The following is a 144,179-nucleotide window of genomic DNA, read 5'->3' as shown; positions in this document are numbered from 1 at the left end:
AACTTCTTATCTCAATCATAGATTTCTTGGGAACTGCAGTAGTAATGTCACAGGTTGCATGGCAAATGTTAATAGTGTTTATTCCGCTAATTGTGACATGCATCTGGTACCAGGTAATTCGATAGTCACTTCTACTTCTTATGATTAAAATTTCAAATCAAGCACAACCTTACTTTCCCCATGGTTAACATGTCATAGCACAATTTGGTTCAAGCTTTGTTTGAATATTGAATTCTGAATTTTCTTAGTTCACTCCAAAATCAATTTAGTGGTGGATGCATATATGCAAGCTTGGTTGTGAATGTGGTGATTTAAACAAAATATTTTGAATTAAATAATATATACAAAAAATTCATTTCCCAGTCACACATTTTCATGTGAATTAATGCAAAACTATGGTCTTTTGCTTACCAATTTTTTTTTGAGAAGAATGGACTAAACAAGCCAACATTGTCAAAGTTTAATATTCACCTAAAACAACGTGGCTGCATTTTTTATATGCATAAAATATTTTAGATATGTAATATGACCTATTAGCGTTGATGGTAGATCCGTTGGGTGGAGCTCAATATAAAAATAAATTAATAATTAATAAAAATTAACAATTAATAAAGGGTTAAAGTTTTATGATCAAGAACCTACTTCTACCACATGGTGGATCTGATTGGGCTAAAATTTATAGATATATGGACCCCAAAGTTCCCTGCTCACATGTCAAGTTTCAGCCCAAACAAAGTCGGTCATGTGGATAAACAAATCATTAAAAGATCTACAAATTTTATATGGATTCAAGGGACAACCGAGGGGTACATGGACATACATAGGAGGGTATATGACATTACGTGGGTATACATGATTGAATTTGGGTATGAAATTTAACATTTTCTATCCAAAACATCTCCTTAGATATCCAATAGTTAGATTTAACTCACCCTTCCATGTAGTGTAATTAGATGTCTCAAGTAAGGACCCCTTACCTTGTTTTCCGAGTACGGAAACTATTTGTAAATAATAAATTAATGAATAATTTTTCATTTTTTCACTAGCTGAATAAAAAGTTAGTAAATAATTTTGAAAATAATTAGTAAATACTTATAAAATGATAATTGTGTAAATGATTTTAAAGTATTAAATGGTAAATTAATAAATAATTCTCAATAACTAAATATTAAATATCAGAGTAAAATGTCCTATGCAAGGCTTGACTATGCGCCTTGTCTTAATGGTCCAATTTGGGTCATGTGAAAGGTCGCTTTAGTCAAATTGACCATTGATAGTTATTCCCTATTCGTTAGTCATTTGTCAAGTTTTGTACTCGATCAGTTGTAATGCTACACCATTTTTTAACTCACCCTTGTATTTAGGCCTCAAACGGATCGGATTCGCTCGGATACGGATCGGATGTAATCGGTTCGGATATTTCTGGTCGAATATGGATACCTCTAAACGGATTCGGATGGATTCGGATGCGATCGAATTCAGATTTTCGCCATCCGCTTACACCTCCGCCTTGTGTAACTCGAACCTTCCTCCCCTAGTGGATACAATTCACTCTCAATCCATAGTTTTAGATCATGATTCTCTTTTCCTCATATTCTAGAACCTTTTGAATCTTCAAAAACCCCAAAGATCGTTATTTACTTAATTTTTTATAATTAAGTATTCGATTCGGATTTCTATCGGAGTATTCGGATTTTTTCCTGGATATCTCTAAACGAATACGGATGCCCCTAAATGGATATGGATGCGGATCGAATTCAGATTTTTCGTTATCCATTTACACCGCTTGTATTTGAGTGGCTAAATTGAAGTTGCCTAAAGTTGTGAAAGTTGAATTCTCAACTAATCAATGCTCAAATATGATAGATGAATAGGTGGTGATTTGGACAGCCCACATCAACAATATTTGAACCCCTATGGAACTGCCATGTAGCGGATATTTGGGCAGTCAAGAGAAGTCTATCTGGGTGGATCACCAAGGAACCAGTGCTACATTATTAATTCATCGATAATTTCAAAGAGAAATTCGTCTTCCTTCCTTTCTTTCCTTCTTTCCTTCATATCTTTGTTTCTCTCCTAAGTGTAGCATGTTGGCTACACTTTATGCTAAGCATGATAAGCATGCAAAACATTGTACTTAGCCTAAGTGAAGTACCTCGTCTGCACTATAATACATTTTTGTACTAAACTACACATTCATTTGCTTTTGGCGACAATGAATAAGGCCATATTGTCATTTCTATCATCAGCAAATCTATATTTGGCAAAAAATTGGATACAGACACATGCAGTAGTAATTAAATTTTGAAATTTAATAACCTAATAAATTTTTTTCAAATACAGTTACATTCATGTCCAATAAAATTTTTATTAAAAAAATTTGGGAATAGAAATTTTGGGACGGAGTTAATTTCATACATAATCATCAACATCTAATAAATAAAAAAATATTAACAATTCAATAGAAAACAATTGAAGTAAATAAAATAGATTGATAAATTTTCCTACAATTTCATCCATTGTGATGGTGTCAATATCAACCGTCTAGACATAAGTTGCTCACATTAAGGATTCCCTTTCAAAAAAGAAAAAAAAAGCCTATATCATTTTCTTACTACCTATACTTTCATTACACCTTTATTTACATGTACCTAATTCCCTTTTTGATAAATCTTGGCTTGTAGAAATACTACATATCTGCAGCACGAGAACTTTCACGTATGGCCGGAGTATGCCAGGCACCAATTATACAACATTTTTCTGAATCTAGTTTAGGTTCAACCACCATCAGATGCTTCAATCAAGAAGAGAGATTTATGAACACAAGCCTCAAGCTGGTGGATGGGTATTCCCGACCTAAATTTCATATTTCTGGTGCAATAGAGTGGTTATGCTTCCGCATGGATATGTTGACATCCATCACATATGCCATCTCTTTGGTTTTCTTGGTCTTAGTGCCAAAAGGAGTACTCAATCCTGGTAAAACGTTGAACTTGAGATCTTATAAAATCATTCTTTAGGTAAACTATGATTGATTGCTCACATGGAATCATAATTTCGAATTAATTTTGTTTTCTTTTCTCTCTTGAAGGGGTAATGGGTTTAGCAATCACATTTGGACTAAATTTCAGCATGCATGGGGTCGTATGGGATCTTTGTGGTCTTGAGAATCAAATTATAGCCGTTGAGAGAATACTACAATATTCCAACATCCCCAGTGAACCCCCTCTATTGGTAGATGGAAATATACCAGGTTATGAATGGCCATCACAAGGGAAAGTTGATATTATTGATCTACAGGTAATCCCCAATTTAGATACCTCAAATCTTTATTTGCTTACATATTTCCACATTTTATGGAATAGACCTCTAAGGCCTAATGTTGTTGGATATATAATTCTTCTTGCTCTTATGGAATTCTACTAAGCTTTATTATATGAATTTTTTTAATATATATGTAGGTCCGGTATTCCCCGCAACTTCCTCCTGTCTTGCGAGGTGTCACATGCACTTTCCCCGCAGGGATGAAAATTGGCATCGTTGGGCGAACAGGAAGTGGTAAATCAACTCTAGTACATACTCTCTTTCGCATGCTTGAACCGACAACAGGTCAAATTTGGGTAGATGGCATCAACATCTCCAAGATTGGCCTTCATGATGTGCGGTCAAGATTGAGCATCATCCCACAAGATCCAACAATGTTTGAGGGGACTCTAAGAAACAATCTTGACCCACTTGAAGAGTACAATGACGAACAGATTTGGGAGGTGGGATTTTTTCATTTGACGAATAGCCATTAATCAATAACAATGATAGGATGGATATATTTTTTTCTTACTAGTGATTCACACACAAAACAAACACATTACTTGACTAGTTAGGATATGTATAATATGAACTACTTTATCATGGTCATCTTCTTTTTATTTTTTGTTTAAGTTTTGAAATCCTTTCAGTTGAAATATTGAAACCATTTCATTGGATGTATTGGATCATCTTTGGGAAGTTTGGACAAAATGATTTTTTTTACTTGGGACCTGGGAGGTGCATTGCTTTTACTACCCTGCTTTTCATCATTTGGCACCCTCTTGGTTGTTTATTTCATATTTTTCTTCGCTCATCCTTAATGATCAATTCTATGTCATCTTGAATAATCAAGCAAGGTGGTAAGTTGACATGGAGTTTTTGTTGTCATAGGCTTTAGATCGATGCCAACTTGGTGATGAGGTTAGAAAGAAGGAAGAGAAGCTTGATTCTACAGGTTGGTTCTTCTCATATTCATTCTATACCAAAGTTGTTCAACATCAATTTATCCATACACAAGTGTGTTTTTTTCAAATGAAATATCTAACCACTAGTGCATAACCCAACTTCACAGCCCCTCAACTCCCTTTCGACAAGTAGGGGAGTAAAGTTAATGAAAATAAGATTCTAAATAGCTAACCCATTTTCATATGGTGACCATCATAGTGACTGAGAATGGAGAGAACTGGAGCATGGGTCAAAGGCAACTAGTTTGTTTGGCGCGGATATTACTCAAGAAGAGCAAAATTTTAGTGCTCGATGAAGCTATTGCATCAGTGGATACTGCGACTGACTATCTAATTCAACAAACACTTACTCAACACTTTTCAGGGTCTACTGTCATCACAATCGCACATAGGATAACATCAATTCTTGATAGCGATATGGTCCTCCTCCTTGATAATGGTTAGTTGCTAGTAATTAGTGCACCACAATCAAATGGGTTCAGTTGAGTTTGTTAATATGTCTTTTCATATTTTTTTTTGCTGCTTGCCTAATCAAATTGACATATTTACTTGGATGAAACAGGCCTTGTACTGGAATACGATTCCCCGGATAAATTGCTAGAGATAAAGTCTTCGTCATTTGCAAAGCTTGTTAAGGAGTATACTAGAAGATGTAGTCACTAGTTTTTTAAAGTATAAATAAGTGAGTTTTGAATCTTCAAAGTATGCATGTTGCATTAAACTGAGGTGCATTGCAACTTTGAGCATGACAAAAAAATTGTTGGGGGGATCGAGGCTCCTTACAATCATTTGAGTTGGCATTGGCATTCGATTGAAGTATTGGGGGTAGAAAAGTAAATGAGTTGGCATTGGCATTGCTACTCAAACGTGCAATGATCAATGGGACAAGGACCGTTCTACAGGAAATTCATCTTTTCTAAGCTCTTCAGTGCCTTCTTGTGGATGTGTCCTCTAACTTGGCTATGTTATAGGGAATAATACAGCTAAAAAAGACCACTTACTAGTAGATGTTACACTGGGGACTCTTTCATATGGCTGTAGGCAGCATAGAGTAGGGCAAAATACAACCAAGCTGGCTTTTCTTCATGCATGTCTATAAACCTTGGGAAAAGTTTTAGTAGTTCAGTGGTATCTTACCATAAATATCCACCATGTGACACATTGGATAGTGCTGAATTTGTAGACAAGTAGACCTTCCCAAGGTCCCCTACTCGCATGTCAAGTTTTATCCAAAATGGATTTGGCCAAGTGGCATAACAAATATTTGAAATCAATTGAAAAATGTATTTAAAAAAAAAAAGATTTGGACAGCTGAAAATCAAGTGATTCTGCCAATACATGGGAGAGTATATGTTTAAATCTGAGTATGAAGTTTGACATGTAGCCAACCGTAGACCATTTTCTAAATTTCTATATCACTCTTTCATTTGGCAGTTGTTGACCCATAATGCTTTCTGTAGGTAAACAGGGCAAAAAGTATCTTGCGATACCCTAAGGGGGATCGAGAAACGGACTTGCTGACTAATGTCTTGCGATGCTACCCTCTCTTATTGCAGGAGAGTAAACTGTGAAAAAGGGAAAAGGGAGTCACCACTTAGGCTAGAGCCTAGTGCCAATAAATGGTGTCCCTTCTTCGTAGAAGGGGCACTAACACTACAAAAAAAAATCCTCTTTAGCGGCAGTAAAAACCACGATTAATAAGTTAACTCCAAGACTCAATGAATTTTTGGTTAAGTGTCAGATTACGTTTGGGGAAGGTGTTAGGCACCCCCAGAACGTTTGGTTGGAACCAGTCTTCCTAGACCATACACTAGTTGTATGCTTGTTGTTTATGCATGTTATGTACCTAATTAATCTAATTCAAAAGGTTTAGAATCTTCTTGGTTGAGGTTATAAGCCTAACTAATCTAATTAAAAAAATTAATGTCTAAATCCTAATTACTAATCTTGAGTTAGGTGACTAAGTACATTATGCAACTTAGCTGATTTAATTGGCGCATTTTACCATGAGCTGAGCGAATCTTTATCCCCTCCAATTCGCTGCCCGCTCCAATTTCCTCCAATTCCTCACATAGGAACAGAAATGACCACACTACTCCCTGCCCGAATACACTACCCTAGGTAGGGTAGGGTGGTCATTTCCGCTCCTATGTGTGGAATTGGAGGAAATTGGAGCGGACAGCGAATTGGAGGTGATAATTATTCTGAGCTGGAAACCCTAACTCTATGACCAATGCTAAGGTTAATTGCATAGGACTGAATAAAACACAAACTAAGTTCAGCATAGTAAGCATACAATATGCGGCAAACGCTTATGATCGCAAAATAGCGAGATTGCGGCAAACATGCAAGAAAATGCATGGAACCTTACATGGGTATTCAAGAATTCCAAAATACACCTTATTGACATCAGAATCATGTAAGGGAATGGAGAAGAAAGATGTTGCATAGTTTTGGTGAAAATCACCAAAATGCTCCTAAAGGGCAAAAGTGGCAAAGGTTGGCCAAAAATCAGTCTTCTTTCTAATAGGGGCCTCCACAATGCATAAATAAGCTTTGAAACACTTTGATATGACCAAAAAGTAGTTTTTCAAAGTTGAAATCTCATTCTACCCGGAAAAATTCCTGAAATGCCATTGAAGGGTGGGAAAATGTAGTTTTATCTATAGGAACCTTGAAAGGGGATGCACATGCATGGAAAATTTCCGAAAGTCATTTAAAAACATGATGTATTGCATAAGCAACTCATAGGTGACTTTTGAGCATTTTTTTTGTTTTTTAGAATCAAACCTGGAAGACAAAGCCTTTTGGAGTATTACTTCTTCAGGGCTGTTCACAGTCAAATCAGCTTGGGGAGATATTCGGAGAAGAAATCCAAAGGTTCCGTGGTACTCGATGATATGGGATACGTCTCTGTTGCCTAGACGATCAGTTTTTGGCTGGAAGATGTTGCACAGTAAACTTTCCAGGGATGATTCGGTTCAATCAAAAGGAATTGCCTTGTCCTCTAGATGTGATCTCTGTAGGAATGCAGCGGACTCTTCTACTCACTTTTTATTGCAGTGCCATTTTTCAAGAGCGGTCTGGTCTCTCTTTCTATCATGTTTTCAGATGGTGTACCCTCAACTGGGTTCTTTATGTGATTTAGCGACCTGGTGGAAGCGCAAATCCAAATTCTTTGCGTTAAAAGATGTTTGGATTGCAGGGCTGGTTGTTGTTCCTTTCTTTCTATGGAATGAAAGAAATCTTAGACGGTTTGGGGGTAAGAGTAGAAAGCCTTTGCAGGTGTTTAATTTGATTTTAAGAGCATTGAGAGAGCAAATTCCATCTACTAAGGGTCGGCTGAAATCAGTGGGTGATCTTATTTGTTCATGAAGATTTGGAATCCCAGTCATTTCTCGTCTTACTCCTTCAATCATGGAGATTTACTGGTGTCCCCCCTTCACCCTTGGTTTAAATTAAATGTTGATGGGTGTTGTTTGGGAACCTAGGTCGAGCAGGTGCTGGCGGTGTCATTCGCGACTTTCAAGCAAAGGTGGTTGCTTCTTTCAGTGAGTTTCTTGGTAGTTGCTCTAACTATGAGGCTGAATTACAAGCTCTAGTGAAGGGATTAAATATCGGAAGGGATTTAGGGATTCAGGCTTTATGGATCGAGTGTGATTCTATAGCAGTAACAGTAGCAATATATGTTTCATTCCCTGGTACATCTAAAAAGAGTGGCTTCTTCTCCAGCCATACCTTCCATTCGATGGAAACTTTCCCACTGTTATAGAGAAGCCAATCCGGTAGCACATTTTTTAGCAAAAGAAGCCGCTAAGACCTTCTTGTCTTCCTCTTCTCCGACTATGCTATCTTCAATTCGTGATGATCTTGTGATGGATGCTCAATGTAGACTGAGATTCCGTATCCGGTGACTCTGATTTATCTTATCTGTAGGTTTCCCCTTTCCCTGCTGATGGCTATGCCGAAGGTGGGGGATGAGGTATAGCATGTTTTATTTTTTCTTGGTTGGTTTTGTAATTCTTTTTTTATTTATTTTTACTACAATTGATCCTTTAGTAAAAAAAAAAGAAAAAAAAAAATCAAACCTGTAAGTTGTCAAATGCCCTTAATATAGGAAATGCACCTAATTCGCTAAAAATAACCAAGGCATTCATTAAGACTTTAAAACAATGTAATGTGACTCAACATAGTATTAAAATCACTGAACTTTGCTAGTGGGGATGGGGAAACTATTATGTATCCTTCAGGTTTTCCTGACAACCTGATAAGGCTGGTTCGGGATGATGCTGATAGGAAAACATATTTTAGACAACCATGATTGGGTTGGGGAGGCTTTGCTCTTGTATGTCCGAGGGGAGTGTCCTCGGTGGGTGTGGGGCTTTTTCCTCTACCTTAGGGATATCTAAGGGGTGGAAATAGGTCGCCTTCTCCTGTAATTTATTTCTCTTCTTTATATACTCTCATATTACCTATCAAAAAAAAAAAAAAAAAAATCACTGAACACATAAAAAATGAATTTTACTTATTTTGGATTTTGAAGAAAAATTACCAAAATGCCCTAAAGTGGGTGATGAGCTCCTCTTCCCCACCCTCCCCTTTTTTTTTAGTAGAGAGATTAATTCATGTTTACATAAACTTAAACTATCTAAGCCTCTCAAAACCAATGAGACAATGACCATGAGTTCTTACATATAAATACACACAGATCAAATATATAGTTTAAGATTTTTGAAATTTAACTGCAACTTAGTTTGTTATACAAAGGACAAATTTTATTGATTCTTTACAATAATAAGGATCCATGTAGCTGACTCTATTTAATTGGGATATGACTGAGTTACTGTTGTTTTTATTCAAATCGAGTTCTGTAGCCAAATGTTATTTTCGACGACGGTTAATGTACTACCGTTGCCCTATATAATTTGGGTGATGGTTTATAATTTTTTGTCGTGGAAAATATGATAGAACGACGGTTTATATGTTTCCGTTGTAAAAAATATACTTGGGCAACGGTTTATATTTATTTGTCGTTAAAAATATAATTAAGAAACGGTTTATAATTTTTCGTAGTGGAAAATAATATTGGGCGGCGGTTTATATTTAACCGTAGGTGAAAATAGAATTGGGGCGACGTTCACAGATTAGCCATCGTCGAAACTATAATTTGGACGACGTTATAAAATAACCATTCGTCGTTGAAAATTGAATTTGGGCAATGTTTTATACCTATCCATCGTTGAAAATATATTTGGGGCGACATTCTGTAGTTATTCTTGGTAATGTTTGCAACTTTTACTTTGTTTTGTTCAAATTTTTCTTTCACTTCACGTCTAATCTAAATAAATGGGGCCTAATTTTGATCAGGGTTTTCTTTTCATTCCAAATTGTCATCTATTATGTTGGACAATTGAAGAAAAAAATTATATTGAAACTTGAAAGACATAATAAATAAGCCAAAATGTCATTATTTAGTCTTTAAATAGTATAATCAGTAGCATGTACCACAAACAAGAGAACTAGAAGATCAGCAAAGTTTCAAATGCTGCTCAACCTAGAGTCTTTGTCCAGACCATTCCATTCTCATTCATCCAATGACAGACTTCAATTAGGCCAGGGCCAAAACCAAGTAACTTAAAAACAATATGGTTTGGATCCCACATTGATGCATCATAGTGGCATGCCATGATTGCATGATTCACTTTCTTTTGAGCATGTATATCAACTACATATACTTTTACTTTTTGTAAAACATGGCAATAATAAACTTGAAATGGGAATGGCTCACTATGACATAAGGCTGGTGGTTAGTAGAGGTTTCCATATATGAGTTTCACAGCTCCAATTGTGATATATGGGCCCACATTCTTAGTCCAACAACCTCAAGAAAGGTAAGGGTGGGGGTCCATCTTGTCCGAGGATCTAGTTATTGTGTCCGGGACACGGGGACGTGGGCTCCACATGAAAGTACAACAAAAGGGCAAGGAACAGTACGAACGGATCCACGGACGGAACCAATCTGGTGAGTCCGTTCGTGAATCCGTTGCTGTTGTAAGGGCCCAAACCACAAGGAAAGTTGCGGGGCTTTAACCCGTACTTTCAGGACTCCGAAGGGGATACGTATAATAGATTTTAGGGTTCAAGTTTTACCCATGGTGTGGTCCAACTGCCCATCAAGGTGTGAATACAATTCCTTATGTTCGAGCTTTCCCCCCTTGACGGTTAGAGTTCATAGTCACAGAGATTGACCATTAGTATCGTGGCATCATCCATCAACAAAAGTTCAATTTGACCCAAAATATTAGGGTGTATTTCGGATGCGGGTGTAACAATACATGAGGCGCAAAGAGATCATTTCAAAAGTCAAATTGGTCTGAAACAGTTTGCTTTATTGGGTAAAAAGATTATAACCAAACTTGTTTTGCAAGATGGAACTATGATGTTGATTGATAGCTCAACTTTAACAAACGTAGGGAATCCATTGAAAATGTAAGGATAGGAAAACCCTACCATGGTAGGACACATAATAGAGATAGAATCTGAAATTTGATTTTTTATACACGGCTAATCTGAAGTGGGACTTTACTATCCAAGCACTCGATTTCAATAGGGGAGCCCTCCACGTGGTAGGTAAGAGTCACTTAAGGGTAAATTCGGGTAATGGCATCACCGATCATCAAGGCATCTCAGCTCTATGTGGTGCGCTTCTTGTCCATGCTCACCAGGAGGTCTTGAGTTTGAGTCTCTTGGCTGGTTCCTTCCCCCCTCCCTAGTCCCCCCCTAAAAAAAGTAAAACATATATAAAAGCTCATTGCTATGGAAAATAGATAGCAAACAAGTTATTAAATTCACTTTTATACTTACACCCATAAAAATAATGAAGGGAGAAAGAATGCCACCCGGTCCAGTCAGACATGCCGTCTCTGTGCCCTGACATAGGGGTGCGTGAAATGACCGCCGTACATTTGATCATTTTTGAGGTTCTAAGGGGGGTGGTGATCATTCCACGTCCCCCGGTGTTAGGGTGCAGGGGTGGCATGTCTTGTGCGGTCGAGTGGCGTTTTCTTTCCTAATAGTAAAGTATGACATACACAATTGAAAATTTTGTGAACTCAATAATTATTTCCTGCCCAAGTTGCGAATGAAGATAAGAAAATCGATTGAGAAAAGTCCCAAACCTTACCCTTTAAAGGTTATAGATCTCTTAATTCCTCTAGCATTGCGAACTTGACCAAAAAAAAAAAATAAAAAGGAATGCTGGAAATATTCTGAAACAAAACACATCAATCAAAAAGTTAATGTCCTGACATGTTAGTTAATTAAGAAGATTTTTTTAGAAAACCCTCAGCCATATGTTTTTGAGGTCAGAATAACCTCCCACATGGTAGGCTGTATGGACAATTAAATTTCCAATTTAGGAACCAATTTTGAGACTTCCATGTTAGAATGCATGATCATCGAAGGAAACTTTCAGAGGAAGGAAGACTTGGAAACTTAATCAAAGCAAGAATTACTAGAAAATATTTAGGCATAGAAAAGTGGGGAAAAAATTTGACTGGCAAGTTCTAGAGGGTATCTTTATAGATTGACACCGCAAGTATTGTCACATGGAAGGATAATGTGGCAATTTTAATTATATAAATTTAAAAACATGGTTTAGAGTTGTACACATGTCAAATTTTAGGCTCAGATTCAAGGATATACCTTTCCACATGGCATTTATTTGTATCTTTGGCAGTCTATTTATTTATTTTTTAAAAAAATTACATTTTCCATTGGATTATCAAAACTTTCTTTTCTCAATTGGTCAATTCCATATTGGCTAAAACGTGACATGTGAACATGGGATTTTGGGCTTTACTTGTCCACATAATTTTAGCTCCATCCAAGGTGTCATGTGGTAGATATCGGTCACGGTCTAAAGATACCAATGGAGTACTAAAACATCAACCAAGGTTTATTGACATGCATGAAGAAATGCATGAGAAATTTCTTTTCCTGTCCCTCCAATCTTCTTGACTACCCCCAAAGCTTCTTTGAATAATTATCACTTCCAATTCATGGGCACCTCCAATTCCTCTAATAGGGGGAGTGGACCCTACTTTCAGCAGTAATGATCTCTTTGCCCCTCATGTATAATGCCCTGTCTCACGCCATCATTGGTGCAGCCAGTTAGTTTACCATACATGAACGGTGTGACTATCCCTCTATTTAAATGCACACCCCTCCTCCATGCAGAAAACCCATTCCCAAGAGGCACAATCCCAACCCCATTAATCCTCTATTTCAGTTCCACCATAATGCATCCCATTCTATTGATTGGACTTCTGATAGCAGCATACTTTAGTGTAAGAAAAGTGATTAATTCTTTCCATTTGTTAATGATTATTCCTATTTTATCTTTCTTATTTGATTAGAATTTTTTCACGTGCTATTGCAGGGTTCTCAATCTGAAAATGCCTTCTCACAATATTGGGAAGAACATATTGGTCTTCCACATCCACCACATTGGTTAGCTGCAAAGGCTTCTCCTTTAAACCTCCATCAAGCAACCTTCTATAAGAAACTTATAGAGGAAAATGAATTAGCTTCCCACCTGCATTCCTTCTGTAAGCAGGCTAATATTGCTTGTTCTAAAAATGCACCAATATCCCAATTGAATGATGTCAAAGTCGTATATGATCGCGTTCCAAGTGGATCAGCCCTATCGATAGCCACCCAAGGGGGAATGCCATTTTTTCGCGAATCAATGGTGAAACAAGGAGGTTTCATGCATGTCCCTGATCTAAGGGACACAATGTTACATACATCATTCTTGCCACAATCTCTAGCATCAAAAATCCCATTTTCTTTTGCCCAAATCAAGGAATTGAAGAAGCTTTTTAGTGTGATGGATGATTCAACAATGGAAGAGTATATTAAAGAGACCCTTGAGATATGTGAACAGAGTCACATTTGAGGAGAACAGAGCACTTGTGTGACTTCAGGAGAGGATCTCATCGATTTTGTTGTGAAGAAATTAGGGCACCATGTAAGCGTATGGACTACTGAGAATGCTGAAGGATCTTATGAGAATGTTACAATTGGAGATGTGGAACTCATAAATGGAAACCTCTCTGAACCACCAGCCTTATGTCATAGCCAACCTTTCCCATTTCAAGTTTATTATTGTCATATTTTACAAAAAGTAAAAGTATATAAGGTTGATATACATGCTCGGAAGAGAATGAATCATGTGATCATGACATGCCACTATGATACATCAACTTGGAATCCAAATCATCTTGCTTTTAAGTTGTTGGGTTATGGACCAGGCCTAATTGAAGTTTGTCATTGGATAAATGAGAATGGAGTGGTTTGGACAAAGACTCTAGATTGAGAAGCATTTGAGGATTTGATCATCTTTAATTCTCTTGTTTGTGTTATATGTTACTGTTTATGCTATTTTGAAGAATAAATAATAACCTAGTTTGGCTCTTTTTAATGCTTTAATGCATCTCATTAGATCATGTTATGTTTCAGAATGTGTTTCAATGTTGTCCATGTTGTATGGCCATGCATTCATAGAGTTTAGGTACTATTAAGTCCTTTCATGTCTATCCTACATGCTCTTGTATATTATGTTCTAATATCTCTTCTTGTAACGCATTCGAGGTAATGTATGCATATCTTTACTTTCTGGGGTGGCTTCTAACCAGACGGACTGGGGTACCTAACACTTTCCCCAGTCCGTACCCTAACGTGTATCCTAACTATGGTTTGACCAATTCTTATTAGAGTCATATTTGGAGTTAATTATGGATTCTAAGTCCTAAATTAGGTGGCGACTCCTGAATTTACCATATTTGTACAGTGAACGCCCATCTATCACAAAAAATTATGTCTCACATGATGGAAAAGTTGATACAAAAACTAGTGTACCCAATTGCCCGGTTATGTTTGGAAGCCAAGAAAAGAAAAAATTCAAAAAATTTTGAATTTGAGGAGAGAGATAGACACATAAATCATTCATTGATTGTTTGGATAGGAAAGTCCCACTTCAGATTAGCCATGTGCAAAAAAAAATCAAATTTGAGTTTCCATCTTTATTATGTAGCCTACCATGATAAGGTTTCTACCCTTGCATTGTCAAAGGTTGCCCCATGTCTTTCAAAGTTGAGCTATCAATCAATTTTGATGACATATTGGGCTAAAAACCTTGCAAATGAATGGATGAATCATGTGCAAATCAAGTCCACAAAATTTAAGTTCTAAGTGAGCCCCAAATTTCCTCCATCACCCAAATTTTTGCCATGTGGCAAATTAGGTGAGCCCCAAATTTGTGGGCAGGTAAGGCTCAAGATCCCCTACTAAATGTCAAATTCAAGGTCTATTGGAGTTGACACATAGCAAAATAAGATTTTAAATTTCCATTGAATAAGAACTTATTTTTTTGGGGGGGAAAATAGTTTAAAATAAATGGATGGCTAAAACTAAAAAGAAAATGATTATATATATATATATATGGGATTATAGGAATCGATTAGGATTTCAAATTTGACAAGAGAATGATTCAAACTATACTCTATTAAGTACTTGACTGATACGCCAAAAGCTCCAGAGCTGATAGAATGTGTTAAATCAAGTCCTTTAACTTATCCTATACTAGGCTGGTCTAATCTAGCACTCATATACAAGATCGAGCCTCATTAGGCATATAACAGACCACCACACTTCCGCAACATTTTTCAAAGGACTCCACTCCGCCCTAAGGAGGTACCCTTTTCTTGACAGCTTTCACTTATGACTTGAACCCGTGACGTAGTGTTCGACTCTGATACCAAATGTTAGGTACGTGATCGATACGTCAAAATTAAGCTCTAGAACTATAGAACTTGTTAAATCAAGCCATTTAACCTATCACATATTAGGTTGGCCAATCTATTACCCATACACTAGATCGAGCCTCATTACGCACATAATATACTCCACAGTCCACATGCAACCGTTGCGATTCTAACATCAAAGTTCGATCTTGTAAAACAAGTTTGGTTATATAGAATCCATTTACCCAATAAAGCAATCTAATTCAAGCCAGTTTGACTTTTTCTTGTGTTTTATTAATACATTTAGAATTGTTCCAAAAAATGAGGTTAGCTGAATTACAACTCCACAAATAGGGGGAAAAGTTCCTTACCCACATCAACTTACTTCCCTTACTCTTCTTAATATTTTAATACCATAATTACCCTTTAATTGAAAACATCATTTATACGAAAGCAGAGGTAAGACTGCGTACATTATGACCTACCCCAGATCCCGCAATGGCTAGAGCCGCATGCACTGGGTACGCCCTTTTTTAATAACCCTTTGAACCTAGTTCTTCTTCATTTTAATAAGGGATTGACAAGAAACTTTCCCCCTTTTTAAACTTGTTGGTACTACACAAATTTTCCTTTGTATAAATTCATTCAACAACAAAACCATTCCCACCACAGCATAGTCCCAACTTCCTTCTGTTCTGTATTTAAATTCCACCATGACCCATCCCATTCTATTACTTTAGAGTAAGAAAAATTATACTTTTCCATTATCCATTCTTTTCAATGTGTTTATTTCTTGTTCTTGTTTTATCTTCCTCATTTGGGTTTTTTTTTTCCCCCCTCATGATGTTGTATAGTTCTCAAGCTGAAAATTCCTTCTCACAGTATTGGGAGGAGCATATTGATCTTTCACACCCTCCATATTGGTTAGCTGCAAAGGCTTCTCCTTTAAGCCTTCATCAAGAAATAGTGTTTATAAAACTTATGGAGGAAAATGAATTGGCTTCCCACCTGCATTCATTCTGTAAACAGGCTAATATTGCTTGCTCTACAAATTCACTGGTGAAGAAGAAAACAGACAGACCAACCCTACCACCAATAGCCCAGTGGAATGCTATCAAAGAGGTATATGATCATTTTCAAATTGAGACACCCCAGTCAATTGTCAACCAAGGAGGATTTCCATTTTGTCGGGAATCAATGGTGAAAGAGGGAGGTTTCATGTCTATCCCTGATCTAAGGGATCCAATGTCATATAAATCATTCTTGCCGCGATCTCTGGCATAAAAAATTCCATTTTCCTTTGCCCAAATTGAAGACTTAAAGAAGATTTTTGGTGTGATAGATGAATCAAACATGGATAAGTATATTCAAAAGACACTCAAGATATGTAAGAAGAGTCCCATTCAAGGTGAGCAAAGCACCTGTGCAACTTCTGCTGAAGATCTCATTGATTTTGTTGTCGAAAAATTAGGTAACCATGTAAGTGTATGGAGTACTGAGAACATAGAAGGATCTTATGAGAATATAAACAAGCCCTAAGACCCTTTTTATCTTTAAAAGAGAGGGCTCAGCCCAAGATTCTCCCATCTCTCCCCTTCTAAGCCAAACCGTGGAGGAGAAGAAGAAAGGAAGAAGAAGAAGAAGGAAGGAAGAGGAATGGAAGGGGAAAAGAAGAAGATGGAAGGGAAGCCAAAGGGGTTTTGCTGCCCTACCTTCCCTCCTCTTGTTGTCCGGACAAGGATTGAAGAAAAGAAGAAAAAGGGAAGATGGAGAGAGGAGCAGGTGGATCTTCAAGGCTGGCTGGAGTTGGGGTTGGAGCTCCACTCACCAAGGTGTGTTCTATCTCTTGGTACCTCCCTCTTTTCTATTTCTATTCTTGAGTTGAGTAGGTTTATTGAGTTTAGCTGACCTATGGTTCCATTTGGGACTCAAGGTGGAGCTCAGGCCTTAAATGGGGCTCTAACAATGGGGACCAACCTCTAATGTAGGCTTCTATCATCCACTTTGTAGTCATTGTTGCTGATTCCTTGGTTTTCAAACCCCAAACCCTACATTGGACCAAAAAGAGTTAGATCCTTGTGTAGTCTTGGATCCTTGAAGTAGGACTAGGTTCTAGTGACCCTAGGGAGACCTATGACACCCCTCAATGACCCTAAGTGCCATGTGAACTCCAGGTTCCAAGATGGAGGAGAAAACCTTAAGAAATCTTGAAAAGAACCCTGACAGATGCATGAACGGAGTCACTGTCGTGGTTCCATTTGTAAGTCCGTTCGGTGTATTTCGACGGCTGGTTCGAGCAGAGCCGAGAGTGGATTTACTCTGTTGCCTCCGTCCATCGTTCCGTTCGCTCTCGGGAATGTTTCAAGGACCGAACGGATGTAGGGACAGATTTATGAAGAGGTTTCGTCCGTAGTTCCGTTCCCTTTCAGGTATGTCTCAGGGTTTGAACGGATGCAGGGACGGATTCAGGTTGAAGTTTCGTTCGTGGATCCATCCCTCATATTTTGACCAATTGGCCTGAACGGAGTCAGGGACAGACCCACCCTGTTTCTTCCGTTCGTGAGTTCGTCCATGCTATCTTGGTTGAAACTCAACTTTAACTTTGGGGGTATAACATAGGACTCCTCTATACATCTTTTAATGTTTGCTCTCGCATTCTTAGGCTACCCAACTCGATGGATAGAATGTGCACCTGTGAGATTCATATCAACCACGCTGGGTGATATCCGAGTTAGGTGAGTGGGTTTTAGGTGATTTGTTTGGGCTTGAATATCTATTAAACAATCATTATCATGCTATTATACGAATTATAAGCATTTTGCGCATTGCATTATTTATCTTGAGTGTGAACATGGAATGAATGTGATGTGTTAATGGTTCACTAATGTATCGGGTCACGGTGCCGGGCGTACCGGTACTGGAACCCCAGATATGATTATGAAATATGTTGACTATCATCCTGCCCTGTATGTGTCGTGCCGTGCTGGTACCAGGGTACTAGATGGAATGGGACGTTGATGCACCCGGAATACCTCTTGGGACAATAGGACTAGCATGTAGTATACCTGTGGTTAGGATTCTTGTTCCTTTATGCTACGACCCTTACCAATAGAGGTTTATGTGTTGGATAGTCTGAGCACTTGTTGCCTGTGGGGGAGAGAGGCCAGGTCATGGGTAGTGATGGCTATCGGGGTCTGCCACTGGGTGGTCTTGGTGGCTTCTGCCGGTGTAGGCTCCCTTGTGATAACTGAGGTTTCATTGTGGCGATAAGTTAAGTGACCCACAGTGACTCCCGAGTTATCATAGTAGCATATACCTGACTTAGATTTGTGTGCTAGGTGGAAAATGAATCTAATATGTGCATGCATCATGAATTGTTTGTAATTGCGTGTTTGTGTGTATGTGCATTCCCCTTTGCTCTCTCACTAGCTTGTGGAACTAACCCCGTTGCGCAATCTCTTTTAGTTGATATGCAAGTAATCCTCTTGATAAGCTCCTGTGGATGCCAATCAAGTGGAGCCGGTGGATTTGGACTTAGATGTCGATGTACACCCAAGAGTGGTGCCCTGTGGCGCGATTTAAATCTTTACTTCTGTATTCATCTTCATTCATGTATGGACTTCATGTATAAATGTATGGAATTTATTGGATGGATACGGGGTATAGTAACTGTAATATATGTTATCAATAGAGAACTAATACATTGTAATTATTCGATATTGAAATGATTTGCCCTTCCGCTAATTTCAATCTCTTTAATTGGAATGATTTATCCTAATGGTTTACGTTCCCTGACATTATCATGCCTTGATATTGGGTAGACTGTGGCTCGGGACATTGTATCTGTGATCCTGGTAGTATTGGGATGACACCTGTCGGCCCAGTCACCCCCTTTTCTTATAATTTATCCTTTATTGGGATGGGGTCGTGACATGTATAATGCCCGTCTCACGCCATCATTGACACTGCCTGTTAGTTTACCACACACGGACGGTGTGACTATCCCTCTCTGTAGGTACAGCGGACGGAGGGTCGCTGGCGTGCACCCAAGGGGAAAGAAAGAAAATTGGAAAATGGGAGTCGCCATCTAGATTTTTGGTCTAGGACCCATGAATGGTGCCCCTTCGTTGCAAAAGGGACGCTAAATTAACTCCAATGACTCAATGGATAGTCTGCCCCAGATCTCTAGGTAAGTGTCAAGTTACGGGCTGGGAAGGTGTTAGGTACCCAGCAACTGCCCGGCCGACGGCCGGTCTTCCTAGACCAAACTCTGTTGTGTTATACATATTATGCACTTAATTAAACTAATTTTTTTGGAGACTTTTGACTATCTTGATTGAAATTTATGAACTTAATTAAGCTAATTAAGATTAATGTTTTAATCCTAATTACTATCACTAGGCTAGATGATTATGTATCCTAATTAAGCTAATTAATGGATTTTACATAAATTAGAAAGCCTAACCCTATGGTCAAAAACATGGTTGACTGTAAAAAAGAAAACCAAGTTTAATTATATCATGGAGAAGGACAATTATTGATAAGCAAAACAGTTCATAGGCCAAAATAGCCAAAATTACAAAAATGCCACTAAAAGGCCAAAATATGTACAAAGGCATGAAATCATATTTAAATGTTGTAAATAAGCAAAACATGATTAAATAACATCAACATCATGCATTTGGATCATCAAGAACACATGAAATGCTAAAGAAATTTGGGGTGGTAAAAATTACCAAAATGCCCCTGTTATGGCAAACATATAGAAAATGCATGATAATTCATGAAAATGCTGACTTATGCTTAAAAATGCCCCTAAGGGCATAATGGTGAAAGTGTCAAAAAGACACTTAGAATCATTGTAGGCATCAAGAGTGTGTTAAACATCCTAAAATGACTAAACACACCAAATGATATTTCCAGAATGATAGTCTGGGCCCGCATTTGGTAAATTACCAAAATGCCCCTGGAGGGCGAAAATGACTTTTTATGCATATTTATCAAGCATGATGGTCATGTATGCATATGAAAACATCCTAAAGCATTCTAAAACAGCATGTCATGCATAAAAACATTTGTTTCTTATTTTTCCAGGATTTTTCATTATAATTAGAAAAATGACATTTATATCCCTAAATGGGGTGGGGAACACATATAAAATGATCAAACATGCATGACAGTGGATAATGATTCCATAAAATCAATCATAATGAAAAATGCATCCCATAGTTTTTTTGTGAATTTTTATGCATTTATACTATTTTTAATATTTTCTGAAATGCTAAAAAGAAAACGAAGAAAAATACAACATCCCCATCACAGATCCGAATTGGATCAAACCAGAGCCCATTCCTACTAATCAAAACATGATCTTTAACATGGTCACAATAACTTTGTCCAAATACCCACCCACATGTTCAGATTTTACATAATCCAAAATTCTTCACAGGGGCAAAAATATCACAAAAAACATGATTTGGAGCTTGAGAAAATTAGTGAATATAAAAAATAATGATAAACATCATCCCTAAAAATTTCAGAATTTTATCACTCTTGAATTATTTCTAACATTTTTATAACCGAAAATAGACCTTTGTTGTAAAGAAAATAAAAAAAAAAACCTAAAAACAAGTAAAAAATATGGGAAAATACCCTTGAGGCGTGGAAGTGCCTAGGCTCAACTTGAGTAACCTTTTTTGACCGTAAACAGTCGCTGAAAACCTCCAAAAGCCGCTCCAAGTGTGGTTGCTCTGAATGGCAAGAGTGGTGAATAAGGGGTATTTACGGAATTTTATTTGAATAATTAGGCATAATATATGGATGAAAAAACCATGAATTGAAATAGGAGATCAAGGACTACGTGAAGGTAATTTGTTACTAATTTTTCTACGTTTTTAAATCTTCCAAAACACAGCCTATTTATAGGAAAAAATGTGTTCGACAAAATGACCGAATGAACCCCGGGCATTTAATACAGGTTGACAAAAAAAAGGGGGTTGGGGCTGGCGGGCTTGACTTGCGCGCACAGCGGGTGCGACTTGTGCGTCTGGGCTAGGCCTGCAGGGTGGTTGGGTGTAGGCTGGTGGCTGAGTCATGGCCGGTGCAGGCTTGACCTTGGCACACCCATGTGCGCATGGGCCCATGCCCATGTGGGGATGGTGGCTGGTTTTTGGGTTGGTTCTGGTTGGCCCAAGTTGATTCGGGTCAACCCGGATTGACCAGAGTTTTTTCCTCTTTTTTTATTTTCTTTTATTTTTTAATAAATACAAAGATTCCATTTTAAGGGTCCACATTCAAACATCAATATCTTTTGATCCAGATGGCCGATTTTGACGCATCACCTATCGATGCGAAGGTCTCAACACGTTCTTTCCATCCGTGTGGCAAATATGGATGGATATTTCCAAAAACTGGCACGGATATCGAGAAAATTACTTAAATGGTGTTTCACACCGATCAAGGTCCAAATGATACTGGAATTACACGAAATTTTACGTGCAAGCATAATATGACCAAATAAGGTCATCCAAATGATTTCAGATTACATCGAGTGGATCGGGTACCAAGAACCATGCTAGGGGTAAAACGGTCATTTTTATAAAAGTTATTCGATTTGGCCGAAACTTTTCGTGAAAGCTTAATATGACCAAATGAGGTCATCCAAAGTGTTTCAGACTAAATCGAGTGGTCCAGATACAGAGAACCGTGCCAGGGGCAAAACGATCATTTTCACAAAGGTGTCCGATTTGACCGAAACTTCAAACGTGGTTTAAAAATGGTTAAATAAGGCTATGCTAAGGGTGTAGGCTCTATTTGGGACACTTTGGTTACAAAAAATGGGGTAGGGGTAATTTGGTAATTCTTGCAATTCAGTCACCACACGAGTTACAAACTTTACCATAATTGCCAAGACACACTTCTAAGGTGTCAAAATGTGGTGTCTACACTCTCTTTACAAAATTTTCCCTTTATTTAAATGCACATGCCTCGTCCATGCAGCAAACAATAAACCCATTAATTCTCAATTTCAGTTCCACCGTAATGCATCCCATTCTACTGCTTGGACTTCTTATAGCATCCTACTTTAGTGTAAGAAAAATGATTCTTTCCATTGGTTATGGATTATTCCTATTTTATCTTTCTTATTTGGTTATAACTTTTTCCCTTGACAATACAGGGTTCTCAATCTGAAAATGCCTTCTCACAATACTGAGAAGAGCATATAGGTCTTCCACATCCTCCACATTGGTTAGTTCAAAGGCTTCTCCTTTAACCATCAATCAAGAAGCAGTCTTTATGAAACTTATAGAGAAAAATGAATTAGCTTCCCACCTGGGTTAATTCTGTAATAAGAAAAATGAATTAGCTTCCCACCTGGGTTAATTCTGTAATAAGAAAAATGAATTAGCTTCCCACCTGGGTTAATTCTGTAATAAGCAGGCTAATATTGCTTGTTCTAAAGATGAACTAGTGAAGAAGACAAAGCTGCCATCAATATCCCAGTTGAATATTATCAAAAAAGTATATGATCGCATACCAAGTGGATCACCCCTATCGATTGCTACCGAAGGGGGAATGCCATTTTTTTGCGAATCAATGGTGAAACAAGGAGGTTTCATGCATGTCCTTGATCTAAGGGACACAATGTTACATACATCGGGGGAGGAAGAAGAACATCCCCGGCCACCTGGAGATTCTCAGTCTCCATGAAACTGATGAGAGAATCCAAAGCAAACTCCACTACAGGAAACATGAAAAAGAAAGTTAGCGCAACACAAAGATTTATGGGAAGGAGACGGGAAGGGGCAAATCCCAGAGGTGCTCACCCCTCTCCAAATCATTCATGTCCAGAATGTCAATAGCATCTACTTCCACACGCTCCTTGTTGATCATCATCTTCTCTAGAGTGGACAGGTCCGCAGGGTCCAGGAAAGGGATTCTATTTCGAGCAGTGGTATCTAGGTAACCCCACACAATGGGACATTTGGGCCCCTTATATGAAGCCTAGAAGAACCTCTATTTCCAGCCATGAATGGCCGACGGGATCTTGGCCACAACATGAACATCACGTTGACGAAAATAATACAACCCCAGGTGACCGCTATTTTAGTTCAGGGTGAAGCACTTGATAAACAGAGCAGGAGAGGGATGTCTACCTAACCGAGAACATCTAACAATGAAGGCTCCTACAAACCTCCAGTAGTTGGGGACCAGTTGGTTGGAGGCAACCCTATAATGCCTAAGGAGAAAAGAAATAAAGGTAGAAAAGGGATAATGGAGCCCCGCCTCAGAAGCATCTAAAATGAGACTGACCTCGTTGGGTTGCGGATGGTTCAACCTATCCTCGGGAGACGGGACCCTGAGCTCAACAGACTCTGGGATCGCATAAACATTTCGGATCTCCAATAGATTATATTCTGTCAGTATGGAGGGGATTTCATCCACCCCTTTTCCGATGGTGGGATCAAACTGGGGTTGGCAAACGTGATAACCCCTTTTTGCTGATGATTTCTTGGAACCGCGGCTGGAAGTGCTGGTAGAAGCACTAGATGAACTTCGAGGAATCAATATGGGGATTTTAGAAGCTGTAGCGCCCTCAGTGGATGACCGGGGAGGAACCCTTCGGTTTCCTCTTGGAACCTCTCCATGAAACAACCTCTCGCCCTCTTCTAACAGAGAGTCCACCTCTTGATCAGATTCAGGGATCGAGCTTTTCTTAGATTTTCCCATCTCCCAGAATGAACAGTAAAGCAAAGCGAATAAAGAGAAAGGGAAAGGAAAAAAACTTACTTGGGCAAGAAGGGATGCGGTTGAAGAAAAGAGAAGGCACTGAGCGAGATGACTTCAGGAACTCAAGAATTTTTAGCGAGAAAACTTGAAGACGATGAAGAAGGAAAAACAGGGGAAGTTAGAACGCTTTATACTCTTGGGGGCAGTGGAACAAAGCTTCCGAATCCAACCATTCATTTCACTTGAACGGCCAGGATGCCAAGATGAGGAAGAAGAAGAGACACGAATTTCAAGAATGAGAAAAATTAAATTACCTTTACAAGGAAAACACCGGGAAAGCAAGAAAGTTTAAATTTAAACTTTATGACATCCCATTACATTTCACTCAAAAGGAGTGAAAATCGAAAGATATTTCGCACCCACGTGCAAACATTGGCGAATGGCAGCGCGAATATAAAAGACCCACGGAGGGTAAAGTCGTCTAAAGGAGAAATATGATTCAAAAGACAAAACGAGTTGATTCACCAACTGCCAACGCCACTGAACATATAAACCGAGCTGCATTCGCGCCAGCGCGGGATACCTAGGAAATATACCCCCCATACCTCACTTCGGGTAAGGGGAGTAGGGGCAAATGATACACCACTTTTTATGTATCCAACCTCTACCTTACACGTGGCCTCCCTTGGGCTACAAGCAAACCGGTTCTCAAACCAGAATCCAAAGAGCCAAGCTCGAGACAATTATACCAGCCAGGACACGTCAGAGAAGATAGTTGTAAAACTTCCAAGTGGGAATACGCTGATAACCGTAATTCACATTTCACACATGGAAGGATCCCAAGATTTGATGAGGGAATCTTCGTATCCCAAGATGGTGTATCAGATGAAAAATGAAAATGGAAGTCGCAACCTAGATTTGGGTTTACGACCCATAATGGTGCCTACTCTTTACAGGAACGGCACTAAATTAACTTCAATCACTACAACAAACTGGGTTTTTAGAGACGGAACAATGCTGTCCCAAAAATGTATTTTCCGTCGCTAAAACCATCTTGGGACAAAACAAATATCCGTCCTTATCCTGTCGCTATAAGAGGCATCGCATATGCTAGCGACGGTAATAAATATCCGTCTCTATATTACCTTATTAGCGACGGTAATCTTCCGTCGCTAAATAAAACTCAATTGGGACGGATTGTTTCGTCTCCAATATAATGATTTTAGAGACGGAAATCCACTTGTCCCTAAAAATATTTTCTATTGGGACGATAAGTTTCTGTCGCGTAAAAGTTTTTAGAGACGAATACGTTCCGTCTCTACCCTTGTATGTGGGGACGGTTTTGCCGTCTCAAAAAATAACAATTTAGGGACAATTATTATCTGTCGGTATTACTGTACTTTTTAGAGACGGAACATTTCTGTCTCTATATTATATTATGGGACAATTCCCTCCGTCACTAAGGTTATATGTTGGGACAATAATGCAATTTTAGGGACGGATATTTTCTGTCGTTAAAACTTAGAGACGGTTTTTCTTTGTCTCTAAAGATCCATGATTGGGACAATTATTTACTGTCTCTATGTTGATTACAGGTACAAAACCTATTTACCTTGTGGTAGGGACAAAAATATCCATCCCTAAAACACACTTTTATATATTTGTACATTAATATTTATCTATTTAAGAAAGATAAATAGAAATAAAATTAAATCAAAATACACAAAATTAATATTAACATAAACTATTCTGAACAAAAGATGATTCTATCCAATTTTTATATTTACATCCCAAAAAATGTAGCATTTTGTCCAACTATATAATGTTCTTATCCACCCCATCCCACCCTACTAGCTTCTTTCATTCTACCAAAAAAAACTTGTTTCTTTCCTTCTACCAAAACAAACTAGGTTCTTCTTTCCTTTTACTAAAACAAACCGGCTTCTTTCCCTCTACAAAGACAAACTGACTTCTTTCCTTGACATTCAGTAACAATATGAACCTGAACAAGTTATATGAGATAAACAGTAGTACAATATACTATAAATATTTGAGACTTAAGTAATAATAATTAAATAAATAAATAAAATGCACACACCTTAAGCTTTGGATCAACGTGATCGCATGATTACTACAACTCGTGATGGACCATCTCCATGATTTGAAGCCTAAAAAAATAAAATTCTATCAAGATTTTATTTATAAATTGATTGTATTAAAGATTTCATAAGATGTAGAGAATCGGATGAAAACACAAACCTCTGTGGACTGCATGCTTGTCAAGTGTTTCCTCTCACAAATTGCATTAACTCAATAAAACCGGACCGCATCGAACAGATTTCTTCACCTTGTTTTGCTAGCCTCTCTTTCAAATCTCTCATCTCACTCCGCAACTCGGCATTTTCCCGCATAAAGGCAGCAATGTTTTTATTTGATGTCCCTTTTGGACGTATTACAACCAATAAGCGCTCTCGACCATGTATATCATCTCCCATTTCATCGCCAAGATCTCCTCATGCACCGTCATATCCCTTGTTCTTCCTCAGTTTCTCCTTGAGTTTGTCCGACATCCGTTTACGTAAATCATATTAAGTAATAAGAAGTGAGTGAGACATAAATGAGAGACTCATTTGAGAGGTAACATAAGCAATTTTCTAGCTTGTATTTCAGAAAGCAACCATGAGAAATTTATCCCTAAGAAATTTTTTGTTAGCAATCAAGACTAAATCTCACATATGCAATCTCACAAGTTCAATACAATACATTAACTGGATCTGTCCATGATAAATTCCTCCTTCAAATTCAGTGTCACAAGGGCCCCTAATGGCAAATTGTCATTCAAATATATTTTTCTGAACATATTAAATCAAAATCAGCTGATTTTCGATAAAGAACAGAAATAAGTTCATTCATGAAATGGACTGCCACCACTAAAATTGCATGTAGACCAAGATATGAATGGAAAGTGCTGCGTTCTCGATCTCCCCATGCTTTTGTAGGAAATAAAATATAATTTCTTCAGTTGTCTCAAAGAAAAAATAGCATACAATTACCAATACATCTCAAGCATGCATACAAAATTCATTATGGAAGCTACAAGACCTAGTTGATGGTGACAACTGAAAATAAAAGGGAAAACTACTTGGACACCCCCTATACTATAGCCATTTTTCTTAGACTCCCCAAAGTTTGAAACAATTACTTGAACACCCCGGTAAATAATAAGGAGCGAAACCATGAAGGAAGAGGAAGAAGGGAAAGAAAGGAAGAGAGAAAGAGAGAAAGCAAGGGAGATAGAGCAGTAATTCAGACATTAATAGACTCTATAGGGGGTTTAGAATCACCCATTATAGCAAAGCAAAGTAGGTTCGCACCAAGCATAGATCGAATAAGGTCAAACCACAAGGCGACCAAGAAAATAGCAGGACAAATCCCATTCAAGATTGTAAACGACATGACCATATCTCGTGACCATAAACAAGAACAATAACCAGCCAAAGGTAGCGGCAATATTGAAAACCAACTTAGAGTCAATACAAGCCATAACCGTAAGTGCAGAGTAGAAGAACAAACCACACAAATCACATTGAAACAGAAAATACCCAAATCACAAAGAAGTAAGGTCGTGAAATTGCATGGGGCAAGAGTTGTCTTATTGGCCTGAAATTTTGGTTGAGTATCTTTATGAGGAGAACGAATCTCCATTTTGCTCGTAAATCTAGAGGTTCCTTATAAATGTGATAGTCTAGGTCTGCTCTGTGTTATGACTTTTGAAACCTGTAGTAACAATATAGAAAGTTGCGTGTTTTGACAATATGAATATACCATAATGCTTCAAATAGAGTGGTGGCAGGGTAGGATTTGAGAAACCAACCCCATATAGTTGGGATAAGGCTCGATGGATTCCATCATGCTACTCCCTATAACAGCCTTGTGACCCAAGTGCACATGTGGAATAGTCTCCATTCATTCATTTTTTTAAGCTTATTTTGAGGTCCATTCTACTAATTCAAGAAACAATCCATTCTACTAATTTAAGAAACAATTCATGTATGGACAGAGCTAGAAACTCTTTTTATGTCTTGCTGTGTCTTTTGCCTATAAGCTAGCTCAACATAGTCCTACTTGGATGTTACTTTTTATCTTAAATTTGTTAGCAATCAGATCCCTTAACTTGCGTACTAACTTACATTCCTAATACACATTGGAACCAGCAATCTTGTTTGGGATTACTTCTATACGACAAGAGGTGTGAGCTTTGGGACATACAATCTTGCCATAGTCTCACACTGGAAATCTTTGATGCAGATTGGAACTCTCCTTACACGGTTCCAGTTGAACCATTAGATGGAGCCAAGGTTTATTCAAGTTAACTAACCCTTGAGGAGTCCATCTAAGCTAGCAACGAGAGAATTTTTACAGCAAATGGCTGCAAATGTGTTTCCAGCCATAGAGGTTTTAAGATAGGCATCGAATAGAGCATCATAAACTGACTGATTATATGTAATTTTGTTATCTCTACTATTATCCCATCTATTAACAAAATCCTTCTATTCCCAATGAGAAAATTTTACTTTAGCTGTATAAGGAATGTGTTACATCATGCTCCTTGTTAAGTTATATTTATAGTAAAGCCAACCAGGACAAGAAAACTTACATGATTAGAAACCACAGACATAAGCAAATCATTAGGATCCGGACCATTATACATCTTTGCTGCAAACATCAATATTGTCGTTGCTAACACAAAAGGTGACCTCTTGCATGAAGGCAGCAACATTCCTGTCAATTAGACCACAGAAAGACGTCAAAGAACATGTAAATCCAACTCTTTCAAGTTCAAGAGGTAATTCTTTCGTGTTTTACGGATTTTGCAATTACAATACTACTAAAAGGATCTAGAGATATATTTCTGAAAGAAATTGGAAGCTGAAAGAATCCAACAATGTTTTGATTGGTGTCTGCAACATCACAAGTTTAAGGAAGAAAACCTGGTATAGAGGAAAGTGCTTAGTTGTAGATACTTAGAAAACATTAGAATGCAATGCAATGGTTTTCATTACAAGAATGAGTACTGAAAAAATGAATTAATCTTGTTAAATACTTCAAGACGATTTCAGCACACATGTCACACTTCTACATTCTAGTGAGCTCTCACCTTAAAGCGTGAAGCAATAAGAGTTAAGCTGAAAGAATGGGTTATAAATTCAAAATTTGAAGGCAAGTTATCGAATATTGGCTTGTATCCATAAAGCAAGCAACGGGATGTTTGGTCCTCTCTTAGTTTAATAATTTTTGGCTCCTACATATTGGAAAAGTGGAAAGAGATAAATTGTTATTGCTTGATATGCAAGAAAACAAGTGCGCTACATCCCAATTATCACTATGCACTCCTTCAAAATATAATTAGAAAATGCCTGAATTCCACCACTTATCGCCTCTCGTTAAGCAGGCTGGTCCAGCTTGTCCTCAATTATAGAACAACTTATTATTAAAAGTTAGGCGAGTTTTTGCAGGCCCACCATGTTTCTCATCACCGATTCTCTATCCTTAGAATCATCTTCAGATTATTTACATGCTTTTCTACTATTGCATTGCCCTTCTCCCTGAAGCTTTTCAAATAGAGCAAAAGTGGAGGCAAACGCCGATGCAGTTTTGGACTTCAACTTCCTTGGTTCATATAGACTCTCGATCGTGAAGATGCTAAGTTATGTCAGGGATTGTTAGATGATGGAACAAGGATCATAGCAAATATCCGGTGTGCTCCAATGCGAGCTTCAACATCCGGATGCATCATTGTTTTCAAAAGGGAAACAAGATTTTGAAAAACAATTGAGACTTTTTCTTTGTCATGGTCATGCCCATTAAGATATTTATTATAGTGGCTAAAGGAAAAAACTTGACACGTAACCACGCAGCTTTGCAAGCCAACATCAAAATTACCATGTCAAATGTCTGTTGTTTTGATAGAACCTTCCATTATAGGGCCTCCTTATATGTTATAACTAATAATCATGGTGGAAAGAAAATCAATAATGGAGTATTTTTTATAAGTAATGGCTACAAAATACCTATCAAAAAAAAAATGGCTACAAAATACTTCATACCATAAATTCCTTCATGAAAAAGAAGGTTAGGCCCATGCAATGAACAAAAAGCATGCCAAATTAACATACTAAAAAAGATACTTGCTATGGCCTTTTTAACAATACAAGACAATCGAGAAAGGGATAAGGGATGATGCAAGCATGCCCCCCCCCCCCCCAACACACCTAGAAATTCTCTCTTATAGCATATATTTCAGAAGAAAATCCCCAAAATTTGATGAGTTATAGAATATAATAATTTATTGGTTGAAAATATGCAACCAACTTGGTTCCCCAAAATAAGATCTAAGAGATAATTTGCTTACAAAATATTATTCATAACGACTCTTGTATGTAGCAAAATTCTATCCCTTCTTAATTGACCAGATCGCAAACTACCGTAACAAAATGGTCCAACCCCTAGTTCAGTTAAAAGATATTGTTATCAAAGACAAATTCATTTTGAGTCACAGAAATAAAACACACCAAATTAAGATAAAAATAAAAAAGGTGATCAAATTCATACTTTTTGTGGAGTGCAAGGTCAAAGATGCCAAAGAAATTCCATGAGCCAATCAACAATGACCCAACAGCTTGCCTTCGCAATGAACCCATGGATGGAAGCTTCTCGGTGTCATTACCATCAAATCAAACAAAGTCGAGCATCACCAATCTAGAAGATGTCAACTCAAAAATAGATTATTTGGCACAACAAAAACCCCGTAGAGAAAAAATTAGAGTACCCACAAAAAAACATCATGCAGTGATTATGCATAGCACTTACTCCTTTAGCAATATCCAAAAAGCGCCTTCAATGAAGGTCGGGAATGAGATGCTCAAGTTTGACTCTTGCTTTCCAACCAATTCAATCAGTTGCCTAAAGAGACTTCCTCAAACTCCTGCATAGATCACTGAAAATTAGATGGGTGTTGTAACCTCTTGTCATCTGTACGTTGTTCTTGATGCCATCGCATATTAGATGCGATTTTGGACGACATGTATAACCTTTGCAACCTTGGAATCAAAGGGAAATGACGTAATATCTTAATCGGGATTTTTTTGTCCTCTGATGTATATCTTGATGTGCCACATTTGTAACAAAACCTAGCATTGGCTGCCTCTTTCCAATACAACATACAATCATTTTTACAAGCATCAATCTTATTGTAATTGAGTCCCAAATCCTTTACAATCTTTTTCGCTTCATACAAAATTTTCGACAATGAATTCGGCTCAGGAAATGTCTCTTTCAATAAGTCAAACAACATTGAGAATGCTTTGTCGCTCAACTTACATAGGCATTTAATATGATAAAGCCGAATAAGGAATGACAACTTGGTAAATTTAATGCTTCCTGGATACAACTCCTTCTCCGCATCTTCCAACAACTGATCAAACTTCTCTGCCTCGATACTCCACCCCTTTGTATGTTCACTGGTGGCACCATCCCCATGTCCTTCATGTACATTTCTTCTCCACATCTCAGATAACATGTTACGTGTTCCATCATCCATATCACCTTCATCATGTAGGATAGGACTTACAAGGGGAGGTGTGTGTGAAGATATGTCTTCCCCATGGAAACTTCAAATTGTATAACTTCTTAAAAAACCATCACATATCACATGTTCAAAGACTTCGTCTCGAGTCTTCCATAATTGATTTATGCACTTTACACATGGGCATAAGATCTCATCCCCTATAGCTGCATTAGAAAATGCATAGTCTAGAAAATTGTTGACCTCCCGTATGTATAGTGCGAGATACCCTAAAAGATGGTTCCCTTGAGTTATCAATCCAACTTCTAGACATAGCTGTTAACTGTAAAAAAGACAAAAGTTAAAATTTTAAAGAGACATAATGCGATAATACATATTAATACAGAATATACGATCACTTAAAAAATGATCATACGAAGATCAAGGTATTAAATTGATGGGGTCCACAGCCTAGAATGGGGTCCTGAAGATCACAAAGTCTAGGAACATACTTGGAACCAGAATCTAAATTGAAAATTCTGGCTTAAGGTAAAAGGGTTGGAAGCATAATGACGACATGGGTTCAATCTAAATTGGGATTGAGGACTTGATTTTGAATTTAGACTGAATTTCTTCAGTGGTCCCACTGGAGCTTCCATGAAAATACAAAGTAAACAACTAGAAGAAGTGCAGCAAATCTGGACATCCTATAAATTTGAAACAGAAAATGACTGCTCTGTTTTAGATATGAATATGGCCAGCGACATTCCACAGATTCAGGTGGGGAAACAAATAGCAGCAAGCTCTAAAGAGATATTTTACACAAAGAACATAATGGAGATGGTATGGAGTTGAGCAAACCATATAAATGTGGGTCACTATACTACAAGTCATGACCCACATGACCCAATTTGCAGATATTCCAGTGTTATGTTATTTGTAAATCTAATAACATATAAACTTGGTTAACTAACATATGATGCTATCCCAATTTGCAGATATTCCAGTGGTTGGCCAGCATGCCAGTAGAATTGGAGGGGTATATCCATCCAGGATGCACCATCTTGACCATATTCATTGCAATGCCCCAATTTATGTGGGAGAAGGTGATGAATTGCTTGATTTCAGAAGGCTGTTGTAGTGTGTTTCTACTCACCTTTCTCTTTCACAATAAAACTCAGTTATTCATAACTAAAAGAACTGAGGAAAAAGAAAAAAGAGTGCAAGTCATAGTATAGTTGTGGGAAAACTCACCAAGAAGTTATTTTGTCATTTGCACGTCTATAGTAACTATATTTAATTGGGTGGTAAATCACCTAAGGCTTAAGAATTCAGAAATCCCATAGAAAACAAAAATTGCAGGAATTGAGGAACCAAAAAGTAATGAAAGAAAATCAATAATGCATTCAAACAGGTCTGATGTGACTAAAACTCAAATTGAGTAGCCTGTTCAACAGGAGGAATGGTTCTGAGAACAAAATCTGAATATGAAGGTCAGATTGCAAGTTATGGTGGTTTCCTACTGAGGTTAGGAAACTAAAAATCCAGACTAGACACTGAAACAACCACAGTACTTTCAGTCATTAAACCAAATTATTATGTATGGATACAAGAGTTGATTTAGCAGAGAATTAAGCCAAATGACAGAACCAGAATATTAAAAACAAATATAAAAAAAAAATAGAGATTTTAACAAGTTGACTAGATGGACTCTTGGGTTCAACCAGAAATTTAAAAGTTTTCAAAACTGAAATCAAATCAGAACATAGAGTTAATAACCAAAAAAAGAAATTTCAGGAAGAAGGTAGAATTTTAGTAAACAGAATAATAACTAAATAAAGAAAACATAATTAAGAGAAGAAGAGGATAAGTGTTCAGGCATCCCACCTGAAACACTACCTTAGAATCACCACCAAGGCCTCCCTGGAATTGCCACAACAGAAATATTCTGAATCACCACAGAATTGGTACGCTGAAGTCAAAATTCCATTAGTCAAATCATTGGGAGCTGTTAAGCCTTAAAATATTTCTTTAAAACTTCAAAAGACAGTTCAGACACACTAAAAGTCCTCCATCAACCAACAGTCTTTGGAAAATTTTCTAACTTGGCTCAATTACCTTATAACAACCCTAACTTGATTAGGTAACTGCTTCCCTTGCACAGGCTAAGAGGAGAGTCCCTGACTGACCAAATAATGTAATAATAAAAGAAATAAAAACCCAACTAAAAAAAGGAATTTCTTCCTATCATGGACTTAAAAGGGCGGAATTCTAAACTGAATAAATAACTGACATAGACTTAAAAACAGATCTGGAATTTATAAGTGGTATTCTAGTCTGTCCAAACAACTTAAACAGTAACAAAATAAAGGAAATAAACTGCTAAACGCTAGTCCATGATTTGGAGAAGTTTGATTGATCCAGAACTTGAACCATGGGTCAGGTTTGGATCAAAACCGCATGCCATCTTTCTCTTATTTATATCACTGGAAATCTGCTTCCCCATTGCTCCCCTCAAACAGATGGAGGCAAAGAGACTCTTTTTTCATGGCTGGCAGATGTTCCATGACCAAGGAAGGTTATATCATTGTAGTGGTCTATTATCTTGGGAATATTAACTGGGATGTTCTATTATTATTTTTTTTTGGGAATCCAATAGGGATGGCATAATGACAGTTCGATTGCTGATGAAATATCTGGTTAAGAAGTTGAGATTGGATAACGAATCAGAGGTAATTTATTTCACTTTAAATTGGTTATGCACAAGCAAGACCGTTCTACACTCTTCACTAACACAAAAAAGTTTATCAAGTTATTCTCCAACATTAAAGCATCAAACCAGAGAGAGAGAGAGAGAGAGAGAAACTCACCAGCAACAGAGATAAGGGATTGGATGTGTTTAGAACCCAGATGATGATATCGCAGCTCTGTTTGTCCTCTTATCTATGCTTGCTTTCAACGATAATGATGCAAATCAGATGTTAGAAGAAGACCACATTGTTAACGTTCATGAGAGAGAGAGAGAGTTTGAAAGGGAGAGTGATTAGAGAGAGATAGGGGATTTCAAGAGGGAGAGTGAAACGAGAAAGAGCTAGAGATTTCTGTGCTGAGTACAGAGAGTGAGAATCATTAGAGAGAGGTAGGGATTTCGAAAGAGAGAGTGAGGGAGAGCGATAGGAGACAGAGGGTGTTTCATGCGTTAGGGTTCTACACTTCTCACGCAGAAGTGTAGAAGTGGAAGAGGAAGGGATTTTCACGGAATAGCGGGAATGAAAAATAAAAACCATTCCCACTCGCATAACACCAATTACCAAGTAATCGAAATAAAATAAAATAATATAAAGGGCAGGAGATCGCTACTTGGTTGCATGGTCCCTATACCAGCATCTGGGCCAATGGTAGAGTATACATCGGTATCTACCAAAAAGGGTAAGAGCGTCATTTTCATGGTGCCCTATGAGAGGGTGTATGGGCGCACCAATCAGGGATCTTTTTCCCTAATATAACTATGGGAAAAAAGATCTCCACTTGGGGGTGTTTCCTACGCCCTCTCACAGGAAACCGTGAAATGACACCTTTGCCCCCTTGATGATACCCAGACGTGCTCCCCCATTGGCCCAACCACTTTAAAGACCATGCGACCAAGTAGAGATCTATTGCCCAATAAGTATTTGGGGAGGGGGGGGGGGGAGAACTCTGTCAGGAAGTGTGGCCTACGCCAACACTCCCATGAGTTTAAGGGTGTTAAACGGTCTGGATTCAGTTAAAAGGGTTCGAATCAGTTTAAATCGTTTAATTAAACGGTCTCAATTTTGAAACCATAAGCAAACCATTTATTAAATGGTTTTAAGGTTCCGGTTTTAAATGGTTTGGTTTGGTTTCAGTAAATGGTATCTATTTGATTTTGGCACATTAATTTATGTACATTTAAGGGTGTTAAAGTTAAACTGTCCGATTTGGTTTAAATCGTTTAGTTAAACGGCCTTAATTTTGAAACCATTTATTAAACTATTTCATGATTTTTATTTAAAACGGGTCAATTCGGTTTCAGAAAATAGTTTCGGTTTGATTTTCTTACATGAGTCTATTTCTCTACTCCCCAAGTGAAAAGACACCTCTACCCCCTTGTTTTGAGGAGGAGAGAGATAGACACATGGGAGTGCTGGTAAGGGTGTTAACCAGTACGGTTTTGGGTATTCGGTTCGGTTCGATGCCTTGTGGGTGTGAACCAAAACCGAGTCGGTTCTGGGACTAACAATCGAATATAAAACACCTCGGTTCGGTTCGGTCTCGGTTCTAATTTGGGTCTACTTCAGTTTTTATAATACATTATAATACGGTTCCATTTTTTATAGGCTGTTAGTTCATCCATTGTTGCAGCTTTGCTATGTTCTCAAGGAACTCTATTTGTATAAATAAATGCTCACAAAACCTTAAAGGAACACATCAAAATTATAATTCCAAAAGAAAAAACATCAATAAAATCATAGAGAATCACATCAAAATTAGCTGTTCCAAAAGATATTATCATTTTGATTTTGGTGCATACCGTTTTGGTTACTTTAATTTATTTACTTTATTAATAATCATTTACCCAAAAGATATTGAAAGATATAGGGTTTAATTGGGAATAAATGGGTATTCAGTTCGATTTCGGTTCAAACCAACGAGTTTGGACATGAAACCAAAATCGAATTAAATTATCATACATCTGAACCAAACCAAAACGAATTAATTTGGTTCGGCTCGCTTTCGGGTTCGGTTTGGTTTTGACACCCTTAAATGCTGACATGTGAGTACATTTTTTATTATAAGGAAAAGTGTTACAAATCAATAAGGTTATGAATAGGGAAATTGATTTGTATAATATGAACATCAAATCAATTTTCCTATTCAAGTGAATTAAAATGTATTTATCGAATACTTTCTCACTATATGCAAGTTATGAATGTAAGATATCATTATGGTTCAAACCCGAAAATATATTAACCAAATATTGAAAAAATCGAAATTAACAGAAGTTGTATCCGGACCGAAAACTTATGTCTCTTAATGGTTTGGTTTTGGTCTCACTCATTCCAACACCAAAAGTCATCCAGCCTGATCGAAACCAGACCGAATCGACCATTGACAGCCCTATTCACGCGTATGCTATCAAAAAGTGGGGAAAAGGTTGGTGTGGGTATTGGGAAGCAAAATCTTATTTTAAGGACAGAAAGTGAATTTTTTATAATAGAGACAGAATATTTTTCGTCCCAAAGAAAAGGTTTATAACAAAGACGAAAATTTGGACCGTCCTAACGAAATGTTTATAATAGGGACGGAAATTTCACCGTCCCAACAATATGTTTATAATAGAGACGGAATAATAGCCGCCGCAAATAAAATTATTATTATAGGGACAAAATTAAGTCCGTCTCAAATAAATTTGTTGTTGTGGAGACAGAAAGTTTCCATCTCAAATAAAATTGGAATAGTAGGGACGGAACGTTCCGTCTCTAACTTACCCAAGCTAACCTATACATGGCACAGACAAGATATCCGTTTCTATTAAAATTTTTTGGGACGGAGAAGTTATCTGTCCCAATTATGTACTTGGTTTATAGGGACGGAGATGGTTTTCCAACGCAAATATATGTTTTATTCGAGACGAATAATAAAATCCGTCCCTATTACGCATTTTATGGGATGGATATCTTGTCCGTCCCAAGATAACTAATCTTTTCTATTGTTTGGGACGGAAATTACATTACCGTCGCTATTAATTTTTATTAGGGACAAAAATATTTTTCCGTCTCTAAAAAGCGTCGCTAATACCCTTTTTTGTTGTAGTGAATACTCAATGGTTCGTCTGCCTCAGATCACTGGGTAAGTGTCAAGTTATGTTTGGGGAAGGTGTTAGGCACCGAGTTAAACACGTTCCCCAAATGTAACTTGACACAGTTTTCAATGGTCAGCGTAGCTTTTTTATTTTTTTGCTTAAGGTCAGCAAGTATGAAAATTAAAAGAAAGAACCATTATAGGGTTAACTTCCAGGTATACTCAAATGAATACAACGGACAAAATAATCTTATAAGCCCAACCTTCAGGAATGCCATCATTGCATTTTCAATGGTTGCCCCATATTGTCAAAGTTGAGTTTTCAATCAGTTAGGACATAATATCTGTAGGCACCATAGAGTAGGGTAGAATACAACCAAGCTGGCTTTTCTTCATGCATGTCTATAAACCTTGGGAAAACTTTTAGTAGTTCAGCGGTATCTTAGACCACAAATATCCACCATGTGACACATTGGATAGTGCTGAATTTGTAGACAAGTAGACCTTCCCAAGGTCCCCTACTCGCATGTCAAGTTTTATCCAAAATGGATTTGGCCAAGTGGCATAACAAATATCTGAAATCAATTGAAAAATGTATTTTTCAAAAAAAAGATTTGGAGAACTGAAAATACAAGTGATTCTGCCAATACATGGGAGGATATATGTTTAAATCTGAGTATGAAGTTTGACATGTAGCCAACCCCAGACCATTTTCTAAATTTCTATATCACTTTCCATTTGGAAGTTGCTGACCCATAATGCCTTCTGTAGGTAAATAGGGCAAAAAGTGTCTTGCGATACCCTAAGGGGGATCGAGAAACGGACTTGCTGACTAATGCCTCGCTATGGTACCCTCTCATATTGCAGGAGAATAAACTGCGAAAAAGGGAAAAGGGAGTCGCCACTTAGGCTAGAGCCTAGGACCAATAAATGGTGTCCCTTCTTCGCAGAAGGGGCACTAACACTACAAAAAAAATCCTCTTTAGCGGCAGTAAAAACCACCACTTATAAGTTAACTCCAAGACTCAATGGATTTCTAGTTAAGTGTCAGATTACGTTTGGAGAAGGTGTTAGGCACCCCCAGAACGTTTGGCTAGAACCGGTTTTCCTAGACCATGCACTAGTTGTATGCTTGTTGTTTATACATGTTATGCACTTGATTAATCTAATTCAAAAGGTTTAGAATCTTCTTGGTTGAGGTTATAAGCCTAACTAATCTAATTAAAAAAATTAATGTCTTAATCCTAATTACTAATATTGAATTAGGTGACTAAGTACATTATGCAACTCAGCTGATTTAATTGGCACATTTCATCATGAGCTGGAAACCCTAACTCTATGACCAATGCTAAGGTTAATTGCATAGGACTGAATAAAACACAAACTAGGTTCAGCATAGTAAGCACATAATATGCGACAAACGCTTATGATCGTAAAATAGCGAGATTGCGACGAATATGCAAGAAAATGCATGGAACCTTACATGGGTATTCAAGAATTCCAAAATACACCTTATTGACATCAGAATCATGTAAGGGAATGGAGAAGAAAGATATTGCATAGTTTTGGTGAAAATTACCAAAATGCTCCTAAAGGGCAAAAGTGGCAAAGATTGGCCAAAAATCACTCTTCTTTCTAAGAGGGGCCTCCACAATGCATAAATAAGCTTTGAAACACTTTGATATGACCAAAAAGTAGTGTAACTAAAGTTACACAAGAAATAGTCAAATTGGTCTGAAACATTTTGCTTTATTGGGTGAAAGGATTATAACCAAACTTGTTTTGCAAGATGGACTATGATGTTGTAATCCCTATAGTTGCATGTGGAGTACAGTTTAGCACAATGTGTCATCAAAATTGATTGATAGCTCAACTTTGACAAACGTAGGGAATCCATTGAAAATGTAAGGATAGAAACCCTATCATGTTAGGACACAATAATAGAGATAGAATATGAAATTTGATTTTTTATACATTGGCTAATCTGAAGTGGGACTTTACTATCCAAGCACTCGATTTCAATACAGGAGTCCTCCACGTGGTTGGTAAGAGTCACTTAATGGTAAATTCGGGTAATGGCATTACCGATCATCAGGCATCTAAACTCTCTGTCAAATGCTACCCATAACAAATTCACTCTCTATTCCATCTATGATCTATGGGAGCCATTATGCACCCAAGAAAAGGCATTTACTGTTCAAAAAAGTGTTAAAGGAAATAGATAACAAACTACTTATTAATTCACTTTTACAATTACACCCACAAAAATAGTAAAAGGAGAAAGAATGCCACCTGATCGAGCCAGACACGCCACTCCTGCGCCCTGACATAGAAGTGCATGAAATGACCGCTGCATGTCTCTTTATTTTTGAAGTTCAAGGGGTGTGACGATCATTCCACGTCCCCCTGTGGTAGGGTGCAGGGGCGGTGCTGCCGGGTGGTGTTCTCTTTCCTAATGGTTAAATATGGCATACACAACTGAAAATTTTGTGAACTCCATAATTATTCCCTGCCCAATTGCAAATGAAAATAATAAAATCGACTGAGAATAACACGTTCAATGAAAAGACCTAAACCTTGCCCATTATAGATCTCTTAATTTCTCTAGCATTGCTAACTTGACCGAAAGAAAAAAGAAACAAAAAGAGAATGCAGGAAAACAGACCACATCAATCAAAAAGTTAATGTCCTGAAGAGGAAGGAAAACTTAAATTTCGAAGAGCCTCAGCCATATGTTTATAAGGTCAGAATAACCTCCCACATGGTAGGCTGTATGGACAATTTAAATTTCCAATTTAGGAATCAATTTTGAGACTTCCATGTTAGAATGCGTGATCATGAAAGGAAAACTTTCAGAGGAAAGAAAACTTGGAAACTTAATCATAGCAAGAATTGCTAAAAAATAAAATATTTAGGTATAGAAAGATAACACAATTGTTATTCAAAAGAAATTATTTGTTAAGATGTATCAAATGTAGTACCAAGAACATTTTCTATCCTAGGAGTTTTGTGGGAAAAAAATTTGACTGGCAAGTTCTAGAGGGTATCTCTATAGATTGACATCGCAAGTATTATCACATGGAAGGATGATGTGGCAATTTTAATTATATAAATTAAAAAAAAATGATTTAGAGTTGTACACATGCCAAATTTTAGGCTCAGATTCAAGGATATACCCTCCCACGTGGCATTTACTTGTATCTTTAGCAGTCTATTTATTTATTTATTTTTGAAAATTACATTTTCCATTGGATTTTCAAAACTTTCTTTTGTCAATTGGTCAATTCCATATTGGCTAAAACGTGACATGTGAACATGGGATCTTGGGCTTTACTTGTCCACAAAATTTTAGCTCCATCCAAGGTGTCATGTGGTAGATATCTGTCGTGGTCTAAAGATACCAATGGAGTACTAAAACATCAACCAAGGTTTATAGACATGCATGAAGAAGTGCACGAGAAATTTCTTTTCCTGCCCCTCCAATCTTCTTGACTATCCCCAATGCTTCACCTGAATGCCAATGCTAACTCAAATGATTGTAGGCAGCCTCAATATCTATTCCACTGTCTTCTCCCGACAAATTTTTGTCATACTCAACATAAAAATGCACATTAGTCTAATGGAACATGCTTACATTTGAACATTCAATACTAACTTATTTAGCCTTTCAAAAACTAGGAAATACATCTTCAAGTATACTCGTTAACAAGCTTCACAAATGATGTAGACTTGATCTCTAGCAAATTGGTTGGGGAATCGTATTCTAGTACAAGGTCTGTTTAAGACTAGAAAACATGTATATCTAATTAGGTAAGCACTAGAAAAGGATGAGAATACTTATTACCAAACTCAGCTGCAACCATTTGATTATGTTATTTTAATTACTAGATACTAACCATTATTGAGGAGGACCCAAATTTATAACAAGAATTAATTGTAACGACCTATGTGCAATTGTGATGATAGGAGACCTTGAGAAGTGTTTCTTAAGTGTTTGTCGAATTAAATAGTCCGTTACAATATTTACTCACGAGCAGCTTCATCGAGTACTACAACTTTGATCCTATTGAGTAATATACATCCTAAATAGACTAGCTTCCTTTTAACCATTGTTGATACTTCATTTATCATCTTAGAGGCGTGCATATCAATTATGAATGGATTCCTTGAATAGTATATGTGGTCAATTTTATAGCCTTGAAGATCTTGTGTAACTCCCAATCAATCTTGGAACCATCTCAAAATGTTTGAGAGAGGTGTGGGAACCGGGTTGAAAAATAGACCGAATCTTCATGCCATCTCAAACCAAGAAATTATACAAAGTTTTTGGGAGTCGCCACCTAAGTTAGGACTTGGAATCCATAATTAACACCAAATATGACTCTAATAAGAATTGGTCAAACCATAGTTAGGGTACATGTTAGGGTTCGGTCTGGGGAAAGTGTTAGGTACCCCAGTCTGTCCGGTTAGAAGCCACCCCAGAAAGTAAAGATATGCATACATTACCTCGAATGCGTTACAAGAAGAGATATTAGAACATGATACACAAGAACATGTAGGATAGAAATGAAAGGACTACAGTAGTACCTAAACTCTATGAATGGTATGGCCATAACAACAACAATACGACTATAAACCTTAATCTAAACATGACTAAAACATGGACAACATTCAAACACATTATGAAACCTAACAGGATCTAATGAGATGCATTAATGCATTAAAAGAGCCAAACTAGGTTATTATTTATTCTTTAAAATAGCATAAACAATAACATATAACACAAACAAGAGAATTAAAGACAAATCAAATCCTCAAATGCTTTTCAATTTAGAGTCCTTGTCCAAACGACTCCATTCTCATTTATCCAATGACAGACTTCAATTAGGGCTGGTCCAAAACCCAACAACTTAAAAGCAAGATGATTTGGATTCCAAGTTGATGTATCATAGTGGCATGTCATGATCACATGATTCATTCTCTTCCGACCATGTATATCTACCTTGTATACTTTTACTTTTTGTAAAATATGACAATAATAGACTTGAAATGGGAAAGGTTGGCTATGACATAAGGCTGGTGTTTTAGAGAGGTTTCCATATATGAGTTTCACATCTCCAATTGTGACATTCTCATAAGATCCTTCAGCATTCTCAGTACTCCATACGCTTACATGGTGCCCTAATTTCTTCACAACAAAATCGATGAGATCCTCTGCAGAAGTCACACAAGTGCTCTGCTCTCCTCGAATGTGACTTTGTTCACATATCTCAAGGGTCTCTTTAATATACTCTTCCATTTTTTAATCATCCACCACACCAAAAAGCTTCTTCAATTCCTTGATTTGGGCAAAAGAAAATGGGATTTTTTATGCTAGAGATTGTGGCAAGAATGATGTATGTAACATTGTGTCCCTTAGATCAAGGATATGCATGAAACCTCCTTGTTTCACCATTGATTCGCGAAAAATGGCATTCCCCCTTGGGTGGCTATCGATAGGGCTGATCCACTTGGAACGCGATCATATACGACTTTGACATCATTCAATTGGGATATTGGTGCATTTTTAGAACAAGCAATATTAGCCTGCTTACAGAAGGAATGCAGGTGGGAAGCTAATTCATTTTCCTCTATAAGTTTCGTATAGAGAGTTGCTTGATGGAGGTTTAAAGGAGAAGCCTTTGCAGCTAACCAATGTGGTGGATGTGGAAGACTAATATGTTCTTCCCAGTATTGTGAGAAGGCATTTTCAGATTGAGAACCCTGCAATAGCATGTGAAAAAATTCTAATCAAATAAAAAAGATAAAATAGGAATAATCATTAGCCAATGGAAAGAATCACTTTTCTTACACTAAAGTATGCTGCTATCAGAAGTCCAATCAATAAAATGGGATGCATTATGGTGGAACTGAAATAGAGAATTAATGGGGTTGGGATTGTGCCTCTTGGGAATGGGTTTTCTGCATGGAGGAGGGGTGCGCATTTAAATAAGAGGGAAAATTTTGTAAAGAGAGGGATAGTCACACCGTCCGTGTGTGGTAAACTAACAGGCGGCACCAATGATGGCGTTAGACGAGGCATTATGCATGAGGGGCAAAGAGATCATTTCAAAAAGGGAAAGGGAGAGATAGATATAACGGAAGCTAACTTGTAGTATGCGGTCGGTGTGCCTAGCCTTTTCTCTTATTACCAACAAATAAAAAAGTGAAAGCTTTCTTCAATCCCTTAAATGGCTAAGCATATTGTATAATGGGAGGCAGTTTTCTGTACGGGAGTGTGGCCTATGCCAGCACTCCCATGTGTCTATCTCTCTCCTCCTTAAAACAAGGGGACAGATGTGTCTTTTCACATGGGGAGGAGAGAGATAGACTCATGGGAGTGCTGGCGTAGGCCACACTCCCGGACAGAGAACTTTTTCCCTTTTATAATTTACAAATTTCACACATGAAAAAGTGGAAAACTTTTCTTTTGTGACTATTGCTAAAGCAAAATTTCACAACCCTTCAACCCTCAAAATTTTAAATACCAAAGTTACCCCTCAATTCTCAGTCATTCTCATAAACCTGGTTTTCTTATTTTTCTTCTCTAGCTAGCTAGATCTGATTCGTGTGAAGCTTAACCATCATAGTCAAAGAAAATATTCAAGAACTAAATGATTAATTGTATACACGACTAAAAATTGTTTGGTTCTGTTTACCATGATGACAATCTCTAAAATTTAAAAAAAAAAAAGCAAACCCTAAATACACATGGAAATGTGATGTGACAATCTCAACGTACGATTTCATAATAGAGTACAGTTAGGAGAACTGCACCTCTAGGGACCTGCCCACAAATTTTGGCCTCACTTGATTTGTTACTTGTTAGACATTTGTGTGTGATGGAGGAAACTATTTTTTTTTGATAGGACAGCTTAGTTAGAACTTAAATTTTGTGGACTTAATCTCCACATGATCATGAAAAACTATCTCCTCCAATTCCCTATCCGGCCCAGTTCCCCTGTGCCTGTAATAAGGAGGGTGGACCCCAACCAGGCAGAGTGTTCGGGCATGGTTAGGGTGGTCATTACGCCCCCTTATTACAAGCACTGGGGGATCGAACTGGGCCGGACAGGGAACTAGAGGGGACAAAGATCCTATGATCGTCCATCAATTTGCAAGTTTTAGCCCAATATGCTTTTCCCACGTGAAAAATTAATGTTATACGATAATTTAACTTTGACAGACATGGGGCAACAATTGAAACTGCAAGAGTAGGAAACCAAGGAAATGCATAAAATATATGGGGTAAGAGAATGCTGCCTAGGCCTCTAGAGCCTGCACATGCACGTTGACTAATGGGAGTGTATGCGCAAGCATCGATCTGGATGGGATTTTTGTCTTTCCATGGGGGCATGGAGGTTTTGCGTCTAGGCGCAAGAGCCACGCTGACTAATTTTAAAATTTATAACTTTTTAAAAGGGGAAGGTTTGCGCATTAAATACGCTTGTCTTAGTCGCATTTAGAAAATTTATATTGTTCTTTTACCATTCCCCTTTTATTTTTATTTTTTTTGATGAGAAAAGAAAAAAAGCATATATTAATAAGATGGCAAATTAATACAGTTTTCAATGACACAGGGTACATTAGTAGTAGAAGTATGTTGTGCTAAGGATCTAAACCAAGTTAAGAGAACGGGATCCGTCAAAGGTTTGAACAAAATGTCCTTGGATCGATCCAAAATCTGCAAAAAATATTTCAACACTTCAATAGGTCAAGGAGAACGGGATGGAGTTGGAAGAAGTCCAGGTAGCGCCATGTTGGAGCACCAAACTTCTTTCAGCTTCAAACCTCTCGATTTAGCCGAATCAAGGCCGTTGAGAATAGCAAACAGCTCAGGTTTCAGTTCATGATTGATTTTAATCCAACCTGCAGTCAATAAAATGAAATTTGCCATCTAACAAAATGCCAAAAGTCCATCCAGAACAGCCTATGTTTGTGGAATCAAGCCCTGCGCATAACAAAACAGGAAAATCTAACGTAGGTAAATTAATCCTAGGAAGAGCATGCATAACCTTATTAGTAGATAACACAATATTCGAATTAACAGAGGGGGGTGGGGGAGCAATATGGAGGTCCTTCATCCAAAGTTCAATCCTCCACAACACACTGAGAGGATGAGGCTTAATTAAACAGAACACATAACTGTTTCTAGAATTCCAAATAAAATAACAAGTTATAATAAAAATAGAGAAAAACCAGACAAGAGAAGGCTTATCAAGCTTGCGACTTAGAAAAGTAGAAATGCAGAATTGTCTCAGAGATGGGAATGAGATGAACTCTGTCCTTAGACCCAAAAGACCGCATGACTGAAAGGGTCGAAATATACCACTGAAATGGAACTGAAAAATGGTCCATTTCGGTAAAAAAAAAACCGAAACATTGAACACCCCTCAATTCGTATGCCTTTTTGTTTCAGTAAGTGTCGAAACCAAAATATTTCATTGAAATTTTGGTATTTGACCAAAATTTTGGCTCCAAGGTCCTTAACCTTATGGTTTTGCTGAGAAAAACTACTTTAAACAAACAAAAGAACTAGAGAAGAGGACCAAATATGCAGGTAATGGATATCCGGTGTAGACATTGATTTTTTGTCACCCCCTAATTGGCGATGATGACAACAGGACATGGACGATGGACGACGCACTCTCCCTCTTTTTAGACCCAAGATACCTGACCCATAAGACCAAGAACAATGCTGAACACAAAATGGCCCATTTTAAGCCAAAAAACAAGGAAAAATAGCACTGTGCTCCCATGGCTCCGTGGACGCCTTCCCACGGCACCGTGGGGATGTGTACCGGATTTCCACGGCGCCATGAGGGGGTGTGACATCAGCCTGCTGACGTCACCCACGGCGCCGTGGAGGACTTATCCGGCCAGGAGAGAGAAGGGGTCCTTCCCTATAAATAGGAGGGTCCCCTCCCACATTTTCAAAGGAATTTTGGGTGGAGAGACCCTCCCCAAGTGATTCCTAGCCTCTTTTCCTCCCTTTTCACTCTCATTTCTCCTCCTTCTCTCATGAGAGTGGTAGTGCTTGAAGTTTTCTTGTGGCGGACAGATCCTTCGATTGTCCCTCTGAGTATAGAGCGGTTTTGCTCCTTAGCGTTGTTATCCCGTCTGTGCACGGATAACCATCAAAACTCCTTTATTACAGACGTTATTTTGTCTGTTTACCCCTCTCCAAATCACTTGAAAGGGCCATTACTCTGCCGAGAAAGAATCGGCGTCAGTCCATTCGTCTATCTCCCCTGAGCCAGGGGAATACAACCATACAGGTATAATTACTGCATTTTTGTTGATTCAATGTAGTCCTTTCATATTTCATCATTTTAGCCCGCATTTTTCATATATGTAATATAGTTTATTATGCTTTAGTTCAATTCATAGCATCTGAATGTAGTTCATAATATCCCCCATCCCCGTAATAAAAGAGAGAGAACATTCGTCCTTATGTAGCATCTAACACAGAGAGACCGGCTTTGGCCGGGCGAGGTGGGTGCCTAACACCTTCCCACACTCGTAACCTGACCCCTTACCCGAACCTTTGGTCGGACCATATGGAGTCACGTAGCCCGATTTCGCTCACAACGGATAAGGCTACACTTAATGGGTCCTAGGCCCTAACCCTAGGTGGCGACATTACATTACATTAACATACTTTAATGCATGATCCCAATCCCCTATTTATCAATATTATACATTGACAATATTATCCATGTCCATATACACACACACACATGTATCTCCCAAAACCCTATGTCGCCATATACCATAAGGGCTGAGGAAACCCTTGTCCCGAGGGACCACGGTACTTACATCCGGATAATCCTCTTTCTTTTGGGAATTATTGTAAAAGGACGAGAATACTTGTTACCAAACTCAGCTGAAACCATTTGGTTATGTTATTTTAATTACTAGATACTAGCCATTATTGAGAAGGAAGACCCAAATTTATAACAAGAATTAATTGTAACCTATGTGCAATTGTGATGATGGAGACCTTGAGAAGTGTTGCTCAAGTGTTTGTCGATTTAGATAGTCAGTTACAATATTTACTCACGAGTAGCTTCATCGAGTACTAGAACTTTGATCCTATTGAGTAATACACATCCTAAATAGACTAGCTTCCTTTTAACCATTGTCGACACTTCATTTTATCACCTTAGAGGCATGCATAGCAATTATGAACGGATTTCCTGAATAGTATATAGGGTCAATTTTATAGCCTTGAAGGTCTTGTGTAACTCCCAATCAATCTTGAACCATGTCAAAATGTTCGAGAGAGGTGTGGGAACCGGGTTGAAAAAATAGACCGATTCTTCATGCCATCTCAAACCCTCGGGAGGATAAGAGAATATACAAAGTTCTTGGGAGTTGCCACCTGAGTCAGGACTTAGAATCCATAATTAACTCCAAATATATGACTCCAATAAGAATTGGTCAAACCATAGTTAGGGTACATATTAGGGTACGGTCCGGAAAAAGTGTTAGGCACCCCGGTCCGTCCGGTTAGAAGGCAGCCTTCTTAGGCGATGCTAATATCAGAATGCAAGATGAACACTGCAAAACAGAAAGTAAAGATATGCATATGTTACCTTGAATGGATTACAAGAAGAGATATTAGAACATAATATACAACAAAATGTAGGATAGACATGAAAGGACTATAATAGTACCTAAACTCTATGAATGCATGGCCATAAAACATGGACAACAAACCTCAAGGGGTAAGTGCAATTGGCTTGGAGGGGACATGAGCCTCCGCCTCAGGAAGCGAGGTCTCGTGATCAAACCTTCGCCGCTGTATAATTTCTTGAGGCCACCCGCCTGAGGCTCACTAGGGCCCAGAAGCTCTCGGTTCGTGCGTGGCGTGGGGGTCATGTACGAGCTTAGGGCGGATTTAATCGGCCTAAAGTCGGATAACCCTCTTGTCTCCAAAAAAAAAAAAAAAACGTGGACAACATTTAAGCACATTATTATGAAACCTAATATGATCTAATGAGGTGCATTAAAGCATTAAAAGAGCCAAAATAGGTTATAATTTATTCTTCAAAATAGCATAAACAGTAACACATAACACAAACAAGAGAATTAAAGATAATCAAATCCTCAAATGCTGCTCAATCTAGAGTCTTTGTCCAAACCACTCCATTCTCATTTATCCAATGACAAACTTCAATTACGCCTGGTCCAAAACCCAACAACTTAAAAGCAAGATGGTTTGGATTCCAAGTTGATGTATCATAGTGGCATGTCATGATCACATGATTCATTTTCTTCTGAGCATGTATATCAACCTTATATACTTTTACTTTTTGTAAAATATGACAATAATAAACTTGAAATAGGAAAGGTTGGCTATGACATAAAGCTGGTGGTTCAGAGAGGTTTCCATATATGAGTTTCACATCTCCAATTGTGACATTCTCATAAGACCCTTCAGCATTCTCAGTACTCCATACGCTTACATGGTGCCCTAATTTCTTCACAACAAAATCGATGAGATCCTCTGTAGAAGTCACACAAGTGCTCTGCTCTCCTTGAATGTGACTCTGTTCACATATCTCAAGGGTCTCTTTAATATACTCTTCCATTTTTGAATCATCCACCACACCAAAAAGCTTCTTCAATTCCTTGATTTGGGCAAAAGAAAATGGGATTTTTGATGCTAGTGATTGTGGCAAGAATGATGTATGTAACATTGTGTCCCTTAGATCAGGGACATGCATGAAACCTCCTTGTTTCACCATTGATTCGCGAAAAAATGGCATTCCCCCTTCGGTGGCAATCGACAGGGGTGATCCACTTGGTACGCGATCATATACTATTTTGATAATATTCAACTGGGATATTGATGGCAGCTTTGTCTTCTTCACTAGTTCATCTTTAGAACAAGCAATATTAGCCTGCTTACAGAATGAATCCAGGTGGGAAGCTAATTCATTTTTCTCTATAAGTTTCATAAAGACTGCTTCTTGATTGATGGTTAAAGGAGAAGCCTTTGAAGCTAACCAATGTGGAGGATGTGGAAGACCTGTATGCTCTTCCCAATACTGTGAGAAGGCATTTTCAAATTGAGAACCCTGCAATGTGAAGGAAAAAAGTTATAACCAAATAAGAAAGATAAAATAGGAATAATCCATAACCAATGGAAAGAATCATTTTTCTTACACTAAAATAGAATGCTATAAGAAGTCCAAGCAGTAGCATGGGATGCATTACGGTGGAACTGAAATAAAGAATTAATGGGTTAAGATTGTGCCTCTGTGGGAATGGGTTTGCTGCATGATGGAGGGGTGTGCATTTAAATAGAGGAAAAAGTTGTAGGGCAAGAGATCGCTGTCTGATTGTGTAGCGTCTGCACCAATATGAGAATGATTTTAAAAATTAATTGCAAACAAAAAAAGAAATGGTGGCTAAGACACAATGGCCAAACCTTACCCTTTTAAAAGGTTATAGAATTTCTTAATTCCTTTGATATTCCTACTCACCGAAAATTGGGATGTTACAAATTTTGTAGTACAAAAACTCATCAATCAAAAAGTTGATGTCCTGAAATGTTATTAAATTAAGAAGATATCTTTTTTTTATTTTTTTTTGGAAGAACCTCAGCCATATGTTTTTTAGGTCAGAATAACCTCCCACATGGTTGGCTATAGGAGCGATTTAAATTACCGCTCTAGGGACTAATTTTGAGACTTTCGAATTAGAATGCATGATCATGGAAGGAAAACTGGGACATGAGGGAAAGCTCAGAAATTTGATTAGAACAATTAAGGTACAAAAAAGTTAACACAATTTTTATTCAAAGAAATTTTGGCAATAAATTATGGGAGAAAGAATGCTACATGGTCGCGTGCGGCCTCTATGCCCAGACATAGGGCCACACGAAATGACTGCCACACCCCCATGGAAAGGTTGAAATTCCTTAGGGCGTGGCCCTTTGTCTAGGCACATGGGTTGCCTGCCACATGCGACCAGGTAGCGTTCTCTGTCTCATAAATAATATATGACTAATGTAGGAACAAGTATGGATGTTCCTCATCAATTATATATGACTAATGACTACATTTTATTTTTCGAAGAATCTTGAAGGACCTTAGGGAGTCAAATATGAACATAGTATGAGCTGTCTGATCTGCTGCTGATTTAATAAATTGCAGACGCTTAGGACTTTCAATAATACCAGAAATAGTGAAAGAGCCTTTAAAAGTTTTCTGGTGTAAACCAGAATTAAGATGGATGAAACTAAACGTAGACGGGTGTTCTATTCTTCTATGCGATACCCAGCAAGTCAACTTGGAAGATTAGGAATGAGGCTTCGATCTCCTGCACTTTTCTTAGACATCGCTTTGTCAATAAATGGGATAATATTCGGCCAGGTTTTAGAGCTTCTTCTATCTGGCCAGGGGTTAGAAGAATGTGGAGCTTTGTGGCTGCTAATGAATGATGGATCTTGGGGAATGGCAAGAACATTAAATTTTGGTCGGACGAATGGTTGGGTCCGGTCTTTATTCAAGACACCACCCGCCTTGGCGATGCTTTCTTGAGAAACGATGGGACCAAAGTGGGGATTTTATTGAGTCTGGGGTGTGGAGGTTACCGCCGGTCACTTCGGCAGCCTTGGCCGATGTGTTTCAGGTTATAATAAATGTTCAAATCCCTAATTACGCCGTAGAGGATTCAGTTTGTTGGAGCCTATCAAAGTCTGGTGAGTTCTTTTCTGCTACTGCATGGGAAGGTATTAGAACTAAATCTCCAAAAGCTCCTTGGGCTAACCTTGTTTGGTATAAAAACCTTCAACCTCGTCAGTCTCTGTTTGGGTGGAGGCTGGCCCATGGAAAGCTTCTTACTGATGATGAAGTTCAAAAGCGTGGAATTTGCTTGGCATCCAGGTGCACCCTTTGTAAGAAGGACTACGATTCTTTACATCATATTTTCCTCAACTGCGACTTTAGCACTGCTGTTTGGAGAGAGTTTTCCTCCTGGTTTGGCCATGTTTGGGGTCGGCCCTCCACAATTGCTGACCTTTTCGGTTGATGGAAGAAAAAGCTGAGATGCTCGAATGTCAAGGATCCTTGGGCTGCAGGTGTAGCTGTCATTTGTGCTGTTTTATGGAAAGAGCGCAACAGAAGATTGCATGAGGGATACTCTTGCAGTTTGAGTCAGATCCTTGACTGTATTAAACGGGAAATAAGGAACTGCAACTTTGTGATCAAGGGGATTAAGACTTTCCACGATCTGAGCTGTGTGTCAGATGTAATACCCTGAATTTTAGTTTTTAAGATATTCTTATATATATAAATGCATTATATTAAATTTTCATAGATATATATATTTAATACATTCAAATAGGGTTTTCAACAAAAGGGAAGAATGGGTCACGTAGCTGAATAGTTGAATAGGTAGATATATTAATGAATATGGTTCAAAAGTCAAGATTATCAACTTCAACATCCAAATCTAAATACACTTCTCTTTATCTGCACCTGTAGTTGTCACATGGGTGTGTCCCTTCATTGTTTTCTTCTTCTTTAAAACTTCAACAATATTTCTGTCGAGAAAATCTTGCAACCACGATCCTCTCCGTTGAGAGAACTTCTCCAACCACTGCGCATGATTATCTCTGCCATAGTTGTCTATTCTTCGTAAATATATATTTTATACAGTAAACCCCTATTTTGGAACCAATTCTCTGCGGAACCAAAGTCATCCGGGATTCACGCGAGTTCTACACCTCATTTTTTCCCGTTTGGGTCGGCATTATGTGATAGGTAGGCGGCGAGTAGGATCCCTCTGTTTTGATTTTCTTCAATCAACTGGCACTCGCATTAATACCTTAGCCGTTTAAATTATGGCCGGAGCATCCTTTCTTGACTTTCCATTCCGAATTCCATCATCCTCCTCCAACGTACAGGAGTAAGAGAGAGTCTATAAAGCTAAGGCAGGGAAGGGAATGATTTTCATGCCATTAGCAGAGAAAGTGGGTCGTGAGAATGAGATGGTAAGAAGAGGTAGTTTGTGAGAAAGTGAGACAAAATAGAGAGACGAAGGTGAGAGGTGGAATAGGGTCAAAGTGTAAAAGAAATTGAGGGAGCTGAGTTGCTTTTGGAATAAAAAGAGGAGGTGCTGTCGCCCACGTAGCAGCTGTGGTGCAAGACTCCACCGTCTAGAACCAGCTTCGCCGTGGAAGACGAAATCACCTGTTAACGTTTCAGGTATCCTTAGCCTCTGTAGTCCTCAACCTTGAGCATGAAATACCCCTGCCCATATGATCATAATGGACTAGATATATATAAACCCACTAGTTTTATTCCCATTCTTTTCACCTTGGTCATGACTCCGGTCATCTTCTCAAGCCGCGGTGACTAAGTCACCAAGCCTAAACAACCGAATGCTTTTCGTCTTGAATATTATTGGTTTCAACAAATTTATTAATTTTATATATTATAAAGCTAGTAGTGGATACTTTTCAATCTATTATATATATATATATATATATTTATGTTGAATAGTATTACATGACCTCACTATGTTATATTTACATTGGTTTCATTTATTGTTTTTGGATATTGATGACATCACCCCATTTTTTAATATGTTGGTGTCATTGATGGGTGGTGGTGATCCCATTGCTAAATAGTATATCCGATTCTTAAATGAATATAGCCCAGCACCCTGTATGTATAATACTCAATAATCCAGACCAACTTCCGTGCTATGCACAGGCTAAACCGATCCCCAACTTGAATCCATGTTTGAACTAGAGACCCTGATTATTCCATGTACCCCATGGTTCTAAGAGGAATACTTGAGTTGCATACCCATCCTAAACAGCTTTGGCATTCCAGAAGGGTCCATGAGAGGCTTACGTCCCATCTACCTCAGCACTAAGCTTCCTATTATATTATTGCTGCTCCTATCTAACTCCCTATTATGTTATTGTTGATTGCATATCTAGTAATTTCTTTATGTTAGTTGCTTTATCTAGTTATTATTTTATGTATCTTTCCTATTCTTCTTGTAATCTCGTGAGCTCAATAGCTAGTTAATGGCTATTCTATTGGATTGAGAAGACAGAGAGAATATGATATTGATTTCTATTTTGGAGAAGACTCCATTAATGAACCTTGATGAGTCCTTGGGCAAGCCTTGAAGGGCTTCTCTACTGCTTACTAGGGACCTAGGAGAGTTGCTACCCCCTTCAACCTTCTTCTCTATCGATCTTGCACTACAAGTAAACAAACAAAATAATGGTTCTTTGATTGGGTGAACCAGAGTCAAATCGGGGAAGTCGATAGTATATACAATGAACCAAAAACCTAAAATTAGGACTGTCTATGTTTTTAAATCATTAAAATTGAAGTAATAAAATGTTTAGATTTTAAATTAAGGAAGGATACCCATGTAGGTGACGTGGACGAATTCACAAGAAATGAGACAGAAAGGGTTTTCATAGAACCGGCGGACACAGTGCAAGGTGAGTGGAATATCGTCATATTATTGAGTTTAATCGCATTTTATGATTATGCATATTTCATTGCATCATGATTTATGTTTAAGTGAAATGTATTATATTATATGCTTTAGAATGTTATAAATGATATATGAAAATATGATCTTATTTATGATGAGATTTTAAGACTAATATGAATTACATGAAAGAAAGATTGAAATAAATGTTAGACTCATGAAAATGAAATGAAAGGAATGGAATGGTAAATAACCCATGTGACTACCACCCCTTTCCAGTAGGGGGTTAGATACTGGATGAGGTGTACAGATACTAGAGTGTGATCCTTCCCGAGGTCACGATGCCCGGAATCAGGAGTAGATCATGCCTAGTGTGACAGATGTCCTCCCCGGGGTTACGATGCCCGGAACCAGGAGTAGACATAGTATATTCTGAGATAGCCCTTCCCGGGGTTACGATGCTCGGAATCAGGAGTACCTTATATACCGATGAGATTAGTCCCTCCCAGGGTTACGATGCCTGGAACTAGGGGTAGACTATCCATTGTTCAGTGATATGGCGGTCCTCCGGTAGTTCACAATGACCAGACCAAATTAATTAAATCATTTATCTTAAGAATTAAAAGATGTACTATATTTTCATTGAGCATGTTTTTAGTGTTATTTTCAAATGCCATGCATGATTATATATCTATGATCAAATGTATAATATGTTCAGATTTTATCATCCATGTTTCTTGCATCATAATATGACTGTATTCTTCTCACGGGCTAGTTGAGCTCACCCCTCAATATTTTACATGCAGAGGGCTCACATGGAGTGTCACTGTATGGAGTGCGTTAAGAAAGCTAGGGGAAAATACTTGATAATTCCTGAGTAGTGGATCCTTGATTTAATAACGCTTAGAGTTATTTCTTTTTTTTTTATGATTCAAGACAGTTGGTGAGTTTCAGTGTGATAGTAGGTGGTCAGTAGCATTAATGTAATTTGAAGAATAGAATGGGATGTAATGCTTTATGATGATACAAGTTGTGTGATGACTCAAGTAAGAGGTTTTTAGACTATGGTTATGTGAATGAAGTTCTTTTTGGATTTCGATCATTGACAAAATTACTTAGAATGAATAACTTCCGTTGTGCATTGAGGTGATATAGGCTTAGTTTCCACTACAATTCAATGATATTTGAGTGATTGATTATCCGCTGTCAATGAATTAAATGTAAGTGAGATGGAAGACCAGCCGTTATCACATGGCGGCCTGCGAGGGCCAGCACCCATATCTCACCCGGATTTGGGGGCGCTACATCAGATCTCTGGGCCTGTTAACCTCTAACACTACCTTTAGAGGTATTTCAATTATGAGGTTTTCTGGTGCAAACCTCTTCCTAATTGGATTAAGCTCAATATTGACGGTAGCTCTTTGGGAAACCCTGGTAGGGCGGGGGCGGGTGGTGTCTTTCAAAATCACCACCGCCCAAGTGGTGCATTCTTTCAGTAGGTTTTTGGGGGTCTCCAGTATTTTTGTGGCAGAATTTGAGGCTCTGTTGGATGGTCTATTCATTGCTAAGGAGTTGGGGATTAGGGAGCTGTGGATTGAATCTGATTCCGCTTCTGTGGTCATGTCAATTCACTCTTCAAATATCCCTTGGTTTGCTCAAACCGTATCTGGCGTCTTGCAATTGGAAAATTTCCCACTGCTTCAAAGAAGCTAATCCCATTGCGGATTACAAGGCAAAGCAGGCGGCAAAATCTGGGGAGTCGTTGTCAAACTATGTTTTCCCTAGACACATTGAAGATCAGTTGTCACATGATGCCATGGGCTTGCCGAGATTTAGATTTCTGTAATGGGGGGTTCCCTCTGTATTTGATTTTCTTGTTTCCTTAATACAATGATCTTTTAGCAAAAAAAAAGAAGATCTGGAGCAGGTGGAATACTGTGTGACAACCTAGGAAAGACAAGAAATTTATTTCAATGATTTCTTGGTATTAAAACAAACTATGAAGAATGAATTTGTGAGTCTTGTGGAAGGGATAGCGATGGATATGAATATGGGTTAAAACAATCTATGGATTGAGATTGATTCAGTTTCAGTGGTTCTTGTTGTTCATGCTAACAATGTTCCTTGGTTCAGACAGCAAAGCTGGTTATATCTTCTTTTATTTTTAAATCAGATTTGTTGAAAAATTTCGCGCTACTATAGAGAAGCAAACACAGTTATTGATTTCTTGGCAAAAGATGCTGCAAAACGAGGTTTTTCATTAGATTCTATAGTTTTTCCAAGTTTTATTTGTGATGAACTTGCCTGATGTATCTTGCAGACCTAGATATCGATTTTCTAGGTAGTATTCAGGAGTTTCTATAATTGAGGGGGTGTTGTAGTGGGTAGTTCATATAGATTTTTTTTTCCCCCGAATTTTAAGGGGAAGGAATGTTACGTATTGGGTTAGTTACATAATTAGGTGTGTGAGTATTGTTTTACAGACATACTCTAGGAATATTTGGTATCGGTTCAGCCAAATTGGTTGATCTGTTTGGCCGATCTTGTATTGATGTAATGGTACAAACAACGGTGAAAACGTTCAAAAAAAATATTTAATGAAAAACAAGTGTGCAAAATCGTCCGATTCCAACTGATACAAGCCGATCCAAATCGATATCGTTAGAGACCGATACTGTGCCCAATGATGTTTACATACTACAGTCATGCATTGGCTATCAGGGTATGGATGGCAATTAAATAGGCCGTTTGATGTCTTTGCTCAACCGAAAACCGCTGTACTCTAGTTCTTGGATCTATCTCTAATTCTCTATATAGGTAGTTGAAGGTGATTTCTTGGAATTTCTGGTTAGTGCTCTTGACACGACCTTAATTTTTCAATATTTGTTATCTATTTTCCTTGCATTCGACATAAGAATTTCCATAAACTTTCAATCTTTTGAGACCAATTGATAAGTCATAAGATAGCCTCCAACGAACATGTATATGAATTAAGGGGAGTTCTCTATGAAGCATGTACAGGGACCAATGAGAGCGCACATAGAAACATCAATAGAGCAGGTATTTCCGCCTTTATTTGGGAGCGGGCATTCATTTCGAGCTCCCCCTCTCCTCTGTGTCTGGGCGCATGGGCCATGCTCCACCATAGAATTCTTTCCCTCGAACGTGGGTTCCGGAGGATACGGACACGTTGCTTTCCTATTTATTGGGAAGTCAGGAGTTAGTTACGAGGCCCATTTCTTTTTGAAACATAGAAATGCTTCCTCTCCTAACCGATAACTCATGTAGGGTGCTTTCAATGTTCCTCAAAGAAGCTTGGCTCGTTGAAGATGTGCATGAAGAAGTTAAACCTTTGCCATCCAGAAACAGAAACATGGGATAATTTGAAGCTTTTTCATCAAGGTGCAGAGCTCTCTCTCTCTCTCCATGTGGCATTCTTGTTTTCATTTCTCATGCAACCCTTGCTCATTTTTCTCATTCTTCTTCCTCTGTAATCTATTAATGTGGCAAAAAGAACTGAAAACCTTTTCATCACCTTTTTTTTTTTTTTTGCAGTGTGGGGGAGGGGGGGGATGTTCTATATTCTATTGCATGGGTTTGTGGGCTGCTTCCGAAGGGCCATTAAAAGCATGTAGGGCTTGAGGGGTTGGAAATTTTTTTAGGGTTGTATGGGTATTTCAGTAAATTACACTTGCATATGTTTCGCTATAAATTTGTAGCAAGAAAATTCTCTATTGAGAGGCCGTAACCTTATTCTCCATTGTTAGTGAAACAGTTCTCATCTCATCGTGGACATAGGTAATCTTGCCAAACCACATAAATTTTTGTGTTATAACTATGTGGTTGTTTTCTTTCTATTATGTATATACTTTCTTGCATCGTGATTAGGTTTTCAAGTTCTTACAATTACCCTGCTTGGGCTTTATTTATAAAACCCTGGACCACCTACACCAAGATGCAAATACTAACCTCACATAAATGTGAGTCACACAACCAATTATGTCTCCAATGAGTTTGTTGGTCATTCCCCTATTTTATGTGGTTCCTGATATTGAAAGATATTTCAAATACGACGACATGTTTGTATTTGAAATATGAGCAACGTCTCACCACATATTATGTGAAGTTTGCATCGTCCATACCAAGATAAATAAAGGCCCTAAGGGGTGATAGCAAGTTTAAGTCATTATTGCCCAATAGTTTTCCATTTCAATTTAAGGTTCTGTTTGTTTCAGCATAAAATTTTACCGCAAAAAGTTTTTATACATAAAAAATTTTTACTAACATATAAAATTGAAATTCTTTTCAACGTTGGAACAATTTTCAGCATGTAAAATTTTCATATAAAATTTTTCAATGTATAACTTCTAATGAAAAAATTTTCAGATAAAATTTTATGCCGAAACAAATAGAGTGGAAAATAGAAGTGTGCACGTGTAGAATTGCAAGAAACCCACTTCCATTGGCAAAGTAGTAAAGGTATATATTTTGCATTTTCATAAAAATTATGTGTTTTTTTTTTAAGTCCTATACAATTTTCGATTGCTTTTATCACAATTCTGTGAAATGGTTTTTTGTTGAAAAAAAAAGATAGAATTTGATCAAGATGTTTGTCTTTGAAAATCAAACTTATGTTTACCAAGAGGCTTAACCATGGAAGCACTTGTAACAATATGTTATGTTTAGTTGTTTTACTTCTTTCTGCTCTTTCTCTCTCTTAACAAACTTTGAATCATTGACTCAAATTTCGCACACCATATCAAATCAGCATTGGGGGCTATAAGGAGACTTGTTCACTTCTTTCAATTTTTCATCAAAACCAAAGAATTTCTTTCTCGAGAGATATCCATTTTTCATTTTTAGTTTCTAAAGTAGCTTTATCACATGAGTAATGCCTAAGAAAGTTTGCTGGTTTTATTATGTTACAGACTTGCTTGTTTAGCCTTCATCAACTTATGTTGCATTATTAATTATGCCATGTTTGTTTTCTAAATCAATATATAATTTGTGGTAGCTGTTAGGAATCATTTAGACAATTTTAGGTCTACGACCTATAGACTTCAAGTAGCTCGTCCATAGCCATCCTACCTTTTTTTGGGGTGCAAATAGCCATCCTACATCACGACTTCCATTATTGTCTCATAAAATAGATTTTACAATATTATTCTTGCCTAAAATCTATTTTATCATACCAAACAATAATGGAATGGAGTTCCAATGGATTTTCATCCTCGCAAGTGCGGTGCACTACCCAATGACCACATTTAAGAATCCAACCATAAAAACATGGGCAGTGACATCTTTTTATCCTCTTAAGTGTTGGGTGGACAGTAGGATTAAGCAGTGCACCACACTTGAGAGGATAAATTTCCAGTTCCAACAATTGTTTTGCCTATACTATGTCATAATTTAGGAGTGGTGAAGTATAATTAGTACCTCTAGATTGTGGTTATTGTATATAATGAATGAAATTTTATGTTCCATGAAATGGATAGAAACAAGTCACTTGACTTGGTGAATGACTCAACCAGTGATTGATTTATGTATAAAATCAGGGTTCTGTGGTTAGTTGCATTGATGTATAACTATCACCTTAAGAATGTGATTTCCGTATATAGTTAATGAAATTGTATTGATCACATGAGATGGATTAAAATGAGTCACTTAACTTGGTGTATGACTCAATCCAGTTATTGATTTGTAGATAAGATTAGGTTAAGTGTGGTTAGTTGCAGTGTTGTGTCACTAGGGATTTCCAATCACATTCAATGATCTTCAAGTTGCCCTTTATGGTTTCGTAGGGTTTCTTGCAAAAAGGTTATAGTATGTCAAACTTTGATAGTTCTATTCATACGTTTATTATGTTGCTGATATTGTTTCTATATAAGAACTTGATATTTGGAAGTTCGGTTATTTATTTTCTTTTTATTTTGCTATAGAAATCTAATACAATACATCACTCGGTGTTCTTATGATATGAAGTTCTTTGCCTTGCGTTTTACTCCAGTATATTATATCTAAAATCTATATTTGTTAATCTCTCATATTACTAAGTTTCTATTATCTCCATTGATGTTCTTATTTGAAACATGGACTAAGTTGTATATAACTACAAATTCCTCCATTCTTTATTTTCTCAATGAAAAATTTGCCAACTCTCTTGCTTTATACGTTTATGTATCTTCAAATAACTTTTGTTTTGTTTGATCAATAACAGGTTCAACTACTCTAAAGTTGATATTGAGAAGACTTCAATACTGTTCTAACTCTTTGTGGAACACAAGGTGGAAATGGTTGGTATTTAGATGCTAGAGTTTCCACAACATTTTTGCAAATGGGCTTGCATCAATTCAAAATGGATTAAAGTTGATTGGATTTGCATTGGGTCTGAGCTACGCCACCAAATTATAGATAGAAGAAAAGAAAATTTGCAAACATGGATGCTTTTGCAGAATCAAAGAACGGCATGAATACCTGGAATTTTTTTGCACAATCCTCTGCAACCATTTTCCTGCACGGGTTTTCTGCTTCTTCACACCTAATTTTGTTATTAGTTTTATCCATTTCCTGGGCTTATAAGAGACGTACAATGTCTACCCTTGAAAATTCAAAACCATTGCTAAAGAATACCTACTTTTTATACTATTGGTTAGCCCTTATATCTTGCATGGGTCTGTCTTTCTGTGATATTCTTTTATGCGTGTTTAACTACCTCTCTGGGTATAAACATGGTTGGACAAATCTAAAGATTTTTTCCCAGTTAAATTTTGCATTTAGAGCACTCACTTGGTTTGCGATCTTTGTTTACTTGCACATCCAATTTTCTCATTTAAGTGAGCTTAAGTTCCCCATTCTACTAAGAATTTGGTGGGCCTTCTACTTCTTTATGTCATGTTCCTATCTTGTTATACATCTTGGATTGTATTGGAGACATTCAGCCTTATCATTCTTGATATGGGTCTCTGATGTTGTGTCCATTATTTCTAGTTTGTTATTTTGTTATGCTGGGTTGTTTGGCAAGGGGCAAGAAAATGAAGATCTCCAAGAGCCTCTTCTGAAAATTAGTTCTCGTTGAAGCAATGACGATCACAAACAAGGATTAAGTGTATGTGGAGAGAAAATAACTCCTTATGCAAATGCCAATCTTCTTAGTATGATTACTTTTTCTTGGATGGATCCTTTGCTTGCACTTGGGTATAAAAAAACATTGGACCTTGAAGATGTTCCTCAGCTTGCCAATTGTGATAGTGCCAGTGTGGTTTTTGCTTGTTTTAGAAATAAACTTGAATCTGATGGTAATGGTGGACAAGTAAGCACGCTCAAGTTGGTGAAATCATTGATTCTCTCAACACGAAAGGAAATTTTGTGGACAACTATATTTTCCATTGTATGCACATTGGCTTCTTATGTTGGACCATATCTTATTGGCGTCTTTATTCAGTATCTCAATAGCCCTCACCAACAAAAATATCAAGGCTATTCACTAGTGTTTATTTTTTTCCTTTCAAAGCTCTTAAGGTGTGCCTCAGAGAGGCTCTTGTTCTTTCAATTGCGAAAGATGGGAATTACAGTCCGTGCTGCCTTGTTCTCTATAATCTACAAAAAGAGTCTCAGACTTTCAAGCCAATCAAAGCAGGGTCATGCTAGTGGAGAGAACATTAATTTGATGAATATTGATGTTGAGAGGATTGGCCTTTTCAGTTGGTACTTGCACAATATATGGAGGGTGCCTGTTCAGATTGTTCTAGCATTGTTGATCTTGTACAAGAGCCTTGGGTTCGCTTCACTTGTAGCTTTTGTTGCCACAGTGATCCTGATGTTAGCAAATGTTCCATTAGGAAAACTACAAGAAAAATTTCAAAGGGAATTAATGGGTTCAAAGGATCAACGAATGAAGGTGACATCTGAGGCTCTGAGGAATATTAGGATACTCAAGCTCCAGGGTTGGGAGATGAAGTTCTTGGATAAGATAATCGAGATAAGAAAATCTGAAACAAAGTGGATAAAAAAGTTGCTTTATTCATCAGCTATGATTGCCTTTGTCTACATGTTTGCTCCCATGTTTGTATCCATGGTTACTTTTGGGTTCTGTATGCTTACAAGAATTCCACTAGAATCGGGGAACATTCTATCCGCACTTGCAATATTTGAAATATTGCAAGTGCCCATTTATAACCTCCCAGACACAATCTCCATGATAGTTCAAACTAAAGTTTCCCTTGTTAGGATAACCTCATTCCTTTGTCTTGATGATCTTCATCCGAATATATTACAAAAGCCTACAAGACATGATGTCGAGGTTACAATTGAGATAGTTAATGGGAATTTCTCTTGGGACCTTCATTCTCCTGATCTCACATTAAAAGACATTAATTTTCGAGTATACCGTGGTATGAAAGTGGCTGTATGTGGTTTCGTTGGGTCAGGAAAATCAAGCCTTCTTTCATGCATATTAGGGGAAGTGCCAAAGGTATCTGGAACCATTATGTTGAATGGGACAAAGGCCTATGTTGCACAATCACCTTGGATACAAAGTGGTAAGATAGTAGACAATATATTGTTTGGTAAGGAGATGGACAAGGAAAGGTACGAGATGATCCTTGAAGCATGTTCATTGAAGAAGGACCTAGAATTATGTGCCTTTGGGGACCAAACTATCATAGGGGAGAGAGGGATTAACTTGAGTGGTGGGCAGAAGCAAAGAATCCAGATTGCACGTGCTTTATACCATGATGCTGATATTTATTTGTTTGATGATCCTTTTAGTGCTGTGGATGCTCACACAGGAACTCATCTGTTTAAGGTAGTTGTTCTTTTAACTTCTACTTCCAAAGCCTTTCTTGATGAAATTGACTTCTAGTTATACATGACATTGCTTACATCACAACTTTATTCACTAGAAATTGAGTTTGATCTAAAAACAATGAAATCATGAATGTTTGAACAAATGTCTGACATACAACCCATGATTTTGAGTGACACGTGTTCTTCCTTAAAAACATAGGTTTGATGTTACTTATCATTTTGAAAAGTAAATTATAGAAATATGTAGAACTATTTGGCACTTTTAAGTAATTGGAAATCCTTTTTTTAGTGCCTAAATGTGAACTTTGGAATTTTTTGTGACAGAATTGTTTGCTCAGAATTTTGGATTCAAAAACATTAATTTATGTTACCCACCAAATAGAGTTTTTACCTTCTGCTGATCTTATTCTGGTAAGAATATGCCATCTTTCTTTCTCGACTCAAGTTCTTTAGCCTAGTTTGAGAGTTTTTATTTACCTTCTCTTATTTATTAGGTTATGAGAGATGGAAGGATTACTCAAGCGGGAAAATACAAAGAAATATTTAATTTAGGAACGGATTTTATGGAATTAGTGGATACACAAAAGAAAGCTTTGGCAAATGTTAATTCTATTGAATGTGGAGCTACTTCAGATAATTTAATTAATGGTGAAGAAGATGATAATATGCCGTGTAGTGAGAAGTCTATTCAAGACGATGAGGTAAAGGAACCCAAAGCCTACAAAATAGAAAAACGGGTTGGGCTAGAAGGGCAACTTGTCCAAGAAGAAGAGAGAGAAAAGGGTGAAGTTAGCCTTTCATTATACTGGAAGTATGTTACCGTTGTATATAGGGGAGCGTTTGTTCCATTTATATTGTTGGCACAAATTCTTTTCCAGCTTTTCCACATAGTCAGTTGTTATTGGATGGTGTTGGCTACTCCCGTTTCAGAAGATGTGAAATCTCATGCTAGAGGATCCACTATCATTTTTGTTTATGCTGGTTTGTTCTTTGGATGTTGTCTTTGTGTACTTACAAGGTCCATGCTCATCGTAACTGCTGGGTACAAAACAGCCATTTTCCTCTTCAATAAAATGCATTTTTGCATTTTTCGTGCTCCCTTGTCATTTTTTGATTCCACACCAAGTGGAAGGATTCTAAACCGGGTTAGTAAATATGCTTGTTTAATTTATTCTTGGGATCCAAATGATCTAGATTGATCACCATAAAAAGTTAATATTATTTTGTATGAACTCTATTTTTGTATACAGGCCTCCATAGATCAAAGTTCTGTTGATACCTCTATTCCACATCAAATTGAAGCACTACTTATCTCAATCATAGAATTCTTGGGAACTGCATTAGTAATATCACAGGTTGCATGGCAAATGTTATTAGTTTTTATTCCAATAACTATGGCATGCATCTGGTACCAGGTAATTCAAAAGTCACTTCCACTTCTCATGATTAAATTTCAAATCTAGCATAATCTTATTTTCCCCATGGTTAACATGCCATAGCACAATTTGATTCAAGCTTTGCTTGAATAGTAGATTCTGAATTTTCTTAGTTCACTCCAAAATTGATTTAGTGGTGGCTGCATATATGCTCAGTTGTGAAAATGGTTATTAAACCATAATATTCTGAATTAAATAATATACGAGGGGTGTCAATTTGGTCCGGCGAACCCGAGCCCGTCTTGAGCTCAGACAGGGCCTCAGCCCAGATTTTCAGCCCGCAGGGCGAGATTGGGTTTAATTTTTTCTTGGTCCTGGCAGGGCCATGTTGCAACTGGGTTGCGACCTTGGGATGAGCCCAGCACATCCCTGTATTAATTACAATATATATATATATATATATATATATATATATATATATATATATATATATATATATATATATATAATTATAATTACAATTATAATTTATATATCATTATATCTCTTAACAATTATAATTTGCTACGACATGCAATTCAAGATCAATCAGGGTCGGGCTAGGCTAGGGTAAACCTTGGCAAGGTTGGGCCTGGGTCGAGGGTTTGTTAGGCCTTGGCAGGGCTGGGCTTGGGCCGACTTTAAGAACCCTAGGATTGGGACTGGGGTTTTAACATGGTCAGCCCAGCCCGACCATTGACACCCCTATAATATACACAATAAATCTATTTCATAGTCACATTTTCATGTGAATTAATGCAAAGTTGTAGTCTTTCACTTACCAAATTTGTTTGAGAAAAAAAGGACTAAACAAGCCAACATTGTCAAAATTCAATATTAACCTAAAGCAATGTGGCTGTGTTTTTTATATGAATAATCTAAATATATATATTTATGTATGGATACGAATTTAATATGGTCTATTAGCTTTGCTAGTAGATTCGTTGGGTGAAGCTTATTCTAAAAATAAGTTAATAATTAATAGAAGTTAACAATTAATAAAGGGTGAAGGTTTTCTTCTCTGACTATCCACATAACTAAGCCACGGTCAAATGCCTACTTCTGCCACATGGTGGATTTGATTGGGATGAATTTTTGTAGATATATGAAACCCAAAATCCCTTGCTCACATGTCAAGTTTCAGCCCAAATAAAATTGGTCATGTAGTTAAATGAATCATTAAAAGATCTATAAATTTTGTATGGGTTCAAGAGACAACCGAGGGGTTACATGGACATACATGGGAGGGTATGGCATTACGTGGGTATAATTGATTGAACATGGGTATGAAATTTAACATGTTATATACAGACTATCTCTTAGGTATCCAACAGTTAGATTTACAATTTCATCCATCCACATGGTGTAATTAGGTGTCCCAACTAAGGACCCCTTACCTTGTTTGCCAACTAGGGAAACTATTTGTAAATAATAAAATGAATATTTTCCCATTTTTGTACTAGCTAATAAAATTCAGTTAAGAATTTTGTTAATAAATAGTGAATACTTTTAAAATGATAACTGTGTAAATGGTTTTAAATTATTAAATGATAAATTAATAAATAATTCTCAATAACTAAATAAGTATCAAGTAAAATGTTCATGCAAGACCTGACTGTGAGCCTTGTCTTAATGGTCTAACTTAGGTTATGTAGACAGCTGCTTTAGTCAAACTGGGAAAAAGATCTTATGCAGCCGTGGCGGGAGCTGCACAGGTGTAGCACTGCTAAACGATAGCAAAAACAGGGGTAAGGTACTCATTTTGCAGGTGGGTCCCACCTGGGCCCCACATGTGAAATGACCACTGTCCCCATGTATTTGGGGTGGTTGTCGTGCTGCACCCGTGCAGCTCCCGCCACGGCTGCACAAGAGCCAAGTCCATCAAACTGACCATTGGATAATTGTTCCTATTTAGTCATTTGTCAAGTTTTAGAGCCAATCTCTATTGTATATAGCCCATGATATTTGAACTTCTACCCTTGTATTTTGAGTAGAGGGCGGGCCTTGGTGCAAGGGTAAGGTTGCTCAATTATGATAGGTTCGAGTCTACAAACAACCTCTCTGTGAAAGCATGGTTAAGGCTGCCTATATTATGACCCTCCCGCTCCCTAGACCTTGCAGTGGCGGGAGTAGGGGTGTCAACGGGCCGGTTTTGGTTCGGGCTTTTCGGTTTCGGTGTGACTTTTGTACAAACCGAAACCAAACCATTAAGAAATGTTCGGTTTCGGTGCGGTTTCGGTTTCGGTGCGGTTTGGTTTCGGTTTCGGTGCGGTTCGGTTTATGACAACGGTTTGGTTTCGGTTTATGACAACGGTTTGGATTCGGTTTGGTACCGGTTTTATATAACTACTAAGATCCGATAAGTGCTTTTTTTTTTTTCTTTCTCTTATAAGAACAACATTTGAACATTAGATAAAAGTTCATATCATATGGAAGTGGAACCCAAGAAGATTTTCAAATGCAATTACAAGATGTGACCCACTTAAAAGTCCATACAACATCTACTTAAAAATTCATGCAACATTTACTTAAAAGTCCATACAACATTGAACATCCACTTAAAAGTTTTAAAAGTTCAACATTTAAAAATTCATGCAACATTTATTTAAAAAGCCAGGCTATGCAAGGGAATTCAAAACTTTACCACTTTGAGTTTATTATCCAATGATGCACTCCCTTTGATCAACAAATGCTTAGTGATACAATCATTCCAGTTATGGGAGAGTAAGAGAGTATATAACCCACAAGACTAGAAGACACTTCATGAAATGTGGAGGTGTAGAGTATTTAATCGAACAACTTTAACCATCATTTTAAAATTAAATTAAAACATCTCTTTTCTTCAATTACATGATATCGTAATCAACAGTTGAGGAAATAAGCATGTGGCTATTTATAACACCAACTAATTAATATGTGGACTAAGACACGTATGCAATACATCAATGGATTTTGCCAGTCGGGAGTGTTTAGATCATTTACCTAATTTCCATTTTAACTCACAAATTGGTTCCTAGCAAACCAGTCCCAAGTTGAACCTTCAAAGAGGTGAGTATATATTTCTAGAACAAGAGAAGTGTGAAACTCACACTCAAAAACCTAGAAAGACTGCAAGGTTGGGGGGGTTGGATGAAAAGGGACAGAGGATAGAATCCAGATAAACAAAAGGAATCCAAAATAATTATTTCCGTAGACCTGCCAAATGCTATCCATCAAACATCATTCAAATCTCATGAAAAAACAACATAACTACTCAACAGACCAATAAATCCAATTTCTCGTAAAAAAGATCACTGAGAATTAAAGAACAATCTTAAGTATAATCGTATAAGTATCACAAAATTTCGAACCTCAACGATCGTTGAATCAAGATCCAAAAAATTAAAAAAAAAGAAGTTAAGAAACTAATTCCAAAACGAAACAAAGCAAGTGACGTAAATTAGAAATGAAGAATCGGGAATTGAGATTGGAAAAAGAAGAAGGGATAATCGAACCTAACTCCGGTCTTGCCGAGTGACCTTGAGCCCTTGAGCCCTTGAGCCTTGAGGCTTGATTGCTTGAACAGTTTAACTCTTGAAGCTTGAGTGTCGTTGAGGGACGAGGAGTGAGGATCGAGGACGAGAAGTGAGGAGGCGGGGCTGCGCTAGTGCCGTCTGGTTTGGATCCACAAACCGAACCCAAACCACTAAGGGATCGGTCCGGTGTGGTCCGGGCTCGTTCGGGTCGGTTCGGGCCGATTTCAGCCGGTCGGGCTGGGTATTGACACCCCTAGACGGGAGCCTCATGCACTGGGTACGCCCTTTTTACCCTTGTATTATGAGTGATTGAACTGAAGTTGCCCAAAGTTGAGTTCTCAACCAATCAAGACTCAAATATGATAAATGAATAGATGTTGATTTGGACAGCCCACAACAACAACATTTGAGCCCTAATGGAACTTCCATTTAACACATATTTGAGCAGTCAAGAGAAGTCTATCTAGGTGGATCACCCAAGAACTGGTACCACATTATTAATCCACCGATAATTTCAATGGAAAATTCTTCTTCCTTCCTTCCTTTCCATCTTTCTTTCCTTCATATCCTTGTTTCTCTTAAGGCTCTGTTTGTTTCGGCATAAAATTTTACTTGAAAATTTTCACTTCAAAAAAATTGTCATATAAAATTTTACATGTTGAAAAGTATTCCAATGTTTGTTTTTTTATGGAAAAAAACATTGAAAAGATTTTCAACATATAAAATTTTACATTTACAAAGTAAAATTTTTCAAGTACAAAAATTTTACCCCAAAACAAACGGAGCCTAAGTGAAGCATGTTGGTTACACTTTATTCTACGCATGCAAAGCATTGTACTTAGCCAATGTGAAATACTTAGCTTGCACTATGATGCATTTTTGTACTAAAGTACACATTCATGTGCTTTTGTCGATGATGAATAAGGCCATACTGTCATTTTCGTCATCAACATATTTATATTTGGTGAAAAATTGGATGTAGACACATGCAATAGTAATTGAATTTTGAAATTTCATTACATAATAAAAATTTTGGATACATTTATGTTCATAAAGAGTGTCCACAAAGGTACAGTCTTACCCCTACGTAGGCTGTTTCTTAGTTTCGAACCTGCAACCAACAGGTTGCAATAGCGCAACTTAACCATTGCGCCAAGGCTCGCCACTAAATTTATATTCATGTCCAATGAAATTTTATTAAAGAATTTGGGAATAGAAATTTTGGGATGGAGTTAACATACCAGTATTATACATAATCATCAATATCTAATAAATATAAAAAAAAAATATTAACCTTTTAAAAGAAAACAGTGAAGTAAATAAAATAGAATGATAATTTTTCCTTTAATTTGATCCATTGTGATGGTGTTAATATCAACTAGCTAGACGTGAGCTGCTCACAATTTTTATATTTTTTTTAAAACAAATGAGAATAAGCTGTTCACATTGAGAATTCCCTTTAAAAAAACAAGAAAAAAAAGCCTATATCATTTTCTCACTATATATACTTTCATTACATATTTATTTACATGTACCTAATACCATTTTTTATAAACTTTGGTTTGTAGCAATATTACACATCTGCAGCACGAGAACTTTCACGTATGACCGGAGTATGCCAGACACCAATTATACAACATTTTTCTGAATCTAGTTTAGGTTCAGCTACAATTAGGTGCTTCAATCAAGAAGAGAGATTTATGAACACAAGCCTAAAGCTGGTGGATGGGTATTCCCGGCCCAAATTTCATATTTCTGGTGCAATAGAGTGGTTATGCTTCCGCATGGATATGTTGACATCAATCACATATGCCATCTCTTTGGTTTTCTTGGTCTTAATGCCAAAGGGAGTACTCAGTCCTGGTAAAAAGTTGAACTTGAGATCTTATAAAATCATCCTTAAAGGAAACTATGATTGATTGCTCACATAGAAGCATAATTTTGAATTTATTTTGTTTTCTTTTCTCTTTTGAAGGGGTTATGGGATTAGCAGTCACATTTGGACTTAGTTTCAGCATGTATGGAGTCGTATGGGATCTTTGTGGTCTTCAGAATAAAATCATAGCCGTTGAAAGAATACTACAATACTCACGCATCCCCAGTGAACCCCCTTTATTGGTAGATGAAAATAGTTCAAATTGTGAATGGCCATCACAAGGAAAAATTGATATTATTGATCTGCAGGTAATCCCCAATTTAGATACCTCAAATCAATCTTTATCTGCTTACATATTTTCTCATTTTATGGAATAGACCATCTAAGGACTAATATTGTTAGATAGTTCTTCTTGCTCTGATGAAAATTTACTAAGCTTATTATATGATTATTTAATATATATGTAGGTCCGGTATGCCCCACACCTTCCTCTTGTCTTGCGAGGTGTCACATGCACTTTTCCCGCAGGGATGAAGATTGGCATCGTTGGGCGAACTGGAAGTGGTAAATCAACTCTCGTACATGCTCTTTTTCGCATGTTTGAACCTGCAACAGGTCAAATTTTGGTAGATGGCATCAACATTTCTAAGATTGGCCTTCATGATGTGCGATCAAGATTGAGCATCATCCCACAAGACCCAACAATGTTTGAGGGGACTCTAAGAAACAATCTTGATCCACTTGAAGAGTACAATGACGAACAGATCTGGGAGGTGGGATTTTTTCATTTGATGAAAGGATGGAAATATCTTTTGCTTACTAGTGATTCACACACAAAACAAACACATTCCAATTGATTAGTTTCATGGTCATCTTCTTTTATTGTTTGTTTAAGTTTTGAAATGCTTTCATTTGAGATATTGAAATCATTTCATTGGATGCATTGGATCATCTTTGGGAAGTTTGGACAAAGAGATTCTCTTACTTGGGACCTGGAATTGCATTGCTTTTAATGCCTCACTTTACATTTCCACTTGGCATCTCTTTTCTTGTTTATTTCATATTCTTCTTAACACATCTTTAATGATTAGTTCTATGTCATTCAAAACAATCAAGCAAGGTGGTAAGTTGACATGGAGTTTTTGTTGTCATAGGCTTTAGATAGATGCCAACTTGGTGATGAGGTTAGAAAGAAAGAAGGGAAGCTTGATTCTACGGGTTGGTTTTTCTCATATTCATTACATACCAAAGTTATTCAACATCAATATATTCATGCACAAGTGTTTGTTTTTTAATGATATATCTAACCTCTAGTGCACAACCCAACTTCCCAACCCATAACTAACCAATTTTCATATGGTGACCATCATAGTGACTGAGAATGGAGAGAATTGGAGCATGGGTCAAAGGCAGCTAGTCTGTTTAGGGCGGATATTCTAGAACCTGTCAGTCAACAAATTTAATTTTGGCTTGTTGCTACATTAGGAATATTGTAATTGTCTACCGTCAAAATTTCCTTAAATAACAATTGTGTTATCTTTTCTATACTTTTTTTTTTGTTGCCAATTAATCCTTGTAGTTGGAGTAAAATGTGAATTTTTTAATGGGTAGAGCTGGAAACAGAGTTGAAATTCCTTTAAGGTTAAGGCCATTACTCGACCTTACCCCACTTGTATAGTGAGGTCTACCTATCATAAAAATTTAGGTTTCACGTGATAGAATAGTTAATACAAAAACAGGTGCAGGTCCAGTGGGTTTACACCCAATTTCCAGTTTAGTGAAAATGATTTTTTTATGGTTCGCATAGTCCAATCCACCGGATAACGAATTTTTATCCTGTCCGGTTCTCTGTCTGGTACGGTTGTCCAGTTCCTCTCATGGAGAGGCAGAAATGACGATTTAATCTCATTCGGGTAGTGTGTTTAGACAGGGGGTTAGATCGTCATTTCCGACCCCTATGAAAAGAATCGAACAACTATACCAAACAGGGAACCGGAGAGAATAATGATCCCCTGATAACTAGCTTGTGAAAGGCTTCTCTATTGAAATTGAATGTTTGGATGGGCATGTCCCACTTCGGATTAGCCGCATGCAAACTTGCATTTTCAATGGCTTCCCCAAATTTGCCAAAATTGAGTTGCCAACCAAAATTTTGTGGCATTATATCTCTGTGTCAAAAGCAAATTGGGCTAAGAACCTCGCAAATGGATAGTTGATAATGGGGAGAATAAGTCCACAAAATTTAAATACTAATTGAGTTGTCTTACCAAAGCAATAGTTTCTTCCAATGCCCAAATAAATTTTCATGTGGCAAATCAGACAAGGTCCAAATTCAATTCGTGGGCAAATAGGGGTAAAGCCGTAAAAGTCCTTTACTTAAATGTCAAGTTTGGGACCTATTGGATTTGACCATGTGCCAAAATAAAGCTTTAAATGTTTAGCAAATCTAGAATGGAATAAAAAAAAAAATAGCAGGGGAAAGAGGACATAAGATTTAATTTGGCTTTGAAATTTTACAGATGAACGATCCAAACAGTATTCCATATAAGCATTGGAATTACCACATCACTGTTCATGCGTCAGAATCTAGTTCGGTTATATAGGACCACTTTACCCAGTAAAGCAAACTGATTTAAACCAATTTGACTTTTTTTAATTCACCAAAGCCAATGAAAATGTGTACAAAGGCATTGATTTGGATGTGCTTTTTTATTTTATTGAGAACTGAACGATCTTTTCGCACATAAAGATATTGGTTTGTGTTTAAGCGTAGAAACCATGCTAACCACGTGATCGGTTAGTGTTCTCTTTCCCTGCGAGAATATTTTTGAAAGTGAGGTAGCTGTAGTAACAATGATTACTCCATATCCGCATCAAATTACCTCCCTTACTCCTCTCAAGTATTTAATACCAAAATTACCCCTGAACCCGGCTCCTCTTCACTTTTTTTTTTTTTTTTTGGGTGGTAAATTTTCCCATCACTTATGCTATCAGCTAACCAAATCAACAGTCCGAAAAGAAAATGGTACAGATCCATTCCAAAAACAATGAGTTGACAGGCCCAAACTCAGCGTCTCTAGTGACTTTGATATCCTCAAGCATTACTCAACCATGACCAAAGGGAATTTGATCTCCTTATAACTAATTCACTGCAACTTGCATTGGAGTACTCTTTTGCTAATGTTTCTGTTTCAAACTATTGTTTTTAAGTCAGAAACAGGTGTTTTTTTTTTCTTTCTTTATTTTTTTGTTTATGTGATTTTAGAGTAATTTTGTATCAACAAATGTTATATGGTAAAATTGGAAAAAAATTTGTTTCTGCCACAAGAAAAAAAAAAAAAGAAACATGTATGGATTGCATATTAAGAGAAGAGTTTCTTTACTCTGTGGTGGTGGTGGTCATGATTTGTGAATATCGAGTCTGTATCATGCACATTTTTGCTTTCAGTTTTTGTTTTTGTTTTTCTGGAACTCCTTTTTGGTGTTTCTCAAAATTGTGTCAAATCTGTTTTTTTTTTTTACCGGTTTAGAGTCCAAAATAACATAAAAAGAAAAAAAGAAAAAAAAAAGAACGGAATAACACGTACAGGTTTTGTCCCATTTTAATTTCAAAAAAGTACAAAAACAACAATTTTTTTGAATGTTATCATACACAATTGTTGAATTAGTTATACAATTATTCGTGGTAACGATTATAAACTTTTACTTTGTTTTGTTAAAATTTTTCTTTCACTTCAAGTCTAATCTAAATAAATGGAGTTTAATTTTGATCTGGGTTTTCTTTTCCTTCCAATTTGTCATCTACTATGTTGGACAATTGATGAACAAAATTATATTGAATCTTGAAAGACATAATAAATAAGCCAAAATATGTCATTATTTATTCTTTAAATAGTATAATCAGTAGCATGTATGATCAAATCTTCAAATGCTGCTCAACCTAGAGTCTTTGTCCAGACCATTCCATTCTCATTTATCCAATGACAGACTTCAATTAGGCCAGGGCCAAAACCAAGCAACTTAAAAGCAATATGGTTTGGATCCCACATTGATGTGTCATAGTGGCATGCCATGATTGCATGATTCACTTTCTTTTGAGCATGTATATCAACTACATATACTTTTACTTTCTGTAAAGCATGGCAATAATAAACTTGAAATGGGAATGGCTCACTATGACATAGGGCTGGTGGTTCAGAGAGGTTTCCATATATGAGTTTCACAGCTCCAATTGTGATATTCTCATAAGATCCTTCTATGTTCTCAGTACTCCATACGCTTACATGGTGCCCTAACTTCTTCACAACAAAATCGATGAGATCCTCTGCAGAAGTCACACAAGTGCTCTGCACTCCTCGAATGTGAGTCTTCTCACATATCTTGAGTGTCTCTTGAATATACTTATCCATGTTTGATTCATCATCTATCACACCAAAAATCTTCTTTAAGTCCTCAATTCGGGCAAAGGAAAATGGAATTTTTGATGCTAGAGATCGCGGCAAGAATGATTTATATGACATTGGATCCCTTAGATCAGGGATAGACATGAAACCTCCCTCTTTCACCATTGATTCCCGGAAAAATGGAAATCCTCCTTGGCTGACAGTTGACTGGGGTGTCTCAATTTGAAAATGATCATATACCTCTTTGATAGCATTCCACTGGGCTATTGGTGGTAGGGTTGCGTCTTCTGTTTTCTTCTTCACCAGTGAATTTGTAGAACAAGCAATATTAGCCTGTTTACATAATGAATGCAGGTGGGAAGTCAATTCATTTTCCTCCATAAGTTTTATAAACACTATTTCTTGATGAAGACTTAAAGGAGAAGCCTTTGCAGCTAACCAATATGGAGGGTGTGAAAGATCAATATGCTCCTCCCAGTACTGTGAGAAGGAATTTTCAGCTTGAGAACCCTACAACATCATGAGGGGAAAAAAAAAAACCAAATGAGGAAGATAAAACAAGAACAAGAAATAAACACATTGGAATGAATGGATATTGGAAAAGTATAATTTTTCTTACACTAAAGTATGCTACTATTAAAAGTCCAAGCAATAGAATGGGATGGGTCATGGTGGAATTTAAATACAGAACAGAAGGAAGTTGGAACTGTGCTGTGGTGGGAATGGTTTTGTTGTTGAATGAAGGTGGTGAATGAATTTATATAGAGGAAAATTGTGTAGTACCAACAAGTTAAAAAAGGGGAAAAGTTTCTTGTCAATCGCTTATTAAAATGAAGAAGAAACAGGTTCAAAGGATTATTATAAAAGGACGTACCCAGTACAGGAGGCTTCCGCCATTGCATGGTTTGGGAAAGATCATAATGAACGTAGTCTTACCTCTGCTTTCGTATAAAGGCTGTTTTCAATTAAAGGGTAATTATGGTATTCAAATATTAAGAAGAGTAAGGGAGGTAAGTTGACGTGGGTAAGGAAGTTTTCCCCCTATCTTTGGAGTTGTAATTCAGCTAACCTCATTTTCTTGAACAATTCTAAATGTATTAATAAAGCACAAGAAAAAATCAAATTGGCTTGAATTAGATTGCTTTATTGGGTAAACGGATCTATATAGCCAAACATGTTTTACAAGATGGAACTTTGATGTTATAATCGCAACGGTTGCATGTGGATTGTGGAGTATGTTATGCGCGTAATGAGGCTCGATCTAGTGTATGGGTAATAGATTTGGCCAACCTAGTATGTGATAGATTAAAAGGTTTGATTTAACACGTTCTATAAGTCTGGAGCTTTTAGTGTATCAATCACGTACCTAACATTTGGTATCAATGTCAAACACTATGTCACGGGTTCGAGTCATGGAAAGGGCTACCTAGAGTAAAGTGAAAGCTATCAAAAAAAGACTACCTCTTTGGAGCAGAGTGGAGTCCTTTGGAAAATGCTGCAAAAGTATGGTGGTCTGTCATATGCCTAATGAGGCTCGATCTAGTATATGAGTGCTAGATTGGGCCAGCCTAGTATGGGATAAGTTAAAGGACTTGATTTAACGCGTTCTATTAGCTCTGAAGCTTTTGGCGTATCGGTCAAGTACTTAACAGAGTATAGTTTGGATCATTCTTTTGTCAAATTTGAAATCCAAATCGATTCCTATAATCTCATATATTGTCATTTTTCTTTTTATTTTTAGCCATCCATTTATTTTTAGTTATTTCCAAAAAAAAAAAAAATTCTTATTCAATGGACATTTAAATCTTATTTTTCTCTGTGTCAACTCCAATAGACCTTGAATTTGACAATTAGCAGAGGATCTTGAGCTTATCTACCCACAAATTTGGGGCTCACCTAATTTGCCACATGGCAAAAATTTGGGTAATGGAGAAAATTTGGGGCTTAGTTAGAGCTTAAATTTTGTGGACTTGATTTGCACATGATTTGCACATGATTCATCCACGCATTTGCAAGGTTTTTAGCCCAATATGTCATCAAAATTGATTGATAGCTCAACTTTGAAAGACATGGGGTAACCATTGGGTAGAAACCTTATCATGGTAGGCTACATAATAGAGATGGAAACTCAAATTTGATTTTTTTACACGTGGCTAATTTGAAGTGGGACTTTCCTATCCAAACAATCAATGAATGATTTATGTGTCTATCTCTCTCATCAAATTCAAAATTTTTTGAATTTTTTTCTTTTCTTAGCTTCCAAACATAACCAGGCAATTGGGTACACTAGTTTTTGTATGAACTTTTCCATCATGTGAAACATAATTTTTTATGATAGATGGGCGTTCACTATACAAATATGGTAAATTCCGGTAATAACCTTACCAAACCTTAGGGCATCTCAATTTTGTATCCAACTATATCCATAACAAAATCGTATTTTACTCCATCTACCGGAACCATTATGCACCCAAGAAAAGGCATTTACTGTAAAAAAAAATTGCTAAGAAAAATAGATAATAAACAAATTATTAAATTCGCTTTTACAATTACATCCATTAAAATAGTAAAATACGACATACACAATCCAAAAATGTTGTGGTTTACCAAAAAGTAATAAAATGTTTTAAAGGTTATAGATCTCTTAATTTTTAGAAGACCCTCAGGCATATGTTTTTGAAGTCAGAATAACCTCCCACATGGTAGGTCGTATGAACAATTCAAATTTCCGAACTAGAAATCAATTTTTAGACTTCCATGTCAAAATGCATGATCACAGAAGGAAAACTTTGAGAGGAGGAGAGACTCGGAAATTTAATCATAATAAGAATTGTTAGAGAATATTAATTAGGTATAGAAAAGATAACACAATTGTTATCCAAGAAAATTTTTGCATAAGATAAATTAAGATATACTTAATGTAGTACCGAGAACATTTTTTGTTTTAGAAGTTTTGTGGGAAAATAATTATGATTGGCAATTTCTAGTGGGCATCTCTAGGCTAGCACCAAGTTTTGTCGCATGGAAGGATGTGACAATTTCAACTCTATGGATATTTATAAAATGGTTTAGAGTTGTACACATCAAAATTTAGAACGAGGAAAGTCCCACTTCAGATTGTTAAATTAGTTATACAGTTATTCTTGGTAACGATTATAAACTTTTACTTTGTTTTGTTCAAATTTTTCTTTCACTTCACTTCTAATCTAAATAAATGAGGCCTAAGTTTGATCAGGGATTTTTTTTTTTTTTTTTCATTCCAAATTGTCATCTATTATGTTGGACAATTGAAGAACAAAATTATATTGAATCTTGAAAGACATAATAAATAAGCCAAAATATATCATTATTTAGTCTTTAAATAGTATAATCAGTAGCATGAACCACAAACAAGAGAACTAGAAGATTATCAAATCTTCAAATGCTGCTCAACCTAGAGTCTTTGTCCAGACCATTCCATTCTCATTCATCCAATGACATACTTCAATTAGGCCAGGGCCATAACCAAGCAATTTAAAAGCAATATGGTTTGGATCCCACATTGATGTGTCATAGTGACATGCCATGATTGCATGATTCACTTTCTTTTGAGCATGTGTATCAACTACATATACTTTTACTTTCTGTAAAACATGGCAATAATAAACTTGAAATGGGAATGGCTCACTATGACATAAGACTGGTGGTTCAGAGAGGTTTCCATATATGAGTTTCACAGCTCCAATTGTGACATTCTCATAAGATCCTTCAGTATTCTCAGTACTCCATACGCTTACATGGTGCCCTAACTTCTTCACAACAAAATCGATGAGATCCTCTGCAGAAGTCAGACAAGTGCTCTGCTCTCCTCGAATGTGACTCTTCTCACATATCTTGAGTGTCTTTTGAATATACTTATCCATATTTGATTCATTCATCACACCAAAATTCTTCTTTAAATCCTCAATTCGGGCAAAGGAAAATGGAATTTTTGATGCTAGAGATCGCGGCAAGAATGATTTATATGACATTGGATCCCTTAGATCAGGGATAGACATGAAACCTCCCTCTTTCACCATTGATTCCCGGAAAAATGGAAATCCTCCTTGGCTGGCAATTAACTGCGGTGTCTCATTCGGAAGGCGATCATATACCTCTTTGACACCATTCCACTGGGATATTGGTGGTAGGGTCGTGGCTTCGACTTTCTTCTTGACCAATGAATTTGTCGAACAAGCAACATTAGCCTGTTTACAGAATGAATGCAGGTGGGAAGCCAATTCATTTTCCTCTATAAGTTTTATAAACATTGTTTCCTGGTTGATGCTTAAAGGAGAAGCCTTTGCAGCTAACCAATATGGAGGGTGAGGAAGATAAATATGCTCTTCCCAGTACTGTAAGAATGAATTTTCAGCTTGAGAATCCTACAATGGCATGGGAAAAAACCAAAAAAAAAACTGAATAAGGAAGATAAAACAAGAACAAGAAATAACCACATTAAAATGAATAATGGATAATGGAAAAGCATCATTTTTCTTACACTAAAGTTTGTTACTACTAGAAGTCCAAGCAATAAAATAGAATGGATCATGGTGGAATTTAAATAGAGAATCGAAGTTGGGACTGTGTTAGAATGGTTTTGTTGCTGAATGAAGGTGGTTATTGAATTTATATAGAGGAAACATTTTGTAGTACCAAGAAGTTAAAAAAAGGGGGAAAGTTCTTGTCAGTCCAGTGAAGGCTTGAACAGCTAAATACATTGTGTATTTTCCAACTTTCTCAATGAAAAGGTGAAAAAAATAAATAAAAAATCTCTTTGGACCGAGTTTCCCTCCATCCATGGTGAATGGGATCAAGGGACTGGAGAAGACGGGAATGGGTATCAGGAGGGTACTTTTGAACATACTAAAACCCTAGGAGGGGTTTGTGAACCCTAGGATGGTGGTGATCGAACCGTCCTCTATGGATGGGGGGGAAACTTAGTCCAATCTCTTTTATGAGTACCATTAAAGAAAACTTCCAACCACCCATCAGTCCTCAAACTTTTAAATACCAAAATTACCCCTCAATGATGTGTATCAAAAACCCGTTTGCATTTGGAGTACTGAGATCATCAAAATTTTGGTATTAATTTCTTGATAAAAAAAATCAATGGATCATAACTTTTTCTCTTTGGACTCTTGATTTTGTTAGCTGAATATAGACATGAAAGGGGGAAAAAATGAAGAAGAACTAGGCTCAAAGGGTAATTTTGGTATTTAAATTTTAAGAAGAGTAAGGGAGGTAAGTTGGTGTGGGTATGGATAATGATGTAAGGAACTTTTCCCCCTATCTTTGAAAGAGTCGTTGTAATTCAGCTAACCTCGTTTTCCTATACAATTCTCAATGTATTAATAAAACACAAGAAAAAAAGTCAAAATGGTCTGAATCAGCTTTAGTGGGCAAAAAGGTCTCATTGGTTGCATGTGGAGTATAGTTTGGATCAATCACTTGTCAAATTTCAAAGTCAAGTCGAATCCTATAAACCCTATGTTACATTTTTTTTTCCTTATATTTTTAGGCATTCATTTGTTTTAATTATTTCTCAAAAGAAATTTCTTATTCATTGGACATTTAAAACCTTATTTTGCTATATGTTAACTCCGATAGGCCTTGAATTGATACTTAGTAGGGCATTTTGATCGTGACGTGCCCATAAATTTGGGCCTCACCTAATCTGTCATATGGCAAAGTTTTAGGTGGAGAAAAATATTGCTCTAATAAGGCAACTTAGTTAGAACTTAAATATTTTGGACTTAATCTCCACATGATTCAATCATCCATTTGCAAGTCCAATATGCTTTTCCCACGTGGAGATATAATGTCATCAAAATTGATTGTGTGCTCAACTTTGACAGACATGGGAAACCATTGCCATTTTCTCATTAAGGGCAATTGTAACCAAAAAAAAAAAAGTTGTTATAAATAAGCATCACCTTTTTTTTTTTTTGGTAAAATAAAAGGCATCAATTTAAACTTTAAAGATAGGGTAGAGTAGGGTAATGGACTGATTGATCTCCCATTGGCATTTACTGTTAAAAAAAAAAAAAAAAAAAACTATTAAAGGAAAATAGATAACAAACAAGTTAGTAAATTCACTTTTACAATGACTCCAACTAAAATAGTAAAACATGACACACACAATCCAAAATGTTGTGAAATAAAAAAGTATGTCCTTCCCCAAAGTTACTTGCAAACAAAAATAAGAAAAGGGACTGATAAAAGCATGTTCAACGAAAAAGACTCAAACCTTACACTTTAAAAGGTTTTTTTTTTTTTTTTTTTTTTATAGGGATATTATACAAACCACACATCAATCCCAAAAGATTAATCAATTTTTAAGAACATGAAATGACGAATATACACAACACACGCCATACTCACACACCCAATGTGGGATTAAACCCACACACTAAGCACAACATTTTTTTTTTTGGATAGTGATACTTTAAAAGTTATTATAGATCTCTTCATTCCTCTAGCATTGCTAACTTGCCAAAAAAAAAATCAAAAAGTTATTGTCCTAAAGTAGTATTTAATTAAGAATATTTTTTTTGAGAAGACCCTCAGCCATATGTTTTTGAGGTCAGAACAACCTCCCACATGGTATGTTGTATTTACAATTATAATTTCCGATTTAGAAATCAAGTTTGTGATTTTCATGTCAGAATGCATGATCATATAAGGAAAATTTTGAGAGGAGGGGAAATTCGGAAATTTAATCATAGCAAGAATTGCTAGAAAATATTTAGGTATAGAAAAGATAACACAGTTGTAATTTAAGTAAATTTTTACATAAGATAAATTAAGATATATCAAATGCAATAACAAGAATATTTATGTTTTATAAATTTTGTGGGAAAATAATTTTGACTGGCTGGTTTTAGAAGGTATCTCTAGACTGACACCAAGTTTTGTCACTTGGAAGGGTGATGTAGCAATTTTGACCATATGGATATTTAGAAAATGGTATGGTTGTACACATGTCAAATTTTAGCCTCATATTCAAGCATATATCCTCCCATGTGGCATTTACTTGTATCTTTAAAATATCTATTTTTTTTTTTCAAAAATTACATTTTCCACTGGATTTTCAAAGTTTTATTTTGTCTCTTGATCAATTTCATTTTGGCTAAAACTTGACACGTGAGGATATGGGATCTTGGGCTCTACTTGTCCATCAAAGTTTAGCTCCTTCCAATGTATCATGTGGTAGATATTTGTCGTCGTCGAAAGATACCATTAGACTACTAAAACTACACCCAAGGTTTATAGACATGCATGAAGAAATTTCTTTTCCTTTTTCCCTCATCTTCTTGCCTACCCCCAATGGATTCTAATCCTCTACTGCCGCATGCCCGTCCTGCGGGTGTGCTTCCTCACACAGGCAAGGGCGCAATGACCGCCCTACCCCACCCAGGCAGGGCACTCGGGCAGTGGGTAGGACGGTCATTGCGCCCCTGCCTATGTAAGGAAGCACACCCGCAGGACGAGCAGGCAGCAATAGAGGATCCAAATTGACCCCCAACATTTCACCCGAATGTCAATGCCAACTCAAATTATTATAAGCAAACTCAATATCTATTCCATTGTCTATTCCGTACACTTTTTTGTAATACTCAAAATAAAAATGCACATCAGTCTGATGCAGCCTGTTTGCATTTTAACATTCAATACTAACTTATTTAGCCTTTTAAAAACTAGGAAATACATCTTCAATTATACTTTGCTTAACAAGCTTCGCAAATGTTGTGGACTTGATCTCTAGCAATATGGCTGAGGAGTCATATGTCAGTACAAGATCAATTTAAGACAAGTAAACATGTCTTTCTCTTTTGGTTAACGAAAATTTATTAGCCGCACAATTAGAGGAAAGAAGAATTAAGGAGAGGAAGGAAAAAAAATGAAAACAACCCTGAGAAAATTACAATTATTAGCCTTCTCTTAACCAATGGAAGACCTTGATCAGCAGGGCATCGAGACAAAATCAGAGATTGCGAGGATTTTTATAGGTCCAAGAAGACTCGTCTAATCCATTGTCTCTTTCGTTTTTTATTTTTCATTTCGAGCTTGGAACCGTTGGATGTCTGAGCTGCCATGTGTTGACATCTCCACCCCAAACTATCGGTACACTTTTAGGGAATTGAAGAGGATTATTTTCCCAGCGCAACCCGAGTCCTTGGCATAGGTTCTTCGCCAGCAAGGAAGAGGAAGAGGGATTGGGCTCCTCTCCAGTGCTCTCCCACGAGCTAGAGCTCATCCAGTGCTGCAGCAGGCATTGACACGTGGCCGTGGTGCCATTCAGACGGCGCGATCAACGGCACAACATCTACACACAACTCGTTGCACTTACTGAGGCAAGGAGAATGATGTCCACCTGGCCAAGAGGCAAAAGACACATGATGCTCACCATCGCTAGGCTCCAAATTAAGGGATCACACATTAATCCACCAGAACGATCTGGGGTCCTGGGAAGGGGACGAATTGAAAGGGCAAAGCGGTTGACATTTGCAGGTGGACTGGCAGCAACAGACGGCTCAGTGCTTGAAATCATTAATTGATTGTGGTGTGTATTAATTTGTAGCTATATTACTACCGAAAAAAAATATATATATAGCTATTAACCATTGTTGACGAGGATTCAAATCTATATCAAGAATTAATGTCATCCAATATGTAATTGTGATGAGAAGAGATCTTGAGCAGTTTGAGCATTTATCGAATTAGATAGTCAATCACAATAATTACTCATGAGTAGCTTCATCACGTATTAAAACTTTCCTTCTCTTGAGTAATACACACCCCAAATAGACTAGCTTCTTTTGACCCATTGTTGACACCTCATTTTGTCATCCTAGAAGCATGCATAATGATGATGAATGGATTTCCTTGGATAGTATGTCAGGTCTATTTTATAGCTTTGGAGGTCTTATGTATAACTCTCATTCAAATTTTTAACCATCTCAAAATTATCAAAATACACTAAGAAATGTTGACCGGATCAATAATCGGTTAGACAACCTTAAAATTGGTTGAAATTTTGAGATTAAGTGTTTTTTATTGTTAAAGTTGTAATAAAATGGTTTGAAAATGAGTTTGTTTGCCCACTATTTATAAAAAGATTCCATTTTTAGCTGGGATCCCCATTCAAATGGAATTTCTAAAATATTTTGTCTGAAGTGGTATATTGTTTTTAAAAAATTGGATAGTACACAACCATTTTTCCAACATATTTTGAATCACTCAATTAAGACTTACAGTTTGAAAGTTATGAATTTTTTAAAGATTTTAAAGTGAATCAACTTGTTTTGTCTCATCTTTTGTTATACCCCCAATATTTCAAGTAAATGCCAATGCCAACTAAAATGATTACAATCAGCCTCATTCTTTCAACAAAATTTTTTTTTTTTTTTTTTTTTTGCATATTCGAAATAGCAAGGTACCGGTCTAATGCAGACTGCTTACTTTGAACATCCAAAAAATCGCTTATTTAGCCATTCAAAAACTACTAACTACATCTTCGAGTATACTCCTTAACAAGCTTTGCAAATGATGAAGATTTGATCTCTAGCAATCTGGTTGGGGAATCATATTCCTGTATAAGGCCTGTTTATGACAAGAAAACATGTTAATATATATGATAAGGAAAGCACTAGAGAAGGATGAGAAGACTTATTACCAAACTCAACAGAACCCATTTGATGCGGTGTACTAATTATTAGCTACTAACCATTATCAAGAAGAAGGACCATATCAACATCAAGAATTGATGTTATCCTATGTGCAATTGTGATAATAGTAGAGCCTGAGAAGTGTTGACTAAGTGTTTGTTGAATTAGATAGTCAGTTGCAGTATCCACTGATGCAGTAGCTTCATCGAGTACTAACACTTTACTCTTCTTCAATAATGCCCTGCCTAAACAAACTAGCTGCCTTTGACCTATGCTCCAATTCTCTCCATTCTCAGTTACTGTCACAACAACATATGAAAATGAGTTAGCTTTTTAGGATCTTATTTTCAATAACTTTTCTTCCCCCACTTCTTGTTGGAAAAGGGGTTGGGGGGTGGGAGGTCAGATTTTGCACAAGAAGTTAGAGATATACATAATACACTTATGAATAGATAAATTAATGTTGAGCAACTTCAGTATTGAGTGAATAGGAGAAGAAACTAACCTATAGAATCAAGCTTTTGTTCCTTCTTTCTAATCTCATCACCAAGCTGACATCTATCTAAAGCCTAAGACCAAAAAAAAAAAAAACAAAAGTACATGTCAGCCAACCACCTTGGATAAATATTCAAGACAACATAAAATTGATCATTAAAGGTTAGCTAAGCAAAATATGAAATAACAGCAAAAGGTACCAAGTGGAAATGCAAAATAGGAAAATTAAAATGCACTTCCTAGGTCATCTCGATTAAGAGAATCTCTTAGTCCAAACGTGGCCCAAAGATGATCAAATGCATCCTGTGAAATGATTTCAATGCCTCAACAAAAAATGTTTCAAAAATAAAAATAATAAACAATAAAAAGTAGAAGATGACAAGAAAGGAGCTCATAGAGATTTATGTCCTAGCCAATCAATTGTGATGTGTTTGGTTTTTTGTGAGAATTATTAATAAGAAGAGATAAGTCCATCCTTTTGTAAATGATTAAATATTATTCATCAAATGAAAAAAAAAAGTCCCACCTCCCAGATTTGTTCATCAGTGTATTCTTCAAGTGGGTCAATATTGCTTCTTAAAGTACCCTCAAACATTGTTGGGTCTTGTGGAATAATACTCAGTCTTGACCGCAAGTCATGAATGCCAATCTTGGAGATGTTGATATTATCTATCCAAATTTGACCGGCTGTAGGTTCAAGCATGCGAAAAAGAGCTTGTACGAGAGTTGATTTACCACTTCCTGTTCTCCCAACGATACCAATCTTCATCCCTCCGGGGAAAGTACATGTGAGACCTCGCAAGACAAAAGGAAGATGTGGGGCATACTGGACCTACATACAATTAAACAATCTTATCAAGAAGCTTAGTAGAATTCCACAAGAGTAAAGCATTGCCCAATAACATTAGGCTTCGTAGGGTCTATTCCATAAAAGGAGTAAATAAGTAAGGAGATAAAGACTTGAGGAATCTAGATTGGGGATTACTTGCAGATCAACGATATCAACTTTTCCTTGTGATGGCCATTCACAACCTGGCCTATTTTCTTCTACTAATAGAGGAGGTTCACTAGCGATGCAGGCATATTGCAGTATTCTCTCGACAGATATTATTTTGTTCTCAAGACTGCAAAGATCCCATATGACCCCATGCATACTAAAACTAAGTCCATATGTGACTGCTAAACCCATAACACCTTCAGAGATAAAACAAAATAAAATAAATTTAGAATCATGCTTTCATGTGAACAAACGATTTTCCTAAAAGATGATTTTATAAGATTTCAAATTCAACTTTTTACCAGGACTAAGGACTCCCTTCAGCATTGAAATCAAGAAAACCAAAGAGAAGGCATATGTGATGGATGTTAACATATCCATGCGGAAGCATAACCACTCCATAGCTCCATAGAAATGAAATATGAGCTTGGAATACCCATCCACAAGCTTGAGGTTTGTATTCATAAACCTATCTTCTTGGTTGAAGCACCTAATTGTGGTTGAACCTAAACTAGATTCAGCAAAATGTTGTATAATTGGTGCCTGACATATTCCGACCAACCGTGAAAGTTCTCGTGCTGTAGATGTGTAGTATTGCTACAAGTAAAAGTTCAAAAAAGAGTGAATTAGATACAATGTTAAAAATATGTTTTATGAAAGTATATTTAGTGAAAAATTGAAGCAGGTTTTTTTTTTTAATGAGGGATTTCTTAATGTGATTTGTTAAATTTACATTTTGATCATGACACCATTATTAGATTTTGTCAATCCTCGGCCTTCTTTTGCAGGAGCAGTTGGAGGTAATCTTTTGCCTAATGTGGAGGATCTTCTTGACCCCATTGTTAATGGGAATCACCTACGTGTCAAAATCCCATAACGGGCTTATGAAAATCAGGTACGCAAACATTAATTTTCTTTGATTGGCAGATTGGATCTGAGGGGTGTTTCCTTAATGGAGTATTAGGTAAAAGTTCCTGAGTTGATGGAACACATTTAAGTCAAGCCCTTTTAACTTATCCCATATTAGGCTGAACTAGCACCCAGATACTAGATTGAGTCCTATTAGACACATAACAGACCACCATACTTCTGCAACCATCGTCCTCAGTGGGTCTCACTCTAGGTAGCTCTCACTCTGGCAGTAGGTAGCCCTTTCCAAGCGGCTCCACTCACTTTACTCAAGATGGCCCTCTCCTAGATAACCCTTTCCCTGACTCAAATCCTTGAAGTGGTGCCCAATTTTAATACCAAATGTTAGGTACTTGATCGATATCCCAAAAGCTCCGGAGCTGATGGAATGCGTTAAGTCAAGCCCTTTTAACCTATTCTATACTAGGTTGGCCCAAACTAGCACACATACACTAGATAGAACCCCATTAAACGCTTAACATGGAGGTTAAAAGGATAGCTAATGCAGTCTGGAAGCTTGCCTTGGCGTTTGTTATGGTTTCCTCGGGACTTATTTCGATTTGCCTTTGAATTGGATATGTCATCTATTTGGCGGCATGGTCCTTATAAGATCATTGGGCAAGTCATGCGATTCCAGCGATGGACCCTAGATTTCAATCTGAACAAGCAGAAAAATTTCCATAGGTTGTGACGGATCTGTTTCCCTGATCTCCCTCAGGAGTATTGGGAAGATTCGATTCTCCTTTCTCTTTCCAAGGCGGTGGGAACTCCAATATTGATCCATTTTTAATTGTTTTTAAAATTAAAGATTCAAAATACGTTTTTGTTGGGTGTGTTGGAGGGTTGAGTCTTTTCCTATTAGACACCTACATAGCTAATAGGTGCCTATTGGAAGACTTGTTTGAGTGGCTAACAAACAAGCCTTATGGGAAAAGGCATGTTTTGGGACATATCTTTTGGAGACATCCTTTAGTGGTGTCTCTTCTTCTCCTATATAAAGAGATGAGGTCTTGCTCATTCTCTAACATTATTTTGAAAGATAACATGCAGTTTTAGTTTATGTTTTCTTTTTCACCATAGTTTGTGAGTGTCAATGAGTTAGTGAATATAGCCTTTGGATTCCCTTTGTGATCACATTTGGAACTACAACCTATGTGATTAGAGAGTTGTTTTATCTTGGAGGTATAGATATATGGTCAACCCAAATTGCAGAATTGGGGCATCTAAAAACCTTAAGGAGAGCATGGTTTGATGCGACTCAACTCTACCATTTACTGTTCGTGTTACGCAAGAGGAAGTGTATTGGTGTACTTCTTTTTACAAGGATTTTTCAACGCCATACTAATCAGATAAGTCCTTGTTCATTTATTATATTTATTGTCTTATACTTTATGCCCAGGTTATTTTATTCCTACAATGGCAACTACATTAGAGTCTATATGGATTTTGCCGGGTACCACTTGTCTCATATACTATTTTACCAAAGGTTTGGCTGTAAATTTAAAGGTCCATTTAAGAATGCTAACTTAAGAACATACCATAAAATAATCCTAACTCATGGGGGTGGTGGTGTTCCTACTTATTAATTAATACAAAATAAGAGTTTATATAGACTAGTTCTGTGATTTGAGAAGAAAAAAATGAAGCGTATCTCATCTGATTGAAATTAGTGTTTTATTATATTATTATTAAATATATATAGGATATGTTGGGATTTTTTTTAAAAAAATTTGGACTACTTGGAACCGTTTGGGAACCAGAACCGGCCCACCCATTAGTTAATGGTCTTGGATCTCAAGTTTGGAACCGATTAGCTTATTCGTCCGGTTCGGATCCTGACCCCTTAAGGTTGGAATCGTTAAGGAACCAGACCAATAGCCCAGAACTGGACCAATTGACACCTCTAGCTAAGAGGTCTATCTATCCATAACATTTCACCTCATTCCATTCTGTCATGTGGCAAAAGTAGGCACCAGACGATGGCTTTGTTATGTGGACTGCCGAACCAGAAAACCTTCTCCCTTTACTAATTGCTAAATTCTATTAAAGAAAAATTTAGTATTTAGTTATAGGGAGAATTTTTTCTATGCCAGTGGCGCAGGTTGCGCCCAGACACATGAGGGTGGGCGAAATGACCACCCTGCCCCCTTGAATGGCAGGTCTACGTGTCTGGGCCTAGGCTGCGTTGCGACACAGAAAACATCAAACCTTATTTATATTAGTATATTCATTTTAAATAAAATTAAAATATAAGTCTAAGATCCCTTGAGGGAATGATTTGTCCGACAGAAAAAGGGTTAAACTCACTTTCTTCAACTTTCATTTAATTCATTGTTAAGATATATCTATCTTTATCTCAAGCTAAGTCAGGAAATTCATAAATGATAGAAAATTTCTTTTTGTTTTATTGTTTAAAAAAAGATAATATATAATATTGTGTAGAACTTGTAAATCTAGGATTGGATCAAGTAAGTAATCCAATTTATTTTTTTCTATAAGATAAAAATTTGTCGGTTCAAGGTGCAACTCGAATCTCTTCATCGCACGATTCAGTGAATTTTTTTTTTTAATCTATGTCGTATTGGTACAATACATATATCAATCAAATGAATCTCATTTCGATGGGAGGCAATTTAAAAAAAAAGTAATTAGATTAAGGTCATAATTCATTGCATTTATATTTTTCAAATATAAATAAAAAATCTATTAACCATTTTACCTTACCCTAGACTTCCCATGTCACTCTTTTTATTCCTGAATGAGTCACTATGCAACATATTTATATTCTATAGATAGATATAGATAGGTAGATGCACTAGACTCATGGTGGCTAGTAGCTGATATTCTTGAATTTCATCAAAGGGGCCTTTTAACTTAGCGATAGAGTAATATCACAACATAGGTCATTAAAAGGATCTCGAACGACCCACCAAAGCACGTAAGCTAGGATCTTTCAGAAAATGGATTCCTATTCGAAAATGGATAAGCTCATTCTAACCCGTCAATTTGAGATCCAATTCGGGATTTTCCTCTAGAGGTATTAGGAAAGAATTGGAATGTAATAATATTAATTCACATAGAAGAAAGGCTCCTCTATTGATTCAAACATTGTACCTATGGGATAAGGATAGAGGAAGAGGCAAAAACCAAAGATTTCATGTAGTACTTTTGATTGAAAAATTAATCTGATTTATTTCGTATCTTTCATTTGATGAGAAAATGGATGGTGAAAGGAAGGCCCCAATTGGTAGAAAAAAAAACACACAATTCCCTTGGGGTTATCCAGCGCTTGGAAGCATGGTGCCTTCCACCCTACTTCGCCGCCCTCTATGCCCACCCCCCTTCTGCCCAGCTCCACCCCCCTCTATGCCCGCCTCCATTCCGCGTTGCCCCATCGCCCTCTGTGCCCGCACCCCTTCTGCCTTGCTCCACCACCCTCCATGCCCGCTTCACCTTCCCCTCCCCCTCCCATGTAGCTCCTCGTTCTGCCCTATCCAGCCTCAACTCTATATATGGTTATGGTTTTTAGCCATCATGCCGAGGGGCTCCCAAACAAGGGAGGTTTTTCTTTTTTCTTTGTTTGTGTGTTTGTAGGTGATGCCGACCCAGGTGCTGGTGGCACCGAGACTATCGTCGGCTCCGAAACTCCATTCACCGTACAATCTTCACCATCCGTATATCGTCGGACGAAGTTCCACTCATCGATCTAGTAGATCCTTGCAGATATGTTCGAAAGTAGGCTGTGGCAGCATTTCTGGTGGCTTTCTTACCATTGATTGAAGCTCCACTCGTCGATCCAGCAGACCTTTGTCGATCCGGCAAGTTTGTTTGAAAGTAGGTTGTGGCAGCATGTTGGCACGCGTGGGCAATTTGGTGTTGGACTGTTCGGCACTTATGGGGCCCCCTCTATTGGCACGCATGTGCATGCGCTTAATTTTAGCTGTGTCTACCGTGTTTTATTTAGGGAAGTGGTAGTGACCCATCCCCTAGTGCCGATGACCAAGTTAATGGCATGTGAGACCGGATCAATTTCCACTCCTTGGCTTTGGATACCATATATCCATACCTTGTGTTTGTCATGGTCTCTATCTGTTTTATATATTTTTTTTTTCCTTTGTTTGGCGTTGGGCGCGCATGAATGAATAGCCTTCTTTCTACCAAAAAAATATATCTATAGTGAGTATAAGATTGGTTTTGCAACAGTCAAGGTTTGTATAAGTGAGGGGAGGACAAAAAAAGAATAAAAAAATCACACCATCTCTGTAATAGGTTAATGACTCTTTTTCTCCTAAAGTTATAGGAATTATTCATGATTATTACCTTATTTTTAATATGAACTCCAACCAACGAAGCTACCAATAGAGCTAATAGGCCATATTATATTTTTATTCATTTATATCTAAAATTATTTATGCATATTAAAAGTGCGGCCACATCATTTTAGGTGCAATTTGCAGGTAACAAGATTTGCTTTGTTTGGTCCTTCCCAAACAATTTTGGTAAGCGAAAGACCAAATCTTTGCATTAGTTTACATTAAAATGTGGAAGTGGAAAAATGGATTTCTTGCTTTTATATATATATCAAAAATCAAGAAGATTAATGTTTAAATAACCATTTTCACAACGCCCAAGCATATATGCAACCACCATTAAATCAATTTATGGTGTGAACAAAGCAGATTCAGAATTCACTGATCAAATAAAGCTCAAACCAACTTGTATTATGTCTTATTAACCATGGAAAAATATGGCTGAGCTTGATTTGAAATTAATAATGAAAAGTGGAAGTGGTTATAGAAATACCTGGTACCATATGCATGCCATACTCATCGGAATAAAAACTATTAACATTTGCCATGCGACCTGTGACATTACTGCAGCAGTTCCCAAGAATCCTATGATTGAGATAAGAAGTTCTTCAATTTGATGTGGAATAGTGGTATCAACTGCACCTTGATCTATGGATGCCTGTATATACGAAATAGTACATTGAAATTATATTAACTTTTATGGTAATTAATCCAGATCATCTGGATCCCAAGAGTAAATTAACATGTATTTTTTTCGGTAATTAACATATTTACTAACCCGATTTAGAATCCTTCCACTCGGAGTAGAATCAAAAAATAACATGGGAGCACGAAAAATACACAAATGCATTCTGTTGAAGAGAAGAGTGGCTGTTTTGCATCCAACAGTTACAATGAGCATGGATCTTATAAGTACACAAAGAGAGCTGCCAATGAATAAAGAAACATAGACAAAGATGATAGTGGATCCTCTGACATGTGGTCTCACATCTTCTGAAGTGGGAGTAGCCAACACCATCCAGTAACTACTGGCTATTTGTAGAAACTGAAAAAGAACTTGTGCTAGGAATATTAATGGTATAAAAACTCCTTTATATGCAGTGGTAGCATACTTCCAATAGAATGAAAAACTAACTCCACCCTTTTGTCTCTTTTCTTCTTGAACAAGCTGCCCTTTTGTCCCAGTCAATTTTTCTGTTTTGTAGTTTTTGGGTTCCTTTTCCTCATCATCTTGAATAGACTTCTCGCTACATAGAATATTTTCATCTTCCTCCCCAATATTTAAATTATTCAAAGTAGCCTCATGTTGGATAGAATTAAGGTTTGCTAAAGCTTTTGTATGTGTACCTACTAATTCCATAAAGTCAGTTCCTAAACTAAGAATTTCTTCGTACTTTCCAGCTTGAGTAATTCTTCCATCTCTCATAACCTATCAAATAAGTGAAAGTAAGTAATCACTCTCAAACCAAGTTAAGGGACTTAAAATCAAGATAGAAAGATGGCATGTTCTCACCAGAATAAGATCAGCATCACATAAAAACTCCACTTGGTGGGTAACATAAATTAGTGTTTTTGAATCCAAAATTCTCAACAAACATTCCTACCACAAAACATTCAAATGCTCACATTTAGGCACTCAAAAAGAACTTGTGGTTACTTAAAAAAAAGCCAAAGAGCTATACATATTAATATAATTTAATTTTCATTATGATAAGTAACATCAAACAATAGGTTTTATAGAGCCACATGCATCGTTCGATATCATGTGTCTGTATGTCTTGCTTGGTTAGACAAACATGATGTCATTCTTCTTATGTTAACTCAGTGTCTAGTGAACACAATTGTGATGTAAGCAATGAGTTGTATAGACTAAAGCCAATTTCATCAAGGAAAGGTTTATAAGTAGAGGTTAAAGAGCATCTACCTTAAATAGATGAGTTCCTGTGTGAGCATCCACAGCACTAAAAGGATCATCAAGCATATAAATATCAGCATCATGGTACAAAGCACGTGCAATCTGAATTCTTTGCTTTTGTCCACCACTTAGGTTTATCCCCCTCTCCCCTATAATAGTTTGATCTCCAAAGGCACACAATTCTAGGTCCTTCTTCAATGAACAGGCTTCAAGAATAATCTCGTACCTTTTCTCATCCATCTCCTTACCAAACAATATATTGTCTACTATTTTACCACTTTGTATCTAAGGTGATTGTGCAACATAAGCCGTCGTTAATGGTTCCAGATACTTTTGGCACTTCCCCCAATATGCATGAAAGTAGGCTTGACTTACCTGACCCAACAGAACCACAAATAGCCACTCTCATACCATGGTACACTTGAAAATTAAGATCTTTTAATGTGAGATTAGGGGAATGAAGGTCCCAAGAGAAATTCCCCTTGATTATCTCAACTGCAATCTCAACACCATTTCTTGAAGGCTTTTGATCAATATTTGGATGAAAATCATCGAGGCAGAGGAATGAAGTTATCTTTCTTAGGGAAACTTTAGTTTGAACTACCATGGAGATTGTATCTGGGAGATTATAAATGGGCCCTCGTAATACCTCAAATGTTGCAAGTGCAGATATAATCTTCCCTGACTCTAGCGGAATTCCCACGAGCATACAGAACCCAAAAGTAACCATAGATACAAACATGGGAGCAGACAAGTAGGCAAAGACAATCATAGCTTCTGAATAAAGTAACTTTTTTATCCATATTGTTTCAAAGCTCCTGAGTTTAGTTATCTTAGCCAAGAACTTCATCTCCCAGCCTTGGAGCTTGAGAATCCTCATATTCCTTAGAGCCTCAGATGTCACTTTCATTCGTCGATCCTTTGAATCCATCAATTCCTGTTGAAAATTCTCTTGTAGTTTTCCAAGTGGAACATTTGCCAACATCAAAATCATTGTGGCAACAAAAGCTACAAGTGAAGCTAGCCCAAGGCTCTTGTACAAAATCAACAATGCTAGAACAATCTGAATAGGTATTTTCCATATATTGTGTAAGTACCAACTGAAACGGCCAATCCTCTCAACATCAACACTTAACAAATTAATATTCTCCCCACTAGTGTGACCCTGCTTTGATTGGCTTGAAAGCTTGAGACCCTTTTTATAGATTATTGAGAATAAGGCAGCACGGATCTTAATTCCCATCTTTCGCAATTGAAAGAACAAGAGCCTCTCTGAGATGCACCTCATAAACTTTGAAAGAAAGAAAATAAACACTAGCACATAGCCTTTATATTTTAATTGGTGAGGGCTATTGAGATACTGAACAAAGGTATCAATAAGATATGGTCCAACATAAGAAGTCAATGTGCATACCATGGAGAATATAGCTGTCCATAGAATTTCTTTCCATATTGAGAGAATCAATGCCTTCATCAGCTTGAAAGTGCTTACTTGAGCGTCATTTCCATTGTTATTACCATCAGATTCAAGTTTATTTCTAAAATGAGTAAATACCACATTGGCACTATCACAATTGGCAAGCTGAGGAACATCTTCAAGGTCCAATGTTCTTTTATACCCAAGTGCAAGCAAAGGGCCCATCCAAGAGAAAGTAAAAATTCTAAAAAGATTGGCATTTGCATAAGGAGTTACACTCTCTCCACCAAAACTTGATTCTCGTCCGTCATCACCATTGCTTCTACTGGAACTAGTTTTCAAAAGAGGCTCCAAAGTATTGATATCTTCAGCTTCTTTCCCCTTGCCAAACAACCCCACGTAACAAAAGAACACACCAACAATAATGGATACAACATCGGTTATCCATAGTAGGAATTGGAAGGACGAATGTTTCCAATACAAATCAATATGTATAATAAGATATGAACAAGACATAGGGAAGTAGAGGACCCACCAAATCCTTAGTAGAATGGGGAACCTATGCTCACTTAAAGGAGAAAATTGGATGTGCAAGTAAGCAGAGATTACAAGCCAAGTGAGTGTTCTCAATGCAAAATCCAATTGCACAAAAATCTTTAGTTCCGACCAACCATGTTTATACCCAGACAGGTAATTTAACATACATAGGAGAAGATCATAAAAAGATAGACCCATACAAGATATAAGGGTTGACCAATAGTATAAAAAGTATGTGTTTTGCATCATTGGTTTTGAATTTTCAAGGATAATCATCATACGTCTCTTGCAAGCCCAGGAAATGGATAAAACGACTAACAAAATTAGGTGTGAAGAAGCAGAAAACTCGTGTAGAAAAATGGTTGCAGAAGATTGTGGAAAAAAATTCCAGATATTCATATCATTCTTTGATTCTTCAAAACCATCCATGTTTACAAATTTTCTTCTTTTTTTTCTGTTTATAATGGTGGCTTAGCTCACGAAGATCCAATACAAATCCTATCAGCTTTATCACATTTTGAATTGATGCAGACGCATTTGTAAAAATGTTGTGGAAACTCAAGCATCTAAATACCAACCATTTCCTCCTTATGTTTACCAGAAAGACAGACCAATATTGGAGTCTCAATTCTACCCTTAGATGTAGTTGAACCTGTTAATGAACAAATAGAACAGAAGCTATTTGAATATATAAATAAAGAGTAAGGTTGCCAAAATTTAAAAAAACAAAAAACTGCAACTGTATATAATATAGTCAAAACTTAATTAAGAACATCAATAGAGAGAATAAAAACTTAGTAATAAAAGATGAAATAAACTAATATATATTTTGGAATTAACATATTGGAATAAATTGCAAGGCAAAGAATCTCATCATGTCGTAAGAACACCAAGCGATGCATTGTAATAGACATTTATAAACAAACAAAAGGATCATAAAAAATGGAATTTCCAAACTACTAGATCCATATACAAAGTTCCAAATAATTTAACCATTGAAAAAACATCAGCAACATGAGGGCGGCCAAGGAATGGGGGTGTAGGGAGAGGAAAAGGGGAATAACAAAATGTTTATCCATCCGATGGAGGGAGAGTCAAAACAACGACCTCTCCTTAGAATTAGGTCAATACTCAACTGCATTGGCATTTGGCAGACACAACCATGCCAAGAGGCTCTTCCTTCTCAGATCTCACCTAAGTTCCAAGACACAAAAAGAAAGAAAAGAAAAGCAAAACTCTGTATAAATTTGAATTCCTTGAATTTCCGGAGGAATTATGTTAAATGATAGAAAAATGTAAAATAAAATTGGATTAATCTCCTCCTTGTATCCATGGCTGGCGAATGGCGATGAAGAACTGTTACCAACTTATGTGACAGAAAAAAAAGACAAAACTAATCATATGAAAAACAATGTTATTATGACACTGACATGAGAATGTTAACCTTTTTAATTTTAAATACCAAAAACACTTCTTTAATGTACACCAAACCGATTTGTCCGTGCATGAATCAGAAGGAAAACAAAAATCCCATATAGAATCTCTCTCTATATATATATATAGAGAGAGAGAGAGAGGTAGAGGTGCACCTTGACGAAGAAGAATCAATTTATCCAGTGTTTCTGGATGGCGAAAGTTTAATTTATTGGTGCACTTCTTCAACCAACCAACCAAAAATTTCTTCTCACTTGTTCAAAGAATTTGGACGGTGGCCTCTGCTGGTAGCGTAACTCAACATGGAAATCGCGTAGAGGAGTACGTTCTCTGCGAGGAGAGGGAGAGATAGAGAGAGAGAGAGCATTTCTGACTTAAAGGAAGGAAGGAATGAATGAAATGGGCGTGAATGAGTGAGTGCCTCAACCCCTGAATTCCTGAGAAATAATAGGAAAGTGGGCGGCAGGTCCGATATCGCCTGAAACGTGCGTACTTCCCTGTAAATAGGAAAGCAATGGTCCGTCTTAATTAAGGTCCTTTGGAACCCTGCCCGCATATTTCGCCACAAATAAGGAAAGCACTAGATCATGGGTCTTTTTATATATCCACTACAACCCATGTTTCAGTGATTATGCTGGATGCATTCTGTCCAATCAAAATTCAGAATTATTTGGCGAACTCATAGCTATTGGAATACAACAGTTCGGGCAAAACCATCAATCAGTTGGTTCCTTATACTCCTATTCATTTCACAGGAGCGTGTGAAGTGAAATGATCTGATCGCTGCCGCGGCCCCAGAATTCCCACCTTTTCATGGGGAGTCACGGTCATTTCACTCGCCTTTGTGTCTGAGAACAGGGACAACACACCACACACATTCAAGTAGCATTTTTTTCTCACATAAATCATTTATGTTATTTCTTTTAATTAATGCTTAATCGATTACTACAAAAACATATCTTTACAGGCACCCATTTTATGACCAAGTAAACTTGGCTTTGAGAAGATAAGCATCGGCAGAGTCAACATTTGAGTTAGAGCCTCAAGTAATTCTAACTGCAAAAAATTTATCCCCCCAATGAAATAAGGCAATTGAAATTTGAATGAGTTCCCCCCTCCCGTCCCCACCTTTTATTATTTTTTTTATTTTTTTGTTGAAAATATAATCACATAAACCACACACCAATCCTAAAATGTTCACTGATTTTTAGGACTGTGGAATGGCTAACATACACAACACACACCGCCATTCCACACACAATACACACCATTCGCATGCAAGTTCCCTCCCCCCCCCCCCCTTTTTATTTTGGTAGCAGAATTATTACCACATGAGTTTTCATACTAATATAGTGATTAGGATAATTGAGATAATTGATTCTCTCTTATCTATAACATAATTAATCTTAGGAGTTAATTTTGGGTGATTGGCCCATGTAATCTCTTGTTTATATTGATACCTCAATATCAATAGAAAGTAACCTATTCAATTCAACTCCATATCTCTTGTGTTATTGTGTTATACGATTAACAAGAATTAATTCATGATTAAGTTTACATGCACTCAAACTATCTAAGCCTCCCAACACCCATAAAACGATAACCATGAGTTTCTACATATAATTATACATATATAGATCGAATATAAAGTTTACAATCTTTGAAATTCAACTTCAACTCATTTTGTTGTACAAAATGAGAAATTGTATTGATATTTACAATAATAAGGATCCATGTAGTTGATCCTATTTATTTGGGATAAGGCGGAGTAGTTGTTGTTGTCATCGTTATTTTAAATGATATCTATAAGTTCCTTTGAAACCAAGTTTTCTAGTCGTTGCAATAACAAATTGAAGTCATCATCACTCCGAAGGAGGGTTAATCGTACATAACTGTCTTCAACGCCGAAAAAACCACCTGGACGACCAATGATACCGGCAGCTTCAAGAACTTTATGACATTCTTGATACTCCTCCATCTCACACTTCAACCATGCATAAGCTGCAAAAGAATTTAGTTCATCATTAATGTGGATGAAAAGTTTGGAAGGAATTAGTAGATTTATTTGAAAGATTTCACTGCTTAGCGCGCTTTAGCATTGTAGTTGTTAATCAGTTCAATTAGTAGATTTCATTGCAAGAAAGATATAATGTCATGCACTTAATTAGAATATGTGGAAAACTTGAGCATGGCTCAAAACATATCAACCTTAAAAGAATAAAGATTTTCCTAAATATACGGAAAAATATTAAGTTAGCACGGTAGCACCCAGTTTGTCTATGTCTCACTTCTCCCTTTGAAATGATCTCTCTAGCTACCTCTCCTGCATGATGCTTTGTCCCGCGCCCCCATTGGTGTTTCCCGCTAACATATCGCACACGGTTGGTGTGTCTATCGCTTTTCCTATATATATATATATGGGATTTACATTTTGACCCCACTCAAAGTCTCAAATAATTTGTAATTTTACTTTTTTGTCCTTTTAGTATGCATACAAATTTATTTTTTTTAATAAAGATAATAGCGTCATTTCACATATTTATTCTAAAAATGTGCATGACAACGACATCTTTTGATAATGATATGCCACTTTCAAATTATTTTTGAAAACCTAAATTTTTTATGCCTCCATCTTAACAACTTTTGGCAATAAAACAAGATGAAAGTGTCAAGTTCTAAATACACCTATAGAGGTGTCATTCAAACACTCCCTCTATATATATATAGGGATGTAGTTCACAGTATTGGTCGTTGTCGATGCCAATGTGTATCGGTTGCCGTCACTACGTATCGGTCCGATAAAGGATCATAACACTATTTATTTATTTTTTTTCAAAAACAGCATATCTGTTTTGTATCAGTGTTGGTCACGGTTGATCCCAATACGAATTGGCAATCTGGCACCGATGCCTAAAATCATGCTCTCCCCCCTTCCAAAAACAAAACACAAAAAAAACCAAAAAACAAAACTTACCAGGAGAAGGTCTATGAACATCTTGTAAGTAAGTGCAATATTGAGGAGAGAATTTTTGAAGGGAGAAACGCTTGGATTGAGAAATGATTTTGTTCAGCTTTTCCCACCGGTCTGCTATGGCTTTATGTCCAAATTCAAAGAGTGCCTTCCCTTCATCTTCCAACACCACCTTCAATAGCTCCAGAGCTCTCACTTGGGTCTCATGAGAGACACCCAGGGTATTCAATTTCAAATATGTTGTCATTCTTTCATAAACCATTGCATCTTTTATGAGTGCCCATCTGTATAATTTTTTTTTTAAAAACAACAACATCATTAGAGAGTTGTAATAAATTACAGCTGTGTTTGATATGCGTTCTAAGTCAATTTAACATTCTCGGGTAAGAAAAATAGTTATTTTTATCGTCCTAAAAAGCAAAATCAACCTGGAATGCATACCAAATAAATGAGTCTAATTAGCTATAGAGTGTTTATTACCCGAATCGGCTACCAGCATGACCCATAATCTTCGACAATGTGAAGATCATTAGCTCTTCATTTACAGGTGCAGGGATTGCTGAATAATGAGGCCAATAATATGCATGATCATACATAATCTTCACATTTGAGCCTTGGAGAACTGGTTCTCTTAAATTACTATCAGGGTTATTGGGAGAAGTCACAATTTCAATGAAGGACTTGGTAGAATTAAGGTTGGATATGTTGTTCTTCCATAAAGAAGCATCTCCTTGCCATTCAAAGTTCCTTGATTTAAACATACTTGCATGAGCTTGATACATCTGTAAATTATAAAAAAAACACATTCAAAATTTTTAAATTTCTAGTTTAGGATGAGCAATTGGAAAAGAAAATTAAGGTAGGGATGTATGTTACCGGGTAGTAAGGAGCCCGGGCGACGACGTTAACGGGTTTCAACAAGCGGTCGTCGTCGGAGAGTGCATAGAGTGATGCATGAAGCAATTGAGTTGATCCAACACCAAAAACTATGAATTTTCCTTCTGTAATAGCATTTCCAACAGAAGTGTGTAATTTTAGGATTTGCTTGGTTAGTTCAGCCGAGAGAAATGCTGATTCTGGAAATGAGTAACTCATCCGATGCCAACCCGAAATTGTTACTGCACTGCTTGCTTCATGTTGCATCCAATATGGTTCCAAATACAATGGATCTCCTCTACAAATTACAGAACAAATTAATTGTTATTATTATTATTAGGGGGAAGTTTTCATACACGGGTGTGTAAGTCGTGCATGTGAGAAGGTGGGAGTTTCGAGGCATTAAATATGGGTGGGGGGTTTATAATTTTTTCTACTTTTTGTGAGAGAGGGGACACGACCGTGCATGCTTGCACAGCCGTATATGAAATCTTTGGCCTTATTGTTATTATCATCGATGATAATTCCTTATAGCTTTTGCCAAAAATAATAATTCGCCTTTTTTTTTGGGGGAGGGGGGGTGTTGATTACAAAAATATTATTTAGACTCATTACAAAATAACCATAATCATGCCTCTTATAAACAAGTGTCAAAATGATACCTCTATTGGTGTATTTAGAAAATGACAAAATGGCGTACCTAGTGCACAAGGCTCCCGCCATTGTGGGGTTGGGGGGTTATGATAAAATATTGTTTTGACTCGCTACAAAATAACCATAATCTTTTTTTTTTTGGGTAAGGACAAGATAACCATAATCATGCCACTTAAAGTGTCATTGACACTTTTATTGGTGTATTTTGAAAATGACAAAAAAGCGTATCCAGTGCACGAGGCTTCTGCCATTGTGGGGTTTAAGGAGGGTCATAATGTTCAAAGCCTTACCCCTGCTTTTGTAGAGAGACTGTTTCTAGACTTGAACCCGTGAGCACTTAGTCACAATGGAACAGCCTTACCGTTGCATCTCTATTGGTGTACTTAGAACTTGACATTTACATTTAATTGTCCCTTGTATTTTTTTCAAAAGCATTTAATGCAATTATTTCAATGAGGGTAAATCTTTCATTTCATATAGGAACTTCATTAAATGTTGCATTATTGCCCTTTTTACACCTACATTAAATTAAATACTACAGTAATTAAATTTTGAAAATAAAATACTGGCAAAAAAATAAAATTACAAATCTATTTTTTTTTTCAGGTAATAAAAATTACAAATCTATTGAAAACTTAGGGAATGTCAATAAGAAAATCTCTTAATTATAGAATCAATGTCTAATAAAAAAATAATTTATTTCTATTCAAAGGAAAGCATATTTCATGCCATGCAAAGTGCCTATGACCCAAATTCCCCACCCATCGTAAGCCTATATAGGAAGCAGTCAATCCAGATTGAGAAAACCATTTCATCAAGTTTGTGATTTTATCAAAATTATTTATGAACTTAGTACTTTTTGTCAAGATTAATACTTACCTACGCCCTTGATTTTTTAGGATTAAGTTTCCCTCCCCCCATAGAGGACGGTTCACCCACCCTCCTTAGGTTCCCAAACCCCTCCTAGGGCTTTTGTATGTTCCAAAATACCCTCCTGACACCTTTGTCCGCCCTCTCCCACCCCGCGGTGAATGGAATCCCATTCACCATGGGTGATTGATGGCTAATTAAACAATTCATAATTGATTGACTAGAACAAATTAATCCGGCAGTTGATGATCTAAAGTACTGATTTAATTTAATCGTGTTTGTGAAAAACTGGAAAATTTTCTTGAAAAGATGAAATAAAATGACCTGAATATCCAATTGTCAAAATTTTGCTCAAAGAAAAAGGAGAAGAAGAAGAAGAAGAAGAGATGGTTAAGACAAGAAACCCGTCAGCGTTTGCAGGGCAGCTAGGCAAGATCTCAGAGCAATCAGGGCCTCCATAACATAAGCTACACTCACATACATGCTTTCCTCCTTGAGAGACTAGACCTCCATCCAAGTAAGCTTTTCCATGGCCTGAGCAGTATATGGATGCAACCTCCTCTGCCTCTTCTGCTGATTTCCTAGTCCATGTGAGCATCCCATGGTGACGGACGAGGAAGAAGTTGAAGAAGAAGAAGAGATTGAAGAGGAGAGACACAACATAGAGTGCGTTAGAGAAGCTACTCATGGTGATATTGGCCTCTCTCTCTCTCTCTCTCTGTGTCTATTGTTGATATTTATAACTTATTTATACGAAAAAAAGGTTCTCCACACAAATCTGGATCACCTCCTGGCCACATGGTGACCGCCCCACCTCTTCTCCCACCCTTCCATCCTCATGCTGACATCGAGGGGATGGAAGGTGAGAGATGGGGTGGGGCGGTGATCATCCCCACTCCGTTGACTCTTGTCTCTCTATTTCTCTCGTTCTCATATGAAATGACCTAGTTGCCTTCTTATGTATAAAATCAATCTATTACATCTCACTGGTGTGCAACTTATATATACCGTTTGTGCACAGGCCCCTCTCCCTATTTTTATATACAAAAGGAGTGGAATTGATGCGATACCACCAACCATCTTTATTTGAATAGGTCATTATTAACTACGCTTTCCAAATTATTATTGTGTTATTTTTTGGATTAACTTTATTAACTTTGTGAAAATTGGATCTATTCCATTTGCAATGAACCCATTTTCTATAATTGCTGGAATATCCAACTAAGCAGTTGAGCTACTGGTTGTAAGAAGAATCCAACATCGGGCCCACTCCAAACCAAGTCTTAAGTAAAAAAAAAAAAAAATGAAGGAAGAAGAAAGAAAGAAATATCCCCTAGGGTGACTTAATGGAGCCATTTAGATTAAGGTTAAATGTAAAATTCATCATTGATGTCATGTACATATAGTCTAACATTATTATTAGGAAAAAGTTTCTCTGAGCCTAAGGCATGCATTATACCTCTTCACATGTATTTCATCATTGCTTTGTGTGTGTGCCAAGGAGACAAAAGGAGTCCGGATCACATCCCCATCCGGGGATGATGGGTCTGGATTTGTCCCCACCCGTCCAGCCATCCCCGGATGGTTCTTTATTAAAAAATACGTAATGTTCTCATGTGTACTTGAAAAATGCAAAAAGACAAATGGCATTTCTTAAGAATGACATAATGAAATTGGGATAAAATGTTCAACAACCATAGAATAAGGAACTCTACCATTTTATAGGTAGTAGCCCAACTGCAGTATTTCAGAGGTAAATTTCTCTACATGGTAAGAATATAAAGCTGGCATAGAGAACAGAAGTGATATTTGGCGATTTAGATCTGTTCTATCATATCAATGGCAGAGCATAATCCTGCATATACTGTTCTAGAATCCAACGGTCGGAGCTTGACTCATTGTGTAAGAATCTTCTTTCAGCCAAATCTGAAGATTGATTTCAGTGCATAATCCACACCACCTTGATACCTTAATTATCTTCTGTTATTGGGCTGACATTCACTATATTCCATGATATGGGATTCACAATATTTTGATGATGCTCTACCTTATATATGATGTGGTCAAGCAATATTGTTTTGGTGAAGATCAATAACTCAAAGGTGCAAGAGGCTTTGAACCCAAGAATCATAAGAGTCCATATAAACCAGGACAGGCTGGGACATTATACAGAAGTACTTAAACAAGTCCAACAAATCCCTGCACAGGCATAACAAATGTCATGCTTGCTCAGTTAAGTTAAACTATGCATGGCCATGTCTCCTATATGATAAATTATACCTGCATAGAAGGAATATTTCACCTTGAAAGTAGCTTCACTGGATCATGAAGTTGTTTCATGAGTGTTTGAATACAAATTGCACAAGTGAACACTTAAATGGAGTGTGCATCAAGTAGAACAAAGACAGAATATAATATATGTAATTTTAGCCATTCTAGGATGGTTAATGAGATGGTGAATATTGAGGAAAGGGAGATTCCTCAAAGTGATTACTTTAGATATCAGGGCTCAATAGTAAATAAAGAAGGGGATATAGAGGATGATGTTGCCCGGAGGATTAAAATAAGATGGATGATGTGGACAGGTGTGTCCGATTTGTTGTGTGATTAGTGTATCCCTTTAAAGGAAAATTGTATAGGATTGTCATACATCCAGCTATGATGTATGGTGCGGAATGTTGGGTAATTAAGAAACGTCATATAGATAAACTTAAGTGTAGCACAAATGAGGATGTTGAGATGGATGTGTGGCAAGATAGGAAGGACAAAGTAAGGAATGATTACATTAGAGCTGAATTGAATGAAGCTTCAATTCATGATAAGATACATGAGAATACAGAGGAGTGATTTGATTCAGATTGAAGATACTAAAAGAGCCAGGGGCAAGCCTAAAATAACCATAGGAGAAGTGGTGAGGAAAGACGTGCATAGCTTAGGGCTCATATCATGTATGACTTCGAATAGAGCTGATTGGAGAGCAAGGATCCATGTGGCCGACCCCATTTAGTTGGGATAAGGCGGTGTTGTTGTATTATAAGTTATAACCCTCCTAGAACACACGTAATCATAATTAAATATAATCAAACACTAAAATTCCTTTAACAAACTATCACCGAGTATGGTGGATTCACAAAGTACAATAGTGGAAAACCACCTCGAAATTTAGCATCACAAGGCATGGAGAGTGCTCAGTAGACTTCTACAGATGTTTTTCTACCCATGGGACCTCTACAAATTTTGTAAGTTTTGGGTTAACAGTTGAGTAGACATCGTCAAGTTCTTGCATTAACATGTCCATTTGCTTCTTTAAGATTAGAGGAGAATATTTGCCAAAGGGGTATGACTCTAGAGGTTATAAATCCACATTAGAATGTGATGTCTATACCTTTCTGGAGGCTGATTTTGAATTTGTGAAGATATGAGGTTCCTCGTTTGGATTTGAGAAGATTGGAACTTCATGGTTTGGACTTCTGAAGATACTGGGTTCAGTATTTGGACTTGCAAAGAGAGATGATTGTGGGGACATATCATCACCCATATCCTTGGTCTTATGGAGGAGAAAGGTTCCAGAAAGAATGGTCACAAAGCCACATAATTCAGTTGCAATTTGTGATGCATTTTGTGAGTCCCAGTCCTGAAGCAGTAAGAATAAAGCAGATCAGCAGCCATGCATAGCAGTAATCAAATTAATGACGTAAATGTCAACAATAACTCACAGCTATATATATATTTAGCAGTCGTTCTTAGTCAATTGACCGTAAATCAACTCAGACAGCAAGACTGTTTAAGGGATTTCATATTACAAGAATATCATTTAACTGGCATATATTTTGAAGTCACAGGACATGGTATTAACTGAAGTTCTAAACGCACAGCTCATCCTTAAGAGTAGGTGGATGGACATGTCTATTTATGAAGTAGATATATCAGAGATGCTTTTCTAAGTAGACAAACATATTGCAATTGTCGGACCCACTCATTTAAATGTATAGACTGCAAGATATCTCCTGCATTTTAATCTCCTAATGTTGGCAACAGACCTCATGTACGTAACGCAAAATACTTCCCAGACCCTAAAATTGCCAAAATAACAACAGTAGACAACGAATGATCTGGTTGGGCCGTGGAGTAGCAATTTTCCTAATAATAATAATAGTTTTAAAAGTCATGATAATAATAATAATAATAATAACTATAATAAAAATAATTATAATGGATGAAGACCACAACAGAAGTTACCTTGTCTCAACATAACCATCTCTACTTGTCATTGCAACTCTGCAACTCTGCAACTCATATTATAGAGAGTAGTTACCTTGTCTAAACATGACCACCTCTGCTTGTCATTGCAAATCATATAATAGTGACAGTATACGGTACTAATAAATATGAGATCCAACTGATCATTATTGTGTATATTCAACAAAATGGTGCAAAAGATGGGTCAATGTATGCCCTTTGTCGAGTACTATTAGAGTTATCAGTCCCTGAAAAACAATTATAGTTATAACTATTCTGATGAAGCAGTTACAGCAAGGCTGGATAAAAACAGCTCTTTGGAATCCCAAGTCAAGAGACAACATCAAGTGGTTACAGGTCCTGGCCCCAACATCCTCTCTCTCTCTGGGAAATAACTTTAAGAATTTATAGAAGGAGAAACTCAGTCAACTATTGTTGGTAGAATTTATAGTTTGTTTGAGACAATAGTTCAACCCTACATTTGGTGGTTGTTTTAAGTTTCTTATCAGTTAACGTGTCCCACTATTTTCGCTGTTATTACCAAAGTTCCTTGTAAACACAGGATCCCCCCCCCCCCAAGGTTTTCAGTGACATAGTCATTGTCTGGGATCCAGATATGTCGTAAAATCATAGGAGAACACCTTTTTATCTTTCTTATTCACTCTTACTATTCTACAATATGCCATTCTTTCCCTTCTCTGTTATTTTAGTTTTACTCTCAAATTCTAGTCTTGCTCCTGTTTGAATTAGCTCTACCGGTGTTTCTTTAATTCATAGACCATATAAGTCAGGTTCCTCTCAACTATAGGCCTATTTTCTAAAAATCTAAACCTTCTCCCTCTATGTACCCACCTCCTCTCTATTTTGTTTCTTCCATTCTAAACCCTTAACGGGATCTTACACATCTCAACTTCCACCTTCATTTTCCCCACCTAAGCTCTAAAAGCTAATTTTATACCTGCCCCTTGCTAACCATCCAAATCCATCGTCCTCCCCTTTTCATACAAAATCGTAATTCTAATTGTCATGACTTACAAAAATCAAATGTTTTAAATCCTTCAGAACCCTAAAAGTATAATTGACTATCATAAATTCTAATTGGGTGTACATTGTCTTTATTTTGCAGAACAACCCTAGAATCTTGAGACCATAGGGTGTCCTGAATCATTTTCAGGAACACTCTGCGTGCAACACTAATCAGAAGTTTGAGGAAATATCAAATGGGGAGATTCACATTACATTGAGGAAAAAAAAAGAACAAAAATAATCAATTTTTGAAACATTCTTTGCAGATACATTAGTTGCACTACGTACAGACTATACAATCACAGGGCACAACAGCATGATTTACAAGATATCTTAGACATTGATGTTACAACTTGCAGTTGAGTTCATTGGATGCACACTGCAAAATTTGTGTTCACAGTTCCCTGTGCATCAATCCCTCATTCAGATGCTTTATTACAAGGTTATATGTCTAGGAATCAGATCCATCAGAGCATCAAATCTCAGGATACAAGGAGCTGGCAAGTATGGATTCTACGCCTAGTTAGGGTACATGGACGTTACACATAACAACACATGCAGTTTCCAAGTATACAAGAAAGTAATTTAAATGCATCACCATTGATATCCAAAATGAAAACATTTAGCAACAAAAGAATGGAACTATGAACTTATATATAATATCATGCCGAAAACTGCACTGTGTAAGGTTGAAGGATAAGGAGGATAAAACAAAAATCCTACGCCCATACAAAGGTAGTATTATAATGTTGAGTCAGACATGGTTACTAGGTGTAAAATGAAGGGTTCAGGCACATATCATATTCATAGGACAGAAGACAACAATCCCCACTGCCTAGACGCATCTTGCGTGTATGCCATATCTATCACCATCTTAATATGCATAATTTTTAAGAATTAATGATTTGCAAACAGATAATCCGAAAAGTTGTCTAACAAAAATTTGTCTGAAAACTGAATTGTTGAAGAGAACCAGACAACACAAACTTCCATTGAAGGAATTACCTTGAACATGATCATGCTGGCAATGATTGTGAGTGAAGTGAACATAACATAGTAGACGGGAGATACAACAGCAGTGTTAAAAGTGTCCAATGCCTGCAAAGATGAAACCAGCTCTCAGATTAAGCATCTTCAAGAGTCGGGGGAAGATATGAAGAACACTACAGAAGCTATTTTGGAGTATTATGCACCTTCTCCAAGTAGATAGATAAAGGTGACTGGTCATTTCACTAAATGTTAACATGTTTGGAGGATAGCTTATTTCAAAAAAAAATTCAAATATCCCCTAGCAAAGGTAAAATACATCACACCTCATAATTAGCTGGTAAATTCAATTGTAATCATTACTGCATACAAGCATATATTACAGATTACTCTCAAAACAGAAAGTGGTTTGGCACTGACATTATTGCTTTTGAAAAGACACAGTGATGCAAGAGCAATTTCTTGGACCAGTCCAAACCCGTTGGGGAGCCCAGATGGGGATGAACCGAGTCCAATTGATTTTTGGGTTCTGTATGATTTTTAATTTATTTTATTTTATTAGGATTTTTAATTAGCTGGGTTTATCTTGTAATCTTCTGGTTTAGTTTTAATAGGTTAAGTATTGAAAGAGCTTGAGTTCAAGTTTTAATTCAGTTTAGAGTCTAAATTGGAGTCTTGTTTTAATATTAGTGTTTTAGTTAAGGATTAAGATTAATTGGATTAGGAGTCTCTTTATTTTATCTTTAAATACTCTGGTAATCATCGTTTGTGCTGGATTGGTACAAGGTCGTGTGGCCTCTCTCTCGTTTCTGAACTTCTTCATTCTCTGTTCTTCCATCTCCTTCTCTCCTCTTCTCATTCTTCTGTAGAGTTTGAACCAGAAATCAAGTCTGGCTTTGTACTTGCCACTAGTCCTGGTTGCAGCCCCTTTCTTTGGATCTTCAAGCCGTTGAAACCCTCTGTTGCTTGCTGGATTTAATATGTCTGAATATCAGAAATATATACCTTTTAAGATATTGACTCCATTAGAGGCTTATTAAGTGAGTTTTTTCAATCGGGAGAAATTCTGGTTCTCCGTCTAGTTGCGGAGAGTGAATCTTGAGTTTAAGATAAAGATCTTTGATTCTTTCCCTTTAACAATTAAAATCCTTTTAACCCCTACTTCCAATAATACCCTTCTCCTTAACTTTTTTATTCTTTTAAGTTTATTTTATTTTCATCTTCCAAGAATACCCCTTCTCCCCTTCAGATGTACTATGCTATTCCCCTAGCTGATTTATGTTAGCTTGGATTCCATTAATTACAAAATCACCATCAGTTTTAGATTATTTGAATTTTATTGTTTAGAGTGGGCCCATGGCAAACTCAATACAGTATTTTGACCCCAGGTTCTGCATCACACAGTGGTCTCCATTTCTAAACATAATTATTTTTCTCATCATAACTAGGTACAAGCAATTGAAGTTTCCCATGAAAATTCAAAATGAATACAGATGTTGTTCTTTGAAGATGATTGGCAATCCCAAAACAACAATTGGAGGTATTACTTAATCTGGTAGGACTTGGTGTGGTTTATCATGAGGCTGAAAAACGTTGCTAATACTCTACAATTCATTGTTTAATACCTTCATTAGAATCTCTGCATTGTTAAGATCACATTTTTGTTAAAGGTTTCTATCATGGCTCTCTGGTTGGTAAGTTGGTCAAGAGTATACAAGAAAAGGAATTGGAAAGGCTCTGGATACAGATATCCATGTACTAATTTGGTGAACCCTGTGCATCAATATTTTGCCCTCACTGTATACTAATTTGATGAACCCTTCAATATTTAAGTCCTTACAGTAAGATAACTCATAATATTAACAATATATTTGTTTAAACAAACAGAGAGACAAAAAAGAATAAAACATTTTAGGGCCAAGAACCAAGAAAAGGATGGAAAGAGAAACAACAAATTTATGTGATAAAGATATACAAATGATAACTCAGTTGAAAAAATTCGCAGGAAATACTTCAAGAGAAATAGATCAATATGGCATCACATAGACTTGAGGGCTGTTGTCCTTAGGTACTGCGACAGGGTGCTTCTGGGTTAGTATTAATAGGAGTTCTTTAAGTCGATCCAAGTCAAAATATGTTTTACGGTTATCTGACTTTGGTAAGTTACTTCCTAAAAGTTCCAATTATGAATATAGCATTGGTTTCATAAGGGATTACTATTTTACTAAGAGTCTAAGTAGAAAAGAAGACAATACAAAAGTAGAAAATAAGGAGTCTTTTTTCCCAATTTTGTAGAGGCGTTGGTAGGGGAGGACACTTTTTTTTTAAATAGCCAAACATCCTTAGACAAGGATCTAAAGCCCATTCTTCACATCTACCAATGTTGATACAGAGAAATTGTGATGCCACAAAAACCTGCTCTCAGATGAACTAGAAGATTGACGATCCCCACCATTCTTAGAGAAGGATCTAAAACACATGCATCAAATCTACCAATGTTTGCAGAGAATTTGCGATGCCACAGAAAACTGCACACAGATGAACTAGAAGATTGATGATCAACATTATCATAAAGGGACTGATAAATGATAATGCTGAAAGCCAGATGATGGGAATCTTATGTCTGATAATGCCAATGAAAGAAAAAGGCATCACAAAGATCGTCTGTGGAAGCACCATCAAAGGAAACGGAAGCATGATACAAAGATGAATTGCAGCACAGCAGTATTAAATCAATAAGAAGTCTATAACGTTTTCAGCTAAAGTATAAGCATTCATGACCTTAAAGTCTTATGTTTTTTGCTCTTCCATGTGGAATGTCAAACCATAGAAAAAGTATATGGGAAGAAAAAACTTTTTGCTTTGGAATCATCTTCCTTAACATGCCATGTTTTGTCACTTTACTTTAAGCATTATTTGAATAGAAGTTCAAGACTGATTCTGTAACATGCTTCCAAAACAAGTTCCTAAATTACCTTGTTCAAATAGTCCATCTGCAGGACACAACAGACAACAACAACCACCGTGAAGAACCATGTCTGGAAGTATTTGAACTGATTCGATCCTGAAAATGTTAACTTCAAAGCAATTCCCAATGCTTTCACACTCATAACCTACAGCATTGAGAATTTGAGAAAAATAAGGATCAAGAACTATTGTTTCTAGTCGTATAAGCTACAAAAGATATATGCATACCGTAATTGATCCCATCAGTGAGCAGATCCCAATGTATACTGTCATATGTTTTTGCCCATATTTTGGCACAAACAAGAAAATGAGGATGAGAACCATAATCAAAACAAAGCAAGTGTAAACAATGAAACCTGTTGGAATCAAAAATTCAGAGGTCAGTTTCTGGCACTGAGTAGTGGATTCAGCAACATGTAATTAAGTAGATTTATCGCTATATTTGGAGACTCCAGTTTCCTAGTTTCAGAGATTCAGAGTGAGAAATCGAGATAACTTAAAAGCTACATTATGAAATCTAGAATACATAATACACAATGAATGGGAATTCTAAGACCTATTGCTCAACATAAAACTCAGGAAAAATGGAATATCTGGTAATGGACAGATCTCTGTGAGAAAAGCCATAAGAGATAAAATTAACATTTAACAGATTACCTGGCTGAGTAGCTAGTTGCCATACTTGCTTTACTGATTCAATGGCTCTTTCTTGTGGAGCATGTAAGGCGATACTGATGGAGCCCACCACACAAAGAAGACAGCCAAGCATGCCAAAAATGTGCAATTTTTCATTCAACAAAAAATGAGCTAGCAGTGCGCTGCATAAAAGAACATTTCAGAGGAGCAGGAATGATGCTTTCATGGAACAGGCATTGCAATGTTTTCTTAAGACATACCTGAAAATAATACTTAAAGCCCCCAATGGAGTTACAAGAATTGCAGGAGCGAATGCATAAGCAGCAAAATTAGCTAGCTCACCAATAATCACTAGAAAACCATAAAGTCAGTAACTATATAAACCACAAAATTTTCAGAAAAGTAATTTCTATGATGGTGTTAATGAGAAAATTTTCAGGATCTTTCTTTTCAATTTCCTTTTTTTTTTTTTTTTTTTTTTTGGGGGGGGGGGGGGAGGAGAATAACAACTAGCATGACTATAGCTGAACCAGAATCCTTGTATATTTGCCATGGTAGAAGGTGGTCAGAACATCTTATTTTCATATACTGGTTACAGGGGAAATGCGTTGAGGTTTTTAGCAGATCTGGCCATTGGACATTCTTGAAGATTTTCTTTTTATTAAAAGACAACACAATGGTTAACGAAGACAAAAGGAAATCCAAACGGTCTGGTATGTCGCCGTTGATATACTTGGATAGGTTTGGCAGAGGGTGGGACAACAACTATAGACTCCTCTAGCTCCAACGGAGTAGGGAGCAAGGATTTAAGTATCGATATAGGGTATCATATTAGAGGGGTGATTTTAAGAGATGTATCGTATCGTATCGGAGAGACACAAGATAAGCATGGAAATGGTCAAGAAAAGCATGGATGTGCTTATAATACATATAAAATACAGTTTTGAAGCATAAAACACCTTACTATGCAATATTTACATATACATCAGCTTGATGCAGGGATTTGAGTCATTTCACCTATTCTAGTGATGCATAACATACACACAAACAAACAAACAAACAAACAAACAAAAGAAAACAGAGACCTGCAACTTCACCACTTTTAGCCCAATTATGTATCGATCTGTGATTTCAGCACTGTAATCCCTAAAACTTGTTGAAATCGTAAAGATTTGGGTCGTTTTTATGTTAAATGATTTCCTCCAACTCATATCGAAGAGAAAAACAAGTTTCCAAGGCCTTCAGTTGCTCTCAGTTTCGTATCTCACTCAAGGTTTCTGTTTTGCAGGTTTAAAGGAGGCGTATCAAGTGTATCTTACCTGTATTACACCATATCAGACTGTATTGATCCAGTATCGGACCATATTGCCCGTATCAGTTGATACAATTTGTTTTTGAAAAAGTATCGTATCAATGCCCACCGATACCGAGACGTATTGAGTGATATGATACAATGCTTGCGGATACTTAAAACCCTAGTAGGGAAAAGAATATCAGAGAGCTCTTCCTTACGAATAGAGTGAACAGGAATATCAAAAAGTTGACCTTCAGAAGAAAAATAGGAAATACCCTAAAAAATTTAACATTAACACTAACAAAAAATGATGAGTACAAGGACAATAGCATTTGTAACCGTTGAAGTGTTGAAGATTGGTTCGGTTCAGTTCTCTTCTGGTTTGGTTCTCTTGGTAAAGTGTGTAATGTAACTAGGTACATTAGAGTGTCTAGATTCATTATGCACATGTGTAATGTGTTAATTGTGTGTTTGCGCAATCATACCATATTTGTAATATTCTCAAGATTATAAATAAAGCGGTGGCCTCTGTCTCATTGACAAAGCCAAATCATTTCTCTTTTCTCTCTTTTTCTCGACCTGGTATCAGAGCATAATCCCTTAGGGATTTTTTTTAGAGTCCACCACCGCCGCCGGCACCACCACCACCGAGGCTTCAGCCTCTTGGTTCAGCATGATTGACTGAACATGGGTTCTTGTACTACATGTACGGGGGAGTGTTGATGTATACATTGATGTTGCCCTTCACTAACAGTTTGAGCGTTTAGGGGAAATGGTAGTGAACAGACATTTGGTGCAAGACACTGATAATAAAGTCCCAAGACAGAGTTGAAAGCTTTATGAAGATCGATCTTCATGAGGGCAACAAGGGGTGAGAATGGGGATCAAAACCTCTAACAAGCTCGTGACAAGAAGGATGTTGTTGGAGACACTTCCACCCAAAATGAAGACCGATTGATTGTCATTAACAAGGGAATGAACCATCCGCTTGAGACGATTGGTGAGAACTTTGGCAATGAATTTGTACAGAAGGTTGCAAAGGGAGATAGGACGAAAGTCAGAGAGAGAGGAGGCACCTTCTTTCTTGGGGAAGAGGGAAAGAAGGATTGGTTAATGCCTTTGACCTGGCTAGGGTTGAAGAAGAAGCTATAGATGGCCAAGACAAAGTCCTGTTTTATGATATCCCAACAGGAGGAGAACAAGCCCATACTAAAATCGTCCAGACCGAAGGCCCGATTGGGTTTATGAGAGAGGACAGCAAAGAGAATTTCCTCTTCTGAGGAGATAGAATGCAAGAAGACGAACAGAGAGGGAGAGATAAATTAATTGAGAAGGTCGTCAGGGATGTCAGAGGAAGGGTTGAAGATGTTGAAGAAGCGAACCGATTCAGATTTGATGTCCTCAACCGAGGAAAGGAAGGAACCGTCAGAGGACAAGAGCTTGCTGATGGAATTGAATTTAGTTCTGGCCTAAAGGGATCGGTAGAAGCAGGCGGAAGTGGAGTTTGCTAGTGATAACCATTTGATTTTTTGGAATTTTTATGAAGGAAGCTTTCTTCTTGGACCAGTAGAGTGAAGAGCTCATAGGAAACAAATTTATCCTAAGTCGCAAGAGGGGCATTGAGGAAGTCGGATTGGAGACGAAGCTGGATATTCAATAGAATGGCACAACAATCAGCAACACAAGAGGAGATGTTGCCAAAGGAGGAATTCCAGGCCTTGAGAGCGTTTTTGACATTCCGGAGCTTCATAGAGAAGGCAATGAGGGGAGAAGAGTGGGCAAGGATTGGCTGACTCCAGGCATGGCAGATAATAGCATGGAAGTAGGGATGGGAGGACCACATATCGAAAAATTTGAGCGGCTTAGATCCAAAGGAGGTGTAAGGCTGGATGAGAATAGTGATGGGACTGTGGTCAGAAACTCCAGGGGGATCAAACAAGGCATGGGATGATGGGAATGCGGTGAACCAAGCTTCGTTCACTAAAAACCTATCAAGCTTACCAATTCTAGAGTCACCACAATGCATGTTATGCCAGGTGAACTTAAGGCCTAACTACCTAAGGTCATCCATGCCGATGTCCTCAATGCACCACCCCGTTTTTCATAGGCTAACCACACTACATTAAAGTCTCCTCCCAAATCCTAAGGGAGGGAAAAAGCTGGGGAAGCAAGATTAAGGATATCAGTCCAAAGGGTGGACCTCTCAATGGTGCAGTTTACTGCATAGATGACAGTGAAGAAGAATTGGAAGATAGCAGCAGGATCGAAGACTTTAAGGTGCAAAAATTGGAATGAGAGAAAGAGAACTGAGACGAGAAGAGAGGAGGGATCCCAGAAGCACCATATACGACCATTGGGATGATGAAGTTTGAGTAGAATGACTAAGAAGGGGCAATTGATGCAGCAATGTGGAGGACAATAGGCTCTTTAATGCATGTTTCAATGAGGCAAGCAAAGGAAAGATGTTGGGAGTCAGTGCGGGAGCGAACTTTGGCTTGTTTGGCCGGAGAAATGAGGCCCTTAATGTTCCAAATAGTGCATTGATTCATTTAGTGGGGATGAAGGGGTGCAACAGAGACTCCCTAAAAGAGAGGCTAGGGGAAGCCTAGTTAGGGAGATGCCCTTTCTGACGGCACCTATACCGTTGGACGAGAGGAGGTTGGACGAAGGAGATGGAAATTTGGCCATGGAAGGAAGGAGAATGGCCCTGGCTAGGGTGATTGGCGGAGGCAAAATGGAGCTCTGCGAAGGAAGGAGGTTGGCCCTGTCGTGATTGATGTTAGGTGATGGAAAAGGAAGAGAGTAGGTAGAAGGGTACAGGTTCAACCCACGAACCATATCCAAGGGGCAGTGGTCCAGTCAAGTTGGGGATGGGCTAGAAGGTGTACCCAAAGGAGACAAAAGTGTGCTTAGAAGGTGGGCCTGAGGATGGGCTGGGAGATTAGGGATGAAAGAGAGGAGAGGGTGGGCTTACACGTGGGTGGGTAAGAGTAAAGGGCACATAGAAGGGGGCGTGATGGGCTGACCAAAGAAAGGAGCCTAGCTACAGGGTTTCTTAATGCGTGGCAAAGAAGGAAGGTTCCACACGCAACCACAGTTGAAGGGAAATTTTGGGAAACGGGAGACCTAGCAAGGGTAGGCCCCACATACAAGGACAGGGTAGGCAGGGGTAAAAGAGGGGGGGGAATGAGGTTAAGTCATCAAATGACACGACCGCGAGGGAGAGTGGCGGAGGAGGGAGGGGAATGTTAGATATTTCTACAATGATCGGGTAAAGTATGGATGACTGAAGCAACACGATCTCAGGGGAGAAGCCAGAGAGATTTGGAGCAGTTGGATGGTAGGCAAGAGAGAGGGCAGATGTCAAGATAATAGGAGAAGCAGAGGGGACTATGTCAATGGCTGAGACAGACTGGAGTGCAGAGAGGTTGGGACCAGCGGTAGGGGGTATGAGCGATGGGAGAGCCAAAATCTAGTTGTTCACGGAGTATGAGGGCTCAGCGTATCCGGCTACGCCTTCGACTACAGGTAGCAGAGGTGTGGTAGTTTACAAGGGAAGGGCTAGGAGGGAAACCATAGGGGGGAGGTAATATGGGTGTTGGGGGCAGTTAGGGGAAACCTAAAGTGGGACGGTAGCTCAAGGGAGGTGGAAGGTTCGCAAGGCTTACCAGGAGGGGTCCCCGAAGTAGCGGCTAGGGTGGGCAATACTTCTGAAGTGAGACCTGGGAGTCGGGGAAGACAATGGTCAGTCGAGTGACCAAAGACCTTGCAGGAGGAGCAAAGCGGAGGGAGCTAGTCATATCCAATAGGTTGGTCGAAGGAGAAGCCTTCGTCATCGGAGAACTTGATGGAAGATGGCGGAGCATCAGAGGCTGGTATTTCAACACATATCTGAGCAAAGGCCAAACGGTCCTTTTTTTTTTTGGGTGTGAGCATCAGAGTACAGTGGCTTGCCCACAATAGATCCCACAATGCTCAGGCCTTCTTCATACCAGTAGTGCACAGAGAGAACCGGTAAGGTTGGTCCACAATGTGAGAAAATATTATGGCCAAACAGTCGATATCAGTCTCTGTTGCCAGTACAAGCAAGGAACTTCATCCTCTCCCCCTTTCAGCTGCCATGGCTGGAAGTGCTTCAGCTGGGCTGCCACCACCAAGACTGTCTCCTCTTCGGGAACCAATGGTAGAACCGAACAGCAGCAATTCATCAAAGGTTGCTGCACTTTCAAGAAGAGGAAGATGGAAGTCTGAAACCGACTCTCAAAATCCAAAGAGTAAATAGATCTGAGAAATCAATCTCAGAATTTTTCAGAGAAAAAGAAGATTCTTTTGGTGCTGTAACAGGATCGGAATTGCTCCAATACCATGTCACAAAGCATGAAGAAAAATAAAAATAGAAGAGGAAAATATAGAGGAGAGAATAAGGGAGAAGGGAGAAGGGAGAAGAGAGCTGTATTTCCTCTATACTACCCCACAGTTAATTTCACAGATTTGTTTCATGTGATCAAGTTACATAAATACCCCTGTAACAGAGTAGAGATACAGCTAAAGAGATAAGTCAACTATTAGCTAATCAGTCTAACAGAACCCAATACCTTTCTTATCGTTAATCTCAACATGGGGAAACAGACTCTTCCAGAGATTGCACATGAACTTATTCTCAAACAATTTTTGGCTACCAGTCCCTCCATAAAAAGTTAGATCAGCAAATCAATAAGCATCTTACAGTTCAGGTCTTGTAAGTGGAAATAATACTGATTGTCACCAACAGGGGCCAAAATTACCAAAAGAGAGGACAGTCAAGAAAAGGAAGGAATTTACTCTGCCTGTCGTGCATCTGGTGTATCCCTTCCCAAACTAATTGAAAAGGAGCTGATCACTCTTCCAAATCACATTCTCTCTTAATCATAAAAATATCAGCCTTTGCTAGAGTTTGAGGTGGTCAGGTATAAGCTTTACTGGGTCTGTTTTTCAACCAAATGTTTATATCAAAACCTCAATGGATGAATCGAGCACTGATTGACACGTGTTCTCACAAGCACTGGCAGGTCCTATGTTGCCTCAGCTAGCCTACTCCTCACATCTCAGATCTATGGAATGTGCAGTTAAGCGACAGGCAATGTAGAGAGATTAAAATTAGGGAAAGGCTTGGATGATTAGTTCATCCCAAGCACATCTTTATTTATAAGAATAATGAAACAGTAAAATATTTACATGAGCAATGTGGGACTAAACCACATACAAGAGACAACTAATAATAAAGGGTAAAAAGGTCTAGAATACCCCCACGGTATTTTGGCCCATATATCTAACACTCCCCCTCAAGTTGGAGCATATATATCATGCATGCCCAACTTGACTAAGATAGGATGAAACAGCTTGCTACTCGGTCCCTTAGTGAACACATCAGCCAATTGATCAGTAGATTTCACAAAGGGAACACAAATGAGGCCGGCTTCAAGCTTCTCCTTGATGAAATGTCGGTCAACCTCCACGTGTTTAGTACGATCATGCTGGACAGGGTTATGAGCAATGCTGATGGCAGCTTTATTGTCACAATAAAGCATCATGGGAAGATGGACAGCAACACCAATATCCTGCAATAATCCTCTAAGCCACAGAAGTTCACAAATTCCTTGGGCCATTGCACAAAACTCGACTTCAGCACTGGACCTTGCCACAACATTCTGCTTTTTGCTACGCCATGTGACAAGGACCCACAAAGGAACAATAGCCAGAGATAAATTTCCGGTCAATAGAACCAGCCCGATCGGCATCAGTATAAGCCTCAATCTTAAGGTGACCATTGGGAGATAGAAGGATTCCTTTTCCTGGAGCAAACTTCAAATACCGCAAAATACGACAGACCGAATCCATATGAGAGGAATAGGGATCATGCATGAACTGGCTCACCAAACTCACAGCAACTGCTATGTCAGGTCGTGTGTGATAAAGGTAGATTAGTTTGCCCACCAACCGTTGATAACTACCCTTGTCAACAGGTTCACCCTCTTTCTCCCTAAGTTTTGTAGTAGCTTCCATAAGAGTATCTGAAGGGTGACAGCCTAGCAGCCCTGTCTCAGTTAATAGATCAAGGACATTTTCTGTGAGAAAGAAAGATGCCCTTTGAAGATCGAGCAATTTCTATCCCTAGAAAATATTTTAGAGGGCCAAGATCTTTGACCGCACACTCACTGCCAAGGAGGAGCTTCAAATCCCTGATAGCAGCATCATCATTACCAGTTACCACAATATCATCCACATAGACTATGAGAAGAGTAACCTTATCACCAACTCGTTTGATAAACAAAGTGTGATCAGCATTGCTCTGCTTATAACCTGCTGAAATCATAGACTTATGAAATCTGCCAAACCAGGCCCTGGGTGACTGCTTCAACCCATAAAGAGCACGTTTCAACTTACAGACTCTGCCCCTAGTCCTGTCATCAGAGAAACCTGGTGGAATGTCCATATATACCTCCTCCTCAAGCTCCCCATGGAGGAAGGCATTCTTAACATCTAACTGCTGAAGATCCCACCCAAGATTTGCAGCACAAGATAATAACACCCTGATCGTGTTGAGTTTTGCCACTGGTGCAAAGGTCTCCTGATAGTGAACTCCATATCTGAGTGAACCCCTTTGCAACCAGACGTGCCTTATACCAATCCACTGAACCATCAACCTTCTGTTTGACTACGAAGACCCATTTACATCCCACTGGTTGTTTCCCTGGAGGAAGAGCCACAAGATCCCACGTATTATTTTTGTGTAGTGCTCTCATTTCTTCCAACATTGTTGCCTTCCACTTTCCATCTGTAGATGTTTCCTGCCAATTTTTAGGAATAGAGACAGAAGAAAGAGAAGATATAAAAGCACGAAAAGAAGGAGAAAGAGAGCTATAAGAAACAAAACGAGATATGGGATGTAAAGTGCAAGTCCTAGTACCTTTGCGATGAGCATTAGGTCGGTCAGAAGAAGAGGGATTATCAGGAGATGAAGGATCCGGGTCTAGAGCCGGCAATTGGATGGGTACTGGTGCTAAAGTGGGTTGTAGCTGCCTTCTGTTGGATCTGCCCCTTGTATAGGTGAGTATGTTGGAGTTGTCAATTCTCTTATAAAATTCACCAATAGTTCTCTGGACTGGAGTCAGCTCCCCCTGGATAGGAACATTAACAACACTATTTTCTATGGTCTCCCCCTGTAAAGGATTCCCATCAAGCGAGGGAGGAACAGCCAGAGGATGTTGGGCATCAACCAAAATAGGATGGGCAACATCTAAAGTAGGATGGGCAGCATCCAAAGGAGGTTGGGCATCAGCAGTGGGTGTTGGTAAAGAAGGCTGGACAGCAGCCTGAGGAACCTCAGGTAGAGGAATCTCAAAAGACATATCTTCACTAGAACTCTCCCCCTGAAGAGGTGGCGAAGAATAGTAAGAAAGAGACTCATGGAAAATAACATCCATACTAACCATGGTACGACGGGAAGGGGGATGGTAACACTTATATCCTTTCTGGGTCGGAGAGTAACCTAAGAAAATACAACGGAGCCCCCGAGGTTCAAGCTTGCCCATGGACCGAGAACTGGCGAGATCTCGCTGAGATTCTCGGTTTTTTGAAAAGGCGAGTCGAGATGGAGCATCGAGTGATAAAATTACAATATCTCGCCGAGATCTCGGCGGCGAGATCTCGGTTGATTTCTCATTTCAGGTGAGATGGGAAATAATTGAAAAAAATTTCAAAATCTCGCCGAGGGTCATAGGGCTTGGTTTCGGGTCTCGGGCCATGTTTTTGACCCATTTCACTTATCAAAAGAAGCCATCTCAACAGAACTCGGCGAGTTCTGTCAAGAGGCCTCTTTAGCTCTCTCTTCTCACTTCTTCTCTCAAATCCTCTCTTCTACTCTTCATTTTTTGCATGGATTGGAAGCTTTGGAAGGTGATTTTGCTGCCAAACTGAAGATTGAAACTCACTTTTGCAAGATTGATCAAGTTTTTGAAGGATTTTTGAAAGGTAACCCATTTTCCCTAAATCTATTTTTTTCAAAAAAAATTGATGAAACCTTGGTAGATTCATGTGATTTTGAGTTATGTTACACAACTTTGGCCGATCTATCACTTGATGGAGTCCAAATTTTTTTTGGTTATTAAATTTATTATTATAATTTCTGAAAAAAAAATGACTTTTTTCAAAAAAGAAATTGAAAAAAATAGGATAAATACTTATTGTTTGGATGTGATTTTCATATATGCTAGACAAGTTTGCATGCTCTACAGCCTCATGGAGTCATTTTTTTTTCACCCATTAAAAAAAATATTTTTTTTTTCAGATTTAATAATAATATTATTAAAATGTTTAAAATATATATAAAATTAAGGAAAAATACCTATTTTTGTTGGAAAATTATGCACAACATATGTACATAATGTCCAACTTCAAATGATGTCAAATACATCATTATGTTATAATATTTTATATTTGAAGGTATAATTATTTTTAATAAAAATTGTAAATATTATTTTTAATTAAGAAATAAATACTAGGGCTAGGGAATAAATAAGAGATAGGTATTTGATTGTTCTAGTAGCTTCATATTATGCTTAATAGTTATAAATACAATACTTTAAGTGTTTAATACTTTACTTTAAGTCTGTAATAGTTACTAATATATGTTTTTTTATGTAACAGTGTAAAAAATAGGATATTTCTTACACAATGGGGGATATAGCATGGCTACATGGAGTCCTGATGTCTAAGGACAAAAAAAAGTCAAAGTGTAACTACTGTGGAAAGATTCTAAATTCTGGAGGAGCAACTAGGTTAAAGCAACATTTGTCTGGTACAGGCAAGAATGTTGCCTCATGCCGAAATGTTCCGAGCCAAGTGAAACTAGCAATGGCACAAAACTTGAGAGGAGTACGAACAAAGAAAGCTGAGAGGGAAAGACAACAAATAGCTTTCGATGAGGCAGTTCTAGAGAGGCCTGGTGTAGAGATCCGTGGAGGAGTAGGAGATGATACTGAATATAGGCCTACACCTAGTGAGTTCGAATCAGAGGCTGAATGGAGGATTTACCAGCAGACTTTGGCAAAGAGTAGGCAAAGTTTTCATTTTGAGAATATAAGAGCATATGAGCAAGCAGGAGGAGCTGGTGGATCTAGCTCAGCTGCACCAGTGCAAGAAGATGAAAGGAGGAGAAGCACTGGCACAAGAGATATCCCACGGCCCCAAGCCCGACCACGAGCACGTTCCCCAGATCCCATTTTTTAGCAGGATCCATCTACCTTTAGGCAACAAGATACCTACCAACCAACCATCCCGCAAGTGTTTGGTAGTAAAAAAGAGGAAGCACGGAAAGCCTTCAGCAAGTTCATGCTATAGAATGGCATTCCAGCTAATGTAACACAAGGAACATATTATAATGCATTCCTTGACGCTGCAGGGAGGGCTGGCCCAGGATGGAAGGGGCCTACACCATATGAGTTATATAATATATATTTGCCTCAAGAGGTAGAGGAGCTGAAAGAGTACTTAGAGGGTTTGAAGCCAAGGTGGGACACATATGGGGTTACTCTTATGGCTGATGGTTGGACTGGACCTACTAGACAATCCATTATAAATTTCATGGTGAGTTGTAATGGGAAGACTGTATTCTTAAAGTCTGTTGATGCATCAAAGCATGTAAAGGATGCATCATACTTGTAAAAGCTACTGAAGCAAGTGGTGGAGGAAGATATAGGAGCAAAGAACGTTATCCAAATTGTGACGGATAACGGTTCTAATTTTAAGAAGGCTGGAGAGAAATTGATGAACCAGAAGAGTAAGAGGATCCGCCTCTTTTGGACTCCATGTGCAGCCCATTCTATTGATTTAATGCTGAAGGACATGGGGAAAAAAGCTTTGGTGGCTGGTGTGGTTAATAGGGCAAGGCAAGTGACCAACATTATGTATAACCATGGTTATGCTTTAGCCATGATGAGGGAAAAATGCAAGGGGGATTTAGTGAGGCCTGGTGTCACTCGATTTGCTACCAATTACATTGCATTGAAGAGCTTTCAGACAAAGGTGATAGGTTTGAGGTCAATGTTTGCAAGTAAACAATGGTTTGGTTGGCAAGGTTCTAGGACAGAAGAAGGGAAGGCAGCACAACAGACCATTGCAAGTGATCAATTTTGGAAGTACTTGTATAAAGTTGTTGCCATACTAGAGCCAGTGGTGGCAGTACTAAGGATGGTTGACACGGAGAAGAAGCCTACCTTGCCCCACATATATGCTACCCTGGAGAAGATGAAGGAAATGGTCCGAGCTGCAATACCCCGAAGTGCTCGGTCATACATTAACATCATTGATGAGCGATGGGAGAAGCACTTGAGTTATCCATTGCATAAAGCTGGTGAGTTCAACACTTCAACATACTTTAAACTTTATATAAGTTTTTACATTTACATATTCAAAACTTAAAAGTGTTAAGTCACTAACAACTTATATTTGTGGTTTCCCCTTTACTAGCATACTATTTGAATCCAAAGTACCAGTACTCGCATAATCTTGGGCTAGACACAGATTTGTTGGTGGCAATTCAAACTGTTATTGAGAAGTTGGAGCCCAATGCCATGACATAAGCTGACTGCAATGATGAGGTGAGAGTATGGGACTTTGGTACTTTGGTACTTTGGTAGTAAGTAAAGGAATGTAATTACTAAATAACATATACTAATGCCTCTAACAATGTTTGAAATTTAAAATGAAAATACATCAAATACTTCAGAGAGGCCTCAGCAAGTTTCAGTCAAAAAGCTATATTAGAGGGTAGACAAAAGTCAGACCCTGGTAGGTGGCAATGTGGCATGACATTACATTTATGAATTATTATTTTATCCCTTTAGAATGCACATATTCTTAATATTCTATGTTTATAATGCAGTTGACTGGTGGGTGCTTTATGGTACAAGTTCACCTAACCTGAGGAAGGTCGCAGTCAAAGTGCTCTCACAAACTTGTTCATCCTCTAGGTGCGAGCGCAACTGGAGTACATTCGCATTGATACACTCAAAGAGGCGGAACAGATTGGGTAGTCAACTACTGGAGCAGCAGGTGTATATGCATTATAATATGAGACTAAGGATGAGGCATATACGTGAAGAATTTGAGACCAATGATAAAGATCCCATCGAACTAGCCAACATATTCCAGGAGGACTCTGATGATGATGAGGATCCCCTATTCCAGTGGGTGAGGGATTGTGGTGCACCAGAGATGGATGAGCCTGGAGGTAGGCCTGACTCCACCATTGCGTCCATAATCGGTACAGATGTTGACGACTATATGTCGCAAGAGGGGCGTGCATATTCACAGTCACCGAGACCTTTTGAAGCTGTAACAGGAACTGCTCCTGATGGTGATGGTGATGGTGATGGTGATGGTGGTGGTGATGGTGATGGTGATGGTGATGGTGGTGATGGTGATGGTGATGACCCTACTGGTGGTGATGCTGGTGGCAGTGGTGGTGGTAGTGGTGGTGGCATGCAGAGTGGTGGTTATTATAATGATCGCCATGAGGGGATGCGCGAGCAATACCAGCATAAAGTGGGAACGCAGGAGCACCCTGTGCGTTTCACGGGTGAGTCTCAGTTTACACATGCCACACAAGATCAAGACCATGGTGGCCACAGAAAAACGTACAAGAGAAGGACGGGTCGCAAACACAACCAACCTCAGCATGATGACACGAGTATGAACACCATGCTAGCAAGTTTTGGAAGCATGAGTATGGATACTGGTAGTGAGCATCAGTCGTGGCATTCATCTCAACCTCATCATCACTATGATTATGGCCAGGAGAGCACCGGTTCTGAATATAGTGCCTATAGTCAGTTTGGCCAGTCAACACATGAGTATGACTATCAAAGCAGTGGGTCTGGCATTGGGTCCACATTCCCAATCCCATACATTCCTCAATATGACAGTAGCAGAAGCAGTGGATCTCACACTTCATGGCAACCGTCTCACGCCACTGTGCAACAGCTATACCCTAGGATAGGAGCCTTGAGATATGTGGATGACAACTCTTATATGCATGTTGTGGAGAACTATATGCAACAGTGGAGCAACAATATGTCATGGGAAGACTATGTGGGACAAGTGGGGAATGAATATGTGATTCAATCTCATTTTATGTGATGATAGTTGTAACTTGTAACATTGTTAAACTTAAGCAATTTGATGTATCACTTATTCACTTTAACATTTGTAATGCTTATTAAGTTGTTTTACTATTAATTGAATGTTTTGCTAGCTTTCTATTACTAAATTATGTCATTAATGTATATAGTATGGTATTTTAGTACGTCGTCGCCTACCAACCAAGGGTCCGATGTAAAAGTCCTATTTGGACTTTGTTTTTGCAAAATCCAATAATGCCATTGTGTTTAAATGGCCTAAAATAGGTTGTATACCAATTTTCAGACCCAAAAGAGGTCTAAAACCCACCGAGATGGGCTTCCGAGTCGGAAAAAAAAAAAATTACACAAACTCCCCGAGATCTCGGCTCGACTCGGCTTTGGGCTAGGCCGAGATGGCTCCGAGACCCGAGTTTTCGAACCTTGAGCTTGCCTGGAGATCTAGTATCTCGAGCATAGCACACACAACCAAACACCTTGGGAGGCATAATAAATGAGGAATGTCCCATTAAAACATCAGAGGGGCTACGGGAGTTAAGAACCCTAGAAGGCAGCCTATTGATGAGATAGGCCGTAGTGAGAACCGCATCCCCCCAATATTGAGATGGGACATTCCTCGCAAACATCAAAGCCCTGGCCATCTCTAACAAGTGGCGATTTTTCCTTTCTGCCACACCATTCTGAGAATCTGGGCAGGGGTATCAACACAACTAGTTTGATGAAGGATGCCATGATCAGCCATATATTTTTGAAATTGTGATTCTGTATACTCTGTTCCATTATCACTTCTCAATACTTTGAGAGTAACCTGGAACTGAGTTTGGATCATTTTATGAAAATGCTGAAAACATGAGAAAACCTGATTTTTTGTGTGCAAAAGATACACCCAAGTGTGCCTAGAATAACAATCAATGAAGGAAACAAACCAACGATGACCAGAAATAGATGCTTTACGACTAGGGCCCCAAACATCAGAATGCACCAATTGAAAACAAAAAGAACTCCGTTTATTTGAAATTGGATAAGTTGACCGTGTCTGTTTGGCCAGAACACAAGCCTCACAAAAAAAGTCATCCTTAGTACGAAGGGTGACCAAACTAGGAAATAAATGAGCTAAAATTCCTAAAGGGGGGTGACCTAACCTAGAGTGCCACTGGTAGAGTTCAGAAGAGACCATGGAGTTCTGGTGTAGCGGAGAAGGCAATGGTGGTGGAGAGAAGCGACTGTCATCAAGAAAGTACAACCCACCGTGCACTTTACCCAATCCAATCGTCTTCCCAGATTCCAGATCCTGAAACACACAATGAGAAGGAAAGAAAGTGACTTATGGTGTCTCTAACTACTTGTTATGGGCCCAAGCTGTTCAAGCCTACATCCATGTGAAAAATAAGATGAAATATCTCACCTCTGATCCTCCACCTGCTGATTCCAAGGATCCCACAGTCATTGCAGCCTACGAAGAATGGATGCGTGAAAATTCCATACTCTAGATTTGGTTGTGGAATAGCATGGACCCTGCCATCGCAGCCAATGTTATGTTTCATTCTACAACAAAGGGAGTTTGGGATGATCTGAAAGAGACCTCTCAAAACAAGAATATATCCCAAACCTATGATCTTTATGAGAAGATGTTCAACTTCAAGCAAGGGGATAAGTATCTCACTGAATATTTCAGCAGCTATTAGGGCATCATTGGGGAGCTCCAGATCCACCAACCACTTACTACTGATCTGGACCAATTAAAGCTTCAACGAGCTGAGTTCCATTATGCCAAATTTCTAGCAGGTCTTCATCCCAACTATCAGACAATCAAAAGTCAGCTCCTTACCGGGGAAAAGGTACCTTCATTGAATGAAACTTTCTTTCGTCTTCAACATTTGGTAACTGCACCCAAAGTTGATCCATCCCCTACTCCTCGGGAAAGTTCAGCCTTCACCACAAACAGAGGACAAGGTAACTCCTTTCCTGATAGAGGTCGTGGCCAATGGAGAGGCCATTGTTGTGGCTGTGTATCTAATGGTCATGGTACTAGTGGGCAGCACCTGACAAGTCTTCTGGCTTTTATACCTTCTGCAACAAACAAAATAATACCGTTGACACATGTTGGGCCAAACATGGTCGACCTGACTGGACTAATGAATTAGTCAATTCAGCCATCATTGATAGTTCTACCGAGCACATGAACACCAGTGACATCAGAGCCGCTACTGGGGCATCTACCAGAGCACCTGTTTCTTGTGATGATTATAATCAGTTACTAAAACGACTCCAACTACTTGAGTCATCAGCTTCTACTCCCACTGCTACCTTAGCATATAAAGGTAATTCAGCCTTCTTTACTACCACTCCATGGATTATTGATTCCAGAGCATCTTCCCATATGATAGGTAAGTTTCACTTCTTTACTTCATTATCTTTCATTTCACATTCTGCTCCTGTTATTCTTGTTGATGGTTCCTTTACTCGTATTGTTGGTCATGGTACGGTATCCCCTACTGCATCCATGACACTATCATCTATTCTTCATGTACCCAAGTTGCCTCTAAGTCTTTTATATGTCAATCAACTTACTAGATCTCTTACTTGTTCTGTTACCTTCTGGCCCTCTTATGTGTGTTTTAGGACCTTCAAACCAGGAGGACGATTGGTGGTGGTCTTGAGCAGGCTGGCTTATACTACCTAGATGGCACTGGACCTTTTACTGCAGCTACTACATATACTGGTGGACCTTCTCCTATTCAGTGGCATTTTCGTCTGGGTCATCTCTCCTTGTCCAAGCTTCAGTTACTGATTCCAAGTTGCAAGTCCATCTCTCATCTCAAATGTGAAGCATGTAAACTTGACAAACATCATTGATCGTCGTTTCCTCCTTGAGTCTGTCTTTATTTCCATTAGTTCATTCTGATATTTGGGGTCCTTGTCTTATCAGTAATAGGTTAGGATTTTCTTACTTTGTTACGTTTGTGGACAATTATTCCTGCTTAACATAATAATGTAGTCCCACTAGGAACCAGGGTAATAGGATCACCAAACAAGGCTGGCCGATTGGGACAGCTTAGGCTAATTAGGGCAGAATTAGGGTTAGGGTTAGGGTTTCGAGCTAGGGTTTTATTTGACAATGATGTGCAGGTTTTTAGGAGTATTGGTGTAGGTTTGGATTGATTTGGATAAAGTTGGAAATCTAGGGTTTTGGGGTGGATTTTGGGAAAGGGGTTTATAGGGTATTAATGGGCAGGTCTAGGGGGTTATTTTGGTATAAAGAAGTTACGGTTTGGATGAGTTACGAAATTCTACAATTCTGGACAGAATTGAGTTGCAGGTTTTGGGTTTAATGGAGTGGAGGAATGGAGGGGATAGAGTGGGAGTTATGAGCTGGATTTTGGATCGAGTGTGGGGAGAGGTGTGGGGGATATAGGCTAGAAGTTTGGTTTGGAATTGATGGACAGATCTGAAGTTATGAGGGAGTCCTAGTTAAGGTAGGAGTTGCAGGTTTAATGGAGGTTAGGGTTTGATGGATGGAGGGGGGTGTGGATTAGGTTAGAGGATGAAGAGGGGAAGGATATATGCAGGAAATTAAAATTACTTACTGGTTTGATCTCCTTCAAAGGCAGCAGCAACAACTTGAAGAAGCTCGATTGAATAAGAAGAAGGACCTCCCGATCTACAAGATGCAAGGAGTCGATCGGAGTCCACCAATCCTTTCACCTTGATATTACTCACAAGGTTCACTCAACAGAGCAGAGCAGCAGCTATGGCAGCAAACTAAAGCTGAGTTTTTATTAATCAAAATTCGTATTCAATGCTGGCCTCCCTTACAAACTTATATAGAAGACTCAAAAATAGACTTAGACACTAAAAAGAAATGGCCTAACCCTATCCCTAACCTATTAGGTAACTTAAACTGACTAGGAAACTAGAATACTAAAGGAAATAGACTCAAAACATGGCTGGACTTATAGAGTCCTAATCCAGGCTATCCAGCCCAACTTACATCACATGACCACTTAACCAAGTCACATGATCACTTAAATTGAACCAATTGGATGCAACCAATTTCAAACGGTTCAATTAAAAAACATAAAAATAAACTAAGTATTGGGCTAATCCCGTATGCAACCTAGATACCCCTAGTTTAGGCTCATTAAAGTGACCTAATACATAAAAAAACCTTGGGAACAAAGGCCCAACATGTATATAACCCAACCCTAGGCCTATTTCTAAAGAAATAAGCCAATTTCTATGATGAACCTGCATCACATAGGTTTATTTGTTAAAAGATCGTTCTGAGTTTCTTAAAATCTTTCAAAATTTAGCAAGAAATAAAACTCAATTCGCTACTTCCATTAAGATTTTCAGATCTGATAATGCCCTTGAGTATACTCAACGGGAAATTTCTAAGTTTTGTTAAATAATGGAATGCTTAATCAAACAAGTTGTTCAAATACACCTCAACAAAATGGGGTGGTCGAACGTAAGAATAGACATTTGCTAGAAATTTCCCGCTCTATCATGATTCATATGAATGTCCCTAAACAATAATGGTGTGATGCCTTTATTATTGCTTGCTATTTGATTAATCGGATACCTTCTTCTGTCCTTGATAACCAAGTGGTGTATTCTCTTTTATATCCTAATGCATCTTTGGTTACTGTTCCTCCAAGGGTTTTTGGTTGTACGTGTTTTGTTCACTTTTTACAACCTAATATTGATAAATTGTCTCCCCGGGCGATCAAGTGTATTTTTCTTAGTAATTCTAGGACTCAAAAAGGGTACAAGTGCTTTGACCCTGTGTCTCATAAGAAATTTATTAGCACTGATGTCACCTTCTTTGAAAGTACTTTATTTTATTCTAAGCTTGTTGATGTAGATCCAAGCCTCCTCGAGTTGAAGAAACCACCCTAGGCATAGGGTCATAGTAGGAGCCTTAGATTAATTTCAAACTTAGTTTTATTTTAAGTTATTAATTGAATTGGTTCAAATTGGTTGCATCCAATTGGTTCAATTTAAGTTGGTCTAATTTAAGTTACTCTCTTTTATTTTAAGTTATTAGAGGTAGATCAGTCTTTTAACTCTTTTAATTTTAAGTTGTTTTAATTTAGGTCCACCCCTCCACGATTTAGTGAGGGAGTTGTTTTGTTTATATAAGGATTTGGCCTACTGCCTTCCATTATTAATAGAGAAATCGTGGGAGGCTCCCCCACAATTCAGTATTTAAAAAAATTCGTCTCTTTGCTGTTGGCTACTACTGTGCTGTTGTTTCTCTCTTCTGAGATTGTCTTGTGAGTCATATCAAGAACCCCCTTGTGAATCATATCAAAGTTGAAGGGCTGGTGGATCTCCAATGACTCCTTGCATCTTGTAGATCGGGAGGTTCTTCTTCAAAGCTGTCTTCAGGTTGCTGCCATTGAAGATCTCCTTGAACCAGTAAGTTATTTACTGCTTCAGCATTCCCCTCTTCTTCTTAATCCTCCAACCCAAGCCCCACCTGCCCTAATTGATCCACACTGTCTCCTCCATTAAAAACCCATTGATCCCCATAAACCCTAATTGTTCTAAATTCCGTCCAGCCTTGTTCCTCCATCCAATCTCAACCAAATTTCAACTACAGCCCCCTCTCACCTCCTCCTCCACTCGACCTAACTTGCAGCCCCACCCAACCACTCAAACCCTAATTTACCTTGTCTTTGTGAAACCCTAAAAGAAACCCTAAAACCTGTCCAGCATTATTTAACCATCCAAATCACCTCAAACTTCAACCGAATTCCCTTCTCATCATTCCTAACAGTCGACCAAAGCCTCAGCCTCAAAATCCTTTCCTAAACCCTAGATCTCATCACCCCCTTCTTTCCCAAGAACTTAGAAACCCGAAACCCTAATTTCCAAAATTCAAATCTTCACTCAAATCCTACAAATCCTATCTCATTATACTCCTATTGACCTGCCTAGCCTTACCCAATAAACCCCCACTTCATTAGTCAAAACCTAACCCTAATTTTAACCTAAAATTCCCAATTCTGCCCAATCGGCCAGCACCTTTGTGAGGATGTAACTTGCCTGGCTCCTAGTAGGTCTCCAACCTAACTAGGACTACATTAAGTGGTATCAAAGCCATGGACCACCATGGCAATCCAGTGTTGTATCTAGATCTGCCCCCCCCCCCCCAACCTGATCCCATGACTGCAATCATGGCAATGCTCCAAAAGCTCTCGGCAGATCAGCAAGCTATGCAAGCTGACCAGAGACTTCTTACTGAGAAGATGACAGGTTTGGAAGAGATACAGACTACACCTCTTAGGGACAGCAACCTGCCCTTAGAAGAGGACAGATTCCATGTTAATTTTGAAGTACATGGTACCCTGGGAAGAAATAAACATCACAGAGATCATTCCAGAAATCGCAGGGACTACAGAGATCATTCCAGAAATTACAGGGATCACAGAGATAGGTGCAGATATGACAGAGATGGGTACAAAGAAGACAGGGACAAAATTAGAGAAGACCCTCAAAGGCCTAATTTTGAGGAGTACTTGAGATCCTACTTCACTACAAATGAAGCTACCAATTGAAGAAGGTTAAACTTGAGTTGAAGGAGTTCGATGGGAATCATGATCCTTAGGTATTCTATGACTGGCTTGTTGTCCTAGATGATTATTTTGATTGATATGACTTACCTGAAGATAGGAAGATAAGATTGGCACGTACCAAGCTGGTTAGCCCTACCCGAGAATGGTGGCGCACTACAGAGAGGGACATGGAACTTGATGGCCATGCACCTACTACCTGGGAAGACATGAGGTATGACTTGAAGGAGAAATATCTACCCAGGCACTTCAGAGCTCAGCTACAGGATCAATTCAACTCACTACGTCAAGGAACTATGACTGTAGTTGAGAACATGCAGCAGTTTGATGCTCTTGCTTCTCGTACTGGCACTAGAGAAGGAGCTACTCAGATGTTATCTCGGTTTCGACTAGGATTGAGAGCAGATATTGTTAGGGCTATTGGAGTGGTTGATGTTAGAGACATCAAGGACTATTTTGATTAGGCATTGAAGGCTGAAGATTTATTGGCTAGAAATAGAAGATTTGATTCCTCTATTGAAGACACCAACAAAACTTTTCCAGCATTCAAGTCTACTACCAATGGCCAAACTCGAGCTGGAAATTCTGCTGCTGGTCCTACTCAATCAGGCTACTTTGTTGGTGGTTCTTCCCACCCTAGAGCTCCTCCACGTGTTGATCATATGGGTAAGGCCCCTATGGACAATAGTGATCCTCACAAGTGTTTCCATTGCAATGAGATTGGACACTATGCCAAGGAGTGCCCACAAAAGCACAAATCTGTCCATGTGGCTAAGAAGAAAGATGAGACCCCTGATGATGACAATGAACCTGGTTTTCATGCATATCCCCCAGATGATGATGATGACTTAGCTAATTACTTTGAACCTCGAGGTGTTCATCTTATACTCAAGTCTTAATGGATGATGTGGTAGAAGAAGAAGTGGTTGTGAACAATCCACAGGAAGACATTCCAGTTGCTGCTCTTGAAGAGGTGGAGCTCGATGAGAAGGTTAACAACATTGAAGACCCTATGGAGGTTGAACACATAGACTTTGTGATGTCCCCTTGGTTCTTTGAAGAGAAGGCTCCACGACTTGAAGACTTTGTTCCTAATATTCCTACCTCACCAGAATTCTGTCCGGGAAGTGTTAGAGCTGCTGCCCACATTTTGCTTTCCCCTCATCATCACAAAGTTCGTGGACGGGTTTCTTCCAAACAGCACAGCACTTGGACTCCTACTCATGATGTCAAGAAGCTTAGCCACAAGCTGCAGGAGTGTTGCATGGATTTCACCCATTCATCGGAGATGAATGTTTCTAAGTCGGGGAGAGCTGATGTAGATCCAAACCTCCTCGAGTTGAAGAAACCACCCTAGGCATAGGGTCATAGTAGGAGCCTTAGATTAGTTTTATACTTAGTTTTATTTTAAGTTATTAATTGAACCGGCTTGGTTGCATCCAATTGGTTCAATTTAAGTTGGTCTAATTTAAGTTAGTCTCTTTTATTTTACGTTATTAGGGGTAGATCAGTCTTTTAACTCTTCTAATTTTAAGTTGTTTTAATCTAGGTCCACCCCTCCATGATTTAGTGAGGGAGTGTTTTGTTTAGATTAGGATTTGGCCTATGGCCTTCTATTATTAATAGAGAAATCGTGGGAGGCTCCCCCACAATTCAGTTTTTTAAAAATTTGTCTCTTTGCTGCTGGCTACTTAATGTAGTTCTAGATAGGGTAAACCCCTACTAGAAGCCAACTAAACCAGGACCAATAACAAGGAACTAAGGGGCTGTTGGTTCTGCAGTTTCAGTAGGACAGAATTGCAGTTTTAGGTCAAATCTAGGGCTTAGGTTAGGATAATGGAAGGGGGGCTTAGGGGGTATGGCTAGGCAGGTTTATAGGACTCTAATAATGTAGGTATTATAGAGTTTTAAGTGTTTTGAAAATTCTGTACAACTGGGCAGTAAGTCAGGATCGACTATGGGTTTTGGGGAAATTAATGAAGGATGAGGGGATTAGGGTTTTGATGGACAAATATGGCTGAGCAGCAAGATCTAGGGTTTAATGGAGTTAGGGTTTATGGGATTCAAACAAAAAATAACGGGGATCGATTGGGGGAAAGGATTAGAGGGTTAGAAGAAGAAATTGGATGTCAAACTTACTGGAGATTCCACTGGTAGCAGCTTGAACAGATGTGAAGGATAGAACCACCTTTAATGGAGATCCTCCCAGCCGTCACGGCGTAAGGAGTCGTAGGAGATCCACCTACCCTTTCCACCTTTATAAACCCACAAGGATGTAACACTCTCAAGGAGCAACAGCAGCTATGGTACCAAGCAAAAGCTTTTTCATTAATCAAATTCGTATTCAAGGCTTTGTCCCCATTACAACCTTATATAAAAGACTCAAAAATAGACTTCTACTCTAAAAAGGAAAGGCCTAACCCAATCCTTAACCTATTAGGTAACTTAAACTGACTAGGAAACTAAATTACTAAAAGAAATAGACTCAAAAGATAGCTGGACTTATAGAATCCTAATCCAGCCCAACTTACATCACATGACCGCTTAAGTTGTCACATGACCACTTAACCAAGTCACATGATCACTTAAATTGAACTAATTGGATGTAACCAATTTGAACCGGTTCAATTAAAAAACATAAAAATAAACTAAGTATTGGGCTAATCCCGTATGCAACCTATATACCCCTAGTTTAGGCTCATTAAAGTGGCCTATTACACAGAAAACCCTTGGGATCAAAGCATAGTTGTCACGTCGTCACGGCGATCCAAGTCGGTGGAGGGGTATCATGTCGATATATCGACATGTCGCCCGCCATGGCGTTGTCATGCCGATCATATCGACCATGTTTTATTTTTTATTTTCTCTATTTTTAATGTCATTTAGTATGCTATAATACATACCCTATAACATCAAAAGTTAACATGAAAGTGTACTACTAATCTACTATGGTTTAATTCATGAAAGTGTAATATCCGTTAGTGTATATGAAATCATGGATTATCAAATAATTGATAACAATAGACTTGCTGATAATAAAGTTGAAAAATCATGAGAGTTAAGATATGATTCATATGAAAGTGACTACAAAAGTAACAAAACAAAAAAACAATTACAAGAACGTAATTTATATTGAGTGAATAAAGCTAATAAACAACCCATCTAAATAAATAAAAAAATTTGCTGATGTGAATATGTGATTGTGTATTAGTGTTTTCAGTTTGATTTTTTTTAAATTTTTTTATGTTAAAGAAAAAGCATTAAAATAAAAAATGGTTAAAAAAAAATTATTGTTAAAAAATTAAGTTTTATAATTTGAAACAACCATGTCGCCCGATATGGCCATATGTCGTGGTATGGCGTCCATGGCGGCTCCATGGCGACAACATGGAGGCCATATCAGTCGATATTCTTACATCATCCATATCGGTGGTCGATATGCCCACTTCTCCAGCGATATGACGCCATGACAACTATGGATCAAAGGCCCAACATATATATATCCCAACCCAAGTCTTATTCCTAATAAAAGAAGCCCAGTTTGGTGATAATTCTGCATCAACTCTCCCCAGCTTGAAAAAATTCGTCCTCAAATTTTGTAGTGGTAAGGGGGAAACAACATGTGAGTAGCAGATTTGACCATTCCCAAATAAAACTCTGGGGATTCAGGGACATTAGGGATGAAGTCTTCAAGGCGTGGAGCTTTCTCTTCGAAGAACCATGGTGGCGTAACAAACTCTATGTGTTCGATCTCTGAATCACCCATGAATGCCCTATCCATAGAGTCTTTAATGTTAACAACCTTCTCATCTAATACTTGAGACACAAGCTCCACCTCCTCAGGGACAGCATCTTGAAGGTCATTGTTCTCCTGTAGAATCACCTCTGAATCAATTACATGTTGAATATCCCTCAATGGGGGTAACTCATTTGGCAGCTCCCCTGGCACTACATTAGAAAAATCATGCAATAACTCCTTGATGGTCTGTGCCAACTTGACCTCAAGCTGGGCAGCAACTTCTTGCGTAACCACGGCTAGGATCAAATCTGAATCATGGCTGGTCTGCTCAAATTCCTTCTGTGGTACAGCTAAGACTTGATTCTCATAATCTGTCCCCTTTTGATTGGTCCACATGGTTTGTTGTTTGCACACCTCGGAGGGTAGATTAAAAGGATTTAGAATGACCTGCTGTCCCTTGTATTCTCTATACCTTTCTCTATCTTCTCTGTAATCCTTGAGATCTCTGTATCCATATATGGGATTCCCATATCTGTCAGGGGCGACTCTCTGTTCTACCAAACGTTGCAACCTAACCATGATGGCATCAGCTACAGCCCTCTGGGCTTCAATTACAGCCCTGTATTCAGCAACAACCTTCTGGAACATCTCGAGCATTACAGTCACAGGGTCAGCCATGGGCTCTGATACCAAATAATGTAGTTCTAGATAGGGTAAAGCCCTACTAGAAGCCAATTAAACCAGAACCAATAACAAGGAACTAAGGGGCTGTTGGTTCTGCAGTTTGATGGGCAGAGTGCGCTTTTAGGTCAAATCTAGGGCTTAGGTTAGGATAATGGAAGGGGGCTTAGGGGGTATGGCTAGGCAGTTCATAGGACTCTAATAATGTAGGTATTATAGAGTTTTAAGTGTTTTGAAAATTCTGTAAAACTGGGCAGTAAGTCAGGATCGACTATGGGTTTTGGGGAAATTAATGAAGGATGAGGGGATTAGGGTTTTGATGGACAAATATGGCTGAGCAGCAAGATCTAGAGTTTAATGGAGTTAGGGTTTATGGGATTCAAACAAAAAATAACGGGGATCGATTGGGGGAAAGGATTAGAGGGTTAGAAGAAGAATCTGGATGTCAAACTTACTGGGGATTCCACTGGCAACAGCTTGAACAGATGTGAAGGATAGAACCACCTTCAATGGAGATCCTCCCAGCAGTCACGGCATAAGGAGTCATAGGAGATCCACCTACTCTTTCCACCTTTATAAACCCACAAGGATGTAACACTCTCAAGGAGCAACAGCAGCTATAGTAGCAAGCAAAAGCTTTTTCATTAATCAAATTCGTATTCAAGGCTTTGTCCCCTTACAACCTTATATAAAAGACTCAAAAATAGAGTTCTACTCTTAAAAGGAGAGGCCTAACCCAATCCTTAACCTATTAGGTAACTTAAACTGACTAGGAAACTAAAATACTAAAAGAAATAGACTCAAAACATGGCTGGACTTATAAAGTCCTAATCCAACCCAACTTATATCACATGACCACTTAACCAAGTCACATGATCACTTAAATTGAACCAATTAGATGCAACCAATTTCAACCGGTTCAATTAAAAAACATAAAAATAAACTAAGTATTGGGCTAATCCCGTATGCAACCTATATACCCCTAGTTTAGGCTCATTAAAGTGGCCTATTACATAGCAAACCCTTGGGATCAAAAGCCCAACATATATATATCCCAACCCTAGACTTATTCCTAATAAAGAAGCCCAGTTTGGTGATAATTCTGCATCACTACTGCTGCTGCTATTTCTCTCTTCTGAGATTGTCTTGTGAGCATAGTTCAAGATCTCATCTCTCCTCACCATTTCGGGCAGGTCAAGATTTTTGAAATATTCGAAATTTACCAAAATTTCGCCAAAATATGGTATTTTTTCCGCCATATTTCGGCAGTCCATCTCGGTTGGTTTTTGCCATATTAAGGCCTGATACTTCATCTACCCCGTTATTTAAGCTAAATAAACACATTTAAGCCTTCATATTGCAAAAAAATGAACTCAAAGTGGTGTTTTGGGTTTGCACCCTTGATTGACAGTATACGGTCGGACCCTGATGTATAAATAGTTGAATGTACATTATTTAAGTAATATACCGAAATTTCAAAAAAAATCGACGAAATATACCGAAATTTGGACCTTTTCATTTCGTATGGTCGTCTCGTCTCGGTAATGTCGAGATATCTGAAATATACCGAAATATCGGCAATATATCGCAAGATTTTGAACCATGCTTGTGAGTCATATCAAGGCCCCCCTTGTGAGTCATATCAAGGATGAAGGGCTGGTGGACCTCCAGTGACTCCTTGCATCTTGTAGATCGGGAGGCTCTTCTTCAGAGCTGCCTTCAAGGTTGCTGCCATTGAAGATCTCCTTAAACCAGTAAGTTATTTACTGCTTCAGCATTCCCCTCTTCTTCTTAGTCCTCCAACCCAAGCCCCACCTGCCCTAATCGATCTACATTGTCTCCTCCATTAAAAACCCATTGATCCCCATAAACCCTAATTGTTCTAAATTCTGACCAGCCTTGTTCCTCCATCCAATCTCAACCAAATTTCAACTACAGCCCCCTCTCATCTCCTCCTCCACTTGACCTAACTTGCAGCCCTACCCAACCATTCAAACCCTAATTTACCTTGTCTCTGTGAAACCCTAAAAAAAAACCTAAAACCTGCCCAGCATTATTTGACCGTCCAAATCACCTCAAACTTCAACCGAATTCCCTTCTCATCATTCCTAATACTCGACAAAAGCCTCAACCTCATAATCCATTCCTAAACCCTAGATCTCATCGCCCCCTTCTTTCCTGAGAACTCAAAAACCCAAAACCCTAATTTCCAAAATTCAAATCTTCACTCAAATCCTACAAATCCTATCTCTTTATACTCCTATTGACCTGCCTAGCCTTACCCAATAAACCCCCACTTCACTAGTCAAAACCTAACCCTAATTTTAACCTAAAATTCCCAATTCTGCCCAATTGGCCAGCACCTTTGTGAGGGTATAACTTGCCTGGCTCCTAGTAGATCTCCTACCTATGTCGAACTACATTACTTGTCCCTTCTCCTATTTCTACTGACAGTAGTCTTCCTATTCCTGCTATTGTTCCGTTTGATACTCTGCTCCTCCATTGCAGGTATATCAACGTCGTACTAAGGTCGTGCCTTCCACTTCAGCTCCAGCTCCAGCTCCAGCTCCAGCTCCTGTTCCACCGCCATACATTCTGATCCTATTCCACCGGCTCCTATAGATCTCCCTATTTCTCTTTGCAAAGGTACTTGCTCTTGTACTCAGAAATCCTTGACTGCTTATCCCATTGATCGTTGTATCCCTGTCTCATCTTCCATCCTTTGTCCATAGTTTTGCCCTTTCATCATCTACTAACTCTCTTCCCAAAAATCATCATGAAGAACTTTCTCATCCAGGGTGGAAAGCTGCTATGGGCACAGAAATGGATGCTCTTTTATCTCGCTAAATGTGGACTCTGGTAAATTTGCCCCTAGGAAAGGATCTTGTGCATTATCATTGAGTCTATATAGTTAAGTATAATCCTGATGGATCGATTAAGTGCCTCAAGGGTAGGTTAGTTGCAAAGGGGTATACTTAGACATTAGGTGTCGATTACTTTGAAACCTTTTCTCCTATTGCTCAATTGAACTTTGTTCGGGTTCTCATATCTTTGGCAGTAAATTTGGATTGGCCTTTGTATTAGATGGACATCGAGAATGACTTTCTCGATGGGGATTTACAAGAGGAGAATTATATGGAGCGACCACCTGGGTATGTTGCTCAGTGGGAGGATTCTGCCCGTGTATGCAGGTTACACAAGGCTATTTACGGGTTTAAATAGTCACCTAGAGCATGGTTTGACAAATTCTGCTCTATTGTTACTCGTTTTCGTTTTTCCCAATGCTATTCTAACCACTATGTCTTTGTTCGGTGCCATGGCTCGAAAGTGGTTGTTCTTATTGTTTATGTAGATGATATTATTATTTCAATGAATGATACTTCAGGTATTGCAACAGTAAAGTCCCATCTCCATCAACATATTCAGATGAAGGATTTAGGTCCTCTCCGGTATTTTCTTAGCATTGAAATACTAAGGAGTAAGAAAGGAATTAATCGATCTCAACGAAATTATGTGTTACATTTGCTGACTGAAATTGGTATGCTTGCATCCAAACCAGTTGATACTCCCATGGATCCACATCAGAAATTGGAAGCTTCTAGCGGTGAGGACTTTGAAGATAAACACCAGTATAGAAGACTTGTTGGGAAACTTATTTACCTTACTGTGACACGGCTGGATATCTCCTTTACGGTTGGTATTATTAATCAATTTACGCAATCTCCTCAGAAGGCTTACTGGGAAGCAGAATATTGTATCCTACGTTACTTGAAGGGAGCCTCAGGTAAAGAGCTTACGTGCCATCCCCATTGGAGTATTGATCCGGTTGGATTCTTTGATGCTGAATGGGATGGGTCAGCTGGTGATAGGCGACTTGTACTCTGAGTATGGATTCCTAGTAGTTCCCTGAATTGCAAGCCTTTTATTTATTATAAATACAATTAGTTGGGGGGGGGGGGGGAGCTATAGGAATATCGAGCCTGCTGGTATCCTTAGCAGTCTCACTCTTCCCTTCTTCAATCTTCTTCTCTTCTCTCGCATGGTTGCTGGTGTTTAAAGTAAGATACCCCACAACTTTCAAATCTATGGAAGTTAAGACAGTTAAATAGTCACCCAGATAATACATAAGCATATAAATCAATTTTTTCTTATAATGGAACTCCAATAAGAAAATTGTACTGTAAGTAGTCATGGTTATTTGGACTACATTTAGTTCAGCAATTAGCATCCACAAAGGAACTCTACTATGTTCAAAATGGAGGAAAAAATATTAGAGAAACTATGGCTAATTTACTTGATTGATAATTTGGTTCCTGGAAGTAATCAAAGACATGACTGTCTGGGGAAAAAGTCCATCCCCCCCTTCCTCCCGAAGCAAGTGAGGCAAGATTTGATTGAATTTTCTTTACAAACTACCAATCTATACGTTCTATCCAGTAAAAAAATGAGGTCAAAGGTTCAACATCAGCTAAACAACCACAAGGGGGGGGGGGAACTAAGAAAAATATTGTAAACCTTGCTCTTTATTAATTATATCAATGATTTTCCACTGTGAAAACATATACATAAAATTAATTGTGGAAGAAAGTGAGAATTTTGATAACTATTAAACTTACTAGTTAGCAACCCAGCCCACCACAAAGGCTCGTACAAGTAAGAGTACCCCCCTGAACCTGAAGAGAAAGAACCCACAGTTAAGAAATCATTATAATTTCAATATAAAACAGAAACCCATCATGGAGTAAACTAATTCCAGCTCGAGATGAAAATCAGATCATAATTTCAAAGGCTTCTTCTCAACTTCATGAGATATTCAGTGCTTTAGAAAAATAACCGATACATTAAAACCCAAAAAAAAAAACACAGCTAAAAATTATTGAAACGAGGAAACAAATTACAAACCTGCTCTTAGTCCATTAAGCCCTGCTTTCTTGAGTCCTTTCTTCTTCACTATAAAGCTGGATCCAATGAAAAAACTCGACGAAACGGCCAAGACAAGGCCATTGAGGTTATCAGAAGATACCCCCATAAGAGGGGGATGGAGGAAGAAGAAGAAGAACCCAAAAGATTAAGGTGTTGCAGAGACGATTTCTTCCAAACCCAATTCCTAAAAACAACCCAAATGCCAAAAAATGTCATAGAATAGAATAGAAGATAATGAAAATAAACGCAGGGGAAGATATACAAAGAATGAATCTTATCTTACCCTCCTTGTTATGTCCAGAGAATCTGAAACTGCCTAAGAATTGCCCACCAGCCACATTCAGAGACTGGTGATGATGATTGAAACCGGTTTCTATGATGAAATACAATGATGATCATGATGATGATGATCGTACTAGGTTATGTTCATAGGAGGCTTCTGGCTTAAGAGCAACGGTATTTCCGTTGCGTTAAGACTTCCAGAGCACAAAACGAATACAAAGTACAAAGATCGCAGCGCCAATTTAAAGATGCCCTCCGAATCCCGCGTTTTTAGCCTTGAGAGAGAGAGAGAGCTCTGCTTCTCATTTTTTGCCCTTTTTCATTTCTTATATCTTCAATAATGCCCTTCATTTGATTTTCGTTTCTCTTTTAATCTTTCTTTAAGATGGGTATGGTTTCAAGTATTGGTATTCCTTTCCCCTCGAGAGATCATATCTAAGAAACTATCTGTGCAATACCATATCGGACCGAGTTTCCCTCCATCTACGCATTCATCATAGGGTAAGAGAGGGCAAGAAAGGATATCGGGAGGATATTTTAAAATATACAAAACCCTAGGAGGGGATGAGAACCTTAGGATGGTAGGTAAAACTTCGTGTTTTATGAGTGGAGGGAAACTTAGTCTATAATCACATATACATTTGAAGCATTGGTATCAAGCCAGAAAATCTATATATTTGATTGGAGCATCAATAATGTTATGCCTTTCTTTTGGGGAGGGGAACTGAAGGCCCTTATTATTTTATTTTTTTTTGGTTAAAGGGCCCTTATTCATTGCTCTCTACTTTTCTAACATTGAAAAGGAAGCTCCATCATGCTACCTCTGCCATGTCTATTTAATTCAATGTTCTACTTTCTCAAGCGAGTTTGCAGCTCTCTGGCAGTACTCTAGTAGTGGAAAACTTCTCAGAGGTTGCTCTCTGACCAATATGGATTTTTGTTACAAGACTCTAACTAAAGCTAGAACTCCTTACTTAAATAACCCCATATAACTCCCTACCACCAAGGGAAGTACAGTAGAAGGTTATGAAACTACCATTGACAATATGTTTGATGTGGCAATTATGCCACCAACATTCTTCCACTTGACCAATATTACTACATGTCAAGTAATGTTTTGAGATTCATCTAATGTAATGGCTATACTTTGACATCAATTATTTATTAACATTCAAAACGAAAACTCCAACCCATGAATAATGGAGGTACATGTCCACTATGTAGGTCACTATAGAAACAAAAACATTTAACGATGCACAAAACGAATGGAAATTGAATACAAACAATCATCACACAATGCAAAGATTAACGTGGTTCAGCAAGATTGCATACCTCCATGGTGAGATCAGATCTGCTTCACTATTAATGGAGAATATGGTTATGTCTGCTTGTCCTCACATCTCTCTTAGATTACAAAGAATGAAACCTCACTAAAACTTTATAACAAAACCTACATAGGCACATCACCATAATTCCCACATAGCCCCAAAAAAAATTTGGAATTGGCCTACAAACCCGTGCGATGGAATATAAGACATCCTACCCCCCCCCCCCCCAACAATCTCTACCTTGGTTCGAATTTTGTAGAGCCACCTGTGAAGATAACCTAAAGATGTCTTCAACCTCAACAACGAGTAAATTGATCAAATCCAACCATGACTCAAACTTCTTAGTAGTGACCGGCTTGATGAGAATATTTGTAGGATTGGTATTTTTTTGAAGTTTCCTCAAATGAATGATGCCTTGTGACACAAGATCTCTGATCTTGTGAAATCTCACATTAATATGCTTTATCTATACATAAAACACTTGATTTTTTGCAAGATGTGTGGCATTGTAATTGTCATAGTGTAACACTATACCTTCTTGCTCAAACCCCAACTCATGAACCAACCCAACCAACCAAACCCCTTCCTTGGCAGCCTCAATCGCCATGTACTCAACCTTTTGTAATGGACAATGCAATTGTGGGCTGAAGCATTACCCCCCCCCCCTCCTATGAGATGGGTTCACCAACTAATGTAAACACATACCTTGTACTAGACCTCTACTTGTCTAAGTCACCGCCATAGTCGGAATCGACATATCCCGCCAGTTCTATTGAGCTTCCCAACCACTAAGCCTAATACCCAAATCTGTAATCTTGCTTAGATATATAAATTTCCACTTAACTGCATCCCAATACTCCTTCTCTAGATTACTCATGTATCGAATAACAACATTGATTACATGAGACAAATTTGACCGGTTACAAACCATAGCATACATGAGACTCTCGACTACACTAGCATAGGGAAGCCTAAACATCTTCTCCACCTCCTCATGTGTTGTATGGCATTCATTTTTCAAATAACTTGAAGTGGCAAACTAATAGAGTGTGACTAGTTTAGCCTTTTCCATGTTGAAATGTTCTAGCACATTTTCAACATACCTCTTCTGAGTTACCCGAAGATTACTACACTTTTATTTCTATGGATTTCCATGCCAAAGATCTTTTTTTCAGCACTTAGATCCTCCATCTCAAATTCAGCACTCAACAAAGATTTTAGAGAGACAATATCTTGTTCATTCTTGTTAGCAATAAGCATGTCATCAACATAAATCATTAAAATAATAATAGAATAATCACCTAATACGTTATAATACACACAACAATTAAACTCAATTATTGAGTAGCCAATTCATTCAATAAAAGAGTCGAAGCGGTTGCACCACTTCTTAGGAGATTGCTTAAGACCATAAGGCGACCTCTTGGGCAAACAAATATGATCTTACTTAAAATTCTAGAACAGAGGAACAATAGTCTCTCTCTCCGGTTTTGGATGTTTTGAGTTTCGAAAGATGACAGGGCCAACAGTTAATTAGGTAGGAAATTTTAAGCTCTAAGGTTGGTCCTCTCTCTTAAGAAAATGTGAAATGGGGTATTGAAACTTTGTGGCTTGTGCCAATATAAGTTGACGATATAATCATTAAGGGAAAAACTCCTTCGAATGATGATGTGGCAATTTTTTAGTGTTGAATAGCTAGTACATGCCTATTGTTGAATTTCAAATTCTAATTCAATCAAGGGATCGAGTTAGTTTTCTGTCCGGGACTGTGGCCTACAGAAGCACTCCCATGTTTCTGTCTCCCTCCTGCTCAACACAAAGGGTATGTAAGGGTGTCAAAACCAAATCGAAACCGGAAAACGAACTCAAAACCGAATCGAGCCGTACCAAATTTATTCAGTTTGGTTTCGAGTCTAGTATATGGTTATTTAATTCGATTCGATTCGATATTATGTCAAGACCCATCATTTTGAACCGAAACCGAACCGAATACCACACTTAATCCAAAAACCTATATCTTTTACCTTTTTTTGGGTAAATGTTAAGTATCCGAAACGGCAAAAGCGGCAAAATAAAAAACCCTATATCCTTTCTTTGATTTTTTGGTAACTGTCTATCATATCTTTTCTTTGTTTTTTTGGTAACTGTCTAATCGAATGACCTTTCAACTTTCATATTCCACTTTTCATTTTTCTAACCGAATGACCTTTCAAATTAGGAAACCAAATTGGAACCATATTTAAAAACCAAATTAGAACGGTAATCGAATCGAGTAGGTTCAGATTCGATTGTCAATCCCAAAACCAACTCGGTTTTCGGTTCGATTTCGAGTCACACCATCTAGGCATGGAACCGAACCGAATAACCAAAATCAAACCGATTAACACCCTTACACAAGGGAGTATAGGTATCTTTTCATATGGGGAGGAGAGATATAGACTCATGGGAGAGTTGGCGTAAGTCACACTCCTGAACAAAGTTCTTTTTCCTTTCAATCAAATACCCCCTCATGTATTGGCATCCATCC

The 144,179-nt window shown here is 37.9% G+C and overlaps 5 protein-coding genes, 2 long non-coding RNA genes and 2 pseudogenes across 8 annotated transcripts; 4 read left to right on the top strand and 5 right to left on the bottom strand.

Annotated features, from left to right (window-relative positions):
• The window catches only part of LOC122667670, an 8,664-nt pseudogene extending 3,652 nt beyond the window's left edge, over positions 1-5,012 (top strand).
• A 22,902-nt stretch (positions 5,013-27,914) lies between these two features.
• On the top strand, positions 27,915-42,186 carry LOC122667672. The gene is made up of 3 exons (XR_006333833.1): positions 27,915-27,924; positions 31,440-31,444; positions 42,027-42,186. It is a non-coding gene; the product is annotated as an uncharacterized LOC122667672 (long non-coding RNA).
• A 31-nt stretch (positions 42,187-42,217) lies between these two features.
• On the top strand, positions 42,218-48,717 carry LOC122667671. Its single transcript, XR_006333832.1, has 2 exons — positions 42,218-42,269; positions 48,604-48,717. It is a non-coding gene; the product is annotated as an uncharacterized LOC122667671 (long non-coding RNA).
• A 12,159-nt stretch (positions 48,718-60,876) lies between these two features.
• On the top strand, positions 60,877-70,756 carry LOC122668392 (ABC transporter C family member 3-like). The gene is made up of 9 exons (XM_043864965.1): positions 60,877-62,508; positions 62,835-62,921; positions 63,005-63,655; positions 63,761-63,925; positions 69,009-69,303; positions 69,416-69,624; positions 69,784-70,089; positions 70,471-70,534; positions 70,689-70,756. The coding sequence occupies exons 1-9, from the start codon at positions 60,877-60,879 to the stop codon at positions 70,754-70,756; spliced, it is 3,477 nt and encodes a 1,158-aa protein (XP_043720900.1).
• Positions 70,757-73,245: 2,489 nt separating this feature from the next.
• LOC122667669 (polygalacturonase non-catalytic subunit AroGP2-like) lies at positions 73,246-78,352 on the bottom strand. 2 transcript variants are annotated; one of them, XM_043864043.1, is made up of 3 exons: positions 78,291-78,352; positions 74,338-74,390; positions 73,246-74,228 (listed from the first exon to the last, which is right to left on the bottom strand). In XM_043864043.1, the coding sequence occupies exons 2-3, from the start codon at positions 74,387-74,389 to the stop codon at positions 73,252-73,254; spliced, it is 1,029 nt and encodes a 342-aa protein (XP_043719978.1). In that variant the 5' UTR covers position 74,390; positions 78,291-78,352; the 3' UTR covers positions 73,246-73,251. The 2 variants fall into 2 exon arrangements, with proteins under 2 accessions (XP_043719978.1, XP_043719977.1); XM_043864042.1 differs by lacking the exon at positions 78,291-78,352 and having other exon boundaries at positions 73,246-74,229; positions 74,339-74,505.
• Positions 77,148-82,291, bottom strand: LOC122668390 (polygalacturonase non-catalytic subunit AroGP2-like). The gene is made up of 2 exons (XM_043864964.1): positions 82,148-82,291; positions 77,148-78,122 (listed from the first exon to the last, which is right to left on the bottom strand). The coding sequence occupies exons 1-2, from the start codon at positions 82,289-82,291 to the stop codon at positions 77,148-77,150; spliced, it is 1,119 nt and encodes a 372-aa protein (XP_043720899.1).
• An 871-nt stretch (positions 82,292-83,162) lies between these two features.
• LOC122667666 lies at positions 83,163-93,875 on the bottom strand (annotated as a pseudogene).
• A 3,338-nt stretch (positions 93,876-97,213) lies between these two features.
• On the bottom strand, positions 97,214-101,481 carry LOC122667667 (tryptophan aminotransferase-related protein 4-like). The gene is made up of 5 exons (XM_043864040.1): positions 101,198-101,481; positions 99,270-99,567; positions 98,874-99,175; positions 98,397-98,677; positions 97,214-97,423 (listed from the first exon to the last, which is right to left on the bottom strand). Exons 1-5 carry the CDS (start codon positions 101,479-101,481, stop codon positions 97,215-97,217), a joined length of 1,374 nt encoding a protein of 457 aa, XP_043719975.1. The 3' UTR covers position 97,214.
• Positions 101,482-103,860: 2,379 nt separating this feature from the next.
• Positions 103,861-140,471, bottom strand: LOC122667668 (probable magnesium transporter NIPA1). Its single transcript, XM_043864041.1, has 9 exons — positions 140,326-140,471; positions 140,022-140,226; positions 139,736-139,792; positions 110,909-110,999; positions 110,670-110,830; positions 110,241-110,368; positions 110,021-110,158; positions 107,064-107,156; positions 103,861-104,427 (listed from the first exon to the last, which is right to left on the bottom strand). Exons 2-9 carry the CDS (start codon positions 140,146-140,148, stop codon positions 104,173-104,175), a joined length of 1,050 nt encoding a protein of 349 aa, XP_043719976.1. The 5' UTR covers positions 140,149-140,226; positions 140,326-140,471; the 3' UTR covers positions 103,861-104,172.
• Between the last annotated feature and the right edge of the window lie 3,708 nt (positions 140,472-144,179).

Source organism: Telopea speciosissima, chromosome 7, assembly GCF_018873765.1.
Source record: "Telopea speciosissima isolate NSW1024214 ecotype Mountain lineage chromosome 7, Tspe_v1, whole genome shotgun sequence".
Classification (NCBI taxonomy): Eukaryota; Viridiplantae; Streptophyta; class Magnoliopsida; order Proteales; family Proteaceae; genus Telopea; species Telopea speciosissima.
Note: the sequence above shows the minus strand (reverse complement) of the source record. Positions and strands in the feature narration are given on the sequence as shown.

What these genes read in the sequence shown, in the direction of transcription:
- LOC122667667 (XM_043864040.1), bottom strand. Translation starts at nt 101,481, where the DNA reads ATGAGTAGCTTCTCTAACGCACTCTATGTTGTGTCTCTCCTCTTCAAT. An exon ending in TGCCCTGCAAACGCTGACGG is followed by an intron (nt 99,568 to 101,197) that starts GTTTCTTGTCTT and finishes TGTAATTTGTAG; the next exon opens with AGGAGATCCATTGTATTTGG. An exon ending in CATGCTGGTAGCCGATTCGG is followed by an intron (nt 98,678 to 98,873) that starts GTAATAAACACT and finishes AAAATTATACAG; the next exon opens with ATGGGCACTCATAAAAGATG.
- LOC122668390 (XM_043864964.1), bottom strand. Translation starts at nt 82,291, where the DNA reads ATGATTTCAAGCACTGAGCCGTCTGTTGCTGCCAGTCCACCTGCAAAT. An exon ending in TAATTTGGAGCCTAGCGATG is followed by an intron (nt 78,123 to 82,147) that starts GTGAGCATCATG and finishes ATGCCATTGTAG; the next exon opens with GATTCTCAAGCTGAAAATTC.
- LOC122667669 (XM_043864043.1), bottom strand. Translation starts at nt 74,389, where the DNA reads ATGACCCATCCCATTCTATTGCTTGGACTTTTAATAGTAGCATACTTT. An exon ending in AATAGTAGCATACTTTAGTG is followed by an intron (nt 74,229 to 74,337) that starts TAAGAAAAATTA and finishes TGATGTTGTAGG; the next exon opens with GTTCTCAAGCTGAAAATTCC.
- LOC122668392 (XM_043864965.1), top strand. Translation starts at nt 60,877, where the DNA reads ATGGATCCTTTGCTTGCACTTGGGTATAAAAAAACATTGGACCTTGAA. An exon ending in GTGGAAGGATTCTAAACCGG is followed by an intron (nt 63,656 to 63,760) that starts GTTAGTAAATAT and finishes TTTTGTATACAG; the next exon opens with GCCTCCATAGATCAAAGTTC. An exon ending in AGGGAAGCTTGATTCTACGG is followed by an intron (nt 70,535 to 70,688) that starts GTTGGTTTTTCT and finishes TGACCATCATAG; the next exon opens with TGACTGAGAATGGAGAGAAT.
- LOC122667668 (XM_043864041.1), bottom strand. Translation starts at nt 140,148, where the DNA reads ATGGGGGTATCTTCTGATAACCTCAATGGCCTTGTCTTGGCCGTTTCG. An exon ending in GTGGGCTGGGTTGCTAACTA is followed by an intron (nt 111,000 to 139,735) that starts GTAAGTTTAATA and finishes ATGGTTTTCTAG; the next exon opens with TGATTATTGGTGAGCTAGCT. An exon ending in GCTTTAAGTATTATTTTCAG is followed by an intron (nt 110,831 to 110,908) that starts GTATGTCTTAAG and finishes TCTTTTATGCAG; the next exon opens with CGCACTGCTAGCTCATTTTT.